At 56.3% G+C, this 140,137-nt stretch overlaps 3 protein-coding genes across 3 annotated transcripts; 2 read left to right on the forward strand and 1 right to left on the reverse strand.

Annotated features, from left to right (window-relative positions):
- The first annotated feature begins 13,234 nt into the window (after positions 1–13,234).
- On the forward strand, positions 13,235–72,126 carry CPT1A (carnitine palmitoyltransferase 1A). Its single transcript, XM_075545246.1, has 19 exons — positions 13,235–13,351; positions 34,095–34,248; positions 36,513–36,652; positions 43,401–43,572; positions 45,401–45,502; positions 47,376–47,513; positions 49,002–49,079; positions 51,833–51,940; positions 52,665–52,752; positions 55,490–55,685; positions 56,780–56,968; positions 58,493–58,598; positions 60,232–60,348; positions 62,034–62,198; positions 65,422–65,556; positions 65,874–66,026; positions 67,672–67,785; positions 68,476–68,568; positions 70,242–72,126. Exons 2-19 carry the CDS (start codon positions 34,108–34,110, stop codon positions 70,326–70,328), a joined length of 2,322 nt encoding a protein of 773 aa, XP_075401361.1. The 5' UTR covers positions 13,235–13,351; positions 34,095–34,107; the 3' UTR covers positions 70,329–72,126.
- Positions 72,127–75,805: 3,679 nt separating this feature from the next.
- Positions 75,806–116,228, forward strand: TESMIN (testis expressed metallothionein like protein). The gene is made up of 9 exons (XM_075547977.1): positions 75,806–76,273; positions 79,207–79,362; positions 81,096–81,216; positions 83,486–83,562; positions 86,422–86,498; positions 109,267–109,369; positions 114,344–114,481; positions 114,858–115,033; positions 116,036–116,228. Exons 1-9 carry the CDS (start codon positions 75,806–75,808, stop codon positions 116,226–116,228), a joined length of 1,509 nt encoding a protein of 502 aa, XP_075404092.1.
- A 10,282-nt stretch (positions 116,229–126,510) lies between these two features.
- GAL (galanin and GMAP prepropeptide) lies at positions 126,511–132,175 on the reverse strand. Its single transcript, XM_075547978.1, has 6 exons — positions 132,044–132,175; positions 131,673–131,753; positions 131,169–131,223; positions 127,689–127,775; positions 127,375–127,452; positions 126,511–126,664 (listed from the first exon to the last, which is right to left on the reverse strand). Exons 2-6 carry the CDS (start codon positions 131,751–131,753, stop codon positions 126,603–126,605), a joined length of 363 nt encoding a protein of 120 aa, XP_075404093.1. The 5' UTR covers positions 132,044–132,175; the 3' UTR covers positions 126,511–126,602.
- Positions 132,176–140,137: the final 7,962 nt, after the last annotated feature.

A 140,137-nucleotide genomic window follows, 5' to 3' on the forward strand; every position in this document is an offset into this window, starting at 1 on the left:
TGGCTGAGCAAATATTATTGTCCCCTGATGGGGGACTACAGTTATTTGTTCAGGACCTGCTGGAGCTCAAGGTTCAAGTTCAGAGGCGCTCGCAGCTCTGGAGCAGAGAAGGAATGAGATACTCCCCACGGGACCATGAGGAGCTGCCGTCCAAAAGTCTCACACGCTTTTGGATCCGCATCTGTGGGGAGCTGCCAGCGAGCAGGGGGGCTGGTGAGTGAGGCCACCAGCCCCATCCCCAGGTTGGCACCGCCAAACGTAAGTTAGAGACATCTACCCGCGGACTTGGCTCTGTCAGGATTTCGTCTCACCTGGATCCACAGCCGATGCTCATGGAAGCAGCAGTCGAGATCAGAGGGTGAGTTGCAGTAGGGTCACTCTGCTGCACGCGACCTCTTCTGAGTGTTGGAAAGCAAGGGTGTGACTTTGAGGACTCAGGTGGGCCTGGCCCAAGCCAGGGTGTTTCCATTTCCTCCTACGCCTGTGAAAGTTGGACATGGAATAAGGAGGACCGAAGAAGAACTGGTGCATCTGAAGGAAGGTGTTGGTATAGACTCTTGAAAGTACACAGGCTAATAGATGAATAACAATGAGCACAGGGGACAAGAAAATGGCCCAGAGCTGATTGTGAAGATCATGCAGCTCTTCTTGATAAAGGTCGAACTAGTGAACTGGATGATCGCTGGTGGAAGTGCCAAAAAAAAACTGGTAAAAAATTTTAAAAAGAAGAAGAAAAGATCACGAACTGCTAAGGGGACAAGCCAATCCGTCTTGGAAGAAGTAAGGGCAGAGTGCGCCTTGAAGTCAAGGATGGTGTGTTAGTCCGGGTGGACTAGAGAAATACTTCCAAAGACACGCATATATAGATAAGAATGAGTTTTATATCAACGAGTAATTGTGTATGAAAAAAACATCCCAGCCCGGGTCAGATCAAGTCCGCAAATCCGATATCAGCCCATAAGTCCATTCCGATACTAGTCCATAAATGCCTCTTCAGACTCATGTATTAACATGCAATGATGCAAAAGGTAGGGAGACCACAGGCTGGTGGGTGCAAGGTCTTGTGACTCTGATGGTGATGGGAGCATCTCAGTGCTGACTGGGAATTCCACGTGGCTCCCCCAGCTCTCCCAGTGTGGTTCTTCAACCAGAAGGTGAAGCAGACGGGGGGGGGGGGGGGCTGACCTTCAGTGAGCCTTTGATCTCTGTCACCTTCCAATCAAGCAGTGGCCTGATTGACAGGCTAAACCCCACTCCTTCACTCTTAATACACTCAAGGTAGCATGGAGATTATGTAAGTCTCGCAGATGCTGAGACTTTCTCTCACAGATATGTCGTCAGGAGAGACCGGGCTCTGCAGAGGGACAGCATGTTTGGTAAAGCAGAGAGGCAGTGAAATGAGGAAGGCCACCAGAGGCTCAAGCGGGGACAGCGTAGGATGTCTGGCGGTGTCCCCTTCTGCTGTGCATCAGGCTGCTATGGGCTGGAACCGGCTCCAGGGCACTAACAACAACAACAACATCTGAGAACCCAGAGCCCTTGTGGGAGCGTGGATAGCAGGTGGGCGGCTAAGTGCAAAGTCAGCAGGTTCAAACCGCAAACCACTCCACCGAAGAAAACAGGCCACCCAAACACTCCCTCAATGCATGAATACCTTCTTTTATTAAATTGGAACTCTATGATGCTCACTCTCCCAACACAACGGCTGGAGCCAAAGTGGGTGAACAAGTAAATGTGGTGAAGAAAGCTGATGGTGCCCGGCTATCAAAAGAGATAGTGACTGGGGTCTTAAAGGCTTGAAGATAAACAAGCGGCCATCTAGCTCAGAAGCAACAAAGTCCACATGGAATAACACACCAGCCTGTGTGATCGAGTGGTACCAAAGGGATCAGTTACCAGGCATCAAAGAACAAAAAATCACATCATTGACTGCACACCTCCATGACAGGATCGCTGAAGACAAATGGGTGCATAAGCAAATGTGGTGAAGAAAGCTGATGGTGCCCGGCTATCAAAAGAGATAGTGTCTGGGGTCTTAAAGGCTTGAAGGTGAACAAGCGGCCATCTAGCTCAGAAGCAAATAAGCCCACATGGAAGAAGCACACCGGCCAGTGCGATCACGAGGTGCCCAAGGGACCAGGTATAAGGCATCATGCAAAATAAAAAAGATATAAGTGTGTGTATGTATGTGTATATATATATATATATGTATGTGTATATATGTATATATATATCATATTAAACGAAGGGGGAAGTGCAGAGTGGAGACCCAAGGCCCAAGTGTCGACCAATGGAGATCCCCTCATAGAGGGGTTTAGGAGAGGAGATGGGTTAATTAGGGTGTGAGGTAGTATCGGTGAAGAACACAGCTTTCCCCCAGATCCTGGATGCTTCCTCCCCCCAACTACCATGATCCGAATTCTACCTTGCAGGGCTGGATAGGACAGAGGCTGTACACTGGTACATATGAGGGTTGGAGGTACAGGGAATCCAGGGTGGATGATACCTTCAGGACCAAGGGTGTGAGGGACGATGCTGGGAGAGTGGAGGGTGAGTGGGTTGGAAAGGGGGAACTGATTACAAGGATCCACATGTGACCTCTTCCCTGGGAGAGGGACAGCAGAGAAGGGGGGAAGGGAGACTCCGGAAAGGGCAAGAGATGACAAAATAACGATGTATAAATTACCAAGGGCATATGAGGGAGGGGGGAATGGGGAGGGAGGGGGGGGAAGAGGACCTGATGCAAGGGGCTTAAGTGGAGAGCAAATGCTTTGATGTATGTATATGTATGGATTGTGGTAAGAGTTGTTTGAGTCCCTAATAAAATGTAAAAGAAGAAAAGAGAAAAAAATGATTAGGGCAAAGACTGTACAGATGTGCTTTATACAATTGATGTATGTATATGTATGAACTGTGAAAAGAATTGTATCAGCCCCAATAAATTGTTAAAATAAAAAAATAAAAAATAAAATAAAATAAAATAAAAATATCAACAAAAAAAAAGAAAACAGGCCACCAAGAGCTACAGTCGCGGAAACCCACGGGGGCGATTCTACCCGGTCCAGTGGGGCAGCCGTATGTGGGCCGTGAGGTGGTTGGTTGGTTACTCTGAGAACGTGCCCAGGTGCCAACGAACCAGTTCCGATGGCCAGCGACCTGGCTTCCTCTGCACGGCAGAGGGGGGCCCCACTGATTCCGCACCACCCTCACAGCTGCTGTTATGTGTGAGCCCACGGCTGCAGCCACGGGATCAGCTCACCCCCCTCGAAGGCCTCCCCTTTTCCACCGCCCCTCTGCTTTACCCCCCATGATGTCCTGATCCTTCCTGATCACAAGTCTGAAGACGCGAGACGTGGGACGAAGCCTTCCATCCACCCGAAGGAGCATCCTCGCCCTTTGATGCCACGGAAACCGGTCTTTTCTTTTAACCAAGGGGACCAGCCTTTGACTCGAAGAAACTCTCCAGCATACTCATCTTCTCTGGCAGCTGTTGAATCATTGAAAAGGCCTTTTCTTGCACTCAAATACAGGGTAGTAAGAACCGCACACACACAACAACAACAGAACCGTGCACACCTATTCCAGCTGGCCCACAGAGGGCCTTAAAGCGGTGGCTCCCCACCTTCCTCACGCCGCCAACCTTTCATACAGTTCCTCGTGTGGTGACCCCACAACCGCAACATTATTTTCGTGGCTACTTCATCACTGTCATTTTCCGCTGTTATGAATCAGGCGACCCCTGTGAAAGGGTCATCCGACAACCCCTCCCCACCGGGGTCATGGCCCACAGGTGGAGAACCACTGCCTGCCTTAAAGACACACGCTGTTAGTAAGACCGTCGCCCGTTTTAGGTGTGGGCAGGGTAAGCCAGTAGGTCTTTGTAAAGTGAGAAGCCTTGTCTTCCGGGGAGACGACGTGCTGAAACATCTGAGGCCCCACAGTGTGCGTTTCTGGCCTTGGTATAAAATGATCCCGGGAGGCTGGGTGGCCCCGCAGCTGACAAGCATTGACTTGGCTTTTCCGTTAAACAGGGCGACGTCCCACTGAAGCAAGAGGAAGAGGGGGGCCGTCTGCCACAACAGAACAAACCACAGAATCAGGAAGCCTGCAGAGGAAGCCATGCAGTTGACCGGTGCTGCTGGTGAGGACACGGACAGTACCCTGGACGGCCAAGAACACCAACAAGTCTGTCTCAGAAGGCCGGCAGCCAGCACGCTCCTTAGAAGCAAGGACAGCAAGGCTTCGCCGCCCGCACACTTGGGACATGTTGTCGGGAGAGTCGAGTCCTGGAGGAGGACGCCAAGACCCTGATCTCGATGGACAGAAACAACGGTCTTCCACTGAAGTACGCTGGTGAGGGTGGTGCAGGACTGGGTGGGGGTCCGTTCGGTTGCACACAGGGTTCTCTTTCATTTGGTTAGCACTTTAGCCCCGTCCCACGTCAGTCGCTAATTCCCTCCCATCAAGAAGAGGTGGACGATCATCACCACCCTCAATTCAGCACATGTGCTTCTTCCTGGTACACAGGGTTCTATTGGGTCAGCACCAACTGGAGGGCACCTGGTAACCACAACACCAGCCCCACAGACTCCACAGGACAGGGGACAACAATCCCCCGGGGGTCTCCAAGACTGGCCCTGTTTACAGGACTTGGAAGCCTCATCTTTCTCTCTCGAAGCCGCAGGTGGTTTCGAACTGCTGACCTTGTTCTTAGCAGCCCAACACATATGCACTACACCACCAGGGCTCGCTGCGAGCGAGAACCAACTCAACAGCAGAGGGTGAGGGCGAGCCCCTGGCTCAGAGTGGGACGGCTCCACGGGGCTGACGCCGCCCTGATGGAGCGATAGCCCGGCCTTTCTTCCGAAGTGCTGCTGGGTGAGCAGGAAAGCCCAGCTTTCCGATGAATAGTCCAAAACCTTCTGTATTTTCCGTTTGTATTGTTTTCTTCCGTTTTTGTCCGTTCCTAGTAGAGTGTATCTCAGAGGGTGTTAGGTGAAAGGAGGTCATCCTCTTGAAGCTAGGTTCTATGCGTTTCAGTCTATGAAACCCAGGATGGATGAACCTATAGGGGCAGCAAGTAGAATAAGGGCCAGGGGTGTGTGTTCAGTGGCGGGTTGGGGAGGTGTAAAAGGGAGGCCCTGTCAAGGAGTCCATGTAGGAAAAGGACAGTTGGAAGCTGATTGTGGTAGCAAGTGTACGATTCCACGTGACTTGATGAAATATGGAATGATAATGTTATATGTATTCAATCCCAACTAATAATACTAATACTAATAATGAGACAGACTAGCGAAAGAAACTCCAGTTTGGTCAGCTGCTAAGTCACTTGCCCATTCCTCCTTCCCATCTCAGAACGTTGACTGCTGGTCGACCTGCCCGTTCCCCCTCCCCTGATGGGAAAGTCTCTGCTGGTGATTAATTGTAGAATGTACTCCCACGTTCCCAGGTTCTGGACACTACAGTGAGTTCCGATTATTGTTCAATATATCGTTTGTTCTGATTCAATCTTGTTCCCTTGGATGTTGTCATTTGAATGGTGTAGTTAATTTTCTTTCTTTTTGTTTTTTAAAACGTTTTATTAGGGGCTCATACAACTCTTATCACAATCCATACATATACATACATCAATTGTATAAAGCATATCCATACATTCCCCGCCCCAATCATTCTCAAAGCATTTGCTCTCCACTTAAGCCCTTTGCATCAGGTCCTCTTTTTTTCCCCCTCCCTCCCCAGTTAATTTTCTTATGGTAACCAATATGTTATAATCAATTTTGCTACTGTTTCTTTTTTTAATCATTTTATTGGGGGATCATACAACTCATCACAATCTATACATACATCAATTTTATAAAGCACATTTGTACATTCATTACCCTCATCATTCTCAAAACATTTGCTCTCCACGTAAGACCCTGGCATCAGCTCCTCATTTCCCCTTCCCTCCCCACTCCCCCTTCCCTCATGAACCCTTGATAATTTATAAATTATTATTTTGTTATATCTTACACTGTCTGACATCTCCCTTCACTCACTTTTCTATTGTCCATCCCCCAGTGAGAAGGTTACATGTAGATCTCTGTAATTGGTTCCCCATTTCCACCCCACTCTCTCCACCCTCCCTGTATCGCCACTCTCACCACTGGTCCTGAAGGGATCATCCGCCCTGGATCCCCTGTGTTTCCAGTTTCCATCTGTACCAGTGTGCATCCTCTGGTCTAGCCAGATTTGTAAGGTAGAATTGGGATCATAATAGTGGAGGGACAGGAAGCATTTAGGAACTAGAGGAAAGTCATATTTTTCACTGTTGCTACACTGCAACCTGACTGGCTCGTCTCCCTGCGATTCATCCATAAGGGGATGTCCAGTTGTCTACAGATGGCCTTTTCATCCCTACTCCGCACTCCCCTCATTCACAATAATATGATTTTTTGGTCTTGGATGCCTGATACCGCATCCCCTCGACAACTCGTGATCGCACAGGCTGGTGTGCTTCTTCCATGTGGGCTTTGTTGCTTCTGAGCTAGATGGCTGCTTGTTTACTTTCAAGTCTTTAAGACACTAGATGCTGTATCTTTTGATAGCCAAGCTCCATCAGCTTTCTTCACCACATTTGCTATGCACCCACTTTATCTTCAGCGATTGTGTCAGGAAGGTGAGCATCATGGGATGCCGGTTTAATAGAACAAAGTATCCTTGTATTGAAGGAGTACTTGAGTGGAGGCCCAATGTCCATCTGCTACCTTAATACTAAGCCCATAAATATATGCCCATAGATCTATTTCCCCATCCTCATATATAAATATATTTGCATATGTACATGTCTTTATTTAGACATCTATAAATGCCCTTTGCATCCTAGTTCTTTCCTCTATTTCCCATTACTTTCTTCTTGTCCCACTATCATGCTCAGCCTTCATTTGGGTTTCAGTAATTCCTTTTGGTTACATTACCCTTGATCACACCCTACCAGGCCTCCTACACCCTCCTCACCACCGATTTGGATCACTTGTTGTTCCCTTGTCCCTGGGTTTGTTAACACCAATGCTTTTCCCCTCACCTCCCCCTCTCCCATGTCCCCCCGGAACTGTTGGTCCTGCTGTTTTCTCTTCCAGGTTGTTTATCCAGCCTATCTTATTTAGACAGACCTGCAGAGATAATAACATGCACAAAAACAAGCAAAACAGCAACAAAAAGCCAATGACAAAAAACCAACCACACAAACAAAAAACACAACACAACAACAAAAAAGAAAAGCTTGTAGTTCGTTCAAGGACTGTTTGGTGGCCTTTAGGAGCGTTTTCTGGTCCAGTCTGACGGGGTGTCAAGCCCAGGCCCCAGAGTCTATTTTTGGTATTCCCTCGGGACTTCCTTGCTCTGTTCTGCTTGCTGTTCTGTTACATGCACTTAGTGTTTTGCCTCGGTGTGTTGGGATCAGATCAGGCACAATTCCCACACTGTGTCTCCAGTGTTGTCCCTTGGAGGGCTCTGGGTCAGTGAGGGAAGTTATGTGTCATAGTGGGGCCCACTCAATGGTCCTCTCTGTGCATTGGCCGCTCTGAACAGTGATATTGTCCTCAAGGCCTGGTGGGTCAGGATGTGCTCCACTCTCTCTTCCTCCCCCTTCATTTGCTCCCGTGTGCTCTGATCAGACATGTCCCTCTCCCTGAGCTGCAGCTTCAGTGCTGTCCTCTGAAATACATTCTTCTGGGGGGAGGGTATTGTTTCCATGCTTATTCTTCTTGAAGTTATAATTAATCCATTAATCATGTTTTCTGCTTCTGTTCACGCTTACTTGAACCCCAGACAGGAGATACATGAGTTTTTCGGCCTTAAATGTGGACTGAGATTTGGACTCAGGACTGCAATCAAAGAATCGCTTTTAGAGTCTAGAAGTCCGGTTATAACCAGATAAAGCCTCGTCTAAATTCCCGAGACATTAGAGTGGCCGTCGCTGATTCCAATCCGCAACAATAATAAATAGTCCAGTGCAAACCTCTGGAGCCACCCAGAGACCTTTGCAGCGGTACTTGTATGGTTTGTTTTTTAATATGTTTGTTATTTCCCATTCAAAAGTTGTTTTTAAAAGAATTTCTTTGTCTTTTTTTAAGAGTTAAAAAAAAGACAAAGTATCCTGCAATCCTAAGTAACACACACACACAGTTCGTACTTTTTTAAAAAAAGAGAAGTTTTCTTCTCAGCAGGCAGCTGCTACAGTATTTGATCCAAAGCAGGAAGAATTGGCAAAAACAGAACTTGAGGGCGAAGGTTTTGGGTCCTGAGCAGAGTGGTGGATATTTTTGACTGGGAGCGCGGGAGGCAGAGCCCCGAACTCCCTGGGGGCCCGGTGCCTTAGCCGGTCCCAAGCTGCCACCAGGCTGCCTGCCTGGGCAGCTGTGAGCCCATAAGGGAGAAAAGCTGGGCAGGCGAGCCAGACCAGCTGGCAGGAAGGCGGCTCCCTCCTGCCTGGGGCCTGCTGGGATGGGTTCATCGCCCCGGGATGGGGCGGGGGGTGGAGGCCCGATCCGCAGGCACACAGGTGAGCAGGAGCCCGCAGGGAGTGCCCCCCCACCCCGCCCCTCCCAGCTTGCTCTCAGGTGACCGCCTAGGCGTCCTGGGAGGGGCACGCTGACAAGGCCACAGACCAGGCGTAGTTCACATTCGTGGTTAAGGGCGGATCTCAGACCAGGAGGCGACAGGGCACAGGGAGAGGGGGATGGGGGGAACTTTGAGCAGGGGGCCAGCACATGCCCCCGAGAGTTCGGGGGTGAGGGCCAAGGCCCACGTGCAGGAAGAGGCACCAGGAGCCACTGCAGGGACAGAGGCAGGTGCAGGCCAGCCATGCGGTGGGCAGGTGGGTTCCAGCTTTCCCCCCCCCCCCCCCCGACCTTGGGGGTGTGAATTCAGTGGGATTGGGACTGAGATGACTGTAGCCACGCAGAGGTTTGTCCACAATCACCTTTCAGTAGAACCCATTCAGGCCCCCCCATGCACGTCCCATAGGGTTTTCAGTGGAAGTAGATCACTGGCCTTGCTGATGAGGAGGAACTGGGTGGATTCAATGCACCTCGGGTTGGGCAGGAGGGAAGAATGAATGGCCAACTCCTCACCCCGAAAGGAAATGCAAATTAAAATAAGGACACCTCCACTCCCTCCTCCCTATGCCCGGCACTGTCACTCACTGCCATCAGGTCAATTGACTCATGGGATTGCGTTAGGCAGGGTTGATCAGAAAACAAATGCAGAGACATCCATATGTGTGTGAGAGAGCGCTTCATGTCAAAGAGCAGTTGCACATGGAGAAAACATCCCAGCCCCGTCCAGATCAATCCTTCAGTCTGATAACAGTCTGTATGTCTGGTACTAATCCATAAATTCCTCTTCAGACTCTCGCAGCACATGCAATGATGCCGAACGCAGGAAGATCACAGGCCGGTGGATGGAAGTCCAGTGGATCCAGCAGAGGTGGACGCATCTCCAGGACTCGGGCTGCCATCAGCGTGACACTAGGTGGGATTAGAAGGATGGTGGAAGAGAGAGAGAGAGAGAGAGACTCACCTCTTCACCTGTTCTGATGGTGTAATCAAGGGAGAGAAAAGTTCCCAGAATCCTCATGAGAAGGCCATGCCCACAAGGAGGGCAATGAGGCCGTGACCTAATTGGCAGGCTAGACTCTACCCCTTCATTCTTTGATCTAGTTGACATGAAATTGGGTAACTACCACAGGGACCCTATAGGACAGGGCAGAACTGCCCCTGTGGGTTTCCTAGGCTGTAACTCTTTAGAGGAATAGAAAGCCGTTTCCAAATGTTGACCTTGAAGTAGTTCGCAGCCCAATGGAAAACCAACCCACAGCACCACCAGGGCTCCACAAATTGCAGCCTCGGCAGCGAGGGGCTGGTGCTAGGAGGGCCTTCCGCTTGTTCATAGCACTGGTGCATCTGTAGGGCTCCTGCTGTGTGCTGGACTGCCAGCCTGAGCGCTCTGGAGAGACTGGAGAGAGGTCGCTGGTCTGGGGGGGGAAGCACAGAGCCCCTCTCCACCCCCAACTGCCTGCTCTGCTGGGGGACCCCGTGCCTCCAGGCTGAAGGACTCTTGGACTGGATCCCTGGGGTCTGCAAGTGTTCCCATGCCTTCAGGCCTGCACACACAGCTCAGGACACCCCAGGGGGCCCTTTCCTGACACCTACTATGCTGGAGAAGAATGCTGAGAGAACCGCAGACTGCTAAGAGGACAAACCGATGTGTGGGGGAAGAAGGCACAGGGCCGTTAGGGTGGCAATCGGTCAGAGCTGACTCGATGGCACCTAATAACCAGCTGTGTTCCAGGCTCGGGAACATAGAGTTTACAAAGTCTACCCAAAGCCCTGCCGGGGTGGCATTTTAGTCCCAGTTGGACCTGGCCGCCCACAGCCTCTCTGTGACCACAGCTGTTGCTCCTCGGGACGCGGTTGTGATTTGGAGCAGTGGGATGCTGAGTCAGATCTGGTCCAACGGTCGAGTGGCATCCATTTCTTCCTGGGCGGCCTTGAGCAAGGTCACGATGCTTCCGTGACTCAGACACTACACTTGTGAAATGAAAGAGGTTGTTGCCGTGAGGTCGGAGCCTTACGGGTGGTGCAGTGGTGACGAGTCAGGCAGTGGTCTGAAAGGCTAGCCGTTCCTCCTCAGGACAAAGCCAAGGGCTTTCTGCTCCCATACCCACTCTCGGAAATGCAGGGGCAGTCCCACCCTATCCTATCGGGTCCCTAGGAGTTGACGTCAACTCCACGGCAGTGAGTCTGTCTTGGGTTGCTCGAAGGTGCCCTGGAGTGGGTCCCCCCTACTCACAGCGAACCTACACGCAGGAACACAAAACACGACCTGGGCCCGTGCCATCTGCACAATTGTCTGTGCCCACGGCGGCGGCCACGGGGGCAGTCCCTGTCTCTGAGGGCCTTGCCTTTTCTAAACCAAGTGTTATAATGGAAATGTGCGAGTGTTAGAAAACCAAACAGGAAGGACCATGTGTTCGTCCGGGTAGACTAGAGAAACAAATCCAGAGACACTCATACACTCATACCTGTACGAAAGAGCTTCCCATGCAAGAGCAATTGAGGATTGAGAAAACATCCCAGCCCAGTCCCGAGCAAGTCCAGAAGTCTGCTATTAGCCCATATGTCCGATACCAATCTATAAAGTCCTCTTCAGACTCAAGAAACACATGCAATGACACCAAATGCAGGAAGATCACAGCCAGTGGGTGCAGCCATGGGTGGAAAGTTCTGTGGATCCAGTGGCGTAGTAAGCATCTCAGCGCTGGCAGGGATCTCCAGGGGGCTTCACCAGCTCAGGGCACTAGCATAGTTCCATGTGTCTTGTCAGCAGGAATGTTTCCCAGGGAGTGAGCCTGTGTCCCACCTCCAGGGGGCTATTTATCTCCGTAGCCCCTCAAAATGAGGCCATCGAGCTGCCACCTGATTGACAGGCTAAACTCCACCCCTCACTCTGAATCTTGTCAAATTGACAACACATCATAGAAAGACCACAGACCACAAGACAGATGCTTCTCAAGCTGAACGGACGGAAGCACAAATGCTGGGTGATGCTGGAAGCATCCGAAGATGGGAGGAGTACACAGAGCCGGTGGACTTCAAAGGACTGGTGGGCGATCCGCCGCTGGCAGCAGCACAGGACCAAGAACGGATGGGACGGAAGGAGGAAGCCACGCCGCACTGAAGACATGGTCCACAAACTGAGTTCCAGGAAGTGATGGAATGCCAATGCAACAAACATGCCCCGAGCGCTCCCCTCACCCGTCCGCCCCCCCACCCATGCCAAGAAGTCTGAAAGACAGGGATCAAAGGTCTGTATGGGGAAATTATCTGATAAGATCATTCATATCACATGCAAGGTGTTATTTTTTTTCTTTTTAAACTTTCTATTGTAGCTTGGGTGAAGGTTTCCAGAGCAGACCACCAATTTCCCATTCAACAGTTTTTTGTTTCCACTCACCCACTGCAATCCCTCAATGGACCATCCCTTAGCCCACTTCTGCCCTGAGCTCCCTGCCTCCAGCCCTCCTCCTTCTCTAACCCTCTGTACACGGTCTGGTCCGTGGGCAAATGCTGCCTGACACTCTTCAATGGTGGATTATGCTAACTCGGGGCAGTTGATGAAGGGCAGCTCTGGAGGCCAGCCAGTGCCCACCTGACTGTTGATCCCGATCTCTTACGATTTTAGTCCCGTCCCTCCCACCCAGTCCCTACATTTTCTTCCACTCCACCCAGGGTCTTCAAACTGGGTCCTCTTCAGCACAATTGGTAGTGGTAGCCCGGTACCACCTGGTTCTTCTGGTGTCTAGGCTCCGGGGACGGGCATTTTTGGAGCTCATTAATCCATTGCGTGTTTCCAAGCATCTGAATTCCCACCTCTGCTCTTTCCTCCCGCCCGAGAAAGACCAAGCGTTACTCCTTAGGTGGCCCCTCCCTCACAAGCCTTGCCCACCTGTACCCTTTTCTCTGTGGGCCAGTTCATGCCAATTGACATTGGTGTCCTGGCTCCCTTCCCCACCACCTCTATGGGGCCAGGGACTCAGTCCCTCGAGGTGTTGGACTCTATCAAGGACACTTTCATAACTTATTCAAATAATGCTTTACCGAAGGGAATTGGGGAAAAAAACAAAAGTTACAAGGTCTCATTGGCAGGGAGCTGCCAGAAATTCAAGCCGGATCCAGAAGAGGATGTGGAATAGGAGACCTCGTTAAGGCCAAGAAGGCCGGAGAGATGTTTAGCTCGTTTCCTTCCCATACATAGGCACTCCACTGTGTGGATCGTAACAAACTCTACAGCAGCGTGGAGGACGGGAATTCCGGGACACATCCTGCTGTAAAAAAAAAAGGGTGGGAGAATGAAGCCAATCAGCCCGATTAAGGGTGTGTGCTGGTTAATTGATGTAATTGTCGATGACATCAGGTCAGAGCGTTCCTATGGGCATAGCCTTAATAAAGCGGCCATTTTACAGGTGAGTAAACTGAGGCACGGAGAGGAATGACACACCCGGTTCCATCTTGGAGGCGGCCTACGTCGCGAGCAAGCCTACATTTATTCCTTTCACACGTGCTCCTCTGCGCTTAGCTCTCCCAGGCTCCGCCCTAGCCGGCGGATCCGCCCCTCTCCGCGCGCCCGGCAGCCCCGCCCTCCCAGGCCCCGCCCCGCCCCCCCTGCCTGCCCCGCGGCCGCGCCCTCAGCCAATCGCGGTGCGGGCTTCGGTGCGCTCGGCCTCCCTGCCCGCAGCTCCGGCGCCGGCCCTCCCGGTCCGCACTTCGCGGCTGCACTGCCTTCGCTCCGCCGCTGCTGCGCCGATTCGGTGAGGCCCGCCGGCCGTGGCCCCGGAGGGCGGGTGGGTGGAGGGGGGCACCGCCCTGCGGCCGGACGCTGCGGGGCGCTGGCGGGGGGCACCCCTGAGACGGCGGGGCTGTCTAGAGACTGGACCCAGGCGCGGCGCCCCTCCGCGCAGTGGATTGGGTCTGGGGTACGTCCGGGGTCTTACCCCGCGGAGCAGGCCTTGTGCGGCAGCGGGAGGGAAGGTTGACCCTCGGACTTAGCGGGGGGCCGTCCACGCTTTCCTTTCACTCCGGAGTTGATCCGGTGTGGGGTCTGCCCCTGCCCTCCTCATCCGTGTGCGGTCCCGGTTAGCAGCAGGAGGGATGCTCGGCCCGGGACTTGCAGGGCGCCAGCGGTTCAAGGCCAGTGGGCGGGGGGGGGGGGGAATGCCGGCGTCCCTCCTCTCCAGTGGGAAGATTGGATCCGGGGTGCACCGGGAGCCTCCGTCCGCCGCCGCCCCGTGCGGTAGCAGGAGGGATACGGGGCCCGGGGCCTTGGCAGGGCGCCCAAGCTGGGCCAGGGCTCTCAGGCGCCCTTTGCACACCCCTCCTCTCTCCGAAGACCACTGGGTCTGGCGTCCGCCCGGGGTCCGGCCGACGGCGGGCGGTTGTCTGCACAGGGGAAGGGATGCTGGGCCTGAGACTTAGCTGGGCGCCGCCGGCCCCCTCCGCGCGCCGCCCCCGCAGTGCAGCCGTGGAGACACGCCCTTGGCGCGGGCATCCCCGGCGCGTCCCAGCGCCCGGCCGGAGAGGGGCTGCGGCGGAGGACCGCGTCCCTGCCGGCGAGCTCCCTCCTCCGATGCAGCCCCGGTCAGGGCAGGTGGGCACTCAGGGCCTGCCCGAGGGAGGGGGACGTCACGTGACCAGGCCCCGGGCCACTTGCTGGCCGTGAACCTGACAGTGCGGCCTCTGATGTCCGACAGGTTCACGGCCACCAAGCGGCCAGCCGCTGGGTCCTGGGACTCAAATTGAAACTGACGCCGGTGGAGCGCTGGCTTTCTTTCCTCTGGGTTCCGAAAGGCCGGAGACTCAGGGTCTTTGTCGTGTAAACAGTGTGTTTGCCTCGTTCAGGGACGGTGGAAACCAGCCGAGGGCATATCTTTCGGTGGTTCTTAACTCACTAAGAGTTAAGCATCCTAAGGATTCAGTCACCAGGTAACCGGACAAACATAATCTGACCAGCTCGGTCAAGGCTTTCAGCTCCTTGTAGTCAAATAGCCAGGAGTAGATTTTAACAGGAAACCGGGAACTTTGTAAGTTCCTGAGCAAAGCGAACATCCTATTTAGCCTTTTGAGATGTGTATTTTATTTCACTATTTTCTTCCACGGGCGTCAGTTTCTGGTCAATCCAGATATTCCAGCGTGTGTATTTCCTGGTTAGCCCACAAACCAAATAAAAAAAATGGCTGAGCTTGCCACTGGCTGTTTGCATGCCAGCAAGAACCCCCACTCCCACTCCCGCCCCCCCTCCCACTGCTCCGAATGATTTAGCGCGACCCCCGGTGCCCAAGTGATCTAATGTGGAGTGTCTACTGACCACGACATTGATTCCCCTAAGGGCGGGGAGGAGGTGGCAGGCTGTAAGTTGATCCAGGGAAAGGTGCGCCCTCGGCTGGGTGCTGGCGCGGGTACGAACTGAATTTAGCATTCTGCGCTGGTGCGCTGGGTGCCTTTTGCCTCTGGACCGAATCTAGGCTCATTCTTATGTAAATGGAAGGTTTCTGGATTTTCTCCATGGCACGCTGACCACCACTGGGGAGAGCTTACCCTTAACACTTTATGAGCCCAGACCCCACGGCCATCAGCCATCGGGTACACTCCTGTGCGCCCCCCATCCCCTGCCCCCTAGGGATTCCGAGGCTGTCAATCTTGATGGCAGCTGACAGCCGCAGTTTTCTCCCCAGTGTGAAAACCACAGCGCCACCAGGGCGCCTTCTAACAGTGTACATGCAGCTCTAATCGACAAGCCTCACGGTGCACCCACTTGGGTGTCCAGCGCCCTCGGCCCGCTCCCAGCCCAACTCCATTTTAACCACCGTTCCTATCACAAGGGGAGGCGGGCCAGCCGCAGGCGCGCGCCTGCTCCGTCAAAATGGTAGACATTGGCATCGCTCCGAGGCCTAAAGAACCTTTTTGGAATTAAAAAAAAAAAAATCAGCCGGCCAAGCTGGGAGGGCGAAGGAATGATATTGGCAACCTTGTCCGCGGCGACTGCCCTTGGCCCCAGGCCCCGGCGACGGACCAGTAGTCACCCAGCGGTCAAGCGACTGGGTCGGCCGGGCATTGCCCAACCCAGGTCGCGCTTCCCCATTCATAAAAGCACCGTTAATTTTCACTTGGGCGCCGGGCCGGGGCTGCGCCAGAGGAACGCTTCAGGGCGTCGCCACGGTTCCACTGGGCGATCGAGCCTCGGGAGGGGAAATTCTGAGTCGCGTCCCCGAGTCTGGGTGGCAGCGCGCGGCCTGCCCCCCGCGGAGGGCCCGCCGAGCCCGGGGGTGGCGGGGCGGCAGCTGCGGAAGCCGCTCGGGGCACGGCCGGTGCAACAGGATCTGCGCGCCGGGGGCGGGGCGCGCGCGCTAACCTTTCCCCTACTTTTCTCCGCCGTCACGTGGCGCGGGGGAGGGGCTGCGGAAGCCGCGGTGGCCCGCGGTGCCCTTGCCAGGACGACCCAGCCCTCGCCAGGCGCGGCCCCAGGGCGGGCAAGTGGGCGGCGGAAGCGGGGCCGCACAGCCCGGGGACTGCCTTTGCACTGTGGTCGGGCGCGCTTCCCCCTCCTGGGTTGGAAACAAAACAAAAACCAAAAACAAAAAGAAAAACCTCGGAGTCCCTCCGCTCCCTGGTTCTTGGCAGGCCCGCGTGCCAGGGCGGGTGACGGGAAGGGGGAGCCCGAATTCCTAGGGAATTGGGGTTTTGAAAGCATCCACGTGCTGGAGAGTGAGTTTTCCAGGGAGCCCGAGACGCCCTGAGGCCGCCGTTTACTTTTGTGGAATGGCCTTCATTCCAGACTTCTTCCTTGTTTTGTGGTTGAACTTAAGTACCCCAAAACACTCCAAACCCATTGCCATCCAGATAATGACCCTGTAGGACTGGGCAGACCTGCCCTTGTAAGTTTCCTGAGACTGGAACTCTATGGAAGTAGAAAGCCTCATCTTTCTCTTGAGAAGCAGCAGGTGGTTTCGAACTGCTGACCTTGCTGTTAGCAGTCCAAGACTCCTTTCAAAAGCCTCCCCGGGGCCCAAGCCGGTTTCAATGAAGCTTGCTCAGATTCAGAGGAACCCTAGAGGACAGGCTAGGGGAGGCGGGGGTGGGGATAGGGGGGTTGTTTCCAAAGCTGTATCTTCTTCCTACCTCCCTGCAGTTGGAGGCTTCAAACCACCTACGTTGTGGTTAGCAGCCAAGCATTTAACCAGTGGGCCACCAGGGCTCCCCCACTAGACTGACAGGCCAGGGAGATATGCTGTGCTTGGGCGGTTGTTATAGCGATGCCATTTGTAAGTGTCACCTTTGACGCCATCAGAGAATATCAGTGGACATAGGACCAGGGCCACTGCCGACTTGGGTAACAAATGTGGCCCACGCGGTCCCCAGGAATGTGTGTCTACCTTTGCCTTTCTTCTCTGTGTCACGTCCTTACGCCCAGGAATGTTTGGGCAAGTTAATCATTGGAAGAAGTTGTGCTGCTGGCTGAAGTGTGCCTGGGTGCATAAAACAGGGTCATTGCCACCATCGAGGGTTGGGAAACAGGTGGGTACTGCCCAGCAGGGTTAACGGCTGATCCCTGGACACTGGGTTTTGTAAATACAAAGAAGGGGTTCACCGGTGCAGCCCCCAGTTTCCCCACCCTCCTGGGACATTCGGCGTCTTCTACTCTCCTTTTCCATCGTCCAAGCTACCGTGAGGCCGGTGACTGCTCTGTTTCCAGAGTCATTTGGGAGTTTGCTTCCCTGGACATCTCTGTGATGTTTAGCAGGGGTGAAGGGTGACCGGATGCTCCAGGTACCATGTCCTGGACCCTTGGAGTGCTGCGGCCTCCTCCTGCAGTGGAGGGACCCTAGGGTCCCAGGGTTAATGACACTAGTTCATGGCTCCCCTCCCTCCCTTCCTCCTGGTGATATTTAGGGGGAGGGGGTCCTGGAGCAGAAACCAGCATTCTCACACTTTTCCACACTTGCTCTCATGAAGACCTCTCCTCCCACCAGTAATGGGGTCCCTAGCTCTTGACCCAACCCCTCGGCCCCCAGCACACAGCACATTGTGACATGTTCCTGGAGGACCCTATCTGCCACCCCGAGGAGTGGAAGCTCCCTGCAGACAGTGAGTGGTGGGGAGGGACTGAGTTTCTGGGGCATACACCAGCTGTCACTCCCGACTCAGAGCAGCAGTGGGCTTTTCAGTGCATTTGCTCTTTTGGAAGAAGATGGCCAGACCTCTTTTCTGAGGCACTCCTGGGTGCACCCAGCGGAGTACAATCACTGTTTGCCATTTGTACCACCCTGTGGGGTCAAGCCAACTCCACCCACCAAAACACACACACACACACACACACACACACACACACAGAATACCTAAAGCTAAAGCCATTGCTCGCTCTCAAGGTAATTCCAATCGGTTACCACCCTATAGGACAAAGGGGGAGGCTCCGTAGGTTCTAACCCTTATGGGGGCAGTTTCATCTTTCTCCCCAAGAGCGGCTGGTGGCTTTGAACTGCTGACCTTTGTGGGTTAGCAGCCCCACACATGGCCACGAGGTATAGGTATGTGAACAACAAAGTTGCCAAAAGTTAAAAATGAGCTCAGGTGGTGGGGGCTGGGGGGCACATTCTAGGAGTGGTGTTGGCAGCATGTGGTTACGGTTGGACAGGAACAGAGGTGCACCTGTGATGTATGGGAGGTGCGGTTACCCTAAGGGGACCCGGCAGTGCAGAAGGAGCCCTGGTGGCCGAGTGGCTTACGAGTTGGGCTGAAAGCCACAAGACCAGCAGTTTGAACCACCAGCTGGTCTGGGAGAGAAAGCGTGGACTTCTACCCTTTCTGTAGGGTCACTGGAGTTGGGATCAAGGAGATGGCAGTGAGAGAGAGTGGCACAGCTGGTAAAGCACTCACCGGGTAACGGGAAGGCCGACTGTTCAAACCCACCAGCTGACTGGCGGGAGAAAGCTGTGTGCAGTACAGCCTTGGAGACCCAGTGAGATCATTCGTCTCTGTTTAGTTTGGTAGAAAGGCCTGGTAATCCACATCCCCAAAGCAGCCATTGGAAACCCAGGGGAGCGTCCGTAGACTGGGATGCATGTGGGGCGGCCAGAGTGGGAACACCCCGCCAGCGCCACCCCATTCCAGGACACTGGGGCTGGGCTGTGTCAGGAATCAGCTTTTAGGAAAGGCAGTGAAATTGGCTGAGGCCACATGTCTGAGTCAGGTGTCAGCCCTGGAGTTTGAACCCAGGTCTGTTGGCTGGAGCTTGTGCTCAGATGTCTGTCCCAGGTTCCTTTCCATCCTGCAGGTAGGCAGAGTGTTTTTAGGCGGTGACACTCACTCGGCCTGTGGGTCTCGCCTAGGTTTCCATTCCTGCTCTACTTTACAGGGTTTTATGGGATCGAAATCAGGCAGAGTGTCTAAGCTGTCATCTGAGTATACCACCTGATCCTGCCTCTCTGCAAACCTGGAGGTCCAGGCAGGACAGCCCCTCTGGGCTTTTGAGGCTGTAAATCTTTATAGAAGCAGACGGCCTGCGGAGAGGCCTCAAGGGGCCTCCCTTTAGACGGGCGGCCTGACCACTTAGCTTATGCTACCGGGTGCAAAGGTGAGGAAGGTGAATGCCCGGTAGGGATGCACCACTCCCCTGGGTTTAGGGTCACCTGGAGGGAAGCCCTGGTGGCGCAGCGCATTAAATATTGGGCTGCTGACTGCAAGGTTGATGGTTCAAACCCACCAGCCACTCCTCAGGCGAAAGAGGAGGCTGCTCCCATCAAGCGGAACAAACCTCTCTGGGTTTCTCTGAGCTGGAATTGACCCGACTGCAGTGGGGTTTGGTAACCTTATTTATTGTATGCGCTTTTTAAAGAAACATTTTTTAAACGGCACCCTGGTGGTGTAGCAGTTATGCACTGGGCTGCGATCCTCGTGGTCAGCAGTTCAAAACTACCAGCAGTTCCGTGGCAATGAAAGGTGGGCAGGTCGAACTCCCACCAACCAGAGGCTTTGCCGAGGAAAGATGTGGGCCTCCGGGGCTGTAAAGGGGGTGGTGTTTGCCTGGGCCGTCACATCAGTTTTGTGATGGAGTAAACATGCCCGTAGGATTTCTCTCACAGAACCCATCTCACGTAGCCTGTGCTCAGGAAGGGCCAGTCCCCGGAGAAGGACAGCATGCTTGGTAAAGTCGAGGGTCAGTGATCAAGAGGAAGACCCCCCACAAGGTGGATTGACCTGGTGTCTGCAGCCATGGCTGTGCGGGCGGCACCGGCCCGCGTGGTGCTTGGGTCCGTTGTGCCTGGGAGCGCTATGAACTGTACCGTCCAGGCGGGCCCTGACAGCAGGGGCAGCCATCGGTCTCCCTGGAGGCAGAGCACCAGGGCTTTCTTCTGCAGGACCCCTGGCTGGGTTCCCCTTGTGGACCTCTCTAAGCCGCCGAGCACTTAATCTGTGTGCCACCAGGACCCCATTTGGTGACGAAGACCCCGCTCAGACACCTGGGTGGCCTTAGAAATTCAACGGAATGGACAGCCGTGGGCTGGGGGGCTGGGAGCAGTGTACGGGCATGCGCACGGCGCACGGCGCTCGGGCTGGTTTTGTGGCCCCTCGGTTCCCTTCCCAGAGGTCTGTAGCCTTTGCCGACCTTCAGGAGGCTGGAGGTGGGGCAGGGCAGTGGGGGCAGGCAAGATGCCACCAGCCAGCCCTCTACTTGTGGGCAAACCCAGGGAAGAACAGTCAACAAGTCAGCCCGGGAGACCCGCCTGCTGTACTCATGGGGTGTGTGCGTGTGTGGGGGGGGGGTGTAATAAGTTTCCTATGTAACAACTTTATTCAAAGAAAAGCACAATGAAGTTTCTGGAAAACTTTAAAGGAGGTCCACCTTCCACACCAACAGCGCTCAAGCCCAGGAGCAGGTGCCTGCGGGAGCCAGACAGGGTGCGGCCATCTTCCAGCTGCTGCCCGGCTAAGATCAACCGCTGTTGCTTGGGATGCCTGCCTTCTCTTGGATCTTCGCCCTGGCATATTCTCACTCGGATCCCTGGGTTCATCCTCTGGCGATGGCTTCACCAGTTACAGTTTTCATCAAGATCGATACATCTAGGGCAGTGGTTCTCAACCTTCCTCATGCCGTGGCCCTTTCATACAGTTCCTCGTGTGGTGGTGACCCCCCCACCACCACCACCATAAAATTATTTTCGTTGCTATTTCATTAACTGTCATTTTGCTACTGTCATGAATCGGGCGACCGCTGTGAAAGGGTCGTTCAACCCCCAAAGGGGTCGTGACCCACAGGTTGAGAACTGCTGATCTAGGGCCATGCCGGCAGTGCACACAGAAGCAGTCCTCCATCCTTGCACTGCGGTCTCCACCAATCTCCTGGTGCTTTCTTGACCACTGTCTGAGCCTCGATCACCCCTCCTCCACACACACCCTCCTCTGCCTGCCTCTCCTCAGACTGTTTCTCAGCATCTGTCTGGGGACCCACTGGGGGTGTTGGCTTGTTTTAAGAGGTGGAAGTTAGGTTTTTGTTTGTTTGTTTCAGTTTTACGTTATTCTTTACTCTGCTTACACCACCGTCATATTGAAATTGACAGAACGACTCCCAAGACAGATAGACAGACCTGTCATGCAAGAAGATGTGAAGGTATTCAGAAAAGCTGGAGCCAGGCCACAGTCACACAGGGAGCACTGCAGGGACCCCAGACACCAGGCCTGGGCCTGCGAGCAGCTGTGAAGGGGTGGATGGGACCTTAGCTGACCTGCACGTCATGCAAGCTTGCGCCCACGGGCATTTCCCAGCGTGCCATTTCCTAGTACGCATGGCAAGTAGGCCACGAGTACCAGATGGGAATGGAGCAGGTGATCCTTTCATGTGGTGAACCGACCAGTCCCTTGCCAGGTTCTCCTAATCTCCGACACCATGACTGAATTGTGACGCTGGAGAAGTGACCCAAAGAAATTCCCATTCAGGGACATTTTACAACCAGTGAGGTTCTTGGGCCTCAAAACAAACACCCCACCCCCCCTCACCCCCCCCCCACACCAGAACTGCACATCAAGAATCACAATGGCACCAGCATGAGGGCTTCAGAAAGGGCCACAGTGAGAAAGCTTATTCAAAGAGAAAGATCCTTCTCTGGGGTTTAAATCATTTCCTTAAAGGAACAGGACACCATTTCACCTATGTATTTTTTAATTTCATATTTTTTAAAGTTTTATTGGCACATCAGCGACCTATTAGACAATCCAGTAGTTCAGTTGTATCGAGGAGAATTGTATGATCATTACCACATCTATTTTAGAATACCCTCTTCCCCATGGTTAAATCACCTTTAAAAGGAGTTGTGTAATCGCAATCAGTCCCTGTGCATCCCCCTTCCATCTCCCACCTTTCGTAAGGAACCCTGGACCGGAGTAGAAAGCCCCCTCTTTCCCCCTCAGGGCCGCCGGTGGTGTGTGCGCGAGATATTTTACCATCATTGTGGGAAGAGAAGACCCTTCCCTCATTTTTGCACACGCTGGTTTGGAGGGCAGGCTGGCCTGATGGTGGCCTTCCAGAACCTTCTGGCTGCTTTCTGTGAAAGTGCCCTGGTAGCCTGGAGGAGGCCAGCGGGGGAGGGGGCGTTATCTTTGAGGCCATGGTGACTAACAGTTGGCACCAGGCCTGAAGGTGGAACTGTCACTGCCTGCCAAGTGGAGCTCCGCCGGTCTTGTTGGCCGGCCCGGGAGACGGCTGCAGATGGCGAGATAGTGTCCCTTCCCTGCCTCTGCCCGAGGAGTCTCCTCTCAGGACTCGGGGCATGTGGCCAGCCAGCCCCACGCTTCCTCCCCATCTGGGTGAGCAGAGTTCTGCTGGATCCTGCCCCCCCCCAAAAAAAATTCCAAACAACCCACCAAACTTGCTGCCCTCGGGTCCATGCCACCCTGATGGGACCGGGTGGAACTGCCTGTGGGTTTCCGAGACGGAACGCTTGGCCGGAGCAGAAAGGCTCGTCTTTCTCTCGAGGAACGAGCGGCTGGTGTGGTGTCTTCAAACAGCTGCCCTTGTGGTGGGCAGCCTGACGCGTCACCACTACTACGCCACGGGGGCTCCTTCCACCGCCCTAGATGCCGTGGGGGGGGGTGTTGTGAGGGCCCGCCACTTCCTGTTGCTAACCTTTCCCTCGGGCTCTGGCCACAGTCCTTGACGGGAGACGGGATGGGCAACTGCGGCCTGGGCTTCCAAGGAGGCCGGGCCTGCTCTGCGTGGCTCTGGCCGGGCGGCCCGCGTGCTGAAGGGTTTCCTGGTTGGCTTGCGGGTCTTTTCCTGCCTGTGACAGCCCCTTCTTTTCAGTTACAACAGAGTGACCTCATTGGGCGACACCCCTGTTGGAACGCTAGCCATCAAAAGTGGAACTTTGTATGTTGTACTTCCCTTTCTGGCTCATAGCGCCCCCAGAGGACAGGGCAGGACTGCCCCTTGTGGGCTTCGGAGACCGGAACTCTTGAGTAGAAAGCCTCGTCTTTCTTCCACGGGGCAGCTGGCGGTTTCAAACTGCTAGCCTTGCAGTTAGTTGCCCAGTGAGTAGCCAGCCCCCAACGCCAACGAGGCTCCCAGGGGGTTGGCTAACTAGCCAATGATGAGGGAAAGGGACATGGCTCCCCGGTGGGCATGGGGCCATGCACACAAGTCACCCAGAACCCTCATGAGGGGATTGACCAGCTTGCCATCCCCAGAGGGGGCCCTGGTCACAACCAGGAAAGATGAGCAAGAGGTAGGGTGCACGTCCGTAGGGTCTGGGATGCTACGCTGGGAACCCCCTGGGCTGGGGAACAAGGAATGGTGACAGCAGAAGAGGCAGTAGCAGCAGGACTCCAGGGGTTCATCCAGTGGGCTGTCCAAGCTTGGAGCCAGGCAGCAGAGTAGGACCTCCAAGCACTCGGTGGTGTGCAAACAGAGCTTCGAAACACTTGCCCGAGCCAGACTGGGGCTCGTGGGAGGCGCACCTCTGGGCACAGCAGAGGAGAGGCTGCCCCTGGCACAGAACTGTATCCTGGTCCTGAACTGTAACATGTTAGTTCTCTAGGAAGCCCTGTAAAGATGTGTATCGTCTGTGGCCTCTGGGGACGTTGCAGTGAAGTGCCACCCCCAGCAGAGAAGCAGAGGGTCCCATGGGAGCAGGGGGACAGCGATGGTCAGAAGGGGTGCAGAATCTGGAGAGGGAGGGCGTGACCTCCACCTCGTCCACTCCGCCTGTCCTGATGTTGATGGTCCCATCAACATAAAATGATAAGCCTCCTTCACCACACTGGCACTTACAGCTACTGATTTCCCCACCAGGAGCCTTTATGGCCGAGTAGGTTATGAGTTGGTCTGTTAACTGCGAGGTCCCAAGTTCGAAACCACCAGCCGCTCCAAAGGAGAAAGATGGGGCTTTCCACTCCCGTAAAGAGTTGCAGTTTTAGGAACTCACAAGGGGCAATCCTATTGAGCCCTACAGGGTTGCTATGGGTCAATGTTGGCTGATAGCGGCGGGTTTGACTTTGGACCCATCTGTTAGGCTAGCTTCTCATCTGTCTTGGAAAAAGTGCGGCTGAGCGCTCCTGAGAGGCAATGTTGGCGGGACTGCGTCTCAAGTACTTTGGACGTGTTGTCCGGACAGACCAGTCCCTGGAGAAGGACCTCATGCATGGGAAAGCAGAGGGGCAGGGATAGAGAGGAAGGCCCTCAGTGAGACGGACGGGCACCGTGGCTGGCACCACGGGCTCGGACACTGGAACAAGTGTGAGGAGGGCACAGGACAGGGACGCTGTGGGCCGGAACCAACAATGGCGCCTAACCACCACCACCACAGCACCTGTTAAGGCATTGAGCTCCTAACTTCATGGTCAGCAGTTCAAACCCACCAGCTGTCCCTCAGGAAGAACGAGGAGGCTGCCTGCTCCGGTAAAGATTCACTGTATGGGTTTGCTACGAGCCAGAATCAACCCGTGGGCAGTAGGTGTTGGTATTTACCTACCCAGTTACCTGTCCACCTCTTCCCAGGTGTGTTAATCACAAGACTTCTGACAACACAGACTTGCGGCAGGTGGGCTCGCTGTGTGTTGACGCTGCCCAGGTGGTTGCCACATCCCTGTGCTCCCAGGTGTGTGACGGAATCTGGAAATATAGTTTGCAGCCCGGCGACCTTTCACCTCCTTTCCATAGCCAGAGACTGGCAGGGGCTGCCTCAGACTAAGACCTCGGGGCAGCATGCTAAGCCAATTCACCCACTTAATGACGTGGGCACAGGCCTCTGAGGGAAAAGGTTTTCGCTTAAAAATAATTGGTTGTTTGAGAAAGAGGCTCTCTTTGCCATCTCGGGCTGCTTTTACAGAAGTGCCGCAAGGGGGTGGCTTTGGCAAACAGAAAATAATTCTCTCTAAGTTTAGGAGGGCAGTATGAATGCCCGTTTAGAGCGCTGGCTCTCTCCGTCAGGTCGGAAGGAAGACGCGGTCTCCGTGCTGCAGTTCCTTTGGGAACTACCAAGACTCAAGCTTCCCCTCCCCCAGGTCTCGGAGGTTCTCAGCGCAGGGACCCCAGGGTCCAAAGGATGCGTTTCATATGGTCTTGACTCTTCTTTCTGGGTGGTACTGAAGGCCTCCGATCTCGGCTCTTCTTTGTTTATTCTTTTGCAAAAATAGGGCACAGTTGTGTAATCGTAAATCGCTGGTCCAGCTGGGGAAGACACATTTGCAAAGCAAGGCACCTTCTTGGCCAAGGATGGGGGAAGCAGGGGCTTTGCATTAACTTTCCCCCAAAGAATTGGGTGTTTGGCTTTGGTTCCCGAGATAAATCCTTTGTTGTTCTTCTTAAAACAAAACAAAACAAAAAACAACTAAGCAAACCCACTTTTCATGGAGTCTGTTTGGACTCCTAGCACCCGGATAGGGCAGAGTAGAATGATGGTGGTCAGTCTTCTCCGCCCCCGCTTGGAGAGTTACAGAGGAGATGCCTCCTTCACCATTCTTAGGCTCTGGTGAGGGAACGGGTTATACATTGGGCGGCTGATCGGAAAGTTTGCAGTTGAAAACCACCAGCCGCTCCTTGAGAGAAAAACAAGGCTTTCTACTCCTATAAAGAATTACTTACAGTCTCGGAAACCCACAGGGGCGGGCAGTTCTGTCCTGTCCCACGGGGTTGAGATGAATTGTTGTTAGGTGCCATCAAGTCAGTCCCGAGTCCTGGCCGCCCCACCCACAGCAGATGGACACACTGCCCGGGCCCACTCTGCCACCACCATCGGCGCCATCCCATGCCAAGTCTACTGCTTCCTGAACCCAGAGGAGGGAGGGCGGCTTGCAGCTGGAATCCTGACGGGACGGCGAGAAAACCCGCGTGTGCAGCCAGCAGGTCCGACGTGAGGGTGCCTTGGGAGTCCCCGGCTGGTGGGTGGCATCCTCAGGGTGCAGAATTTGAATCCAGCAGACCGGAAGTGAAGGAGTCCCAGAGATCCCTGCGTTTGCAGTTGACATCTCGAGGGGCAGAGGGAACCCCAAACTCACGACCAGTAGGGTGCTGTGGGAACCCCAGGCTTTTAGATGGTATGTTGAGGGGGGGAGGGAGGAATCCTGACTGTAAGCGGCAGGGGAGTCATGTGGCAGAGGTCCTGGCAGGCTTGGTCCTCTACTTGTGACCTCCGACTGGGCGGTTGGGGTCAGGGCCGGGTCAGCACCAAGACAGAGAAGCACAGGGTGGGCTTCGAGGTTTCCTTGCAGTTGGGTCAGAAGCGATGATTTTCGTATTTCTATCGGTTTTCACAATTTTACCTTCGCTGCAGGTGGGTAGGGGAGGGGAGCTCAAGGTGCCTCGGTTCCATTGAGGGTCACTTTGCGCACACTGACTGAGATGCTGGTCCCTTCCCCCCACATTGGATTGTCCCGTGTTGGAAACCCTCCTGTATTCCCCCAGGATGTGGCCTTTCCCGGAGAGTCTCTGACCTTGAGACGTGCACAGCTCTTACTGGGAGCTGGAACAACTGACTTGCAAGAAAGGAAACTGGTCAGCCAGGGCAGGTGGACTCTGGCCTGCCAGCCCAGAGCCTGGACGAGCTCCTGGAAGGCAAGAGGTCTCTGTGACCTCCAGCTGCTGCCCCCAATTCCAGATCATCACAGTTCTCACCCCCCAATGTCTGAGCAAACCAGAGCATGCTCTGTAGGATCGAATCTCACGCCACCCCCCCCTTTTTTTTTTTTTGAGAAGTAGACCTCCAGGCCTTTTTTCTGGGTCCCTCTGGTGGGTTCAAACTGTCCACCCTCCTGCTGGTCACTGAGCCCTTCACTGTCCTGGAGGTGGGATGGGAGGAGCCTGCACGGGCACGTGGGTGAAGGCCCCTGAGCAGGACCCAGGTGTAGGCGGTGATGATGGTGGGGCTTGGGAAGGTGTGGGGGCAGCACGTGCCAGGGCCAGGGACGGGAGTCCTTCAGTGTAGGTCTTTCTCCACTGGCTCATTCCTCCCGGGCCCGGTGTTTTCTGGAGCCGGATTAACGTAAGGTGCTTAAGGCTCCCATCCCGAAGCTCCGAGACAAATCTCTCACAGCTGTAGCCACCAGCGGCTTCTTCAGACTCCAGGGCTGACCCTGTCGGGACCCAGCAGAACTGCCCGGAGGGCTTCTGAGGCTGGACATCTTGCTCCCTGGGAGCGGCTGGTGGGTCAGGACTGCATGTTTCTGTTATTGCTCTGCAGTGGTTCGTTGTCGTGGCACAGATTCCCCCAAAACAACAAAGCCCACTGCCGTTGAGGCCAGTTGGACTTTCCGGACGGAGGACAGCTGCCCTGTGGGTTCCTGAGGCTGTAACGCTACAGGCCGGCCGGCCTCACCGTTGCCCAGAAAACGCACTGCCATAGTCAATGCTGACTCATAGGGGCCCTGGAGGATAGGGTAGTACTGGCCCAGTGAGCTGCTGAGTATGTCAACCTTACGGGAGTGGAAAGCCTCGTCTTTCTCCTGGGGAGCAGCTGGTGGTTTTGAACGTCTTACCTTGAAGCTAATCTGCCCAAAGCATAACCACTAGGCCACCGGGGCAGCTCTGCCCTAAATGAGTCCGAAGGAGCCCTGTGGCAGGACAGCTGTTAGTATTTTTTAATCCGGCACACACTTAAGAAGAGCAGCAGCCTACTGCCGCCATGGGCTGTACTCAGAGGGACGGTTAGGGCATAGCACGGTGGTTGCCACATTTTTGAAAGCCCACTGCCGTGGCTTTCTCTCCGGAGAAGCGGGTGGGTTCTCGGCTAAGTGTTTCACCCACCGTGTCACCAGGGCTCCGTCTGCTGAGATAGCGCTGGCGCAGTGCCACTGCCTGGGACCTGCCATGGCGTTGTCAGCTCAGCCTGGGAGGGGTCCCCCCTCCCTCCCCTGGGTGCAGCCCAGGCCCCACACCAGTGGAGGGTGTGTTCCGGTCGGTGGCTCCACCTGGTTCAGCTGTCCCAGCCCAGGCCCCTTAGAGGCTCAGATGGGGCCAGACCTCTGGGCCAGCTCTGGAAACATAGCATGTCTCTTCCTGTGCCAGGGCTCCGGACAGACGGGCTTTCCCCCCAGAGTGTTGGTTACCTCCCTGACCCCTCCCTGGTAGCCGGCAGGGGTGACTGGCAGCCAAGACTAGCAGCTTCTTGCCGTGGGGCCTTGCAGCAAGAACTGGCCCCAGCACCCAGCCAGGCCTGCATCCGAGGGAGGGCCGGCTGTCCATCCTGAGTGTACCCTTGCGCCCTTTCCCCCAGATTCCAGCCTCTCAGCACGCGGCCGTGGTTCCCTATGGCCCCAGCAGGACTGAAGGACGGGGGGAAAGCTGAAGCTCCTGGGTCTGCCATCTCTATTTCCCCATTTCCTCTTCTCAACCCCCCCCCCCTTTTTTAAAGAGAATTTCTCTTTTGTACTTTGCTTTGCTCTCCCCTCTGAGGCCCCCATTTGGTTCGAGTTCTCAGGCTTTCTGCTCCTGTGGAGCATCATCAGCCTTGGAAATCCACAGGTGCAGCTCTGCCCTGCCCAGCAGGTACGGTCGCCATGAGTCTGAGTGGACTGGATGGTGACCATGCGTACGAGTCAAAATCAATTTATGGGATTGTGGGTCTCCCCCGAGTCCAAGGGCTGAGGGTGCAGCTGCACCTGCTGCCTGGCAGTTGGCAGTACATCTCAGAGATGGCAGCACCTGAGCCGAGCCAGGCCCGGGGGTGTTGGGGAGACGGGCCAGGGAGTAGGTCTCCCAGAGGCTTCCCTTGTGACTCAGTGCAGCTTAGTGCTCTGCACCCAGATAGGGCTGGGGGCCATGGAGACGGATGTGGGACTGCGTGGGGCTGGCTTACCTTTCAACAGATGACTCATCGGGCCTTGGTGGCCTGACTTGCAAGGGGTGAGTGTGGAGGAAGGGCAGCTGGGCAGGGCAGGCCAGGTGGGCAGTATTGCCCAGAGAAGGAGGTGCAGGTGCGTGGGAAAGATGGGGAGATTCACTTCTGTTTCACGTCATTTGGCGCCTGTGGTTCAGCTGCGGGTGTGGCTGCAGGGGACGGCAAGGCCAAGCCGGAAGAGGAACCAGGTGGCTGCTCAGGGGCTATTGGAAGGGCAGCAGCAGCAGCAGAGAGCTCGGTAAGCCACGTTTCTGAGCATGGGACCGGAAGCCAGGCTGGAACTTGTCACCACACGGCCAGCGGCTAGGTCTCAGGGGCCTAAGTTTAGGCCTGAGAGCCCAAGGTGGCTGGGAAGGAGGGAACCTTGGGTGCAGGCCAAATCCAGCACCCGACAGCCTGGCAGCCTGAGCTTGTCCAGCCACCCCGGTCTCTTCCTTAAAAAGCTGGGTACACCGCTACCACCCCTGGATGTTGAGGCTGGCAGGGGTGTTGCTGAGGCTTTGGGGAGCCCGAGCCAGGAGGGGAGAAGGGGAGCAGTACCCCAGAGTCTGCCAGCTGGCTGTGGTCGGGACGAGGAGGCCCAGGAGGGGAAGCCGGACTCTGGCCCCACGAAGAACCACACCTCTGCAGACACACCTTTTCTTCAAAGTGGCCCTGCTCAATCTCTTGTCATTAGCCGGGCCCTTTGTGTTTGCTGGACAGCCCACAGAGATCTGATAACACGGTGACACAAAGGCCACCAGCCACCTGCCGTCCTCTGGTGTGTGCTGTGTTCTGGTTTATCGCAGGGGCCCCTAACCTCCTGCCACTGAGGCATAGGTCAGGGGACCTTCACCGGGTAGACCCTGAAGGTCTTGGGAAGGCGCCTCAGAAGTTGACCTTGACATTCGGGGTGGGGAGGGGTCCCCGATTCAAACTACAGGGGAAGCCTTTTGAGAATTGGATTCAGAGCTCTTGGCTTCAGCACCTGCTCCAGCCCATCGGAGGCGGGAGGGGGTCCAGGGTTGAGAGCCCTTGAGGGTGCCACATTGGTCGGGGAGCCTGGGGACGCAGCGAGTTTCACGGTGGACTGCTCCCCAGGTGGTCTGCAGTTGGAACCCACTGGCCGGTCCTCCAGGAGCAAGTCCTGGCTTTTCTCCTGTAAAGATGCTCAGTCCCCAGAGACCTCATGCAGGGACAGGTCTGACCTGTCCTGAACGGTTGTCGTGCGTCAGGTCTGGCCACCGCAGTGAGTTTGTGGTTTTGATCGTTCAATAACTGGTTGGCCCTCTAGATCAGGGGTCCTTCCCCTTCCTCACTCCAAGACCCTTTCATACAGGTCCTCATGCGGTGGTGACCCCAACCATAAAATTATTTTCGTTGCTACTTCATCACTGTCATTTTGCTACTGTGATGAATCGTCATGTAACGCAGGATGTATTTTCATGGTTACAAACTGCACATCATTAAAGCATAGTGATGAATCACAAAACAATATGTAATAATATATTGTGAAATATTTATATGTTTTCCGGTGGTCTTAGGCGACCCCTGTGAAAGGGTCGTTTGACAACCCCCCAAGGGGCCGTGACCCACAGGTTGAGAATCACTGCCGTAGAGTATTTCATGGATTGCTCTAGGTTAAAACTTTTAAGCTCAGTATCCCTGAGTCGATGTTGACTCAAAGCAACCCTATAGGATGGTAGAACTGCCCCTGTAAGTTTCCAAGACTGTAACTCTTTTTCTTTATAATTCATTTTATTGGGAGCTCTTAGAGTCTTATCACAATCCATATAGCCATCGGGTCAAGCACATTTGTACATTTGTTGCCATCATTATTTTCAAAACATTTTCTACTTGAGCCCTTGATATCAGCTCATTTTTCCCACCCTCCCTCTCCATGCCCCCCTAATAATTTATAAATTATTATTTTTTCATTTCTAACTCTGAGCGATGTCTCCCTTCACCCACTCTTCTGTTGTCCATCCCCAGGGAAGGGGTTATATGTAGCTCATTGTGATCAGTTCCCCTTTTCTCCCCCCACCTTCCCTTTACTCTCCTGGTATCTCTGTTGTCATTATTGGCCCTGAGGGATTTATCTGTCCTGGATTCCCTGTGTTGCAAGTTCTTATCTGTAGAACTGTGCATGCTCTGGTCTAGCTGGCTTTGTAAGGTAGAATTGAGGTCGTGATAGTGGAAACTGGGGGTGGAAGCATTAAGGAACTGGAGGAAAGTTGTATGTTTCATCGGTGCTATACTGCACCCTGACTGGCTGTTCAATTGTCTACAGATGGGCTTTGGGTCTCCACTCCGCCCTCCCCCTCATTCATAACTCCTGATGGGAGTAGAAAGCCCCGTCTGTCTCTGGCTGAGCTGCTGGGGGGTTTGAACGGCCAACCTTGCAGTTGGCAACCCAACCACTGTGCCACCAGGCCTCCAGGTGCAAGAAAGTACCGGTGAATGATTTCTGAGCAAAACCCACCATTGAATACCCTACGGGGTCCAATTCTGCCCTGAAATTCTAGGGGGTGCCATGGATCGGTGTTGGCGCCATGGCAGCAGGTGAAGGCTTGCGGTGGGGAAGCGGAACCAGCTGCAGGTACCTGGCCTTGCTCCCCAGCCCTCAGAGCAGAGCATTCTGGGGCAGGCGATCCCCAGATGGGCCACCTGCCAGCCCCTCTCCACAGGCGACAGTTCAGAAGAGGATATTGTTCTCCATGGGGCTCTGGTGACCCCTGTGGGTCCCAAACCCAACGGTCAGTGGGAACCCACCAGCTGCTCCTCAGGAGGGAGCTGAGGCGGTCGGCTTCCAGAAAGATGGCTACCTTGGAAACCGTAGGGGGCAGTTTGAATTCCGTCTACAGAGATCCCCATGGGTTGGGTTCTGAATAACCCCCCTGAAGAGAGTTGAGCTTCCTGCCCTGCTCCCCGTCCACCCTGGCATAGCCAGAATGGCACCCTCTTGTTGTTTTAGGAGACTAACTATCGTATGGATGTTCAGTGCTCATAGATCAGGCAACGAGGTGACCTGGGCACACCTGCCACTTGGGACCTCTTTGGAGTGTTGAGCAAAGACAAAGGTGGCCTGACCCTAGCCACAGCCTTTGCTGTGTGTGAAAGGTGGACAGCGGATAAGAAGACTGAAGAAGAATCCGTGTCTTTGAATGACTATTGACCAGGACCACGGGCCACCGGAAGAACCCCCAACCTGGGTGGGGAGGTTGCAGCCAGCACACTCCATAGAGGCAAGGACGGCGCGGCTTCAAGTCGTGTACTTTGGACATGTTGTCCGGAGAGACCATTCCCTGGAGAAGAGGGACGGCCGACAAAGATGAGGAATGCTTTTGACCAGATGGGTGGACACAGCGGCTGCAGCAATGGGCTTAAACTCAGCCATGATTGTGAGAGCGGCGCAGGACTGGGCGGTGTTCCGTGCTGTTGGACACAGTCTGTCGGAGTTGGAATGGACTTGATGGCTGCTGAGGGCAGCGTGTGTGTCCGTGTGAGACTCAGCGGGTTAAATAGGATGGCGAGACTGCGTCTTACACACTATGGATATTTCCTCAGGAGAGACCAGTCCCTGGAGCAGGACGCCATGCTGGGTGAAGTGGAATGGCACAGTGGACACAGCAGTGCGCTCAAGCGTAACGACAATTGTGATGACACAGGCCCATGTGTGCGCTGTTTCGTCCTGTCGTATGGGGGGGGCACCCCCAAAGCCAACCCCTTAGCTTTCCAGTCAACCCTGATGTGACCATCGCCACCCAAGAAGGAAGAGTGGAACTGCGCACCCCCCCGCCCCCCGATTCTCAAGGCTGGAAAACTCGTAAGGATGCCGACGGACGCCTCTTTCTCCCATGGAGTGCCAACCTTTCTGTTAGCTTACCTTTCTGTTACCTGAACCTTTGTGCCTTAGTATAAAGATTGCTTAAGTACTCTGTATCAAAATGTTGGATGTCAAAAGAAGGGAGTACTCTGACACTGCCCTACAGGGTGCGCTGGAGGAGGCTGTGCCTTGACCCCCACCTGCCCACACACACCTGGTTCCTTCACCTTGGGCCCCGTGGTGTGGTATGTGCCTTCCAGTCAATTCCAGTGGGTTCCCGAGGCTGTGAGAGCAAAGAGGTGACCTGCTTCCGTAGAGGTGGCAGCCTCGGAAGCCTCCAGGGTCACGGTGATACAGAATGGACAGGCAGCGTCCATGGGCTGGGTTTGGCTCATCTTCACGGGAGGCCCGTCTTCCTCCAATGTGTGTGGGGGTGGTGGTGGCAGGAGGGGGATTAGCAGGTAGATTGAAACCGCAGCCTTTGGGTTTGCAGACAAGTGCTTAATAGCTGCACCACCAGGTGTTCTCCCCCAGGGGCTAGGGCGTGTGGTGTGGTTGCTCTGAATTGGATCTGTCCTTGAAACACCGAGGCCGTGGGACAGAGGGGAACGATTTACTATTGACGTGAACTATATTCTCCATGTGCAAAGCACTATGGCAATCAGTGTCCCCCGTTCATGGCCCTTTCATCAAGATCTAACGCCCTTGGTCCCCTCTTAACATGCTGGTTTTTGCCATATGGAAGGTCTATTGAATCAGCAAGGAATACTGGTGCTCTAACACACGGTCAGCAGTTCAAAACCACCAGCTGCTCCTCAGGAGAAAGACGAGGCTTTCTACTCCCATCAAGAGTTACAGTCTCGGAAACCCACAGTGGGTGGTTCTGAGTAGGAACCGATTCGATGGCAAGTCTGGTTTGCTTTGGTTTGTTTTTCTTGTTATTTTTAATTTTGTTAAATTATTTTATTGGGGCTCTTAGAGTTCTTATCACATCCATCCATCCACTGTGTCAGCACATTTGTACATATGTTGCCATCATCATTTTAAAAACATCTTCTTTCTACTTGAGCCCTCATGAACCCTTGATAATTTATAAATTATTAAAAAATTTTTTGTCCCACTCTGTTCTCACCCTCGTGTCTCAGGCGGGCAGGTCTCTTACTGGCAGTGTATTGAAGTGTGTGTCTCTCCGACTCGCCCGCTGCCCCTGCCGGCCTCCTGGCTGGTTGCTTTAGCTCCATGTCCGTTCCGTGCCATCACCGATGGGGATGAATGTGCTGCTGCCAGGTGGGAGACGACCATCCCAAGCCAGGGCTCGTCTGACATCTGGCACGGAGCCTCCTCTCACAGCCCTCTACCCTCCCTCTACAGGTGATCTCGCGAGATGGCCGAAGCTCACCAAGCGGTGGCCTTCCAGTTCACAGTCACCCCTGATGGGATCGACCTCCGGCTGAGCCACGAGGCCCTGAAGCAGATCTATCTCTCGGGGCTACACTCATGGAAGAAGAAGTTCATCCGATTCAAGGTGTGCACATCTCTGTTCCAGTCCGTGTGGTGGATAGTCAGAGGCATTGGGGGTGTTCGGGTGTGCGTGTGAGCTTGCCCAGTTGCTACCTGGGAAGCTGGGGGTTCAAGTCCACCTGGAGGCCCCTCAGAAGAAAGGTCTGGCTGACCCCAAGATCAACCCTTCAAAGCCCCATGGAGCTGACAGCTCTGCTCTGAGACACCTGGGGTCGCTGTGACGGCTGGGCGGCCACGGTCCTACTTTATCAAAAATCGTTTTATTGGCCTGTCATTCACGTGTCATTTACAATTGACACAGTTCAGTCATTGCTGGGAGAGCTGGGCAGTCATCATCACAGCCAGTTTCAGCGTTCTTCTCTTTCAGACTCAGTATTGCTAGCTCCCTGTTTCTCCCCAACCCGACCTGCCCTGACCCATCCCTCAAGAAAACTCACAAAACTCCCCGCCATCAAGCTGGTGCCGACTCACAGCGACCCTGCAGGACAGGATGGAACTGACCCTGTGGCCCTCCGAGACTGTCACTATTTATAAGAGTGGACAGCCTCGTCTTTCTCCCGAGGAGTGGCTGGTGGTTTCAAACTGCTGACCTTGGGGTTAGCAGCCCAACACAATAATCCACTATGCTACCAGACCTCCTGGTGCCAGGCCCCTGGGTAATTACTCATCCAGTGACTGGATCCGTACATTTGCCTTTTAAGTAATAATAATAATAGTAATTTTAACATCTATGAATGGCCTTCTGGATGCTTGCCAGGAAAGTATTTCAGAGTTCTGCCTACAACAGCACCTCATTTCTATGAGGGGTGTCAGAAAGTCTGTGGGAAAATAGAGCTGAAAGATCAGGGGATTTCCCACATCTCTGGGAAGCCCCCTCCGGTTTCCATGGTGCCCAAGGTATGTGAGGCACTTACAGGTGTGTTGGCTCCATGAATTCTGGAAGGAATCGAGGGGGAGGGGGTAAGACAAAGGCAGGGAAGAGACTCAGAGCCACCCTGTGCTCACCTTGTCCAGAAAAGGATTTCCCCGTGCGGCTTCAGCCCATGAAAACCCAGATACGATTGAAGGCCGTTACAGTCCTGCCCTGCTTTAGAGCGCACGACCCCGTGTCAGCCCTTCACCGGCTGCCATGTACAGCGGCAGCTGTCGAGGAAGGGAGAAGACGGGCGGCGCCGCTGAGCTCAGACCCCTGGAGCCCTTTTTCCCTTCGGATTGAGCAAACCCAAGGGCGTGTGCAGAAACGGAGCCTTGGCATTCCACCTGGGGACACGGTGGCACTGATAGAGGTAGCCCTGGTGGAGTAGGTGACTAGTCGGGCTGCCATCCTCACGGTTGGCAGTTCGAAACCCCCCTCGCAGCGCCGAGGGGCTTTCTACTCCCGCCCACAGCCTCAGAAATCCACAGGGGGTCGCTGTTGAGTCCGGCTTTGAGTCCAAACCTGTCGGGGGGTGGGGGGGGGGTTGGCGGTTCGAACCTCCTCAATGGCCTGGCTGTCTGCGGCCCGTAAAACTCACAGCCAGGAAAACCCGGTGGAGCGGTTAGTTCCACACTGTGGCCTTCGGGTTCACAAGGAGCCGAAGACCCGACAGCAGCGGGCGTGGGGTTTCGGTTTCCATGGGCAGCAGCGAGGTGCGATGCTAAGCTTAAACGTCGGAGGTTCTCGCCCACACTGGGACGCCGGGCAGCCGACGTCTGCACAACGGCTTTCGGAAACCCGGTGGGGTGCAGTTCCCCGCACCCCCCATCTTCCTTCCACCCTGGCTCCTCAGCAGGCTTCCCCCAGGGGTGGTGCTCCGGGCCGTCCTGGGCCTGTGGACTTCTGCGCAGGGATGTGGCTCATAGGGTGGCCATCTGTGCGCGGGGGCGTGGCTCATGGGATAGATGTCTGCGCGGGGCGGGCGTGGGTCATGAGAATGTGTAAGTGGGGGCGTGACTCACGGGAGGATGTGTGCGTGGGGGCGTGGCTCATGGGGAGTGTGCGTGGGGGCGTGACTCACGATAATGTGTACGTGGGGCATGGCTCACAGGGAAGATGTGTGCGTGGAAGTGTGGCTCACTGGGTGGATGTGGATGTGGGGGCGTGGCTCACGGGGAGGATGTGTACATGGGGGCATGGCTCACTGGGTAGACGTGGATGTGGGGGCGTGGCTCACTGGGTAGATGTGGATGTGGGGGCGTGGCTCACAGGGAGAATGTGTACGTGGGGGCGTGGCTCACTGGGTAGACGTGGATGTGGGGGCGTGACTCATGGCATGTGCTTGCTTTCAGAATGGGATCATCACGGGCGTGTACCCAGCCAGCCCCTCCAGCTGGCTTATCGTCGTGGTGGGCGTGATGTCGACCATGTACGCCAAGATCGACCCCTCGCTGGGCATCATCGCCAGGATTAACCGGACCCTGGACACGACGTGAGTACACCTGCCCCACCCCGGGAGTGCTGGACGCCGAACCCCTGCCCCTGGTCCCTCTTTGCTCATGCGCTGACTGCGAGACTGGTGAGGACCAGCCTGCCCAGCCAAATGGGTCCAAAAGGCAGCTGTGTAATTGAGGCGTAAATTAAAGACATCAGATATGATAACGCATGCAAGGGTTGAGCTCTGAGATTGCTTCAGGAGCCAGGTCCGAGCAGAAAGAGAGAGCTTAATGTATTCTCACAAGCCTATGTAATCTTGGCCAAGCCTATATCATCCTGGCACCCAGGCCACAGTAAGCACGGACTTACCAGGAAGAGGTTGGACAAGAGGCAGGCAACGTAAGAGGAGGGGGACATGCAATAGGAAGGGGATTCACACATGTGACAGGAAGGCATATAATCTATGATCCTTATCAGAAGGGAGTGGGCCCTCCTTAGGGTGGGACAGACCATAGGGCAGCAGTTCTCAACCTGTGAGTCGTGACCCCCTTGGGGGTCCAGCAACCCTTTCCCAGTAGCAAAATGACAGTGATGAAGTAGCAAGGAAAATAATGTTATGGTTGGGGGGTTCCCACAGCATGAGGACCTGTATGAGAGGGTCGAAACATGAGGAAGGTTGAGAACCACTGCACGCGGGTCTGATTGCCTTCGATGGCCTTCAAGCAGTTGACCATCAAGCATACATAGTAGTAGCCATGTGCTTGCAAGTTGCACCTTAAATTGACATTAATTTGAGAATGATGATGGCAGCAAATGTGCTTGACACAATGGATGGATTGTGATAATAGTTGTACGAGCCCCCCAATAAAATGATCAAAAACAACAACAAAATTGGCATTAACATGGGGGATATCATGGGGAATGTCTTTTACTTAGGAGAATGTAAGTGGACGCATCTCCAACCCACGAACGTGAAGGTTCCCTCCATGGGAGTCCTGGCCTCCCAGACTCCTTAATGTATGGATGTTGAGAGTGTGTCTGAATACATTGTTTCACACATGAGACCTCCTAGTGTGGGTTGTGGGCATGTCTGTGGGCCGTCCTTGGATGGCTGTCACTACCCCCGAAGCCTTGGTGCCAGAGTGGTTATGCACTGGGCTGCTGACCATAAGGTCAGCAGTTCAAAACCCCCAGCCTCTCTAAGGGAGAAGATGAGGCTTTCTACTCCTGTAAAGGCTTACAGTCTTGAAAACCCACAGGGGCAGTTCTACCCTGTCCTGTAGGGGTGCACCGAATCAGAATCGGCTGTGTGTGTGTGTGTGTGTGTGTGTGTGTGTGTGTGTGTGTGCATGCACTAGGAATTTCATTGTCTTCATCTGAAGCCCCAAACCCAGGTGCCCTTCCCTGGGAGCTCGTTCCTGACAAGGTTATGTCTGGACCTTCTGAGTTTGTTCTGGGGTTCTGCCTGTGCCCTTGAGAGCATGTCCTGCATTGGGGGGGGGGGGGGCTCTGAGATGACCTCAGTCTCTAGATCCATCCAGTGGTGGATTGTCCCCCATTTCTTACCCTGCACCCCAGGAACTCTTACACCCAGAAGGGAACCCTGGTGGTGTACTGGTTACACATGGGGCTGCTAACCACCAGGTCTTTAGTTCAAAACCACCAGCTGCTCCTCTGGGGAAGAACGCGGCTTTCTATTCCCGTGTAAACAGTTTGGCTGTGAAGAGTGACAGGATGCGGCGTCTCAGGCAGAGGAGGTGGCAGGAGCAGCCATCCCTCATCGTCCATGGTGGTGGTGGGAGGCTCCTTTCCAGAATGTCTACAGATGCCAAACTCCCAGATGCTCAGCTCTCTCACACGAAGGGCGCAGTATGTGCATATACTGGGAGCCATAGTGGTGCAGTGGTTGGTTTCTTATTGAGTGCTAACCTCAAAGTCACCAGATCACAACCACTAACTTCTCCTTGAGAGAAAGACGAGGCTGTCTACTCCCGTAAAGAGTCCCATCTCCGAAACCCACAGGGCCAGTTCTACCCTGTCCTACTGGGTTGCTCTGAGCCGGCATCGACTCCATGGCAGTGGGTGTGACTTTGGGGAGGCCTCTGGGAGTACTCTTCCACCAAGAGATGGCTCTGTTACTAAATTGTACTCCCTGTGTGGTGGGAAGACCAGCCCCCCACAACTAATTGCGGGCCGATAGGCGCAATTATACGGTTAAGTACATAAAGATGACAATAAAGTCATAGATCATGAGAGAGAGAAGAGAGATTGAAATAATGGAGTCAGACACGTTTCATGGTAGCTTGCTCACCTCCTGGACGGCCATGATCTTACCAGTCAAGTCTGCGCACAGTGTGGGCTGGGGGACAGGAGAGAGCAGGGGTGAGGTGGGCTGGAGACCCTGTTTATTGCTAACCAAGGCTTATATCTACTTAGGGGTGTGTTTACAGGTAAACCACACACGTCACAGAAAGGGGTTGTACCATAGGCAATACAAGCAATAGGAGGGGGATATACAATGGGCATAGGCGTAACAGGAAGGGGATGAGCTAGGGGTGTACACATGCTAGGAAGGGGAGGGACTAGGGGTATACATGTGACAAGATGGGTGGACTCTAGATTCATGATGGCAGCCTAGCCTTGGTCATCCTTGGGTGGGCTTGACCTTCCTGTGCTCTCCTTCAGGGACACTATTTACTACTCTCCTTTTCAGAAGGGAGTGGGCCCTACTTGTTGTGGGATAAGCAGTGGTGTCTGCTTGCTCTGGATGGCTGATAGGGAGAATAACCCCTGACCTACTTCTGTTGACCTTCAAGTGTATAGTCATTTTCCACACAAAGCAAGCAGCTAAGTTTGGGATATATTTGGGAGAAACGACTTGGGAGAAATCTTTCTGTTTCCCATACCTGTGGTGCTAAAGGTACAGGTGGGAGCTGCTGCACCTCATGACCCCTTCAGGGTGGCCCTGGGTGTTCCCAAGCAGAACATTCCCCCCCTCCCCACCAGCCCAGACACACACCAGCGTTTAGAAGCAGCTTGCCTGGCCTTTCTTCTGAGGAGCCTGGGGGTGGGCTCGAACAGCCAGCCTCGGGCTCCTCATCCATCATTGTCAGATGCTTTGTTTTTGGTGACGCCCTAGGCATCTGCGTGGGTCTTCCCTACCTCCCCACCCCCAGCACCTCCTGGTTCCGGGTCTACAGGGAGGGTGCTTGGCCCGGGGTGCCTGTTGGGTCAGCTGTTCCTGGACTATCTCTGGTAAATGCACCCCCCCCCCGCCCAGGGGCATCCTGGCTCTTGAGGGTGGGGGTGGGGTGGTGCTGGGGTGCTCCTGTGGGTCGGTACCCAATGACCTCCCTCAGGGTGGCCCTGTAGTGCCCAGGAGGAGACCTGCAGTAGCTGGCACGCTCTTGCCCAAGATGGCGGGGAGAGGAGACACTAACCTCGGCCTGAAGACTGGATTCAAACCACCACTGCCTGCTCCTTGGGGATCATCCCATGATACCCCTGTGGGGACGCACTACCGAGGTGCTGTCAAGGGTTCCCAGGAGATGGGGTACCGGGCCGTTGGCTTGTCTGCACCCATCGCCCTCGTGAGCGTTTTTAACTTCTCGCTTGCACACGCCACGGCTCTCGGCAGTGCATGTGGCCCACGTCGCAGGAGCCCACGTGTGAACGTGAGATTCGTTGCCCTCGGTTTAACTGCACCCTGGGGTTCGCCGGCCTCCTTGGTCGGTGGCTACGAAAATCCAAACTCTGCATTACTGAGTCCATGCTGACTCATGACGACTCTGTAAGACCCTGTCAGAGCTGCCCCCGTGGGTTTCTGAGACGGTAACTGTAGTAGAAAGCTCCTCTTTCTCCTACTGAGCAGCTAGTTGTTTCGAACTGCTGGCCTTGTGAATCTCAGTCCAATGAGTAACCACTATGCCTCCAGGGCCGCTCCTTCTAAGGCTGGAGAAGGGTCTTCCAGAGGTCCGGCTTCAGTCGTGGGGCTGGAGTCAGCCGTGGGAAGGACCTGAGCACGGGGGCCCCTGCTGGGGTGGACTTAGTCTTCCATGCTGGGATTTCCTCCAGGCCAGAAGGGGACTGACTTCTAGATCTTTACCAGGGGCCCCCGGTCTTTCAGGCCGGCGTGATCAAAAAGCAACAGGAAGAGAAACAGCCTACAATTAAAATGTCCTTCATTTTCCTGGACACCTGCGGGTCCCTGGTCCGGCAGAGGCCTCCACACGGGCGCTGTCATTTTTGTCACTCATCCTGCGGGAAGCAGCTGGCAGTGCTGGGTGTCCAGGCCGGTGCCTGTGTCCCGTGTGGGTGCTGACTCATTATAGCCCCCTTACCTGTGGACGGTGCTCACCTGCTGATGTGCTGAGAGTCCTGCTGACCCTGTACTTGAGGGCTGTTGTGGGTTTGACCAGGGTGTGTGTGTGTCTGTGTGAGTGTGTTTGCTTGTGTATGTGTGTACAAATGTGTGAGTGTGTGGTGTGTGTGTGAATATGTCAATGTGTGTTTCTATGTGTTACTATTCTAAGTCCCTCAAAAGCTGCGACTTCGGAAGATTTGTCTGTTTCTCTAAACCTGTTGTGATAAACTGGGCCCTTCTGGTTCAGGGCCCGTGCCTGCCAGCCTCCAGGCTATTCTAGAACCTTCTTCCTGAGAAGGAGCTCTGGGGTCCCCGGCAGCCGCTCTCAGCATCTGGATGTGGCCATGTGGGGCTTGTTCCCATGTATCCTCCCCACCTGCCTGACATGGAATGTGGTTTCCAGTGAGTGTTTTTGGATACCATTGGTCAAAGTGCACGTGTGTGTGCACGTGTGTGTATAAAGAGGATGGGTGGTGGGTTTATATGTATGTACAAAACCAATGTATGTATTATATCTACAACCACAAAAAAAACAAAACATACTCACTGCCATTGAGTAAATGCTGACTCATAGTGAGCACCCCCTCCCCTTGGGTTTCCAAAACTGTAGCTGTGTATGGGAACAGGAAGCCCAGTCTCTCCCATGGAGCTGCTGGTGTTTTCGAACTGCCGACCATGCAGATCTCAGCCCAACACACCACCAGGACTCCTCATATATACAATGTCTCCATTCCTCCATCCATAGATCCATCCATCCATCCATCCCATCCATCCATCCATCCCTTTCTCCCTCCCTCCACCCACCCATGGGAGGAAGACCTGATGATGGGATTCCCTACATATCACATCCTGGAGCACCCTGCAAGACAGGGCAGTTCACCCACAGGCTCCCTCTAAACCCAGCAGACGTGTGCACACACACACACACATACACACAGACAAAGAAGCTTCTGAAAGTGTGTGGGAAAGTTCTGTTGCCCTGTTTCTCCACACTGTGGAGGCCTCTCCCCTGTACATGTCGCAGATCCCGACAGCACCGTGTGTTTGCTTAGCTGCGCCGCACTGTGGTGGGCACCGTGTGCCTTTCCTTAGGCGCGAGGTGTGGCGCAGGTCGGCGATCGGAAGAGTGCTGCTTCAATGCAGACGGCTACGTGTGCCCTTGGATGATGTCGTTAGACGTGGTCGCTGGGTCTGCAGACCTGGGCGACGTTTAGGACCAGGTGCTAGAGGTTGCAGGACGAAGCTGAGCTTTACAGAAAGGCAGGTTCTCTCGAGTGCTAGCTCTGGAGACACCCGCTTCTCTGCTCGTTTGTCACGTAAGTGTTGTCAGTTTGGCCATTTGTGGGCAAACGATTGGTCGTTCAAGTGTGCCCCTCTGTGGGAGAAAGACGGGGCGTTCTGCTCCCGTGCCGAGTGACCGTCTCGGAAGCCCGCAGGGCCGGGTCTCCCCCTGTCCTGCAGGGCGGCTGCTGATGGCGGTGCGTTTGGTTTTAGTTGATCTTTCTTTCCAATTTAAAGACAAAACCGCGTGTTTTTGCCCATGTTCCCACGTGTTTTCCTCAACCCTGCAAAACCACATCCTCGTGACCTTAGAGGTCACAGTGATTCCCATGCGAGCTGGTTACTTCTCTCCCGAGGGATTCCGAGATCCGAGAGGGCGTGTGGGAGAAGGAAACAAGAGGGAGCGTCCACCGAGCGAGTCAGCAGATGCCCCGCGTGGTCAGAAGCCCAGCCGAGGACGCCAGCTCATATTGCCCATGGGGCTTGGTCCCACCTCGGGCTGGCAGCCTCACAAGGGCCCCTTCCACCTGTCACTCTCCCCGCTCCCGGGCACAGAGGAGTCTTGGTGAATTTCGGGGCTCCCCAGAACCTGAGGTGACCGGAACTTGCCTGAGGCTCGTTGGAGAGGTGAGCTCCCACCAGGTGGGTGCTCGCTGTGTGGTGGGCTAGGCGTAATTCCCACGTGGAGTACAGAGGCTGCTCCCAGCCTGTCTGGTGGCGTGAGTCGGCTCTGGCTCCACAGGGACCCCTGTCAGGACTAAACCAAGCACTGCCTGGCCCCACGCCACCCCCAGCATCATCAGCGCCTCCATGTCAACCGCTGTGGGTGTCCCACTCTCGGACAGTGTTGTGTCCCGTGACAATCCAGTTCTCTGCCACGCCCCCCCCCCCCCCAGGGCTTTCCTTGGCTTGACTTTTGGAAAGCAGAGCCCTCGTCTGCGTCGGTCTGCAAGCTCGGTGGAAACGTGTGGGGATCCTGCTGGTGTTTGAAGCACGGCTGGCCTAGCTGCCCGGACACCACAGTGGGGCACACTGACTGTCGGGTGGCTGCGTGGCAGCCTTCGGTCCAGCCTCACAGTGCTGAGTCTCCATCCTCTGTGGCCTTCCTGTGTCTTGCCCACACTAACCTGAGCACTCCCGTCTCCTTCTGCCCCGGCAGGGACTACATGTCCAGCCAGACGAAGAACGTGGTCAGCGGCGTCCTCTTCGGCACGGGCCTCTGGGTGGCCCTGATCTTCACCATGCGCTACTCCCTGAAGGTGCTGCTGTCCTACCACGGCTGGATGTTCGCCCAGCACGGCAGGATGAGCCGCGCCACCAAGATCTGGATGGTAACCGCGCCCCCGCTTGTCCACCCAGCCGGACGCTCGTGTCGGTGTTTTCTGCTCTAGACACACGGCGTGGGGACCGGGTATCGCCCTTACCCGCCCGAGGGCCCAGACTCACCACGGTGCCCCTATAGGACTGCTTCTTTCAGGGCGTTAGAACGTGCTGTGCATTGGATGTTCCTGCCTGCGGCTTCCCGGTCAGCTTGTTTGTAGAACGGGAGGAGCCTTCTCTGCAGTGCCCAGAATCACATAAAAGCTGCCACCCTGTGGTCACATCTCTGACCGCTGGGATGCCCGTGAATCATGGCTTGCCTCGGCCGTGGTCTGATGCTGAGCCTCCATGCCGCCTGTTCAGAGTGACTCGCTCGGTCACGCCTGTGATGTTTGCCCCGTTCCGGCGTGTGAGGGGTTTTATGGGCTCCCCGGTGGCCTAGGGGTGACACTCCGGCTTGATCACTGCCAAGTCAGCAGTTCTGCCGGCCCCGTGCGGTCGCTATGAGTTGGCGTCGACTGATGGCCGTGAGTTTGGTTTTGGGCTTTCCAAGGCTTCTACCAGCTGAGGGTTTTGGATGTACACCATCAAGATGGAAGCTGAGGCCGGGTTCCTAAGCCTCGCCTCTGGTTCTCGGGCTCCTCCCGAATGTCCCCTTGGACTGTGACAGGTGTCTGTCCCTATATCCCTGCCTAGAGCCTTCACCGAGGGACTCTGTCCAGTCCAAGCCGGCTCCAGGAGGTAGCTGGTGGCCTCCGGGGAAGCTGGCAGGAAGGGCAGGAGGGGAACCAGCCCTGGCACACTCGGGGCTGAAGCGCTTCAGGCATCGATGTTGGGCAGATGTTACAGAGGCCTTGTTGGGATGCACTGGGCTGTCTCCGTCAGGCTCTCTTGTGTTAGCCCGGATGAGGTGTAGAGGTCACACCAGGAGGAGCCCTGGTGGCCCAGTGGCTCTGCCGGGCTGATAACCACACGGGCGGCAGTTTGAAGCCACCAGCCGCTCCCTTAGAGAGTCTCGGTCTTGGACACTCACAGGGGGAAGTTCTACCTAGCAGTGAGCTTTGGTGTTTGGTTTGGCTATGCAGGCGCAATGGTTAAAGCCTCCGGCTCTCAGTCTAGAAGGTGCGCGGCTTTGCACCACCAGCAGCTCCATGGGAGAAAGGGGAGGCCGCCTTCCCCCACAAAGATTCATACAGCCCCGAAGGGGGCAGTTCCACTCTGCCCTTTGGTGTCCGAGGGCTACTGGGCCCAGGGCTGGGTCACAGGCAGAAAGGTTTTCTTGAAAGAGCTAGCTCCCATGGCGGATTCCACGGCAGTCTGAGGAGCAGTGTTTCAGTTCTCATCTGAGGCTGGACTTTCTGCGCCCCTGTGCTGTTCTCACTGTCGCCAACCAGGGCATGGCACCACTGCAGCCCGGCCTGCTCCCCTCAGCCCCTGACAGCCCCCGGGGGGCTCTTGGGAGACTCCCCCTGTTCCAGGCCAGTTTCCTGCTACTGCTTAGCGTGTGATTTCCAGAGAAACAGAATGACTCTCGGAGGGGGTTCCACACTCTAAACCAGTGGTTCTCACCCTTCCTCACGCCGCGACCCTTTCCTACAGCTCCTCAGGTGGTGGTGACCCCCAACCATAACATTATTTTTGTTGCTACTTCATCACTGTCATTTTGCTACTGTGATGAATCGGGCGGCCCCTGTGAAAGGGTCTTTCAGCCCACCCACCCCAATCAGGGACAGGCTCTGGAATCAGGGACTGGCTTCCCGCCCTTTCACAGGGTCTCATTCTCCCCAGCGGGTCGTTTGCCCTCCCAGGTGTGATGGTTTGCGCCTTTTGCCCCTGCAGAGCATGGTGAAGGTCTTCTCCGGCCGGAAGCCCATGCTGTACAGCTTCCAGACCTCGCTGCCACGCCTGCCCGTCCCCACTGTGAAGGACACCGTCGGCAGGGTGAGTGTGACCCTGGACGCCTGCGCCCAGGGGCCGCGTGTCTTCGGGACGAAGAGCTTGGGTCTTAATTACTGCTCTGGCCTCACTTGGCCTGCCAGGCGGTGCTAGCTCCGGACCCGCTGTGTCTTGCAGGCTGGTTATATGAGGCTCCCCCTCCTGGGGTGTGAGCCCATCACAGGTGTGTCGAACATACACCGAGCTTGACGTAGAGAATGCTGGGCCCATATTTTGGATCTGACTGTGGGCATCAGAAGCCTCTGAGTGTGGGGGTGGTGACGGTTGGGTCCTGAGAAAATGCCACGGACAAAGCCCCCACCCCATTTCAAGGCAGGCTACCTGGTGACGAGGCGTGGGGCAGACAGACTGTGAGGGGTGACAGCAGCTAGAGCTGCGTCCCCCCCTTTCACACTGGCTTTACGCATCATGTCATTCTGACGCATTTCCATCTCCTCAGTGAAATTACAGAAACCCGTTAGTTACCCCCTACTATTGAAGCTGACTTGTATCCATTTCTCAAGACAAATATACCTCCCAATTCATTTTCTTCTAAGTCTCCTAATCTCGAAATTCTCTGTGTGGTATACCTCTCTCCATGGATACATGTCAATTTGACCTGAACGTCGATGGCGTATGAACCCCAGGAAGTGAGTTTCATTCATGAGAGCATTACTCCAGGCACCAAGGCAAACGTAGTCGAAGCGTTCTTAGAAAGTCAGCATGGGATGTAGAGACAGGCAGTGCAGCGGAGATGGTCGCAACGACCCACCCAAGTGACCTTCGGATCCGTCTGCCCAGGATCTCCAGTGCTGGATCAGGTTAAGTAGTGTACGCTGTGTATAAATATATCCGTTTCATTTATAATAGCGTACAAGGATGCTGTTTTTCAGTAAAATACAGAACATGAGCGGTCTCACTCACGTGTCCATTTGACGCGTGGCCAGAGATTTGGACATACAGGAAATGCCCGTAAACTTAGTGGTCGGCAGCCTACAGGGAGGGAGAAGCCCAGTGTGTGTGTACACACACGTATGCATATGTATGTCTGTGTATGTATTTGTTTTTCTGCCGTGGAATACACACGGAATTGGCCACTTTCGTTCAGCCACAATGTGCTGCCATCCCCACTATTTCTAGAACTTTCCACCCCCCAAACAGAAGCCCTTAAGCAACAACTCCCGTCCCCACTCTCCTGCTCATCCCCTGCGTCTGCCTGCTGTGGACATTTTCCACGGAGCGCTGGTGAGGTGCCTCCGAGGCGGTTCCGACCCGTGCACGACGGAACCGGCACTGCGCCTCCTCAACACCCTTACTAACAGGAGAGCCTGTTGCTGCACCCCTGGGTCCCTCCAGCTCAGCCAGGCCTTCCTCCGTTGGCTGTTCTACCTTCTGTTCTACCAAGCACAATGTCCTTCTCCAGGGCTGGCCCCTCCTTCTGGGCCTGGTCCTGTGAGCGCCCACCAGCTGGACACCCCTCACACACTGCCCACATCCCTGCCCACCTCCCCTCCGCACCCTGCCCACCTTTGCAGGCGCTGTGGCTAGAGGAGGGCGGGCCCTCCATTCGAGGGGCACTGCAGGGAAGGCACGAAGGAACCCAGGGGTGGTCAGAGGCTCTAGACTTGTCCTTGGTGATTGGTGGGGGGCTGCCGGGTTTGGGGAGTGGGGGGTAGAGACGTTCAATGGCGTATTCTTCACACATCGGAGTGGTGGCACTTGGCTGAGGGTTGACCAGGACAGCCGGGGGACGATGGCGGGGGGGGGGGGGTCTCTTCCCTCCGCTGTGACTGTCCCTGGGGTGCAGGAAAGGGCGCTGCGGGCTCCCCGAGATGACGGTGCGTCTGCTCACTTGGCGTTTTCTCCCCCGTTACGCCAGTACCTGGAGTCGGTGAGGCCTCTTATGAAGGAGGGGGACTTTGCACGCATGACGGAGCTGGCCCAGGACTTCGCTGTCAACCTGGGGCCCAAACTGCAGTGGTACCTGAAGCTCAAGTCCTGGTGGGCCACAAATTACGTGAGTGTGTGCTCTGGTGGTGACCCCGGGTTGGCGCCCCTGGCACTTCACACACACACACACGGCGGGGGTAGGGGTGGGGTGATGCTACCCTGTGTCCACAAGGGGGCCTCTGCGGTCACAGTGACCATTCCACGGCGCCTTCGAGTGCCCAGAACTACAGCGGTCCAACAGTTAGGTGCTCAACCTCCGCCGACCAAACGCTGAAAGAAAGCGAGCCCCTTGTCCAGGTGGTGGTCAGGAGACAGGTGCCGGTGGGTGGTGGAGGGTGCAGGCCGTCTGGGTCCCGGGATGAGGCGACGCAGGGCTGGGCTCCCGCATGGGGACTGACCTGGGCTGCCTTTGCTGTGTCAGAAAACACCACAGGGTGGCTTTATCCATCAGAGTGCACAGTCTCCCAGTTAGGGAGGCTGCAAGTCCGAATCCAGGATGCCGGTTCTGGGGGAAAGCCCTGGAGCAGAGTCCTGTGTACGATCTTCCCCTGGATCTAGGATTTCCCAGCACCGGGGCACTGGGTCCAGAGGACACGCTGCACGCCCAGCTCGTCCCCCTCGCTGGAGGTTGTGGTAGTTTGGTGCCTTCCAGTCCGACCCAACGCCTGTGTCCTCATGCAGAAGCAGCCCTGCCCTGTCCCGTGTCGGGATCACGAGTGCTCTCATTGCTGAGCCCAGCAACGCAGCTGCGTGCCTGTCCATCTCGGGGAGGGGGGGGGGCTTCCTCTTTTTCGCTGCCCCTCTGCTTTACCGAGCACGATGTCCCTCTCAGGGACTGGTCTCTCCTGACCACACGTCCAAAGGGCGTGAGAAAGGTCTCGTCACCCTTGCCTCCAAGGAGCTCTCTGGCCTTGCTTCTTCCGAGACAGATTGGGGTGTCCTGTGAGCCGTCCACGGTGCTTTGTGCATTCTTCCCCGGGACCATAGTTCAAACACATCCAGGGTTCTTCCGTTTTCCTTGTCTACCGCCCGACTTACACATTCCTATGAGGGGCTTCAGAATCCCCTGGCTCGGTGGCAGTGGGTCCCTCTGCCCCTGCTGTAATGGGCTGTGCCCTTGGTTCTGGTTGAGAGAGTTCTGAAGCACAACATAACGAAGCGCTGCCTTGTTCCGTCCCGCGCTCACAGCTGCTGGTCTCTTTGAGCCTTGTCTCACTGAGCCGTTGCTCCGCTGCTGGGCATCTAGGTTGCGTCCTTCTTGTCCCTGTTGTGGGTGGTGCTGCGGTGGACACGGTATGCAGTGGACACGGTGGACACGTCTGCACAGGCCCGGCAGGCAGTTCTCCCGTGGGTTTTCTTGGCTGGAAGCAGATCGCCAAGCGGCACTGCCGGGTGGCTTCCACGCTCCCCCACCTCTCGGTATCAGATCCAAACTGTCAGAGGCACCCAGGAACCGCCTCGCAGCTCTGGTGGAAAGCCCCTCGAGCCTGCCCCCACGCAGCCAGCCCCACTGCCCGGGCCTTCTCAGCCGCCCCCTCTGCCCTCTGCCCTGCAGGTGAGTGACTGGTGGGAGGAATACATCTACCTGCGAGGACGTGGACCACTGATGGTCAACAGCAACTACTACGCCATGGTGAGTCGGGGCACAGGTCTGTGGCCATGGTGTCTTCCAGAACATTCTTTCAGGCTCTCCGTGGCTGTGTTCCCAGAGCCCGGGGCCTCACCCTCAGGCAGCGGAGCCCAGACACCTCTCTCCTGACCCAGAGCCCTGTGGGTTCCTCGAGGTATTGATGAAATAGCTCGAGGCCCCTGAGGGCTGAGAGGCACGTGGGCTCAGGAAACGTGCTTCCGGCCAGCTGGCAGTTCCCGGCGGTCATCGGGTGCCTGCCTTCCAAAAGACAGAATGTAACCCGATCGTCCATTGCCCTGGCATGGGGGCACACATGTGGCTTCCCCGGGGAGCCTTGTGCCGGAGGATTGGCCAGGGTTTGCTGCCGGCCACATGCGGGGCTTTCCCACTGGGCTCAGACCGCACACTGTGGTTTGTGTCCCTCTGTCTTTGGTCTTGCCGATCTTTCCAGATGCTCACCTGTGGCTGGAGAACAGAAGCTGTAGGTTGAAGACCCTTTGGCGAGGCTCCCAGGCCTCTGCCCGTCCCTAGTGAATCTCCTCCTCTCTCCGTCCCTTTCTCTCTGGTCCTCATTTGTTTCTCTGGGCGACACAGCTCCTCTCTGGACTGCTAACCATAAGGTCAGCAGTTCAAAACTACCAGGCGCTCTGAGGGAGAAAGACGAGGCTTTCTACTCCCGTAAAGAGTCTCCGTCTTGGAAACCCCGGTCCTCCCGTGTCGCTATGGGGTATAATCGACCCAGGGGCACGGAATTGGTTTCTGCCTCGTGGCTCATGTGGACATTTCTTTCCTCTTTGTCCTTCCACCTTCCTTTGAACAGATATAGGGGACGATGGTCAGTGTGCTGTAAGGACAGCTCTGTGGGTGCCCTTTCCCCTGGGTGCCCTTTACCCTGTGCATTTTCTCCCAGCCAAGGTGGGCTTTCCTGCAGAACCAGGAAGCCATGCAGCTGTGTTACTGCCTCTTGGACCCCACTCCTGGTACTGGTTGACCCGGTGATGGCCTTACTGCAAGAGCACCAGTTCCAAGTCTGATGCTGAGCCTTCAGTCTCTGATCCCCCAAGACCCCCACAGGGCGGTGCTCCCAGGGCCTCCCTAAACCCTGAGGCGTTTGTTCTGGTGGGTGTTTCCCAGGGAAGGTTGGGCAGAGGAGCCTGTTTCAGATTCAGGCGACATCACTGCAGGAACGTCACATGAGTAACCTCATCACGGGACACTGTCAGGCGACACGGGTTTGACTGCCCAATGCTTGCTGTGCGCTTGGCGTGTCAGTCCAGGTGGACCAGAGAAACAAGTTCACAGAGACTCCTGTGCATGTAAGAGAGAACTATATCAAAGAGTAATCATACAGTAAAAAACAATATCCCAGCCCAGATCAAGTCCCCAAGTCCGATATGACCCCATGTGTCGATACTAGTCCATACATTCCTCTTTAGACTCACGCAGCCATGCAACGGCGCCGAATGCAGGAAGATCACAAGCCAGTGGGTGGAAAGTCTTGTGGATCCAGTGGTGGTGGAAGCATCTCAGCATTGGTGTGGGTCTCCACGTGGCTCCTGCAGCTCAAGGACTCTGGCTCCATAAGTGTAGCTCCATGTGGCTTGTCAACAGGAAAACCTCGCAAGGAGAGAGTATATCTAGTCTTCAGTGAGCTATTTATCTCCGTTGTAACTCCAAATGAAGTCATCAAGCTGCGACCTGATTAACAGGCTAGACTCTATCCCTTCACTCTTAATCGTCTCAAGTTGACACCAGATTATGTAACTATCATACTCGGTCTGCCAGGCTTCCCAGAGAAGTATCTCCCTTGGCCTCTGTGTTCTGCTTCTCCAGAGAAGCAGAAACAGTGATGGGTGTGTGTGTGTGTGTGTGTGTAGAGAGAGAGAGAGATGCACAACAAGAAGTGACTCATGGAATTGTAGCAGTAGGTAAGGTCTGGTTCACTTTGATTCCGTGGGTCAGATGTGAGCCGAAGGCTTCTCCTGACTCCCAGCTGCGAGAACTAACTGGAAGCAGGAAAACTGAGCAGAAGGGCCACAAGCTGGTGGATTCAGTTCCGTTTGAGTCCATGGGTCAAATGTGAGCCAGGGCTTCTTCTGACTCCCTCATTGGTTGTGGAAGTGATGCACAGGAAGCAGGAAGACCAAGCAGATTGGCCACAGGCTGGTGGATGCAGAGGTAAATGGATCCACAGTCGGCTGAATGAATCTGATGTCGGCTGGTCACCAATGAGTCCTGGGACCAGCAGGTGACAGGAGAGATGGCTGGACCAGACGCGGGATTCAGATGTAGTAGAAGATGAAAGGCCTCTGCCTTCTTACAAAAGGCCACGCCCCCACGGAGGTGTCATCAGGCAGCAATGTGATTGACAGATCAGGCTTCGCCCCCACCTTCTACCAGAGAGTCTAGTTGACAAACTAGCCATCCCAGGGAGTGTTTGGTGGCGTGGAATCCGGCTCGGTCCATGCCAGTGCACCTTGTTTCACACCTTGTTACCGCACTGGGTTCTTGCATGCTTTGCTGATGCCGTGGCCTTGAAGGTTTGTGGCCCCCAGCCCGTGCCGAGGAGAAAGGTGGTTGGTGCCCTTCCCCCAGCGGCACCTGCTCCCTGTGTCTCTGGGTCTCATCTGGGTCCATCACCCAGTGTTCCGGGAGTTTCCAGACTGCAGTTCTGTGCAGACGTCACCTCCACACGCCCCGGAAACCGAGAGCTCGCGACCAGCTGACACCCCCGCCCTGTGTTCTCTCTCCGCCAGGACTTGCTGTACGTCATGCCCACGCAGATCCAGGCGGCCAGAGCGGGCAATGGCATCCACGCCATCCTACTGTACCGACGCAAGCTTGACCGGGAGGAGCTCAAACCTGTGCGTAAGCACGTGGGCCTCCAGCCGCCGAGCTCCTGGCTCTTCCTGAGAGCTCCTCCCCGGGGTTTGAGTGTCGGCTCAGAGCCCTGTGCCTGGCATGGCTGGAGGAGCCTGGCAATGTCATGAGTGAAGCCTCGGGCCCCCAGAGGACGGCAGGCTCGGCAAGCCCTGGGCGGTTCCAGTCTGGCCTGCGGGTCAGCCTGAGTCGGCATCGAGTCATGGGGACTCCTGTCCCTGGGCTGCCTTGAGTTTGGCGGGGAGGAAACCTAGCCCGGCTGTGGGTGCGGGCTTCATGCCAGTGTTGGTGCAGCACGTTGGAGTGTGTGTGACATGGGTGCGGGCGGGAGACACACCCAGGGTTTGTGCGTGATGTTGGTACGCGTGCTGTGTTAGCGTGTGTGGGACAGAGGCCTGGCATTTGTGTGTGATGTTGGCGTGTGGGTGTGTTTGAAACACACCCAGCATGAGTGTGTGACCGCGTGTGCAGGAATTTGGTCCAGCGTTTGTGTGCATTGTGTGTGCAGGTGAGTTTGGTGTGTGTGGGAAAGATGTCTGTGCATGACGGTGGTGCAGGGAACACCCTCGGCATGTGTGTGTGATACGTGTGTGTGCACGGGAAAGCACCCAGCATGTGTGCATGATGGTGTACACACGTCACTGGGGGGGCGTGTGGTGGAAGTTGGTTCCGCTTGGGGTTTGCTTGAAAGTCATTTTCTTCCCACAGATTCTTCTTTTGGGGTCCACCATCCCGCTCTGCTCCGCACAGTGGGAGCGCATGTTCAACACGTCCAGGATCCCCGGGGTGGAGACAGGTGAGTGCAGCCCCTCCTCCGCCCACGCCAGCCCCCCAGCTTCAAGGCCTGCTCTCCCCGTGTAGGAGCAGGAAGGATGCCCCTGGGGGCTGACCCTGCCTCGGGAGGGAGAGCCGCTTCCTGGCCCAACAGGGTGCTCACGGGCAGTGCCTCTCCAGACCCCACTTCCTCCTCCTCTGGCTTTGCACTGTGAGCCGGGTCGAGGTGGATCCACTTCCACTTGACCACTGAGACCACCGTGTTTCGTATCTGAGATCGCAGGCCCTCGTCGTTACGGCACCCACCCCACTTCCGCCCCACCTCTCTCGCCTCCCTGCACCCCAATCCTTCTTTACTCTGTGCATGGACACCCGCTTGCCTGCTAGCCCCGAAGTGTGTGCATCTCTCAAGTGTCCTTGGCCAGCCTCACCTACCAGCCTATCGCACAGTTGTAAGCTGAGCCCTGGGCTCATGTCCCAATTTGCAGGGTGACAGAGGGCTGCTGTCCCTGTCTGGCCAGTGAGCTGGTCCTTTCTATGGTTTGCGTTTTGTTCCACACTTGCCTTGTGCTCTGCCCAGGACATTCTCACAGGGCCCTTTCAGAGCAGGCGGCCGTAGGGCAGGGGGCCCATCTACATTGGCTCATTCCAGGGTCAGGGGGCTGGATTTTGAGCAGACTTCCGTGTTGCTTCTGTCCTGACTTGTTCGACTCCCTGGGATTCTTCAGGGGCAGTTTGTCCTGGCCATGTGCAAGGTTGTTTGTGGAAAGATCTGTGGGCCGTGGTCAAGACTCTTGGCCTTTGTTTCCAGCTGCTTAGGTAGCAGCTGCGAGGCCTGGGACACTCCTGCACCACCACCACCACCATCACCCACCACCATCACCCTCCACCATCACCTCCACCACCATCACCCACCACCATCACCTCCACCATCACCACCACCCACCACCATCACCACCACCACCAACACCAACACCACCACCTCCACCTCCACCACCACCACCTCCACCACCTCCACCTCCACCTCCACCACCTCCACCTCCACCTCCACCACCACCTCTACCTCCACCACCACCACCTCCACCACCACCACCACCTCCACCTCCACCTCCACCTTCACCTCCACCACCACCTCCACCACCACCTCCACCACCTCCACCTCCACCTTCACCTCCACCACCACCTCCACCTCCACCACCTCCACCACCACCTCCATCTCCACAACCTCCACCTCCACCTTCACCTCCACCACCACCTCCACCACCTCCTCCACCTCCACCTCCACCTCCACCTCCACCTCCACCACCACCTCCATCTCCACCTCCACCTCCACCTCCACCACCTCCACCTCCACCTCCACCTCCACCTCCACCACCACCTCCACCACCACCACCTCCACCACCACCACCACCTCCACCTCCACCACCTCCACCTCCATCTCCACCTCCACCACCACCACCTCCACCACCTCCACCTGCACCTCCACCTCCACCACCTCCACCTCCATCTCCACCACCACCACCCACCAAGCTCCTGCAGGTGTTGGGCATTCTGCTTCTGTCTCCAGGGCTGTCTGTCCTGGCCACTGTGTAACTGACACCCTGGCCAATGTGGCTTCTGTCTTTCCTTTAAAATGTTCATTGTCTAAGTCCCGTCGTCACACCTCCCCCTCCCCCCTGAGCCCTGGGGGCACAGACTTGACTCATCAAGTTGTGGATCAGTGAGGTCAGCAGTTCTAAACCACCAGCCATTCCTCAGAGGAAGGGCGGTGCTCCCTGCTCCCATAAACTCCTGGGGGGCGGTCTTCCCTGTCCCTGCGTGGTCCGCATTGCCGCGTCATCAGTGAGTGTGTGTGGGTTTGGGGACCGCGCGATTCGGGAGCTCCCTGGTATGACGCGGGCTGTGCCATCACCACTGTCTTCCTCGTTGTCACCACGTGTAGCACATTCCCTTCTCTCGTCCTGCTCGTTGACGCCCCACATTGGGGCATTCCAGTCTGCTGTGGTAACGTGTCACTTCCTGCTGGGCCTCTTATCAGTTCATGAACGAAAAAGGCGAAGGGACACGCTTTGAATGTTTAAAAAAAAACCCACAAAAAACACTGCCATCTGGGTGAGTCCAATTCGCAGCGACCCTGCACGACAGGGTAGAATTTCCCACGCTCTAGCTCTTCATGGGAGTAGAGAGCCTCCCATTTCCCTCCCAGGGAGGCTGGTGGTTTTGAACTGCCGACCTCGTGGCTCAAAGCCCCACCCCTAGCCCACCCGAATGCTCACTGCCCGTGAACGCAGGCCTGTGGGATCTTGTTCTTCACGGGTGCACACGGGCCCTGCAGTCCTCTCCTCAGCGTCGAGAGTGGAGGCTGAGCGTGGGGTGAAACCGTTTGCCCCAGTGAGTGGCCTCGGAAGTCACGTCGGTCTGGTCGCCGAACGCTTCCTCCTTCCTTTCCGTGTTCCCGTGGCTAGCTGCGGACCTGCCCTCTCTGACTCCCAGCAACTTTCCCAGAACAGAGCCAGCTGTGCCCCAGTCCTGCACCCCCTTGCAAGCGGGCTGTGTGGGAGCCCCGGGCACAACCACTGTGTCCTTCCAGCCCGGAGACCCTCCCCTGGACAGGGCCTTGAGAGGGGGACTCAGGAGACAGAACAGGATGGCGTGTTAGGGAGAAGCCCAGGAAAAGCCGTGGGGACGTGGGGCTGGGGGCGTACGTGTGCGTGGCTCACCCGTGTCTCCGGTCTCTCCCCGCGGGCGGGCGCCTGCAGACACCATCCAGCACATCAGAGACAGCAAGCACATCGTGGTGTACCACCGCGGGCGCTACTTCAAGGTCTGGCTCTACCACGACGGGCGGCTGCTGTGGCCCCGGGAAATCGAGCAGCAGATCCAGCGCATCCTGGACGACCCGACTGAGCCCCAGGCCGGCGAGGCCAAGCTGGCGGCCCTCACCGCAGCGGAGAGGTGGGCAGCCTCGCCCGTGGCAGCCGCTCCCCGAGCTCTTCCCGAGCCACCCCTCGGGACAGAGTGCGGCCGCCGCCTGTGGGGTTCTGAGGCTGCGGCCCTCTGTTGGTGTGGGTGCTGGCCCTGACCCATATGGACCAGCCGTATGCCCAGCAGAAGGCAATACTGCAGCCTCTGTCCCGGGCCTCCTGAGCCAACTGTTGCGGCCACACAGTGTGATATGTCATGCCAAGGCCCTTCCTCTCTCGCTGCCCCTGCACTCTCCTGAGCATGACGTCCTCCTCCAGGGACCGTCTCTGCTGGCTGGCCCTTCACAGGAGTAGAAAGCCTCATCTTTCTCCCTGGGAGCGGCTGGTGGGCTCAAACCTATAGGGTCGGAATGAGTCGACGCAGTGAGGTTTTCTGTTGTCCTCTGGGTTGCCGACCGCAAGATGAGCGGCCTGAGCCCACCAGCTGTGCCACGGGAGAAGATGGGGCTCTCTACTCTGTAGAGATGTCCAGCCTCAGACACTCGCGAGGGCAGGTCTCGCTGTCCTGTAAGGTCGCCGTGCGTCAGAATCATCGGCAGCCACGGGTTTTTAAGTTTAAGTTCCGGGGTTAGTATAGTGAGTGAGGTGCCTGGCTGCCACGAAGAGGGGCAGTGGTTCAGACGTGGCAGCCACTCCATGGGGGAAAGAGGAGGCAGACGGCATCTACCAAGGCAGACAGGCTGGGAACCCACGCAGGGAGCTGATCTGGGTCCCGTGGGGTCACAGTGAGCGGGAACCGGCCCAATAGCAGTGGGTTTGGCAAGCAGCTCAGAGAGTTTACTCGGTGTCATCACGGAAGAAAGGTCTGTCTGCTTCTGTAACGGTGACCGCCACGGAGGGCTGGGGAGCACGTGGGCTCGTGAGTGGGAATGGACCCCGGGGCCAGCGGGAGTGCCGTGTCAGTAAGCCTTCGCCATTTCCTGTCTGTGGCCAGCGGCCTGCCCAGAAGAGGCTGGCTGTGGTGCCCCTGGCCTGTGGCCACCCCTCACCTGTGGCTCCCGCCTCATCACCTGTCAGGACCCGGGGGGCTAGAATATGAATGACGATGTCTCCCGGTCCCCGCAGGGTGCCCTGGGCCAAGTGCCGCCAAACATACTTCGCCCGCGGGAAGAACAAGCAGTCCCTGGATGCCGTGGAGAAGGCAGCGTTCTTCGTGACGCTGGACGACACGGAGCAGGGCTACGTGCGGGACGACCCCGTCACGTCGATGGACAGCTACGCCAAGTCACTGCTGCACGGGAAGTGCTTCGACAGGTGGGTCCTGGCCTCCGTGGGAGACTCCAGCAAGGAGGACGCCCGATGGGACAGATGTGCGCAGAACAGTGCCCGTCACGTCCACCCTCCCAGCAGACATTGTGTCTACTCTCAGACATTGTGTCCACTCTCCAGCAGGCATTGCATCCACCCTCCCAACACGCATTCACATACCTGTAGCTCACACCAATGCCCCCACACACATACCTGACACACACATTCACATAACTGTAGAGCTCATACCGATGCCCTCACCCACATGCACACCTGACTCACACACACACTCACATACCCGTAGCTCACACTGATGCACTCACATGCACACCTGACTCACACATGCGTGCACCAACACACAGTCATTGGAACACACAGTCACGTGGATGCACATACATTCAAGAGGGGCATTCCCCAGAGCAGGACGTCATGGGTGGCTTAAAGCAGAGGGTCGGGGAAGGGGAAGACCATGGACAAGGTAGACAGACACAGCGACTGGGGCAGTGGGCTGAGACATAAGCAAGGTGACGATGACGCAGCAGCCTGGGCCACCGGGCTGTGCGTGGAGGCAGGGCAAGGGACTTTCCACCAGAGGCGCGAGGCGGTCCCTGGATGCTGCCAGCAGTTTGCATCTGAGACCAAGGGGTGGGGAACATGGAAGGCACCCAGCAGGGCCGCAGAAGAAAGCCCTGGTGATCTGCTTCCAGCCAAGAAAACCCACGGGAGAACTGCCTGCTGGGCCTGTGCAGACGTGTCCACTGCACACCATGTCCACCGCAGCACCACCCACGACAGGGACAGACGGTGTTTCCCTCCTCCCGTCCGTGACTCAGACGTGACCTCAGAGCACCCAGAACAACAACAACACACTCACTCTCACGCGGTCACACACCGAGCACACGAGCACACCCACACTCCCGCCCCTGGGTGTCGGCCACTCCTGGTTACCTGTAGAGTGAGGGGCTGCCTCACCGTCCAGCCGGGAGAGGCGGCCTGAGCCGACCAGGGAGGCAGCGTCCACAGCCTCCTCTCTCTCCTGTCCCCCTGGCTCTGCATTAGCTCTCGGTGCAACTACCTTGCCCTGCAGGTCTCAGCACCCACCTGGCAGGTCTCTTTTGTGTATGAGATGGGAGACACACATGCCTTCCATCCCTGTCTGTCCCTCTTGATGCCATTCCACAGACACTGGTCTGCCTCACCAGCTGTCCACGGGAGAAACCAAGCCTGTGGCCCTCAAGCCCGTGCCTGGTGTGAACCCCGCGGGGCTGGGTTTCTGCCTGTCATCTCGACAAAACCAGCTGGACAGGCCTCCTTCCGCCGCGCTGCTGTGCAAGCGGGTTTGAACCTCCGGCTCTCCAGCTGGTCGCTGGGGGTCACCTGGGACTTGAACCTTTAGGAAAATGGGAGCGGTGGAGCTTTGCCGCCCTCTTCCCGCCCCCCCAGAGGGATTCAGACGGGCAGCTTTTGCTCGCTGGCGTTTTTCCCCTGAAGCACTCAGCTGCGTGCCGTACGCCTGTCTCTCTGCTGTAGGTGGTTTGACAAGTCATTCACGTTTATCGTCTACAAAAACGGCAAAATGGGCATGAACGCGGAGCACTCGTGGGCAGACGCCCCCATCATGGGCCACCTGTGGGAGGTGAGTTCCTGCCGCCCGTGCCTTAGGCGGGAATGTGCTCCCGGGGCTCCAAGTGGCGGAGCAGATGGCATGTGGGATTGTGGGAGTCAGTGCAAGGCCATGTGTAACATGAGACCACGCCATGGCAGGCGCCACGGACTCCCTTCCTCCAACCCGGGCCCTTATGCAGCCTGCAGCGGTGACCCCGTCTCCCTCGGAAGGCGGGAGGGAAGGTGACCAGTCAGTGGTGACCCCGACACCTTCAGAAGGGGGAGAAGGTGTCCGAGTGGAGCTGAACGAAGCACTTCATTCATCCTGAAGCAAGCAATGGCTTGTTTCGTGATCACTGGCTTGTTGTCTCTTTGCTGATTTTTTTCCCTTTCTCGACCAGAGTTTCGGACAAATAGAGCAAGCCTGTGGTGGTCTGCGTTCATGGCAGTGTGGGAGACCTCTCGTCACACCGTTGCTTTGTTCTCTAAAAGAGACTCTGTTTGGAGAGCCGATTCACATGGGAGGAGAGTTGAGCAGGGAGTCGAGAGAGCCCCCTCCAGGCCCCCCCCCCGTGCCCCTTTGCCTCCGCGGTTTCCTCTCAGGACTTGACCTCAAGCTCCGGCTCAGGGTTTGAAAATGATGGCAAGACAGCGGGTCCAACAAGGTTGGAATCGGTACAGAGTAAAGTGCTCTGTCCCACAGTTCCCTTCCTTTTGAGGAGCCTCTGTCTGCAAAGGCTGCTCTCAGGGCTCTGGAACGGGGTGGGGGACCTTTTGTCCGTCAGGGCCATTTGGAATTTACAGCATCGTTTGAGGGTCATATTCATTGGACAGCTCCCTAACTCGCCTCTAACGGGTTGCCTGTGAGGAGACTGAATGGTAAGGTGGTTGCACATAGGGCTGGTGACTACAAGGTCGGTAGTTTGAAACCTCCACCAGCTCCACAGGAGAAAGATGAGGCTTCCATCCCCATAAAGAGCCTTGGGCACAGTTCTGCCCTGTCCTACAGGGTCGCCGTGGGCCAGAACCGACTCGTGGGCAGGGAGTTTTTTTTGTTCATGCATGGCTGGAATGGCCTCTCTCTGGTGAGGCATGTGGTGTTAGCAGGTGTGGATGATTTTATGGGACTTCTAGGGCCCAAGTGGAGAGGGGTGGCATTGTGGTTACACCTTGGGCTGCTAACCACAAGGTCGGCAGTTCGAAACCACCCGCCACTCTAAGGGAGAAAGATGAGGCTTTCTGTACCCATAAAGAGTGACGTTCTCAGAAACCCACAGGGGCAGTTCTACCCTGCCCTCCAGGGCCGCTTTGAATTAGAATCTACTCGAAGGCTGTGAGTTTGGTTTCACTAACGTGGAGAGACGCCTTCTGTCGTGAGGTGACCAGCCACAAGTTGCGTCCAGCTCCCAGCGAGGCCAGAACTGTGGAGCACCCTGTGTGGGCTAGAACGTCCCGCCTTTCCCAGTGGGCTCACCGTGGGCACCGCCTCAGGCTCTGGGCGGCTGTGAGGCTGATAGAAGGTGCTTAGCCTGCTGCAAGCAGCGAGTCAGGAGTGGCCTTCCGGTCCTCAAATGACCCCGGGAGGGGCAGGGCTGGTCGGATGTGCATGACTGTAAGTTTCAAGCTTCCCTGTGCTGACGATGCATCTGTCTTCTGTTGGGCAGTACGTCATGGCTACCGACAGCTTCCAGCTGGGCTACGCAGAGGACGGTCACTGTAAGGGGGCCCCCAACCCCAGCATCCCGCACCCCACCAGGCTGCAGTGGGAGATCCCGGAGGAGGTGAGTCAACAGCCCCCAAGCTCTTCCTGCGCCCCTGGGTGGGAGCTGGGGACCCCTTTCCCCATGGAGTCGGCAGCAGCCATCCTTTTACGCGGATGGCTCTGGTACGCCAGAAGAGACGCGTGTAGAACGCGCTCTGCACTCTCACGCTGCCTGGTTCGCACACGCAGCGCAAGGAGCCCTCTCTCCAGGTGGAAGGATAAGCAACAGGTATGGTCGTCCCTGTCAGGTGCTGCCGAGTCTGTTGCGACCCTGTGCACAGACACCCCGTCCTGTGCAGTCCACACAGCTGTTCTTAGGTGTGAGCCCCATCTCTGCAGTCACTGTGTCCCGCTGTTCGCCGTCTCTTCCTGCCCGGAGTAGTCAGGGAACCATTGGCAAAGGGAGGTCCCGAAAGGGGGGCCCCATCCACCCTGGAGGGTGACTACTTTGATTAGACGGCTCTTCCTCAGCCATTTTTTAACACTGTTTTTAAGTCACGTGTCATGCGATTCAGTGGCTCAGTCGTTTTCAAAGGAGAGATCTACCATCCTCGCCTCAATCATTGTTAGAAGTTTCCTCCCGCTTGGACTCAGTGTTGTTCATCCCCCTCCAGTCTCCTCCACCGTGCCCCCAGGGAGCCTTGACTGCAGCGACTGTCTCTGTAGATTGACCTATCCTGGATTTCCCAGACTGAAAAAACTACCAAAAACCAACAGCTGGGAAAACCGCCACCCACACAGCAAACAGAGAAGCCTCAAGAGAAAGAATATTCAAATGACAGAAGGTGGTAGCTTCTCACCTGACGGCACCTGGACGATCCCCTTTCCAATGCGCTCTGCAGGTAGCAAGACTGCTCACACCCCCGGTCTGTGGTCTGAGGGCCTTCACCGGACGGAGGCTTTAAGCCAGGTGTATCTCCCTTCACGGTTTTAAAAAACCGAAACAGCTTTAAAATGAGCCAAGAGGAAGCTCAAATGGTATTCCATTTCAACCTAAGTACAGCGGCCATCACTGACTAGACAGTGCTCTCTGTCGAGGGAAGGCTGTTGACGGCCCCCCGCTGTGGCCAGAGGCTTCACCAGAAGCGGCATCACTGTGGGTCCCTCGGTTCTGTTTTGAGTCCCTTCTGACCTGAGCGGACAGACAGCTTCTGGCACCCTCTCCGACAGCGTTTCGGTGCTCATCCACAAGGGCTTCCGCAGCTGCCCATATTTCGATGCCATCTGCGAGGTTTTCAGTAAGGCTGATTCTGCTGAGGTGGGCGGCCAGCCCTTCTTCCTGGGCTGAGCCTGGACGCTCCGCCAAACCCATTCCCCGCTGGGGGCCCTGCCGGCATTGGAACTGCCGCAACCATCGCTGCCAGCGCCCCAGCCGCACACAAGCCACGCCCCATATTGTAGGGTTGACACAATGTATTGTGTGTGTGTGTGTGTGTGTGTGTAGATACAATGTAACCCATTACTGCTGGAGACCCCTCTATCCCTCCTCTGGGGTGCCCTGTGTGTAATGTGCTGAGCCCCTGGGGTACCTTTCCTGGAAAGGACCATGAGGGAAACTCTCGGAGCATGCTCCCCAGGGACAATGTTGCAGGCTCGCTGAAAACCAGCCTCCGACCGGGCCACAAAAAACCACACCACCAACGTATTCTTTTCTGAACCCAGTCCACACCCCGACGACCAAACTCTCTCTCTCTCTCTCTCAAGTGCCAGGAGGTGATCGAGGCTTCCCTGAGCAGCGCCAATCAGCTGGCCAATGACGTCGATTTCCACTCGTTCCCCTTTGACACCTTCGGCAAGGGCGTGATCAAGAAGTGCCGCACAAGCCCAGACGCCTTCGTCCAGCTGGCCCTGCAGCTGGCCCACTACAAGGTACAGGGCACCTGTCCACAATGGCCCGCCCACCCTGTGGGCACCCGGGGGCCAAGACACCCCCACCCCGGCCCTCCAAGGGCAGCTGCTGGCTGAAAGCACTTTCTGCTGAGCCCCCTGGTGACCACCCGCAGTGGGGTCCACGCACATCCACCTTGCAGGTGGTGGGAGGGCCCCCCTGTCCCCACAGGTTGAAGGAGCACCTGAGGCGGGTGGACCTGGAACCAAACAGAATATCAGGTGTTGGGGGATGTGGGAACCCTCAGGGCAGGTACCGGCGCCGTCTGAGACCCCCTGCTAGGTGGTGGGCGGCAAGGGGTGGGTGCAGTTATAACAGAACCCCCCCCCCCGTGAGTCACCTGGAAGGACCACAGTTCAGAGGTCAGATGCCCCACTCAGGCCTTGCTCAGCCCCATGGGAAGCTGCCGGCTAGGCATCCTGCTGCTGGGCTCCCACGGGCTCCACGTGTGTGCCCTTGTGTCCCTCCGACCTGCTCTTTCTGTGGCTCCGAAGTGATTGGGTTTAGGCCCCACCCGAGAACAATGGTCTCGTGAACATTATCAAAGACACCCGTCGGCACGCAGCAGCGGGCCCGCAGGAACGGGTGAGGAAGGGCCCCAGCACACTAGGGGACACAGTTCAGCCCATCACTTGTTCCTCCTCTTCCACAAGTGGGGAGCTGGCCCTCAACTTTGGGGGGCAGGGCGGGGCAGGGGAAGTTCTGGGAAGTAAGCAGCTTGTCCTCTGAGCCCCCGTGGTTTGCAGGCAACAGCCCTGTTGGAGGTGGAAGTGTTGCGGGTTCGAATCAGTGGCAGCCACTGTCATGTCTTGGTAATTTAGAAGGGGCGTTATTCGGTGATAACCGGACTGCTAGGATCTAAAAGCGACTCTTTGATTGCAGTCCCGCGTCCACATCTCAGTCCACGTTTAAGGCCGAAAAGCTCATGTATCACCTGTCTAGGGTTCAAGCACGGCTTGGACAGCAGCAGAAAGCAAAATTAATGTATTCATTGTAACTTCCAGAGGAGTAAGCATGGTATATTTTGTAACATAAAAGAAACAATAACAAAATTGATTGTAATGGCCAGGTTACCCTAACAGAGTTATATTGTAACATCCTGGCTATCAATGACAACTACACCATTCAGATGGCAACATCCAAGGGAACAAGATTGAATCAGAACAAACGATACATTAAAGCATAATCTAAACTCACTGTAGTGTCCAGAACCTGGGAACATGAGAGTCCATTGTAAAACGAATCACCAGCAGAGACTTTCCAGCAGGGGAGGGAGAATGGGCAGGTCGACCAGCAGTCAACGTTCTGAGATGGGAGGGAGGAATGGGCAAGTGACTTCGCAGCTGACCAAACTGGAGTTTCTTTTGCTAATCTGCCTCAGAAGCTGTGCCCAGGAACGGAGAACGGGGTTTAGAAACGGAGCTCACTTTGTCTCCCCTCCAGGTGGCGGGAGGGAGACCTCGCCCCCAGAGTGGGAGCCCTGACATTGCCCCAAGAGACCCCGCCCCTTGAACCGGAATCTCTGACGTCGACATAGCCAATCCAAGGATGCTAGGGACTTCCTCAGGGTTGTACAGTTCCCCTCCTCCTTGTCTGAGTGTCCCCCTCTTCCCCGCCCCCCCAAGTCTCCCGCGTGACCTTTCACATCAACACCGTGAGTGGAGGCAAGGCTACGTCTGGAACTTGTTTTCAGTCGGCCACGATGGCACAGGAAGCCTGTGTACAGGCCACCCCCAAAGCCCAGTAACCCCCTTGCCACTGAGTCTTCCGTCCCCCTGTAGTACAAGGCAGAACTACCCCCGCGGGTCCCCGAGACCAGAGAGCCTCCTCCCTCCCCCCAAAGTGGCAGGGCGTTTCGAACTGCAGCCCTTGGTGGTGCGCAGCCCTGGGTAGAGCCACTTTGCTACCAAAAGCCACATGGGAATGGCCTTCTGTCCACCCACAGAGGGCGGCTGGACTGCGTGGTGCGTCCAGGCGCTGCAGGATGTCACACTGGACCGGGAGGGAACGCAAAGCCCCCGCAGACCCCTGACGCTGAAGTTGGTCAAGCACACAGCCTGGGGACAGTGGGGCGTGGGCAGAGTGGTGGTCTCTCCGGCTCACGAGCTGAGTGCAGGGAGGGATACTCCCCTCACTGGGCTGATGGGTAGCACCAGGTCCAGCAGGGACACCCCAGAGATATGTCCGGCGGGGGACCTGAGATCACAAACTGCAGCTTGCTCTTTCTGGTCGCATCTGAGCCACCAGGAGCCAGGGCCGCCTGTTCCCCGAGGGATCTCTCTTGACCTCTGCCTTCCTTTCACGGACCCCTCTGTGGTGTGACGCAGCACAGACGTCCTGCAGCTGCCCCCATGCCACCTCCTCGCCTACCCTGGACCCCAGTCCAGCCTTCACTTCCCTACTAGGTTTGCTGCCCCCACTTTCCCTCCTGTCCCTGCACCCCTCCCACACCGACTCCAGTCTTTACTTCCCTATTGGGTCTTGGGGTGCAGGCCCCCAATCCCTCTCTCCACACCTCCTCTTCCTAGCCCCCCTCTTTCCCCCCCACTTCAGGCTCCAGCCTATTGGGTCAGTGGACAGCACCCTGATCTAGGGCTGGCTCCCCCCACCCGGCGCTGTTTCTCTCAGTGGAGTGGGTTGAACGTGCGCCTGTGCACAGCCTGCACCCCTGCAAACACACACCCTGGGTGCTGGCGAGTGGCCTTGTGGGCTCACGTCACCCTCACCTACAGCAGAGGGAAGCACAGCCCATCAGGCACCCTCTGTTTGGGGGTCCGTCTGCTTGAGCCCATTGTTGGGGTCACGTCCGTCCGTCTCACGGAGGGACCTCCCTCGCTTTCCTGACCTGCCACGGGGCCAGTCACGAGGTCCTCCTGGATGACGTGCCAGGTTGTGCTGTGTTTCTTCTCAGGCCACCCATCGGTTCCTCCGTGCGGCCAGCATGGAGGGGGTGCCGTCCAGGGGTGGGGAGCTCAGGACACGCAATTTGTGGGGTGGGCCACCCGGCTCACCAGTTCCTGGACCCTATACCCCTCCACCCCCCCCCACCCCCCCCGCCCAAGCCCAAACCCACATCCTCAGCTAAGGCATCTCTGCTGGCTGCCATGTCACCACGTGTGACAACTGACTGGGACTAACCTGCCGGTGCGGCCTGGTCTTTCCTGGCACGGCCGGCCCCGCAATCAGATGCCCTCTCCCTCCCAGGACATGGGCAAATTCTGCCTGACCTACGAAGCCTCCATGACACGGCTGTTCCGTGAGGGCCGGACGGAGACCGTGCGTTCCTGTACCACTGAGTCCTGTGATTTCGTGTTGGCCATGGTGGACCCTCAGCAGACGGTGAGTGCGCCCACCAGCGGGCCCCAGTCTCTCGGAGCTCGAGAGTTCTAAAGCAAAGGCTCCCAAAACTTACCTGGCTGACTGCCCCCTTTCAGAAAAAAACAAGGACTCAGTCCGCCCGCCCGCCCTCCGCCACACGCACCCCAGACAGAGAAGAACCTATCTGCTAGACCCTTCATTCCGGAAAATGTGCAGGCGCCCTGAGCCATTCCTGCACTGGCCCCCAGGGGGCAGTGTCACTGCTCTGGGAAACATCCAGGGGCCCGAGAGAGGAAGGGGGCTGGGGCCGGCCGAGTCACGCCCTGCTCTGCGCCCAGGTGGAACAGAGGTTAAAGCTCTTCAAGATCGCCTCCGAGAAGCATCAGCTGCTCTACCGCCTGGCCATGACGGGCGCCGGGATCGACCGCCACCTCTTCTGCCTGTACGTGGTGTCCAAGTACCTGGCTGTGGACTCCCCCTTCCTCAAGGAGGTGAGCCCCCCCCCCTTCTGCGGCAGCCCCTCTGCTTTGGGGAAACGATGGTATGATGGACGGTTGAGCCCTTGGCTGCTGATCCGAAGGTTGACAGTTCAAGCCCACCCCGTAGCAGCAGAGCCCAGCCGGCTGCTCCCAAGTGACCACAGGCAAGGCAACCTTCCAGGAAGTTCCAGTGTGTGGCCCAGGGACGCTGTGAGTCATGCGTTCCCCCAGCCCAGATGACCCTCCTTCTGAGCTCACCCTGACCCCCATGTGTCCGGGGAGAACTCTGCTCCGTGGGTTGGTTGGCTGGTTTGTTCCCATTGGCTGATTTTTCGGGTGCCAGTCGCCTGGGCTTTCTTCCTAGTCGGTCTTCGTCTGAAAGCCTCTGGAAACATGCTCTGCCCCATAGCCATGAGCAGGCTGCCGAGGTCAAGCCGGGCACTGGCTGAGCACAGGGCTCGCAGGCCCAGAATGCCACCCATGCCTCCCTCGAGGGAGGTGGGAAGGAACTGCTGACCCTCGGAACCGTGCCCTGCTCGCCCTGCTCAGGACCAGCGTCCTGGGGACCCCAAGCCCCGCCTTTTGGTTCATTGCTTTTTAGCGACCGGGCTTAACAACCAGCTTTGACAACTCCTGGACATTTACGAATGGACTCTTTGGGGGGGCGAGTTGGCTCGGGTCGGCTGGAGTAGAGAGGCCTGCCCCCACTCAATCTGAGCTGCTGTAGTGTCAGCCTTCGAGAGTCCACAGGCTCTGTGGCCAGGGGCTGCCCAGCCTCGGGTGGAAAATGTTCAGGGGGTGGGGGAGGCTATCCAGGAGTCAGGGCTATCCCTGTGGCTAATCGGGAGTGAGCGGTCAGGGCTGCTAACGTGTGTATGCGTTGTGTGAGGGAGAGGGAGTGTGTTGTGGAGAGGATAAGAAGTAACTGGGGGTTACCTGGGGTGTATCCTGAGTCAATGCCACCCTGTGGGGCAGGGCCGGACTGCCCCCAGGGGGTTCCCAGTGAGACTGCCAGTCTTCCGGGCACAGCCTCATAATTCTCCCATGGAGCCTGCCAGTGGTTTCGAACTTCCGACTTTACAGTGAATGGCCCAGCCACCGATGCTGCCAGAGCTTCCTGTATGGGCACATAATTTTGAAATGTCAAATTCATTGCCCTCAAGTTGGTTCGTGACGCATAGCAACCCTGGAAGACAGGATAGAACTGCCCTTGTGGGTTTCCGAGACTGTAACCCTTGACGGGAGTAAAAAGTCTCATCTCCCTCCCACAGAGCAACTGGTGGTTTCGAACGGATAACCTTGTGGTTAGCAGCCCAGCACCTAACCTCTGTGCCATTAGGGCTTCCCATGGGTGCCGTTCAGAGTGGTGCATCTGAAAATTCTGAAATGGGTCCCGCGCGGGCACAGAGGGATGGCTGGCTATACCTACCACCTTTCCCGCCTGAGACGCTGCTAGCCAGTGTTGGCCGCATCCTGGTGGTGTCACTGCCCCATGCCCTCTCTGCAGATGAGCCACCTTAGTCCTCAGATGTGTGGAAGCCAGGCCGGAGCTGTCGTCTGTCCCCCGGGCTCAGCTGTGACTGCAGAGGCAGGATCGGGGGCCATGCCACTGGCCTGGGACACTTGCTGACGCTGTCACCCTGGTTTCACCTGACAGGTCTTATCTGAGCCCTGGAGGCTGTCGACCAGCCAGACGCCCCCGCAGCTGGCGGAGATGTTTAACCTGGACAGGAACCCTGAATACGTGTCCAGTGGAGGGGGCTTTGGGCCGGTATGTGGGGGGGGGGCGTCCGAGCCCAGGGGTGGGTCTCCAGCCCCATTGCTCTTAGCAGGTGTCGAGACCCCCTGGGGCACCCTTAGGTGCAAAGAGTGGTGCCACGCATGGCTGTTGTGTCATTGCAGAATCTTGGCTGTCCCATGTACGAGGGCACCTCAGAGCGTTGGGGGGATGTTCCACTGTCTTTCTGATTCCACTTCGCACCCACCGGGTCTGCCGGCTTTCACAGCATAACCAACGCTAGTGGCCTGCGCCTTGTATGGTGTTGACCAGCTTCCCACTAGAAACCGGGAGCATACTGCACCCCAGACAGTAAAACAAGATTAAAGGATGGTGGGATGTTTCCAGACACTGCTTGACTCCCATGCCCCGCCCCCTGTATTCTGTGGTGATCTCTGGGCTCTCCTTTGCTGTTTTTCGGAAGGTGGTCTCCAGGCCTTTCTTCCTAGCCAGTCTTCGTCTAGAAGCTGTGCAGAAACCTGCCCACCAGGGGTGACCCTGCCTGGTATATAGCAATGGCCTGGTATATAGCAATGGCCAGGGTCACAGGCCTGCACATGCCACCATGATAGCCTGACAGTTGTGGGGAGTGGGGGGTGAACATGTTTCAACCCCTTCTGCATGGTACCTCACTTCCCGACAGCAGGCTGAAGCCTCTCTCTCACCCCACCCACCCCCAACCAGGTGGCAGACGATGGCTACGGGGTATCCTACATCCTTGTGGGGGAAAACCTCATCAATTTCCATGTCTCTTCCAAGTTCTCCTGCCCTGAGACCGTGAGTACAGGAAGCCCCCCCCCCCCCATCCTCAAGGAAGGGTCCTGTTACTTTCTTCTACTTTAGGGGGGGCAGGATGGGGGGAACATCTGTCATGGACGGAGCATTTATGTTTCCTCACTTGCTTATCTTGGTTTGGAAATTTTCAAAGCAGTGAATCACGTACCGAAGCCTCATTTTTATTTGAAAGGGTGTCTTCGCTGACCTGAGCAGAGTTAAATCTTGAGGTTGGAGTGCTCCTTTGGTGTTGGGGCTTTCTCTAACACTCGAGGGGCCGCAGGGTAGTGTGCACATGCTAATTGATACACACATGCAGCTCCACAGGGACCTGCACACGCTGAGAAGTACACACATGCAGCTGTACAGGGACCTGCACACGCTGAGAAGTACACACATGCAGCTCCACAGGGACCTGCACACGCTGAGAAGTACACACATGTAGTTCTACAGGGACCTGCACACGCTGAGAAGTACACACACGCAGCTCTACAGGGACCTGCACACGCTGAGAAGTACACACACGGAGTTCCACAGGGACCTGCACACGCTGAGAAGTACACACATGCAGTTCCACAGGGACCTGCACACGCTGAGAAGTACACACATGCAGCTGTACAGGGACCTGCACACGCTGAGAAGTACACACATGCAGCTCCACAGGGACCTGCACACGCTGAGAAATACACACATGTAGTTCCACAGGGACCTGCACACGCTGAGAAGTACACAGATGCAGTTCCACAGGGACCTGCACACACTGAGAAGTACACACATGCAGCTGTACAGGGACCTGCACACGCTGAGAAGTACACACATGCAGCTCCACAGGGACCTGCACACGCTGAGAAATACACACATGTAGTTCTACAGGGACCTGCACACGCTGAGAAGTACACAGATGCAGTTCCACAGGGACCTGCACACACTGAGAAGTACACACATGCAGCTGTACAGGGACCTGCACACGCTGAGAAGTACACACATTGCAGTTCCACAGGGACCTGCACACGCTGAGAAGTACACACATGCAGTTCCACAGGGACCTGCACACGCTGAGAAGTACACACATGCAGCTCCACAGGGACATGCACACGCTGAGAAGTACACACACGCAGTTCCACAGGGACCTGCACACGCTGAGAAGTACACACATTGCAGTTCCACAGGGATCTGCACACGCTGAGAAGTACACACATGTAGTTCTACAGGGACCTGCACACACTAAGTAATACAAGCAATTCTACAGGAATCTGCACATGCTAACTAACATACACCTGCAATTCTACAGGGACCGGTGCACGCTAATACACACCTGCAATTCTAGACGGACCTGCTCATGCTAGGTAGTACACATGCAATTCCACAGGGACCGGTGCACGCCAAACAATACATACACGAGCTGTCTGCACACGTAAGCACGCAGCGTCAGCACGTGTACGCACACAGAACAGCACAGGACTCTGCAGGGCCCTTTGTGGGTTGGGCTCGCATCTTCGTCAGAACCCAGCACACGAACCACATTTGCTGACCCCCCTGGTGACCAAGAAGTGTGGCCTGTCCCTGGTGCCTATAGGTGCAGTGGCACCGAGGAGCCATAGCTGACGACCCCCCCCCGCCCCCCAGTCGGGCTGCGCGTGACCCCTCACGGCAGCCCTCTCTTGTGTTTGGACCAGGACTCCCACCGCTTCGGGAACCACCTGAAACAAGCCATGCTCGACATCATCGGCCTCATCGGCTTCAGCCCCAATTCCACCAAGTAACCCCTCCCCCCAGCGCACCCCACAGTTGGTGCATCTCACCGAAACCAAATGAGCAGTAGGTATTAATCCCGAGGGTCGTCCAGCCGGGGGGAAATGGCTCTGAAAAAGAAAAGAAGAAATTCTGACCTTTCCCTCCCAGCGAAGGGTTGTGCGTTTTCATTTCTCTAGACCAGTAGCCTCTGCCATGTGAACTATCAACCCCGCTCCCTCAAAAGTTAGGTCTTCATACCACTTCCGGGTCGCTCCCTGACCTCTCTGGTAACCACTCCCCTCCCCAACACCCCTAAAGCCCGGACAGCCACTCGTATTGTATTAAGGGGTCGAGATGTCACTGGGCCCACTGAGGCCTGGCCGGGCCACTCAGCTACATCTGTCAGACATGGGCACATGTCGCATCTGCCCAGTGGAGACCGAGGACCCGGGGCCAGTGGGCGTCCGAGTCGACGGAGGTGTGGCCGAGGGGTTTTGCTGAGAGAGCAAGGTGGTTCAAGTCGGAGCTGGGGACGGTCCCTACTGACACTCTAGAGGCCCGGCTGTTGTCACCGCAGCTCACGCGCTCGTCCGGTTTGAGAGGCTGTGTCTGTCGCCCGGTGGCGCCAGCAGGGAGCACGTGGTCACCCTTCAGCTCCAGCCCCTCTGCCTGTCTTCAGAACCCAGTGCCTTACACCCTGGTGGCATGAGCAAGCACCCGTCATGTCTCCTGCAAGCCTGTCTTCCGGGTGCCCCTCTCCCCGAGGTCGCCCGTCTGTCCTGTCCACAGAGCTGTTCCCCAATGAAGGTCTTTGGCTCAAGTGAGAACCCCCTCCTTGCGTAGCTAAGCAACAAACACCCAAGTGGCCCGAGCCAGCCCTGGGGAGCCAGGAACAAGCGCTGCAGCATCCTCCGTGTCGGGGGACTTCGCTCGAAAACCAGAGGACACGGGCCATGCTTGTTCCCACGGATGACAGGGAGGGCCTGAGATGTACCACTGGGAAAGGGGCAAGACCTGGCCAGGAGGGTCCCTGATCCAATAGGGCAGATGACACCCGGCCTGCCTCTGGACCCTGGGGGCCAGCCCTGCACCCAGCCTGCCCCCCCAACCCGGTGGGTGCCTTCACCACAGTGCATCGGCTTAACCAAAATTCCCGCCCCGTGCCAGTCTGCATCAGTATTTTCTGTAAAGATACATTCCCCAGGGGCATTCCTTTGGGGCCCAGCCCCGCCTGCCCACCCAGCCGTGCCCCACGTCGCGTATTTATTGTTGACCACTGTTGTCCCGGAGGAGGCCTGCACTCCAGGGCGACAACCCCAGGACCGGTTGACCAGACGGAGGAGGCGGACCCCCTGCGATCTTATGTTTGTATATTTTGTAATGTAAAAAAAAAAATCTCCCTACAGCAGGCCAAAGGTTCCCCACCCTCCTCTGAAAAACCAGATGAAGTGAGAACCGGAGACAAGAGAATTCCAGGCGCAAACCCCCGGTGGGCATCAGGAGGCCTGGCATCCTCTTCCCCACCATCAGCCACTAGCCTGTGGGCCAGGTGGGGGGTTAATCGTGTACCTGGGGTTGCCTGTGTCTCAGGTGACTCTGGCTGCTCGACGGGTTGACCGATGCCACTGTCCATTCCTTGGGAGGAGTGTGGATTGTGCGGGCTGAGCGGGCAGAGGGGGTATTTTATTCTGTATGATCTGATTGGAGCTGTGGTCCACCACTCGCCTCCCGCCTATAAGAGTGGAACGCTCTTTGTGATGTAAATCTTAGATGTGCACAGTGTGGATTGTAGGTAATCGTTAATAAAATTAATCTCCACCTACGGCAGTTCCTGGCCGCCTAGTTCCTTCCCGCGAGGCAGGTACTGTGGGGCCTGGTGGCTCAGTGGCCAACTGAACACCGTCCATGCAGGGCTGGGGTTGATTCCCAGCCTTCTGCGGCGCCGCCATCGCCAGGCTGGGGAGTCTGGTGTGAAACTGATGTGCAGTGGGTGCCAGCGGAGCCTCCTGTCTCAGGTGGACCAGGAAGAAAGACAAAACCAGCCGCCAAGGCTGCATGGGTACCTCGCTTCCTGGGGCAGGGGCAAGGGTCCCCACAGGTCAGGGACACTGAGGAGGCAAGTACTGCTGTGGCCAGTGTGGCCACTGGGACAATGGTGACAGATCAAGCTATGGCAGTAACTGAACGGCCTGGCGGTGGACATGTCCAACCTCCCTTGACTTCCCCATTGCCAGGAGGCGAGGGTCAGACACACCACCTTGCTCTGTCCCTGTTACTTACTCTGACACCAGCCATCCCTCCCACCTTATCTGCTTCCCTGCTGGGTTCGAGACCCGTGGAAGATGCCCCGCAGTCTGAGTCTCCAGGCCACCACCTCGGGTCTCGGGAACCTCCTCTATTTAGACAGATCTCCAATGCGCTTTTCCAAAGTGGCCGGGGTTCCTTCTCTGCTCCTTCCAAGATGTACGTGTGCTTCCTTACGGCCTTGAGGGTGGTTATGAAAACTGACCAGTGCTCAGGGTTACACATGGCCCATTTGCATAGCCCCACCGAGTCCTTTGGTTGGGGTTACAGAGCCATTCAGTGGATGCCAGCTCCCAGCAACCCTGTCAGACAACCCTATCAGAAACCCTGTGGGTTTCCAAGACTTTACTGGAGCGGAGAGCCCAGTCGTTCTCCTGCAAACTGCTGGTGGTTTTGAATTTTTGACCTTGCCACCAGAGCTCTTGGACTTGGGTAGAGAATTTGCTTTAAGGAATGACACTCCTGCCTCGGCTGGCAGTAGGCTAGAATAGGGCCACAAGATGCCTGAGCTCGATGGAACCCACGAGTTGTGATCCCTCATTTACTCCTCTGTTACCATCCGGTGCCTGGCACACAGTAGGTACTCAGTAACCCACCTGCCATCAGCAGGTCAGTTCCGACTCCTAAGATTTCTGAGACTATATCTATATATACTAAATTATATATATACAATTTAATAATTATGTGATTTAATTTGGTGTAATAATTTAATATGTTTTAATTGATATAGATGATTTAATAGTTCAATCATATAAAGAAGAGTTGTACAATCATTACCACAGTCTATTTTAGAACATGACTCCCCTTCCCCCAGGGTTGAATCACTTTTACAATGAGCTTGGTGATCGCCGTCAGTTCTAATGCTCCCCCCCACACACACACATACATTGTCAGTGCCCTGCCTCCTCCCCCTCCCTGTGTCCCACCCCTCACCCCCTGCCTCCCCTATAAACCCATGCATCCGTTCTTATCTCTATGCATGTACTCCTGAGCTTCACACACTGGGAAACCCAACAGAAACAATAAAAAAAATAGACGGTACCTCTTTACAAGAGTGGTAGCCTCGTCTTCAGCCCTCCCATCTGCTGGTGGTGTGAACCACTGACCAACTTCTCATTCGACAGTCCCACTGAGGCTCCTTGAGAGGGCCCTGGGCGGCTGGGATTCCCATGGTAGAGAACAGAGAAAGCGATCCATCTAGGGTCTGGCATGCAATGTTCTGAGAAAGCTCCGCACTCTTGGCTGGCTTCTTACAACACAGGTTTGCTCGTTCATTCCCACAATAGTCTTAGCCAGCACTGGCATTCAAATGCATCGATTTTTCTTTGTCTTCCTTATTCAGCATCCAACTTTCACGTGCACAGGAGGCCACCGAAAATACCATATATTGGCTCTTAAAACCCAAACCAAGGATTCGCTGCCATCAAGTTGATTCTGACTCACAGCAACCCCATAGGGCAGAGTAGAACTGCCCCCGTGGGTTTCCATGAGTGAGCAGAAAGTCGTGCCTTTACCCAGTGAAGCGGCTGGTAGTTTCGAACTGCTGACCTTGTGGTTAGCAGCCCTCGTTTATCCCACCAGGGATCCTACGCTCGGCTTATAGCAGCCCTGTGTATATGGGGAAGAGCCAAGAAGGTTCACAGCAAATTTAGTGACCTCTCTGAAAGGCAGTATGATTGGGGACAGTGGCCAGTCCCACTGTCCCACCTACCCCAGATAAAAACCTCAGTTCCCACATGGCCTGGAGGGGCTGGCTCCCGAGGGCTCTCCCCTAGCCCCGCCCCACTGTCACTGAAACCACGCCTCTACAGTCCCTACTTGCTGACCACGCTTCTTCTCTAGGCACCCCTGGCTCACCTTGCTCCAGCCCTAGTTCCACGCCATCCCTTTGATGCGCTCCATTCAGCCAGTGCCAAGGCCACGCCCTATCCTTATCAAGCCCCGCCTTCAGCCCTGCCCAGCTGTCCACACAGTCCGCCCCTAGGCCTGACCCCGCCCCATTTTCAGTGTCCACGGTCCCTAGGCCTGGCCCCATCTAGTTCTCACAGGGTCCTCCAGATCTGTCCCGCAAAGCTTTCCAGGAAACCCACCCACCCCGAGCCTTGGCCCCGCCCAGCTCTCCACACGGCCCGCCTCTTGGTCTGACTCCGCCCAATTGTCGGCATGGAAACACTCCTAGGTCTAGCCCCACCTTGCTTGCTCTCATCCAGGTCTGGCTCCGCCCAGCTCTCCACACGGCCCGCCCCTAGGCCTGACCCCGCCCAGCTCTCCACACGGCCCTCCTCTAGACTCTTGTCACACTATTCTCCCGGCCCCCTCCACTATCACAGCCCGTCACATCGCCCACCCCGCGCCACTCGAGGGACACGCCCCATTCCGCGTGCCCCACCCACGGGCGCTCCGCCTCTTCCCCAACCGCCCGCAGCCTGCGTGTAGGGCCCCCAGCATCCCTGCTCTTTATCACAGCCTTGGAAGCCCAGGTATGGCCCCCGAGGAGGCGCCCGTGGGCCGGGGCTTCATCCCCGCTGGGCCTGCCGCGATCCCTGGTCGGCTCGTGGGCAGGAGGATTCCCCTTCGACATCTTGAGGGTGTGGGACAGTCATCTCAGAGAGATACGGGGGGGTCCCTGGTCATCTCGGGGGGAGTGTGTAGGACCCCCAGTCATACTGGGGTGTGTATGGCACACTACTCACCCACCTGGGACGACGGGGTCCCCATTATCTTTGGGAAGGTGAAAACCCTCCTCTGTTAATCCCAGAGGCAGTGGGGGCCCCATACAGGTCCTAGGTGCAGGACCTCCATATCTGGGGGGAAGGGTGTGGGGTCCCCTCCACCCCACCACCAAGTTTAAGGAGACTTCAGGTTATCTGGGGGAAAGGTAGAATACAGAACCTCCATTTATCTGGGAGGTTTGAGACCCCGCGTCATTTCAGGGGTGTCTTCTAGGGCAGTGGGGAAGGTGGGACCCCCACTCATCTCAGGACCCCCATTATCTCCTGAAGTGAGGGACCCGGATCATCTCAGAGACGTGGAGGCACCATCATCCCTATAAATGGTCATCTCGGGGAGGGAGCAGTGGAGTCCCTGGTCGTGGGGGCAGCGCCTCTCCCCTAGGTCTCAGGGTTCACAGTTCCCTCACCAGCCCGGTGGTTGCAGGTGCGGCTCCTGCAGGCGGAATCAGTGGGCAGGGGGCGATGCGGACATGGAAGAGACCCCGATGCTGGGTGCGCTGCCCAGCCCCGAGGGCGAGCTGGAGCCAGACCTGCTGAGTGCCGAGAGCCACTTCGCACCTGAGAACATGGCCCTGACCACCCCAGCGGCGGCCCAGCGCGGGGATGACGACTTCCATGTTTTCAAAGACGCCTACCTGGGTGCCCCGGACCCCAAAGAGCCCTTGTTGCGGGCGCTGCACGCCCCGCCGGCCGCGGACCCCACCATTAAGGTGGAGCTCCCGGGGGACACACCAGATGACTGGAAGGTCCTGGCCGAGTTCCCGGGGGTCGCCGAGCCCAGCGCCATGGAGGACACGCTGCTGCCCCGGGCTCCACCCGCTGCCTACAACGTCCACTTCCTTTCCTCGCTGCTGGCCCCGCATAGAAGCCAGGCCGTCGTGCCCCTGGGTGCCTGGCCCAGGGAAGGAGCCGGCCACCCAGGCGTCCGCGTGATTCCAGTAAGAGCCTCCAGGGAGATGGGTGCTGCGTCCTTGAAGTTCCCACCGGGGTCCCTCTGGGCATGGGAGGCTGGTTCCTAACAGGCACCCTCCCTCCCGGCCCCATTTTGAGGCAGCCAAAACCAAGAGGGAAGTGAGAGGGGCTGCGTAGGGCCCCAAGGGTCAGTTCACCTCTGACCTAGGGGAGCCCATGAGGCCCAATCCACTCAAGACAATGGGGTGCTCTGTCCTGGCCGTCTGTGGCTCCGGTGAAGAAGGCTTCTTTACTTGGGAAGAACCTTGTGTCCATGAGCATAGAACCAGGAGTGTTTGTTTTGCTTAAAAATGTTTTAATACGTTGTTGATCAGAATATACATAGCAAAACCCACTTTTTTTTTTTTTTGCTGGTTAAGTTAAACTTTTGTTTGGCTTTAAGACAACCCCCTGGGGGACTGAATTTGGCTTCCGGTTTAAGGATGAACTCAGGGCACTATTGGCAGGGGGTCATCCAACACTCATGGCTTCAAAAAAAGTCATGTTCAGTTATGCATTTCCCCCCTTTTGATGAGGATTCCCTCCCCCGCAGAGTCTTTGATCAAACCTGGCCTGATGGTTGCCAAAATCATTTCTTTTTTCCGGTCTCACGGCAAATGAGGCCATTAGCCACACTGTTCATCCCCGGTCTCCTGCCCACCCCCCACCCCCAAATGTGTCCCCCAAAGGCTTTAGTTGGGAAACAAGAGAAAGCACTCAGTCAACGGGAAGATATGCTGCTGAGCCAAGTTAGTCTCATAGAGACAACCCAATGCCGCGGGAGAACACTGCTATAAAAGACACAACCAGGAAAAATGGTTTTCCACACCCAAAGAAGCAGACGTTGAAGCATATGGGAGGCCGGGGGAGTGGGGCAGAGAAAGGAAAGGGGGGTGGGGGAATAGGGCCACTTGCACAGGGGGCTTCTTTCTGGGGCACTGTCACTGTTGTTTCTCGACATGGGTATTCGCTTCCTGAGAATGGACTGAGCTTTACATACTTCCCCGAGTGTGCTGCGTCGACACGCCGACCACAGAGACCTTACACACAGCAGACCCAAACAGCGCCCATTCCTGAGCTGCTCTTGCAGCCGTTCCAACCCTTAGGCCCTTCCTCTTCCTCTGCTGTCTCTCCACTGCATCAAACACAGGGTCCTTCTCCAGGGACTTGTCTTCTCCCTACAGAAATGTCCGACCCAAGCAGCACAACATTATTTGTGAATGCCAGGTGGCTCTCAATCCACAATCAGTGCTCACGGAAACAACGGTCAAGAGATGGAAGGACACATTGCATTGGGCAAGTCTGCTGCACAAGCCCTCCCAAAGTGTTGACAAGCAGGGAGGTTACTCTGAGGACTGAGGTGCGCCTGACCTGAGCCATGGTGTTTTCACTTGCCTCCTGTGCACGCGAATGCTGGGCGTGGATTAAGCAAGGCTGAAGAAGAATCAGCGCGCTTGAATTATGGTGCTGGCGAAAAAAGACGTGATGGTGTTGGCACAGAATATTGACAGTAGCATGGATTTGTCCAAAAGGACAAACAAATCGGTCTCGGGTTCTTCCAAGACAGTCAGAGTGCTCCTTAGAGGCTAGGAGGGCGAGACTTTGTCTCACTTACTTTGGACGTGTTGTCAGGAGAGACCAGTCCCTGGAGAAGGACATCCTGCTTGGTCAAGTGGAGGGGCAGCAAAAAAGGAGGAAGGCCCTTGAAGGGATGGATGGACACAGTGGCTGCAGCCACGGAGCGATTGTGGGGATGTTTGTGCACAGGGTCGCTATGGGTGGGAACTAACTGGTCGGCACCTAGCAACAGCAACAATGGAATCTACACCTTGAAGACAAGGGCACGGCAGACTCCCTGGTGCAGGAAGCAGGAGCCAAGGGCCAACGTCCTGTGCTCTGGGACAGTGGTCAGCTGGAAAGAAAGCTGTTAACTGCAGCTGTGCTCGCAGGGTTTCCTAGAGAAATGAAACCAGGGCACTTGTGATTACATTATATCTATATATCAGTTAGGTTACACAGCGAGAAGGAATATACAGCTAATTAATTCGTCCACAAAACAGTACAGAGGGTTCAGTTGAACTCAGTTCCATAGAACAGGCAATATACTGGAAGTCCTTCAATTCATGTGGGCTGCCAGGTTTAAGGTCACGGAAGCAGACAGCAGAGTCCTCCCTGGGACAAGGCAAGCAGTCTGTCCACAGGCAGTAGGCAGCAGGGTGGGTCACCAACCGTCAGTAGCTTGGGAGCTTAGTGAACTAGGCCCAGGTGAGATATCCAAAGCAAGAAATGCAAGGTGACAAGCTTGGTCCACAGGTGGTGTGGCTCACAGGGTGAGGCAGAGAACTAGCTACAGCAGCAGCATGCTCCAGCACTCTCCGATCACCAGAGAGCAAGAGAGAAGGGGGCGGGCCTTGCAGAGCCATTTATCTCTTTGCCCTTCAATCAACTGTGACCTGATGAATCCCATATGTTCCTATTGGCCAGGTTGGCATAATCTACCTATCACAGCAGCCATATGACTAAAGCATGCCCTTGACCGTGTTAAGATCAGACCTGCATTCTAGCCGGCCAACCACGTTGTCGTTTCCCCCCTGGGAGTGGATTCTGGCCAGTGACGACCCTGTGGGACAGAGTAGAGCAATCTTCACAGAAGCTCGCTGCTTCACAGCCCTCTGCTCGCCCTCTCCTTTGCATTATGTTTGATGTAAATCCCTGGCATGCATGCGAGGACTTCAGGACCACGGGCCACTGAAAGCCCCCAGGCTGCCCCATTTTCCTGACAGCCCCTCAGAGTGGTCGCCAGCCCGAGCTGCCTGGGTCGTGTCTGTGATTGTAGCTCATGCAACCACTGCAGAAGCCGGGCGGCTGCAGCCCGGGCTCTCTCCGGTCCTGATGGCTTGGTTTCGGTTTTATCCTCCAGGTTGAAATAAAGGACGCGGGCGGTCCGATGGCCACCAACGACCCGGAGGAAGCGAGCTTTGGGAATTCTCACACCCAGGAACCCTGCAGCAAGTTCCCGTCCTCCCAGGAGCTGGAGGACCCCGCCAACTGTCCCCAGAAGGACCCCAACCCCATGGTAAGGACAGGCGGCAGCAGCCTTGGGGCAGTCCCGGCACCCCTCCAGCCAAAGACCCTTTCTTCCCTGGTTTCCTCACTGCTGAGTGCGGCAGTAGCATTGGGGGGAGGGGGGCGGACCCTGGTGAAAGGCCTCTCAGGTGCTCCTCTGACTGCTGAGAGTCTCCCTCGTGTCTCCCAAATCATTGCAAGTGACACCCAATGACCAGGCCACAGCTGTTCTCCTGAGGGGACAGGGCAGGAGACAGGCACTGGGATGGAGAGGAGTGGCTGACAGGGGTGGTTATGGGGTTGTGTGAGTCTGGGTAGACTAAAGAAACAAATTCATAGAGACAATCATATGTGTATAATGAAGAGCTTTATGTACAAGAGCAATCGTACATTAAGAAAGCATCCCAGCCCGGTCCGGATCAAGCCCATAAGTCCAATATTAGCCCATATGTCCAGAACCGGTCTATAAAGTCCTCTTTAGACTCACACAACATATTCAATGATTCCGAATGCAGGAAGATCACCGGCCAGTGGGTGGAAATTCTTGTGGGTCCAGTGGCGGTAGAAGCATCTCAGCACTGGTGTGGGTCTCCACGTGGCTCCTTCAGCTCCAGGGCTCTAGGGTAGCTCCATGTGTCTTCTCAGCAAACATGTCTTGCAGGGAATGAGTGTGTGTCCCGCCTCCAGCAAGCTATTTATCTCCTTAGCGGCTCCAAATAAGGTCATCAAGCTGCGAGCTGATTGACAGGCTAGACTCCACCCCTCCACTCTCAATAGTCTCAAATTGACACCAGATTATGTAACTACCACAGGGGTGCTGGGGTTCTCCTGCCTTGGCCTCACCCCAAGCTCCTGGTGATGCTCACTAGCTTGTATAGGAAGTGGCACCAGCCACGGGGCCCCATAACATGGGCACAGGGCTGAGTTCAGCCTTTGCATCCCCACGCGGTAGATAAGAAGACCCAGGCTGTGTCACCTCCATGGCTGGTGGTGATGGGAACTTATCATGATGGAACTCTGGATGGGTGCAGTTCATACTCTGGGACTTTTTGTATGTGTGGTGGGGGTGTGTGTGTGTGGACGCAGACCGGAGAGAAGGGAGCCAGGGGGCCAGCCCCAGCATCCCTTTTGCAAACTGCTCAGAGACCAAGGCACGCGCCCACCCCTTCCCCACCGAGCTTTGTGCTCCAAGAGAGGGGGCCCCATTCAGGACAGCTCACCCCAAACTTTGGCTTAGCGTGGCCCACATAAGGATCTGCTCAGAGGTCCCTGTCCCCTGTGTCCTGCCCACCTGCAAGTCTGGGCTCCCACATAGGACCAGCTCCCCTCTGCTGCCGGTGATGGCTCATGCACGGTTATAACCCCATCCTGGCTGCCTGCGCCAGGTCCTCAGACCCAGGAAGGCTGGCTTGACTGCTTAGAAATTTCCAGTTCTTTCTGAGCTGAACCTGGGCGATGAAAATGTGTGGAGTAAGAAGTGTTTGGCAGGAAAACAGTGGCAGTGAGATGGAAGGTGTGCCCAGCCTGCTCTAGGGTAAAGCCAGCTCACCTGGGGTTGGGCCACGGCTGCAGCCTGAGGACACACAGAGGGGACATAGCAGGTGCTTCTATTAAGTCCTCCTCCCGGGAGGTTCCCCTGCCCTGGCCACCCCTCCCCCAGAGTCAGAGGGTCCCTGGCCATCTTCTCTCCCAGGTGGGAAGCTCTGTTCTCAGATGGACGGTTCTGTGTGTGTTTCCTTGCAGGTGATCTGCCAGCTGAAAGGGGGCACGCAGATGCTGTGCATAGACCACGCCGGGACCAGGGAGCTGACAGCTCTCCACCTGGTCCCTCAGTATCAAGACCAGAATAACTACCTGCAGCCAGGTACAGAACACAGAGGGCTTGAACAGCTCATGGTGTGAACCCTCTCTCGCTCCAGTAAGAAAGATGGTGACTTCTTATTGAGAGCCAAACTGAACTTGACCATTGAATTGTTGCTTTCTTCTTTCCTTCCTTCCTTCCTTCCTTCCTTCCTTCCTTTCTTTTAATTTGAGTCATTGGGTTCTTAAATATGCCATGGGCACCCACTCCCCACCACCCTGGCCCAGACATGTGTGCTCTGAGCCTAGCCTGCATGTAGACACATCCCTGCCCACCAAGCCGCTGGTCTCAGATGATTTGCTCACTGACTGTCCCCCATGTGACCGACCTGCTGAGCGATCTTGACCCCCAGCAGGAGATGTCCATCCGCACTCACTGCTCAGCCCACTGTGGGCACACTCCTTGGTGGAAATGCCAACCTTTCCCTCCTCCAGCTGACCTTGAAGGATGGTAGGAATTGGCAGGTTCACCTACATTAATGTGTGAAGGTCAGCAAAGAGAACCTCCCCTGGCTTGACCACCACAGGCTTGAAATAGGTATGAATTGCCTACCAGAGGGACCCGGATTCACTCTGGCATTTCATGCAGCTGGCACGGGCCCAGAGGAGGGCCTCGCGGCAACCATTCAAGAAAGTTAAGTGGCGGCAGCGTGGTTTTAGGCGCGTGCTTGACAAGCGTCAGGAGTGTTCTGTTTCCCACGGGCCACGGGCTTTGCCAGCCCCGTCACATCATCTCAAGCCAGAGGTCAGTGCAGTGGCCAGTGCCTGGAGTGGAGGGTCAGAAGGAAGGTTGTGGCCTCTCCTCTCCCCCTCCCGAGAAAGGTGCCTGGTCACAGGGCCGCGGAATCCAGTCAGGGACTCTGGAGGGGACTGTGAGACATGGAGTCCCCACCACCCAGGGAGGGGATCTCTCTCACGACAGATTGACAAACACACCAGGGTCTCAGGGAGGCTTTCTGTGAGAGAGCTTCAAACGTTTGTGGGAAAATCCCTTAGCGTTCTATTCCATTTCCCATTCAATGTTTTTTGTTTGTTTGTGTTTTTAACCATCGGGTGCAGGTTGACCAAATAGAGAGTCTGCTTGGCCGACATCATCTAGACTCATTCACTGCAATCCTCTCAGTGACCTTCAGCCACCCCCACCCCCCACCGTGTTTCCTGCTTCCATCCCTCCCCTTCTGCCCCTTCTGAACTGTGTCGCTGGGGACACGCCGTCCTCTGTCAGACGGTGGCTTGTTCTAAGGAGTGTGTCCCCCCCTCCCCATGGTGGTTCCCCCGCATAGACTTGTAGATTATTTAGCAGGCAACTGAGGCCACGGGGAGGAGGGACTAAGGGCTGTAATCTTGGGGTCCACCTGTCTCTACCAGACCAAACAATCTTGTCTTTTGTATGATGTTGAGTTTGGCTCCCCATTTTCCACCCGGTTGTATCCAAGACCGGCTGGCTGGGTCCCTTGCAGAGCGGCTGGGACGGGGGCCGGGCACCATGGAGCACTTCCAATGGTCACGCGCTCCGTCATCAACCCATTGAACGGGTTCTCTGGCTTTGATTTCCTTCCCTCCTCTCTCCTCGGGATTGGAAAGACCCATGGTTGCACCTCAGATGGCTCCCCAGTCGCTACAGCCCACCCACATCCCATGTAGAACATTGTCTCTGAGCACAGACGGTGTCATGCCAATTGACCTTGGTGCCCTCCCCCCATCCTTCTTCCCCTCCCCCCCCCCCCCCCCCCCCCCGCCCCAGGTCATCTACTCATTCCCTCAAGGTGTCTGGTTATGTCTAGGAAGTTTCCGTGTCTTTGCCCCTTGAGGGTTCGCCGCATTACAGATAGGTTTGCAGCCCAGGCAAATACCTGTGCACAGGTAGCCCCTCAGGAGGAAGTGTGTTGAACCAGGCGGTGACTGGGGAGTATAGGTCTCCTCCCCAAAGGCCTCCCGCGGGGCACTAGCAAGTTGCAGGGAGTGACCCTTTGGGAAAAGCGCCCGCAGGTACACGACGTCGTTGTTCACACGGTGCCCAAGAGGTGGCACCGTGCTCCCACTCTGCATGCACTGCGAACTGCGTCCCCAAAGCTTGAATCCAGTATTTCACAGACAGACAAGGAAAACTGGTGATGTCGAGTTAAACAAAAGAAAGACAAAGCAAAAACCAGGGGGGCGTCCAAAGATCTGAGGGTCATGTTCCTTGATCTTTTGGCCCGGAGAGTGTGTGTTTGTGCTCCGGTCTGGGTGCAGAGGGAGCTGACGGTTCACCCTGATGGTCTTCCTTGCAGAGATCCCGAAGCCCATGACGACTTTAGTGGGAAGATTTTTGCCTGTGCCAGCGAAACTGAACCTCCTTACCCAACAAGTGAGTCTCTGGTTTAATAAGACAGTAAATAAAAATGACCGTTGGCTATGAGTGTGTTCGCTGGAGATGTCCACTCTGCTTGGGAAGGGGGTGCTCAGGTTGTCAAGGGAGATGGGCCAAGTGGAAGCGGAGGCCCTGTGGGGGCAGGACTGGGACAGGCAGAGGTGGCAGTGGTGAAGGGGGCAGTGGTCGGCTTCCCATGTTGTCCTAAGGCGCTCGCTCGCTCGCTCGCTCGCTCGGGCTGCTGGTGGTCTGGACGAAGGAGAGAGGAGGGCTACTGGTGCGCTGTCAGCCCTAACGGCAGGAGAATAGCATCTGCGTCCCCAAGAGGAGGACACTCAGAGTCCCTCTGGGCCGTTTGAAGAATGACCGTTGCCCAGACACCCAGCGGGGATGCTGCTGTGTGGGACTGGGGCCGAGGAGCTGCAGTGAGGGTGAAGCCGGAGCCGCCTTACAGAGAAGCCTGGGAGGCGAATGTCTCCAGGGAGCTCTTTCTCTCATGCGCTATGAGCCCGCGGGGAGGGAGTGGAGAGCTGAGCAGCCAGTAGCTGGACAGTCGGAGCCCGGCCTTGTGAGGGCTGGCTGTGGAGTCCAGCCTGATGATGTGTGCGTACCTCCTACTCCTGAGCGCCCTCCTCAGTCAACCCTCCAGCCAGTGCCGCTGCAAGCGCCCAGCAGGAAGCACACGGCAGGCTTGCTTGTTACCTTTCAACCCTGGTTCTGGGGAGAAGTGCCCATGGGTCCCCTCCTCAGGCCTCACCCCAATGTCAGGCTGCTGTTGTTGCTGGCAGCCCCCACATTGACTCTTCGGACTGGAACGGCTTGGGACCTGGCTGCCCCCTCGGATCCCCCCTTGCAGCCTTGCCAAGTGACCAACTCTGGCCCTTCAGAGCCTAGCCTGGGGGCCCTACAGGGCACGCCCCTGGCCTGGGAGCACATTGCAGACACAGAGTCTGAGAATCCCAGGTGCTCTGTGTGCCACATAGGCTGGGACCACCGCCCTCCAGCCTCGGTGACTGCCCACGGCCTCAGGAAGCCATGGGCCCTGGTCTCCGGCTGCCCCAGCCTTGGGCCCCCTACAGCCCTTTGTCTGAGCAGAAGAGCAGCGAGGAGGGCAAGACTTGTCGCCAATGCTGTGGCCTTGTCCTCGGGAGCAGGTCAGCTTGGTGAAGCAGAGGGGCAGCAGAAAGAACAAGGCCCTCAAGGAGATGGACAGACAGCAGCTGCCCTCATGGGTTCTGTGTTCGTCTGGGTGGACCAAGAAACAAATTCATAGACACTCATATGTGTATAAGAAAGAACTTTATATCAAAGAGCAGTTGTATATTTTGGAGACACCCCAGCCCAGTCCAGATCAAGTCCATGAGTCTGATATTAGCCCTTATTAGGCTGATACTAGTCCATAACTTCCTCTTTAGACTCACTCAGCCACAAGCAGGCAGGTCACAGGCCGGTGGGTGGAGGGTCTTGTGGATCCAGTGGCGGTGGAAGCATCTCAGCGCTGGCGCGGGTCTCCAGGTTCTCCTGCAGCTCTCTGAGTCTCCGCAGCAGGAAAGGGAGGGCAGTGAGAGTGGGCCTGGCCTCCAGTGAGCCAGACGAGGCCATCAAGCTGCGAGCTGATTGACAGGCTAGACCCCACCCTTTGCTCAAGTTGACAGGAGAGGATGTCACTGCCACAGGCCCCACCATGACAAGGATGGTAGAGATGGCACAGACGGATGGATGGACATGAGTCAGCGCCAACAATAGTGCTTGACCAGACCCCTCATCTTCCCTCCTCTCCTTGGGGGAAGAAAGCATGAAGAAACAGGGTGGCGCAGCCTGCTTTCTGGAGAGAACGGCCTCCCCTCTGAGAGCCGGGCTCCCGCCCCTCTGCACTCTGGGAGTTGGAGGCGGTGGACGCAGGGTTGGGGGTGGGTCTTGGGGAGAAGCTTATCAGCAGTCGGGGAGCGGCAGGAGCATGGGTTTATTGCCGTCCCCCATTTAAGGAGGTTGAAGGGTTCGGCTGCTAACCGACACCCGCCCCTGCTCCCGAGGAGAAAGGGGAGGCTTTCTTCTCCCTTCAAGGGTGACAGCCTCGGAAACCCACAGGGCAGGTGTGCCAGTGCCCTACGGGGCCGCTGTGAGTCAGCACCCACTCCATGGCAGGGAGTCCGCTACTCTCACTTGGGCAGTGGGTTTGGGTGTAGGCTGGGGTATGGGTGTGGGTATAGGTTTGGGTGTGGGTATATATTTGGGGTGTAGGTTTGGGCTTGGGTGTGGGATTTGGGATTTGGGAAAGCTGCCCCAAGGAGTGGGCTGGCTGCCCTTCTTACGCACCCCAGCTCTGGGACAGCCTGGCATGCACCGCTGGGCCCCTCTTTGGCCTGGCTGGTCCCCCTCACCCCTGCAATCTTCCTGGTGGGGCTGGTGGGCTGGGGTGAGCTCCCTGGAGAAGTGGTCTGGCCTTGGGCATGGCTCTGACCAAGAGGCTGGGGCTTCCTGACCAAGGGCAGAAAGGGAAACTTGAGGTCCAGGATGCCCACCCAGCCCGGCCTGCCCTCCCTGGTGGAAGGAGGTCTACCAAGTGACAGGTCGTTCAGTTTAAAGAAACTCATCAGCAAGTTTGTTTGCAGCCCTGGCCCCCAGGATGCTCGAGAGCCCTCTGACAATGTCCCTGGGGGGTGCAGGGCTGGACAGGGCACCAAGTCACTGTTGGCTGGGCCACCTTTCTCATAGACGCACCTCTGTATCAGGGCGGGGCCTGGGGGCCAACGGGGAGCAGAATGAGCAGGCCTTGTCTATGCCTGGTGGGGAGGGGGGCTGAGGGTCTCAAAGCAGCCTGCTAATGAGCATGCCCCTGCCTTTGACTCTGCACAGCTGGAGAACGGAGCCTTCCCGCCACCCGTTGTCAGTGGAGCCGCCCTGCCGGGACCTGCACAGTTAACTCTGGCCGGGTAAGGGTTAAAGCTGTGGCACTGGAGCCCTGGCTGTGCTTGCAGGGGCTCCGAAGCAACTAGCACCACTGCGACCTGGGCATTCCGCTCAAGGCGTCCTGCCCCTGCCTGCTTTCTTGTGGCTGGCTGCCAAGGTGGACTGGGGGCCTCTGTGGTGGGCACCCTGCTGCCTGCTGTCCAGTGTCCCTTTCCCAGAGTCCCTTGTCATTTACTGGGCTCTCTCTCTCTCTCTCTGTCTCTCTCTCAGGTTCACAGGGATTCAAACCAAGCTGGCCTCCTCTCTATCTGGGGTCAGCCATGTAAGTCTGGACCTGGCCATCTCTGGGTGGACAGTGGGGCTCTGTGGGCCTCAGTGGGCCCGCCTCCTGGCAGCTTCTAGGACATGCCCCTGGAGGGTGTGGCTGCACTGACTGGGCCCCTGGTGTGTCTATGTGGGGGGCGCTACCAGGTGGCTGTGACTTATGATGTTCAGCCCCTGGTGAAGAGGAGTGGGGCACACATTCAATGCCCCCCACAAACCAGGTCAGCAAGTGATACCAAATCTGGCCTGGGCCATCCAGTGCTTCCACAGGCCTGCCGTTGGGGGCATGGGCAAACACCTGCTGGGCATCGGGCAGGTCCTGGAGATGGATGTCCTCTCTCGGAAGAGCGTCCCCAGGAAGCCCTGCCAGTCCCCTTAGCAGCTGCTTCTCCTGGCTGTTCTGCTCGGTGCCAGGTCCCCAGAGGCGTCCCATCCCCTGGGGGCTCAAAACATCAGGGGCCAGGCCTTCTCCTGACTCCAGGCTCTTGCAGGGGTGGGGAGGATGGATAGATGTCCGTGAGGATGGGTGAGTGTGGTCGTGGTTGTTGGAGTCACAGGACCAACAGAGGCTGTGGGAACCCCTTCCTGACCTCCTGACCCGCTCGCTGATGGCTTCCACCTGAGCTGTCGTCATCCCAAGCTCTCTCTCTCTCTCTCTCTCTCTCTCTCTCTATCTCTATCTCTCTCTATCTCTCTCTCTCTCAACTGGGAGGCCTCACAGCCTCCAGAACATTCTACTCAAGCACTGCTAGCACCGGAGCCGTGCAGCCTTTTGTCTCCATGGGCCTGCTCCTTGTCACTGGCGATTGGGACATTGGTGTGATGCTACTGGCTTGGTCCCTGCAAAGCTGTCCCGAGCCAACCCTTCTTACCCTTCCTCCTCTCTTCCTGCGCTCCTGAGCCTCCACACCTCCCTCCTCTGTCCCCTCCACCTCCATCCCCACCCCTGCTGGTTCCCTCCATTTGTCTGCCTCGTATTTGTCGGTCGTGGTGCAGGCTGGGAAGGAGGCTTCCCTTTCAGCTGACGTGCCAGGAATGGTGGGTTTTGCCTTTCCGTCCTTGTGGTGGCAACTGCTGGACTTGGTGTTGTTCTGTGATGTCCACTCCTCCCCTGCCGTTCTGGCTCAGCCCCACAGCATTCTGGGAGCAGAGGCAGCACCAGCTGGCTGGGCATCCCTTTTGCCTGCATCTGCACCCAGCCATGGCCCAGTGGCTCGTTTCCTCACTCAAGGGATGTTGGCCTGGGCTGGCTTTTTTTACCTCCATGAGATGACAAGGTCAAAGATGGCAGCGGATCACAGCCAGCACCCGCCCTGATGCCCTCGTCGTTGTGTGGGGACTCACTGGTCAGTCCTTTGAATGGGAGCCCTCTCCACCCAAATGCATACCCTGCCCCTCGGGAGCGCATTAGGCACCTTGCTGGTCGTCAGGGTGCACGTCAATTCCACTGCCTTCTTGAAGGTGACGTTGTCCGTTCACCTCATGAGCATCATAATGATGGAGATTTGAGACTCAAATAAACCCAAACCTAGCTCCCTGCCATCGAGGGCATGCTGGCTCATAGGGGCCCTGTGGCAGGGTAGAACTGCCCTGGTGGGTTTCCAAGGCTGTAACTCGTTACCAGAGTAGAAGGACCCATCTTTCTCCCAAGGAGCTGCTTGCTGGTGGTTTCGAACCGCGAACCTACTGGTCCGTAGCCCAATGCTTAACCCACCGTGCCACCACCTCCCTGCATATGTGTTCCTCGTGTCCCCTCATGGCAAGAGGGTCCAGTCGTGGTGCTCAGCCAGGGAGAGCTGCAGACTCGCCCATGTCAGGCGTCCCCCATCGCCTCCCACTGTAATTTTGGATGTGCCCCAGGACAGTGGTCCAGCATTACCAGCTCTGTGGGTGCCTTTAAGTTCTGTTTCCACTGTAGGTCATCTGGTCCCCTCCCTGGGCCCGCCCCCTGCCCCTCCCTGTACCCCCTGCTGTGCTTCTTCCCAGGAAACCTCCTCTGTTGCCAGGAGCAGCCCTGAAGACCATAGAGGGTGGTGGTGTCCTGCCTCCCTGCAGCTTCACAGGTGGCTGCCAGGTGGCTGGTGACCTCTAGTGGCCTCCACAGTCCCACGGCCAGAGCCCCTTTTCCCGACTCCACCGGGACAGGAACCGTTGGCTGGGTTTATTGGGGACATTCAAAAGCTACCTCAGCCTGGCGTCAGCAAGCAGTGAGGACCAGTCATTGCTCCACAGCAGCCGCCACCCCTCAGCCAACAGCTGAGTCCCCCTGTCCAGTCCTCGGCCTCTCAACCACGTGGTCCCTTGGCCTCTGCCTCTAGACCGGGAGGCCAGCTAGTTGCCTTGTCCACAGACCATGGTCTCAGTATTCCTTTGGCTCTGCCCATGGTCCCCGGAGGTCTCTGGTACCCTGGTCTCAGCCTCCACCTCTTCCTCGCAGTGTGCCTGGCTTTGTTTTTGAAGAATGCATTTGGATGTCCGCAAAGCCATCAGCAGGCCACACGTGCCCCCTCAGTCAAATCAAGCTTGTTGGCACCTTGCTGAGTCCACGGACACTCAGCGAGCTGTTGGTCGGGCTCAGGTCCCCCGCTCTGGGCACCCACCAGAGAAGCGAAACACATCTTGGCATCCTTGGCCATTAACTGTATCATGTCCACATCTTGTGTCTTTTAAAACTTTGATAAGTTGGTTTACTCTATGTTTTTGAACAGAGTCCGAGTGAGAAGTGTGTGTTCTCAGAAGAATCACCACCACCCCCACCACCCCCAGGGGGGCCAGCTTCCAGGTGGCTCAGCCAGAGGGCAGTAGGGCTTGGGCTGGAGCTGGTAGAGCTGACATATGAGATGGCCCCTAGGCACCAGGAGGGATGCCTTCCCAGCCTCCTTCCCCCCACCCCAACCCCCGCCAAGTCCTGTTCTCAGCTCCTGCTGTGGGTGACCTGTCCTCTGCCTTAGTGCCTGCCCAGCTTGGGGGGACAAGTTAGCCCCAGTGTCTAGCCCCCTACCCGGGTCTCCGCATGGTCTTTCCCTTTCAGAGCTCCTGGGACCAAGCCCTGGGTGCCAGCTGTGTGGGGGGGTCACTCGTGGGGAGAACCCTGAAGCCCGGCAAACGTGGTTCCCCAATCAAGCCGAATGAACAACGTGTACATCAAAATAAGCTCCCAAGAAGCGCTGGAGCCTGAGGCTGGCGGAGAGGAGCTTTGAGTGTCCTGAATGCAGTCTAGTTGGTGGCCACACGTCACCCACCTCTCCACATGCTGGAGACACCAAGCGGCAGCCCAGGGGGAGCCTCCAGAGCAGCGCAGGACATGGGGCCAGAGCCAAGGCCCGTGCAATAGTCGAGAAAGAGTGGCTAGGCTTGGTGGCCACCTGCATGAATGCCACTGAGTTTTATACTTTGCTCAAGTAACCAGCTATGAAACATCTTCGTGAGTTCTAACAACGCCCTGGAACTTTTGGGTGAGGCGTTGGACTCCCATCAAGAGTGACAGTCTTAGAAACCCACAGGGCCAGTTCTACCCCGTCCTCTAGGCTCGCTGTGAGTCAGAACCGAGTTGACAGCAGAGAGGGGTCATTTGTGAAGAATTAAAAGGGTCTCTTTGTGCCTCTTTCCCTGTTATTATGGCCAATGGGGAAGAGAAACGGTGGGAGCGAACCTCCCCCTCTGGTCCCGGCGTGTAAATGTGTAATTCCTCCCCCTCTGGTTCCCGGGTGTAAATGTGTAATTCCTCCCCCACACGCTGATCTGGGGTCTCACAGTGCCCCTCCACTCGCACTCTCTCAGAGCCCCTGTCATTCCTGAGTTGTTTCATTGTTTCTCTTAACTTCGCTGACTTCCTAATCCTTGCATTCTTGGGATTCCTGGGATCAGTCCCTCTGCATGGTCTTGTCCGGTTTGTTTGTTTTGTTTTTCCCAGAGGCATGTGGACTTTGTGGGTCTTGGGTGTCCATTCTCTGTGTCTTTTTCATGAGATTCGCCCACGATTCTGCTCCCGTCAAGATGAGTGTCAAGGTCAGCAAGCCTGCTTGGCACGAGTGACTCATCTCTAGAAAGAGCTAAGATCAAAACCATCCGTTTCTTGAAAGTGGGGTGAAACCATCTGGTTCTGACCTTTTCTGTGTGAGAGGGTTTTGAAAACAGCTTGATGGATATGTAACCCGTGGTCTCAGTCTGTTAAGACTCATCAACCAGAGTCGTTTCTAGCACATTTCTTCATTCGGTGTCCATTACTGTATTCTCCCCATTTCCCCTCAACCTCCCCTGGCCTAGCTCTACTTAGTCTCTGTAAACTTACTTCTCCTGAGTTTCACATAGAGAAAAATCATACCCCCGACCCCAAGAATCAAAATCAAACACAGAACATCCTCAATTCAGAAGAAAGCAGGGAAAATGGACAAGCTAACAGGAGGTCAGACAGGAACCCAACCGCTCGCTCTCTGCAGGAATCTACTTTTGTCATGTAGCGCGATCAATAATTCCTTAACACTCTTGGATGTTCTCAAATGCTCGGTTTATTCACTTCACACATCAAACCAGCTGACAATCTTAAAAATAACTTACCATATCTACTCGAGTATAAGCCAACGTGAATATCAACCGAGGCACCTAATTTTACTACAAACTGCATTAAAAATGTGCTGGAAAAACGCGGCTTATACACGAGTATATACAGTAAGTCATTAGCTATCAGGGTAACACAAGATCAATTCAGCATCGTATCAGTGACTGGCCCTTAGTTCCGTTGGGCCTGGCCTTCATCCGTGTGCTCACCGGGTAGAGTGGGAGAGAGCAGGAGCGGACGTCTTCCTAGCTCTCCGAGTTCAGGCTCCTCCCTGGGCCTTGCTCACTCTTTGAAGTCCTTCTTGTGTTCGGCCAGGTCTTACAAGGGCTCCCCAGATGTGTCTGGGGAGCTTCTAGGCACAGCCCTGGTAGGTGGTCTACTTCTTCTCAGTGAGTCTCCAGTGATTCAGCATTTCTTACTGGACTTTCAGTCTCTCAACATGCAGTCCCTTATGTTCATGGGTGGGATGTCATTCAGCATCTTACAATGAAGTTCCGCGTCTTGCAAGGCAGTTCCATGTCTTGTGAGGTAGTTTTAACACGCTCTCATCAACCTTCCAGTGCGTTCTGTCTGGGGACAAGACCACTCACACCCTGGGTCAAATGGACCGAGGGACTTTGATGGAGGCTGAATCATGGGGGAGGACTTAGTTACTGAGAGCTGGGCAGGCTGTTTCTTCTTCATTCTCTGCTGGCGCGTTGTTTTTGGCTAAAAACTCTTCCATTCCACCTAGGTTTTCAAATTTACCCGGTGGCTTAGTGGTCACATGTTAGGCTGCTAACCTCAGGGTCAGTCGTTCAAAACCACCAGCTGCTCCTCGGGAGAAAGACAATGCTTTCTACTTCCGTCAAGAGCTACCGTCTCAGAGATTCACAGGGGCAGTTGGTTCTAGCCTGTCTGAGAGGGTCGCTAGGAGTCGGCATGGACTCAAGGGCGGTGAGTTTGGTTGGTTTTTGTTTTTTATTTCATTCTCAAGGAACCCTGGTGAGATGCCTGGGTATGCACTGGATTGCTAACTGCCAGTCTTTTACTGTCTTTTGAAAGACAATGAGCTCATCCAACCACAATGATGGACGGATGGCCCCCCTCCGAGGGGAGCAGACAACAGAAAAGTGGGTGAAAGGAGACAGTGGTCGGTAAGACATGAAAAAAATTATCAAGGGGTTGTTGGGGAGGGAGGAAAAGAAAAAAAGAAGGAGCTGATCCCAAGACTTCAAGTAAAAAGAAAATGTTTTGACGATGATGAACACAGATGTGCTTGATGCAATGGATGGATGGATAGATTGTGATAAGAGCTGTAAAAGCCCCCAATTAAATTAAATAAAAGACAATGAGCTCATACAAGCTTTTAAGTATGAGCTTATAAAAGCCCAATTGCGGCTCGGGTTGGCAGTTTAAACCACGAGCTGCCCCTCGGGAGAAAGATGAGGCGTCTGCTGGTGTCGAGGCCGACGGCCTTGGAAACCCTGTGAGGTGGCGATGAGTCAGAACTGACTCACTGGCAATGGGTCTGGTCTCTTTGATTACATTACACTTGACTTTGCAAAGAACCGACTCTTGGTTTTGTTGATCCTCTTTGATTTATTTGTATTTGCTCTTTCATTAATTTCTGCTCTGATCTTGATTTTATTATTGCTTTCCTCACTGCTTCACTGATTTCATGCCCTTGATTGTAACCCCACAATGTGACACTGCGTGAGTCCAGGGAGACTCGGAAAACAAACCCACAGATGCTCATGTGTGTAATAGAGAGTTTGGTGTCAGAGGCATCGTATATTAAGAAAGTAGCCCAGCCCAGTCCAGATCAAGTCCATAAGTCTGATAGTAGCCCATATGTCTGATACCAGCCTATAAATTCCTCTTCAAACTCACACAACACATACTGTGACACCAAATGCAGGAAGGGCACAGGCCAGTGTGTGGAAAGTCTTGTGCATCCAGTGGCGGTGGAAGCATTTCAGCGCTGGCGTGGGTCTCCACACGGCTCCTTTAGCTCCAGAGCTCTGGCTCCATCAGTGTAGCTCCATGTGGCTTGTCAGCAGGAATGTGTAGCAGAGTCTGTGTGTCCTGCCTCCAGAGAGGAAGACAGGAGTTCCCAGAATCCTCAGGAGAAGTCCATGTCCACAGAGAGGCCTCATTAGCTGTGGTCTGATTGACAGGCTAGACTCCACCCCTTCGCTCAGGTTGACAGGAGGTGATGTCACTGCCACAGACGCCCACTTTCCCCACTCCCTCTCTGCGCCTCCTGATGACATGGCTGCTTCTTCCCTGGACCTTCCTCCCATTGTCCTTGGGTAAAGGCCACGCTTTTGATCGCAGATGCTTGATTGTTCTCAGGTGAGTGCACCTCACTGTGCTGTTGTCCCCTGAGAGCTACACACCAAGTCATGGAGGTGAGTTCAGGGCCAGACCTGAAGGGTGACCACGGAGCAGTTTTGGGGGTTCCACCAGTCTCCATTACACCTGCAGACTGTGTCTCTTATATGGTTTTCAATTTGGTCCCACATTTTTCTCTCCCTCGATTCAGGGCCTTCTAATGGGATCCATTCAGAGCCATTGGCAGTGATAACTGGGCACCATCTAGTTCAGCGGTTCTCAACCTGTGGGCTGTGACCCCTTTGGGAGGTCAAACAACCCTTTCACAAGGGTCGTCTGATTCATAACAGTAGCAAAATGACGGTTATGAAGTAGAAATGAAAATACATTTTATGGTTGGGGGGTCTGTAAAGGTGAAACTGAGGTACAGGGAGACAGACAGACAACTGGCAGGACATGGGAGAGCAGAAACAGAAATATTAAGGAGAGCTCCAGATGAGGTTCCGTGACCTAGGCCAACAGGGCAGGGAAGTGTGCTCAACAGCTAGGGGTTCAGGTTTTTAAAGGGGTGGTGAGGAATGTACGGCAATTATGGCGATTAGCATATGGAGTCTGGACACTTTGAGAATTGCTTATCGACTCCTTGCAGCTTTCTTCGAACCCAGAGCATCTGGTTTCACCAGTTATCTTTGGCGCCATCTGCTGCTGACTTTTGGAGCTGTGCAGGGAAGCAGTGCGGGAGCCCTGACCTGCTTCAGCTTAGTCCGAACATTCCGGCCTTTTTAGTGATAAAGGGGCGTTGAGATTTGATCTGACTACTTCCTGTTTATAAGGGGCAATAGGGAGGGCTATGAGCTGGAATGGTCTGGACCAGCATTGGCAGGTAGGGGGCTGTAAGGATGTAACATGAGTTGGTTAGCAGTTAGATTGGAAAGTCTTTCATTTGTTCTTGAAGGAAATTAAAAGGACAAGGGTTTAAAGTAACAGCAAGCAAATTATACCAGGGGTCCTACCAGGAGCATGACCCAGGACATAATGGGGTTTGGGAACCAGGAGGTGATTGCTGTGTTGCCCCATTGGTGACTTTTGATCTCTTCAGCCATGGTTTTTACATTTTGCTCAACCAGTCCCGACTCATTAATATAGCAGCGTCACTCTTCTCCTAGAAACATGCATGTACCTTCTTTGTCAGCTGTTAACAGGTCTAATGCACAATGGTTCTGAAGGTTTACCTGTGCAGGGATGTTGGCTGTCGCTGTCAAGAGATGAGAGACTGAGGTGGTGAGGTGGAGTCTATGACTAGCTGGAGTTGTTTGTTAAAGTTGTGTGTTTGGAGCATGCTGTGCTCTCATGTTCTCCTGGAAATCTCTGCCGCTGCCAGGGAGGAGGTAAAACTAAGGTTCACCAGGACAGGTAGGAATACAGGTATGCCTTGCCTTACTAGCCCTAATTTATTAACATGATAACAGCACTCTTGAGCTGTCGCTGCAGGGAGGCTAGAGAGACCTGGAAGGATTAGGAATTATGCTCTTCTCGACCTTTGGGAGGAGAGTAATTATGCTAATTCATACTGACCATATAGGATGAGCTGAGGAACTACATACTGGAAAACAAGGTCCTTTTGTGGAAAAGTTTACACATTTAGTTATTTGCCCAGCCAAAGTCAGTGCATGGAGGTCCTTTCTGACCAGCGTCTGTCTAGAGTAAACCCTGAGTGGAGGGTGAGGCACAGGCCCGGATAGACAATAGTGGAATGAGATAAGGGTGCCTTGGAGGAGAGAGAAGCTGGGCTGTGTTTGCTTTAGAACTGTTTCAGGAGGGGCTGCAGGTAAAGTCAAACAAATGCTAACAAGCTGGGTTAAGGGTGGTGGTGGCAAAGGTATAGTGGAGGGGGGAATGTGGGACACAAGAGTTTAGGGGTCAGGAACTACCAGGCGTATGGAGATAACAGCTTCATTAATGAGGCGCAGGTCCTGGGCCAAGCGATCAGTACCATTTGGTTTCTTCCTGGTGAGACTGGAGTGTTGCAGGGAGAGTGGGTAGCAGTAATGAGGTGGTCAGAAAGGAGGCATTGTGTGATGGGTTAGCATCGGGTAGCAATGAGGTCTTCAGGGCCAGTTCTTTCATGTCGGGTGAAAGAAGGGGAAGGAACAGAGGTGCTGTGAGACCAAATGTAAGGTGTAAGGAGGCTCCTAACTATTTAAAATGTCTCTTCCCAACAGAGGGACGGGGCACGAAGGGATTATAATGAAGGAATGAGTGAAGGGCTAGTACCCCTGGGGCAGGCAGGCTTGCCATCAAAATCCATGACTGAGATTGAGGAAGGACTGTCTAGTCCTGAAAATGAGGGCAGGTCAGAAGAGATAGCTTCAGTGTAAGAAGGAAATTTACTCACCCAATACTTGAGCAATACCCCAAGCTTGGCGAGGGTGATGGGGGTCCAGTCAGGGATTCCTCAGACTTCAGCCAATCCCAGTAGGGCCAATGGTGGGTCAGAAATTTGAAGGACAGTTCCCCCCACGTGGAGACGCAAAGGGCCTGTTGCTTTTCCAAGGACAGTGGGACTTCCAGTGTCTGCTTTGACCGCACACTGGGCAGGGTTTGGTTGGAGCTTCAGGCCTGGGGGACTCCTGTGACTCATGCCGTTTTCTGCACTTGAAGCAGGCACCAGGTGGTGGTCATTGTTCCATACACCCTTGCCCCATGCTGGCCCTCTGAGGCCTGGGGGGATCACCGCCGCAGAGCTGGTACTAAGGCTTGGGTTTGAAATTTTGCCTTCTGCCAGAACCAGGCTTCACGGGATGACTGCCTGCTCCTCACGGCTGTTAAAACCTTAAATGCCATATTCACTAAATCTCAGACCGGGGTTTGAGGGCCTTCTTCCACTTTTTAAAGCTTTTAATGTAAAGCATCAATTAAGCAGCTTAATAAGGTGGCTGGAGTCTCGTCAGGCTTTTGAATGCTCTTAAGTTTATTAAAATTGACTCCTTTATGGTAAATGGCCTGAGGCCCAGCCAGGATGTACTGAAGCATTTTATCATGGAGGGCATGTCTGTCCCTACCTGCTTGACTGTCAATTCGATAACCCTGACCAGGCTTTTGTCTGGGAACGACTTAGATCAGGGTCGTTCAAATGAACCTGGCTGGAGTGCTGCTGAGCAGAGAGAAAAATGCATTCCTCCATATCTGCAGTTAGGGTAGAGGAAAGCATGACAAAAATATCATGCCAGGACAAATCATAAGCTTGAGTTAACTATCGAAACTCCCTAATACAGGTGGTGGGATCATTAGAAAGGAGCCTAAGTGCTTTTCAATCTGAGATAAATCAGTGAGAGAAGGGAGCATGAACCGGACCCCTCTCTCAGCCCCGGCCACTTTGTGAAGTGGATGAATCAGAAGGGGGCTTCTGCAATCACATGTGAGGCAAGTGAAGGTGCGTTCCTTGAGAGAGGCAGTAGATCAGGAGAGAGGCAGGTAGATCAGGAGAGAGGCAAGTAGATCAGGAGAAGAGGCAGGTAGATCAGGAGAAGAGGCAGGTAGCTCAGGAGAGAGGCAGGTAGCTCAGGAGAAGAGGATGTGGGGGCTCCGGGTGACCAGAATAGGGAGAGGAGTGAGTAGGAGGGGAGACAAGGTGCTCAGGCAGGTGTGAAAAGGTAGACACCAGAGGGAGGTGCAGAAGCAGGAGGAGAGGAGGAATTTTCTTTAGTCAAGTGGACTTGGGAAGGGGAGCAGAAATACAGAGGAAGGGATGGGAGTGCAGAGAAAGGCAGCCTGGACTAACAGAGCCTCAGACTGTTCGTGAGTTTACTGGCAGAAATTGTCGAGATTTCAGAGGATATTGAAGTCAAGAGTGCAGAGGGAGATTAAAGTTGTTACTTCCCGGAGCTTTCTGATGCCTCCCTCCTGCCCGTCTCTGGGCGGTGACCAGGGATTTGTACTGTTTCCCTATCTGGGAGAGGTCTGTTAGAGGCTGTGGGTGTTGACTCAGAGGAGGCTGAGCAGGGAGAGAGCCAGGAAGGGGAGAGAGAGAGAGAGAGAGAGAGAGAGAGAGAGAGAGAGAGAGAGAGAGAGAGAGAGAGAGAGAGAGAGAGAAACTCTCCAGGGAGTCTGAAGGGTCTGGCTCAGGGAGGGGACGGCTGTCAGAGGCACAGTTGCCTCAGCCTTTGGGCGATGAGGGAAGAGCAGAGGTGGGTGATGGTGAGGGGCACCCAGAATATGGAGGAGGCCTTACTGGGGGCGCAGACAAGCGGTCAGGGGGTCTGGAGAAAGACAGAAGGAGAGTGCTGTCAGGGCCTGATTAAGAGAGTGTTTGGCGAAGAGACCTTGAGCAGGGTGACAGGTAGTAGAGAGGGACGGGAGCGAAGAGAGAAAAAGACCTGAACATATGGGACTTCTGAGTATTTGTGACTTTGTTGACAAAAAGTGTTGAGGTTGCAGAGAACACTAAAATCAAAAGTGCTATTATCTGGCTAGCGTGACTCATTGTCCAATCAGTGTTAAGGCCAAACTTGGTTACAGAAAAAGACCAGGCATTTGTGGCCAGAGATCAGGAGCCAAACCCAATTCAGTAAGGTTGGCAGTAGGCACCCCAAAGGACTGTCCTTAGGGGGCTGGGACAGAGGACTTCCCATGATGTCTCAAACTGCAGAGGGTACAGACAGAAGAGAAGGGTGTCCCCTGGTCCCTGTTCACACCCGTCAGTCAGAAAGTGGTCCAGGAACCCTGAGGGAGTCCTGATCAGAGTTAGGGACCCAGGGGAGAGTCCTGGGCTCTCTGGAACAGGAAGGTTCCCTGGCACAGGCCTGCGGCTTTAACCGGCAAACAGGGACCTCGGATCAGAGAGAGACACAATGGAAGCCAAGGAGGGGGAGGGGGGCCTGGCTTTATGGCTGGTAAAATGGAGGTTGGTCAGGCCTTTGTTCAGGGGGAGAGGAAGGGGAAGCAGAAAGTTTTAGAGAAAGCACTGCAGGACGGCAGATGCAAAACACAAACAGGAAGAAGGGGCTCAGACACACCCTCTGTGTGTGTCCAGTCCAGGCAGAAGGTACAGTGCCTGCTCGGCCTAGTGCTAAGAGTCCTGTGATCAGCAGGAGTCCCAGGAGGTGAGCACAGAGGTAAAAGGCTGGAGGTCACACAAGAGAAGACTGACACAGAGAAAAGATGGACAGGAGAAACTGGCCTTATCGTCGCACCCCTACAGGGAAAGGCAGTTCTTTCCAGCTCCTCTTAGTACTAGGGTTGCAGAATAACCCCCTGCAGTGGTGCCCCCCAAATTGGGGACCCTAAGTTCCCGTATGAGTCTGCTGGTCCTCGGTGTCCAGAGCGACAAACGAGACAGAACGAACATACATAGAGCAATCCTGACCAGAAGTCGCTCGTTCAGATAGGCTCCAGGGGTTCGAGAGGAGAGGAAGGGTGGGCTACGGCCCAGCCAAAGCAGGTCCGGGATGGCACAGAGCCCATGTCTCTACCTCTCCCGGGCACCAAATGTAAAGGTGAAACTGAGGTACAGGGAAATAGACATAACTGGCAGGACAGTGGAGAGCAGAAACAGAAATAGCTTTATCAGGGGGAGCTCCCAGATGAGGTTCTGTGACCCAGGCCAACAGGGCAGGGAAGTCGTGCTCAGCAGCGGGGGGCTCGGGTTTTTAAAGGGGTGGTGAGGAATGCATGGCAATTATGGCGATTAGCATATGGGGTCTGGACACTCTGAGAATTGCTTGTCGACTCCTTGTGGCTTTCTTCCGACCCGGAGCATGTGGTCTCACCGGTTATCTTCTCTGGCGCCGTCTGCTGCTGACCTTCCGGAGCGTGCAGGGAAGCAGTGCAGGGCCCTGACCTGCTTCAGCTCAGTCCCAACAGGGTCACCCCCACATGAGGAACTGTATGAAAGGGCCACGGCATGAGGAAGGTGGAGATCCACTGATGTAGTTCTTCTGGTCTCAGGGTTGTGGCGGCTGACGAGACTGTTTCCCCGTTCTACCTCCTCTAGCCAAGGAGAGGTCAGTGGTTGTCCCGTAGACGACTACTAGCTCACAGGCTACTCACCAAAGTAAGACATGGCCCTGAGCCTCAAGCCAGTGACCGGATGCTTCAAGGTGACATCCCAGAAGGTTTCATCACTCTGCTAGCACCGCCCCCTTCCTCACCCCCGTGTCCTCCACCACACTCAGAGGTATGTTTGCAGCAAAAGGCCAACATGCAGGAGCAGACCCTCCTGCCAGCCCTGTCTGCGCTCCTGGCCATACGCTCACCCTCCAGCCCCGCCCACCACCCCCGATCAGTGTGGGTGCCCACCCACACACCCACTCTCAACCCCACACAATCTGATACGTCCGCTTTCACTATTACTCACCTTTAGACTGTGCTGATCACGATGCCGTCTTGGTTCTGCGAGTCAGAGGCTGCTTTTGGTTCCTCACTGTGTGGGATTTCACATGGTACTTCTCGGAGAATGACAACGGGTAAGCCGACTGAGTGCTGAGTCTTTGAAGTGTGTCTGGCCTTGCTCTGTGGCTCATGGTCAGCTCATTAAGGGCTCCGTGGAGGCTCAGAGACACTGCGTTCTCGCCGTTGTTGTGTTGAGTTCCAGACAGGCCTGCTCTGTGGAAGGCAGGCTTATCATAGCCTGCGCCAGACCAGTGCATCAACAAGAACTGTCCACATGGCAGCACGGTCTTTGACAGACAGCTGAGCCGGGGACACTGAGCAGGATCCTTCTGTCTTCCTGGCCTGCTGTCCTCCACCTACTCGCACCCAGCCTTTCTAGTCCACTTGCTTCAGAAGAGTCTCTCGTAAGCGATTTAGAGCCAGGTTGGAAAATCCAAGCTGCCCATGACGGAATTTCACCTGGTGAGTTTAGTTGTAGGTGTTAATGGGGCCTTGTGGCTAAATTTGGGCTTTTTCATTCCTTGGACCTTTCTAACGCTGATGACCAGCTATTGGCGTTTTCCCACAGCAACTCCGACAGTGGTGACCAGTCATAGGAACCCAGTGACCAGAGCCTCCCAGGTGAGTCTCTATCTTTGTGAGGCTTCTGGGCACTTGTTCCGGGCACGGTGAGGGCCATCCCTGATTCCTCTGGCCCGTGCAGCTGGGTTCAGCCTGGTGTCAATGTGAACATCTGGTGTTTCCGTCCCCTTCCTGGCAAACTGCTGCATCTCCGTGAGTGCTCAGGGGCCCTGCTGCTTAGAGCTTGCTCCACAGCTGCCTGCCGGGAGAGGAGCCTCTGTGTCCACTGCTTCGTGGACGCCAGAAAGGCCTTCTTCTCCCCACTGCTCCTCGTGGGAGCAGGCTCATGGTGGCCCCCTCTCTCCTGCTCTCTGCCTGGGTCTTTGCCGGACTGTCCCCCTGCCTTTCCTAGTGGTTTGCGTGTTGGAGGGATGGCTGGTTGAACTGATGGTAGTGACGCTTTCCTCATTTCTCTATGACCTAAACTTAAACTGGAAACCAGTTTGTGGGGGTTTGGGTGACTCACCTGCACATATTTTTGTTTTGTTTTTTTTAAATCATTGTACTAGGGGCTCATACAACTCTTATCACCACCCATACATACATCCATCGTGTCAAGCACATTTGTACATTTGTTGTCATCATCATGTTCAAAACATTTGCTCTCTACTTGAGCCCTTGGTATCAGCTCCTCATTTTTCCCCTCCCTCCCCACTACCCACTCCCTCACGAACCCTTGATAATTTATAAATTATTATTATTTTGTCATGTCTTATACTGTCTGACATCTCCCTTCACCCAGGGAGGAGGTTATATGTAGATCCTTGTGATCAGTTCCCCCTTTCTCCCTCACCTTCCCTCCACCCTCCTGGTATCGCCACTGGTCCAGAAGGGATCATCTGTCCTGGATTCCCTGTGTTTCCAGTTCCTATCTGTACCAGTGTACATCCATCCTCTGGGCTAGCTGGATGTGTAAGGTAGAATTGGGATTATGATAGTAGGGGGGGGTGGAAGCATTAAAGAACTGGAGGAAAGCTGTGTGTTTCATCGTTGCTACCCTGCACCCTGACTGGACATCCCCCTACAGAAGGGTCGTGGGGAAGCAGGGAGCCAATCAGAGGCTGTAAATCTTTAAGGGAACAGATGAGATCACTTTTCTCCGGCAGAACAGCTGGCGGGTTTGAACTGCTGACCTTGCCGTTTTGTGCTCACCCCAGAGGGCCGCCAGGCAGGTCTCAGATATTGAGGGTTTCGTGCATACTGCTGTGATACAGCTACTATCACCATGAAGGGAGTCACACAAGTTTCGTGGTTTCCTCCTGCATGAAAAAGTTATGTTCGCACCATACTGTTGCCAATTAAGCAACATGAAAGTCTGAAACATGGTGAGAACGACCGAAACATGATGGGGATGCAGATGAGCACACGTGACACTGGCAGACTCTTGGCTCAGGATGCCACCCACCTTCACAGGACCCGCCCGCGCAGTAACGCTCTGCGAGGCTTGACTCGGGCGAAAGCATGGGCTTTTTCCTAGTGCTCATTCTAGTGAGATACCGCTGGTCACTGCGCTTCCGCCGCTTCATTTGAATGAGTTTCAGTTCCCAGCTTAAATGACAAGCTGCTTGTAGGCAAGGTCTGTGCCTTTTAAATGGCTTGAATCCACCCACCCCTCCCCCCCAACATCCAGAACAGACTCCCGGGCCGAGCAGGTGCACAAAAAAAGATGACTGGTGGTGATGGTACTGGCTGAAGTCAGTGGGTGGAGGCATCTCCATTTGTGTGTCCATCTTCTGTCACCAAGCTCCTGGAGCCGGGGCACGTGCCAGGTCGCTGTGCGGCTGCATGTTTTTATTCATCCTCCCGACCTGGTTGCCCTAGCACCAATAGTTGTTAACTCTGACCCCACTTCTCCCCTGCCTGACCCATGGCAGTGTCGTCCACTGGTTGGCATGGTCCCTTAATGAACCCTAAAAATGCATTCATACCATTGTGATCCTTTGATACGCTTTATGTGATCCCTCTGTGTCGGGAAGACAGCCCCTAGCACATCATCATCACGGGTCCGGTAGGCGCAACTGTACAGTGATAATAAGGAGAGATCATAGTAAAGTTATAGAGAGCATGAGAGAAAGACATTAAGTATTGAAATAAATGGAGTCAGACACAATTCATAGTAGCATGCTCACCTCAGCCCCGCTTGGTGGTCCACGTGGAGGGAGAGAGAGAATCTTTAATGCTGACCAAGGCTTTTATATTCCCTGGGGACGTTCAAGGCCCCTAATTATAGGTGAGGACATTTGTCACAGGAAGGGGTTGTACTATAGGTAATACTGTAATGAGAGGGGGTGGTCTAGGGATAGACACGCAATAGGAAGAGGAGGGATTGGGGGTACACATATGACAAGATGGGCAGATCCTAGATTTAGGATGGCAGCCTAACCTTGGTCACCCTTGGGTGGGCTTGACCTCTCTGGGGTCTCCTACAAGGAAACAGACAACTACTATCCTTATCAAAAGGGGGTGGGTCCTACTTGTGGGATAAACAGTAGTGTCTGCTTGCTCTGGATGGCTGATAGCTCTTAGGGAGAATGACCCCTGATCTACTCCTGATGACATCCAAGTGTATAGTCATTTGCAAGCAGCTAAGTTTGACATATATTTGGGGGAGACAGCTTGGGAGAAATCCTTCTGTTTCCCACACCTCTGCCCCACCCTCCACACACACATATATACTGTCCTCTGCTGTCACTTCCCCTCTCGCCGGAAAACATTCTAGAAAAGCTTCTATAGTGGCCCTCTATGTTCCCAGGAAGTCCTTTATTCTGTAGTGCTATGCCTTGTTTTCTAATAAGTCCGCTCCCTGGATGACTCCAGCGTGAAGATTGCTGTCTTTCATCACGTGGAGGTATCCGCGCCTGGTTTTCATTCTTGAAACCATTTCATGAGGACATCATCCAGACAGGGTACCCTTCGATGGTCCGGTCACATCCAGCAGTGTTGTACAGTCGCTACCACAGTCATTTCCCAAACATGTTGTCCCTTCTTATGCTCCCTGACCTGGCTCCCGTCCCCCCCACTCTTGGGCTCCTTGTTCCTGTCGTTTTCGCTGGCTGCTTTGGGCGTAGGTTTCTGCAGCGTCGCTACAGTAGCCGTACCTGCTGAGCCTCCATCCCGTGGGAGCCGTCCGAGCCTGCGCGGTCATCACCTCCTCACATTGGTCTCTCTTGCTGCATTTCTCTTCTCTTTTCTCCTCCTGCACACCCACCCATTTCACAGGCCTGACCCTGCTGCCCTGCCGCCATGTTCCCTGAGCTTTCTTAGGGTCTCTGCTAGGGGTCATTGCCTGACTCCCTGCAGACAAGATCCTTGGCGTGGAGCCAGTGGGAAAATGCGCGTGTGCGTGAATTGGGGGGTGGTGCATTCTGGGTAATTGTCCAGCTCTACCTTCCAGCGGATGAGCCCTCACATCGAGGTGACCTGTGGACTGAGCCAGGGAGGAGTGGCTGCTCAGACTGCTTCAGTGCTGCCCCGGCTTCAGACCGTGGACGTTCATCTCCTGCTTGGGCAAGGGCCCAGCGTGGCCCTTCCCCCTTAGTGGCTCCCAACCCACTGCCCTCTCATGGTCTCTGGGGGCCTTGATAATCTCCAAGCAGCTCCCAAAGGGACCAGAGGGGATGTCATGGCTGGTCCCAGAGTGTCGGCTGCCTCCCTCCACCATCACACTCCATGGTCCAGGCTCAGCACTAGGTTTGGGAAGATGCTGGAAGGGTCAGGACATGGACTGAGCCCTGTGTCCATGAGAGGCACTAGGAGGACAGGAGGGAAAGAGTGGAGGGGCTGCCTCCTGCCTCAGGAGTGTTTCCTGTGCACGACAGTGTCTGGAATTTCTCCAAAGGTCTATTTGGTCCCTTGTCACCTGAAGTATGCTGGCACTCTCTCGGTAATGTTTCTTTACCACCAGGTAATCTCGGCGTGCTTTTCAAAGACCCCCAAGCATGCATGTGTGTATTTACTTACCGACGGCATGTGTTGAATCTGGAGAGCATGTCATTGCCATGCTAACCCAACTGAGGGGTGCAGGCTCAGAGCCTGGGCTGCCCGTGGCACGATGTCTTTCTGGACACTGATCCTGAGGCTCATTGGCCCCCCGCACTTGGTCAGTCTTGAAAATTCGGGTGATGGATTTGTTGGATGCAGCTGTTTGTGCCTGTTTGTGAGTTGTGTGGTTTAGATCTGCTTGGGGTCAAAGTGCATTAAGGCCTGTCGCCGTCATTGTCCACTCACCTGTGTGTCTTCCAAGAGTGTAAAGTGGGGTTCCTACCATCTGAGAGTGTAAACTTTGGGGCTCCTATCATTTGAGAGTGTAAACTTGGGTCCCTACCATCTGAGAGTGTGCAGGGTGAAGGGCACGCACAGGATGACATCTTCTACCTCTGGATCCATGCTATTGGCCCAAGTCCCATGCACGCTGCTGCACCGTGGCTCCCTCCCCGGCTCGCACGAGCAGCCGGGGCTTGGTGACGTTGCTCGAGGTCTGTGTGACGTTCTGAGCGGTGTGACTCCCAGGAGCTGCGCGTCGCTGGCACATCTGAACTCTGGCTCGTTCATAGGTTTCTGCGACCGTGTGCACTCACTACCGGATTCTTAATAGACCTGGATTCATTTCTACACCTTCCGTTGCATTTCCTGGTGCGTGTTTGTCTTTGATTCTTGCTGTCTACTGCAGGAGTTAGACAAGCATCCCGAAAAGCCGAGGAGGGCTGTTTCCACCACCCCTGGCTGTGAGGTTCCCACAGCAGGGGCACAGGAGAAGGCGTGAAGCAGGGCAGAGGCAGTGGCTAAAGAGCAAAACAAAACAGAAGTCACCACCTTGGAGGCGATTCTGACAGGGTGGCACTGCCCCTGTGAGTTTCTGAGACTCACTCTTTACAGGAGAAAGGCTCGTCTTTCTCCCACAGAGTGGCTGGCGGATCTGAGCTGCTGACCTCGTGGTGAGCAGCCCGATGGTGCATGACCACAGCGCCTCCAGGGCCCCAGTGGAGCGGTGAAGAGCAAGTCAGAGGTTGCAGAGGCACTTTGAACCCATTGTTGTAGCCGCTTCACTCACTGACTTACTCCCTCATCTGTTCCACAAGCCCTTTTAGTTCCCAGGGTGTCAGAAACCGAGAAGACAGCCGCGAGCAGGGCCTACTAGTCCTGGCCCTTCTGATGCTAGTGGGATGAGATGGCAGCGTGGGGCTAAACCATCACAGAGAGGTCATCGTGCACACGCGGGAAATCCCACAGAGGACCAGAGCCGAGTGAGGTGGGACCTGGGGTCAGCTTGCTGGGGTGAGGAGGAGCCAGTGCTCGGGCAGGTTGAAGGTGCGTTTGCTCAGAGTGTCCTGTGCACAGCAAACGGGGTGCGTCCGGCCACAGAGAAAGGACAGTTCTAGGGACAGGAGGGAGCCCGTGCAGCAGAGGGTAGGGCTGCTTTTCATTCCGAGACACACAAACTGTCCAAATGCCCAACACACGGGCCATTGTTGATGCACTCTGATGCTACTAGAGAGCAGAGTACTATGCAGCCCTCAAAAAGACACACCTACCTAATTAGATGGGAAACACCCGTAGCACATTGATGCATACTACAGAGCACAGTACCCAAATATATACATGTAATACACAAGCCAGCGATGCCGATCTGTTCCCGTGTGTCTGATGTTCCATTTTCTCTCTCGTAACGTGGTTTACTTGCATCAAAAGGGGAACTTTGAAAAGAAACTTCTGAGCACCGTCAGCAGACTCAATAACCCATTGGTGGGGCTGGGGAGAAGGCAGAGAAAGGACCGAGTCTTGTCAGAAGACCTGGTCCCGCATGGCCCGGGGGTGGTGGGACCCTTCCCAGGAGGCAGGGTCACTCAGCCTGGTGAAGGGCGAAGACAAAGGCACCAGCCCACTTTGGGGCCTGGTGAGCTGGAGGCAGAGACGCTGGGAGCGTGGGAAGAGCCCAAGAGTGTCGGAGGCTGCGGAGCAAGGGCGCCGGCTGCCCAGTGAGGAGGCGGTTGGTTGGCTTTGAGAACCCATGGGAGTTGAAAGGTCAGAAGCTGACAAGCTGAGGAAAGAACAGGCAAAGGGGAAGGCTCAGCAACCTGGTGCTTTTCTTGGTGTCAGGTGCTGTCCGGTCAGTTCCGGCTCAGAGCAACAGGAGGAAGCCCTGTGCCGTCCTCACAGTTCACTGTGGTCGTGTCGCACGGAGCCCGTTGTCACACCCACCGGGACAGTGCACCTCATGGAGCGTCTCCCTCTGTCTCGCTGCCCCTCCTCTACCCAGCATGGCGTCCTTCTCCAGGGACGGGTCTCTCCCGACAACACGGCCAAAGTGCGCAAGACCACGTCTCACCGTCCTTGCCTCTTAAGGGTCCTTCTGAGTGCACTTCTTCCAAGACGGAGCTGCTGCTCTCTCGGCGGTCCGCGGCGCTGCCCGTGGTCTTCGTGAGCAGTGAGCCACCGCTGAGGTGCGTGCCATGGTTGGCACGGGCGCGAGGTGACGGAGAACACCGGCTCGGTCGTCAAAGCAGCACCCCTCCTTTTCGACACTTTGACCAGAGTCTCGTGCAGCAGATTTACCCAGTGCGACAAGTCATCTCATCTCTCGACGGCTGCTGCCACGAGCACTGATTGTGGAACCAAGCAAGATGCAAGCCCCGAGAGCTGCAACCTTGTCTCCGTGTGCCATGACGCTCCCTGTGGGTCCCGTGGTGAGGACTGTGGTCTCCTTGACTTTAAGTTGCCATCCCACTGAAGGCTGCGATCCTCCATCTTCATCAGCAAGTGCCTCAAGTCCGCCTTACCTTAGCAAGCCAGGTCGTGCCATCTGCACATCACAGGTGTGTATGAGCCTTGCTCCGGTCCTGATGCCAAATTCTTCCTCATATCATCCAACTTCTCTGAGGATGTGCTCATGGTCAAATACAGCGCCCCCCCACCCCACCCCCCGCTTCCTGATGTTAAGCCACACAGCTTCCCTTGTTGTGCCCATCCATCTGCCTCGATCCACATAGAGGTTCCGCACACGTACAGGGACGTGTTCTGGAATTCCTGTTCTTCACGAGGCTGCCCATAGCTTGCTATGGTCCACGCCGGCAAGTGTCGTGGCACAGCCGAGGAAACACAAGTACACATCCCTCTGGGAGTCTCTGCTTTGGGCCAAGATCCATCTGACCTCGGCACTGATCTCCCTTGTTCCACGTCCTCCTCGGCGTCCAGCCTGAACCTCCTTGTCAATGTGCTGCTGCGACCTTTGTTGGACGACCTCCAGCAAAAGTTCACCTGCACGTGTTACCGACGGCGTGGTGCTATGATGTGAGCGTCCGGCTGGGTCACCTTTCTTGGGAAAGGCTGCAAAGAGGGATCTCTTCCAGTCAGGTGGCCAAGCAGCTGTTTCCCAAGTTTGCTGGCAGACGAGTGAGCGCTCCCAGGGCTTTGTCAGCTTACGGACGCGTTTCCCTGGGGACCCACTCCATAGACGCCTGGAGCCCTGCTTTCGGCTGACGCTCTCCATGCAGCTTGGCCTTCTGCTTCGGCACGGTTGGTTCTTGCTCAGACGCTCCCTCCTGAAACGGATGGAGAGTGGCCGGTTCTCTGTGGTCTGGCGCCTCTGTGTGCTTTCCAGCACCAATACTTTCCCCACAGAATCTTTCCATGCTGCGATTCCAAGCGGGACTTCTTTCTGGAGCTGAGCCTGTTCCTCCCACCTGGTTTTCTGGTTCTAGGTCTTCACCCGGTGTTCATGATCGAATCGTGCTTTGGCTTCTCGGGCTGCCCTGTGAACACTCCTGCTGGGCCTTTGCAATCACGGGCGAGTGTCGAAGTCTCTCCTGGCACCCACTTTGGTCTCCACTCTTTCCTGGCTTTTCTCATCACCGTCTGAAGCCAGTGTTGGTTCCAGGAGGATTTGCCTGGACACTGAACTTTCACATGCCCTGGGGGAAACGTCTCCTGCCCTCAAAGAGGGACCCTGGGCCTGCAAGTGTCTTGGCCAAGCAGCAGGAGAGGGCCTGCAGGCAGGGAGTGGTGGCACACGCCGGCTGCTCTTGGAGGAAAAGCCACCGGAGAAGCTCCTCCAGTTGCCATCCGGAGGCCTTCAGGATCCCGGGGGCCAGGGACAAGACCCCACGGGCTCCACTCACTCGGCTGCATTCCAGAGTCCAGAACCTCGAGTTATAATTGTGTGGTTCTGGAACCTCAGCAGAACTCGTTCCACGCCTCCTGCCTCCCAGACGTGGCACGGGTACAATGCGCTCAAGGCCAGGCCCGGCACCCCTCCAGGTGTCTTCACCTGTCACTCCCAGCCCCGGCCTAGGTCTTTGATTGACTATGTAACCTCCCTCTGCCCCACCCCCCACCTCTGGTGCGCCTGGGAAAGTCCTGTGGGCACTTAGGGGCACCAGAGGCCACTCTTCAGCAGGTGCCTGTCCTTAGGGACACCCACGGCCTGACAGCATGGGTCTTTACTTCCCCCGGCCACCTCGCCTCGCTCTCCTCCCATCCAGAGGAGTCAGACACGGGCCACCGGCTGCACACAGGGACGGCTCCGCCCTGCCGGCTTGGCTGTGTGCATGCGCAGTGCCTCTGACGCCCCGCCCTTTCCTCCACAGGTACTGCGACTGCTTTGCCAGTGGACACTTCTGCAACAACTGCAGTTGCAACAATTGTTGCCATAATCTGCGCCATGAGATCGAGCGATTTAAGGCCATCAAGGTAACAGGAGCCCTGTCATTGGCTGCGTGCGGTGGGAGTGTGGTGGGGCCCTCAGGCTCTCTTCAGGGACTTCTGGTGGCCCTTTGGGGGAACCCAGAGTTTTGGAGGAAGCCCAGCCAAAGCCGTGGCTGCTTCCCCAGCCACATGGGGCAGCCTCAGAGGGGGGCTGCGGTGACCGGGGAGGTTCCGGTTTAAGCCCAGGTCGCTGGCCACCCTGTCTGGGCATGCGCTTTGGAGATGTGGGTCATGGGACAGATGTTGCATCTTCTGAAACCTTATAGCCCCCACGCCCAGATTCCTGGCCAAGGGGACAACCTAGACTTCACGGAAGGGACAAACCTCTCCTGGAGCTCCCTGCAGGCGAAGGGCAGGGGCGCGGCTCTGTGCCTGTCCCGTGTCTGGGCAGTCCTCCGCGGAGGGCCGCCCGTTGTGGTCTCCAGGACAGCAAACCCACCGTTCAGCTCCAGGCCCGGCCTGCTGAGTTTGCCTCAGGTAATTGAGCTTTCCTTGTGAATTATGGGCAAGTCCGTGGACAAACCTCAGCTTTGAGCAGCCAGGCCCACAGGGCACAGCGTCGCAGCATCCTCCCTCCGGAGGGCCCAGGGGGCCCTGTGATTAGAAGGGTGAGTGCTCTGCCCTCCCGTCCATCCAGCCTGGTGTCTGTCTGGTAAGTCCAAGCTGGCGCCTCTCTAGGAACTGCCCACGGGCCGATGGGCATGGTGGCATCCGTGAGTGGACCTGGTCTGCCTGCTGCCGGGCAGCTGTAAAACCGTTCTCACTCATCAGGGATGAGGGTAGAAGTGAGGGTTCTCTGGAGACTGTGCCAGGTTAAGTCATAAGCTCGGGTGAGGTACCGGAACTCTTTAATATAGGTAGTAGGGTCATTAGCAAGGGTCCCTAAACGCTTTCCTATTTGAGAGAGGTCTGTGAGGGAGAATGGTGCATGGACCCTGACAGGCCTTCTGCCCCAGCCACTTCACGGAGCGGACAAACGCAATGCAACCTGGTGTGGGAAGCAACAGGAGAGGGCAGAGGGGCAGGGGAGGGCTGGGGCGGTGGGGGTTGAGAAAGTTGTGAGGGCTGAGGAGGAGCCTGGGTAGGCTCCGGGTTTGCAGGAGGCAGCAGGGAATAGGGCAGAGGACGGGTGGGCAGGAAGGACAATGCTTCCAGGGCATCGGAAGGGGCGAGGTTGGTCTGTGCAGTGGCGAGGTGGGTGACTGGGCAAGGAAGTCTGGGGCTGGGTGACAGGAGGTGCGTAAGGAGGGACGAGAGTGGGAAAAGTCTGAGCGTACAGAACCTCAGGCCATTTTTGAGACTGGTGACAAAAATTTTCGAGGTCAGGGAGAATATTGAAATTGTAAGTACCGTTTTCTGGCCAGCATGACCCGTTGTCTAATTGGGATTGTGGCCACACTTGGTTACAGAAAAAGACCAGAAGCTTAGGGCAAATGTCTGGATCCAAGGCCAGTTTAGTGAGAGTGGCCAGTAGGCACCCCAAAGGGCTGATTTGGGGCTGCTTAGAGTGGGCGCACCCCCATGGTGTCTCAAACTGCAGGGGGTACAGGCAGAGGAGAAGGACTTCTCCTGGTCCCTGTCTCCACCGTCAGACAGGACTGGTCCAACAACCCTGAGCCCGTCCCCTACAGTGTTCGGGACCCAGGAGGAGAGTCCTGGACTCTCCGGAACAGGACGGTTCCCTGGCGCAGGCCTAGGGCTTTACCTGGCAGACAGGGACCTTGGGTCAGTGAGAGACACCATGGGGAGTTGAGGAGGGGGAGGGGCCCGGCCTCATGGCCAGCAAACACAGAGGGCGGAGGGCGGTCAGAGGCCTTTGTTCAGAGTGAGAAAAGGGGGGAGTGGGTTTGAGAGCAGTTTGAGTCGTTCTGGGGCAGGCAGCACCAAGCTGCAAGTACAAAGCACTCAAACAGGTAGACGGAGCTCAGCCTCACCCTCTGCGCTCTAGTCCAGTTGGAAGGTGCAGTGATTGCCAGGCCCAGGGCCAGCAGTCCTGCCGGCGGCGGGAATCCCAGGAAGTAAACACAAAGGGCAGAAATGGTTTGCACAGACAGGCTTCAGGGGTCCGTGGAAGTGGAGCACTGGACTGCATGCCAGCCAGAGGGAGGCCCCTTCCGCTGCTCCCGAGTTTGGGCACCCAGATGAGAGGTGGCGACAGCGGTGCAGAAAGGAGATGGGGCTCAGTCAGGAATGCAAAGAAAAGAAAGGCTTTACTAAGGCCAGGAAAGACTCCTGGGGGAATTCCACAACCTAAGGGGCTGAGACAGGTAGGGAAGTCGCAGCTTGGCAGTGAGGGGTGGGATACACATATGGTCTGAGCCGAGGACCTATGTCCTGATTAAGGGGAAGCGAGGCGGTTAGTGCTGCAGCTGCAAGGCCTTGAGTCAGGATGTCTGTGAGTGAATTATCTTGCTCATTGCAAACTTTCATTTTGGGATGCTGGCGGAAGGGGCTAAGTGACTTTGTTCAGAGAAATAAGTTCCTTGGAATGCTGGAAGCAGGGGCTTTGAAGTCCAGTAGGTTACCCATCTCTCTGAAAGGCTGCGGGAAGGGGCTGCCTGGAGGCTGGAAGCCAGGGCTGCGAAGTCCAGCAGATGATCTGTCTTTGTGAGAGGGCAGGGAAGGGGCTGCCTTGTCCGGACCTGGCCCAAACAGTGAGGAGCCTGTTTTGCCAGCGGGGGCTCTTTTGGCACGCACCACGATTCAGCAGTTCCACTCCTGAGACGACAGCCAACAGAAACCAGCGGTCACGCTGACTTGAACGTGTGGAGCAGCTCTGAGCTGGATGCAGCCCTGGGTGCAGGAGAAAACGCCCCGTCGTGTGGCGGGTGGGGGAGTGCCATGCAACAGGGGAAAAAAGCATGTGGCCCAGCGAGAAGAACGCGCCCCGGAGGCCCCGCGGTGTGGCTCTGCTTCTGGGCATCCCAGAGCAGGTAGTGAGGTCCCTGTGGGAGCTTTGTCCCCCACAAGGAGTCTCGGGAGTTTGGGGGTGGGCGGTGGCTGGGGTGCTGGTCACTCAGGTGTGCCCTGGGACACATCTTCTCCACCCTCACAGGCGTCCCACGCCAGACCTGCAGTGTCCTGTGGATTCCCTACAGTGACAGCACTGCACCGGGGCCGTGGCATCGGACAGCATGGCTCCCAGCTTGTAGGCTCAGGGCGCCCTCCCCCACCTTCACCTCAGTATTGTTGGGGTGTTCACAGGGAGCACTGAGTCACCTTGAAATGAGAAACTATGTCTGTAGATGGATAGCTGACTGGATGTACTTACACCTGTATGGGTAACTGTCTGTCTGTCTGTATGTATGTGTGGGCAGATGACTGACTGGCTGGTTGGATGTATATATGTATGCATGTCCATTTGGGTGCCTGGATGGGTAGGTAGATGGGTGGATAGATGGGTAGATGGGTGGATAGATGGGTAGATGGGTAGGTGGATGGGTAGATGGGCAGGTGGGTGGATGGATGGATGGATCAGTGGATGGATGAGTAGATGGATGGGTAAATGGGTAGGTGGATGGACAGGTGGGTGGATGGATGAAAGTATGGATGGGATGGATAGATGGATGGATGGATGCATGGATGGATGCATGATGGATAGGTGGGTGGATGGATGGATCAGTGGATGGATGAGTGAATGGATGGGTAGATGGATAGATAGGTGGGTGGCTGGGTAGGTGGATGGGTGGATGGATGGATGCATGGATGGATGCATGAATGGATGCATGGATAGGTGGGTAGATGGATGGGTAGATAGGTGGATGGACATGAGGGTAGATGGGTGGATGGATGGATGGATGGAGAGAGGGATGGATGGATGGATGGATGGATGGATGGATGGATGGATGGGTGAATGGATAGATAGGTTGGTGGATGGACAGGTAGGTGGGTGTATGGGTGGGTAGGAGGTTGCATGGGTGGGTGGGTGGAGCAGGTATGGAGACAGAGTAGGCAGGTAGGTGAGTAAGGAGGTAGATAAACAGAAGCAACAGGACAGGCGAGTGTGTGTGAGAGAAAGGCTTAACTGAGGGCTGTACCAGTTAAGTACCATCTTAACTTTGTCCAGTACCATCTCTCTACACCGTGGGCCTCCCTTCTCTCATCTGCCACAATAGCCCCTCTGCCTCGCAGGGCCACTGTGAGGACCAGAGGAGCAGGTACATGTGAACAGGGCAGGTGGGTGAGGCTGGACCATGTGTGAGCTGCTCTCATTTTGGGGGAGACACTGCACAAGGAATGCTGGGAGGAGAGGAGTTGGCCTTAGAGACCCCCACTCAGCACCACATCTGGAGGCACAGTGGCTGCAGGAAGACCTGTGGGCCAGCAGCCCTGATTGTGCAGCGGTTAAGCGCTTGGCTGTGAAACCACAGGCCGGTGGCTGGAGCCCACCTTCCGCTCCACAGCCGAGAGCCAAGGCAGTCGGCTTTCCAATGCTCTGGCCAGTTCTGCCCGCTATACCAATGGCGAGGACTTGTCTCTAGGGCAGGGGCCCTGGTGGGCAGGCGTTAAGTGCTCAGATGCTGTCTGAGAAGCGGTGGGTTCGAGGCTACCAGCCACACCATGGAAGAACGATGTGGCTGCCTGCTCCTACGAGGAATGAACAGCCACAGACGGAGCCCAGTGCACTGCCACCCAGTTACTTTGACTCACAGCGACCCTATCTTTCTGGGGGTGCTGAGGCTGTAAATCGTTATGGGAATAGACAGCCTCTCCTACCTGCCTGGGAGAAGCTGGTGGGCCTGAAGAGGGCCCAACCCCTGACCCAGTGCCTCGGGGTCTCCTTGGAAGCCCCCAGGGGCAGTTCCACTGGGGTCTCCTTGGTGGGATGGCATGACCCACAGGGTCCAACAGGAACTCACCTTTCAGCGTGGGCAGGGGGCACGCTGCTGGCAGCGACCAGATCCGGTGTCCTCTCTGCACCACCGGGCGCAGCTAAGCGGGCCGGTGTTTCCTCCGCAGGCCTGTCTTGATAGGAACCCAGAGGCCTTCCAACCGAAAGTCGGGACGGGGAAGCCAGGTGACACGAAACCGAGGCCCAGCAAAGGGTGCAGCTGCAAGCGGTGGGGCTGCCTGAAGGACTACTGCGAGTGCTACCAGGTGGGCGGGGGGCGGGCCGGGGCCCTGCGTGCCATCCCAGCTCAGCACTGAGCAGCGCGGGCCCCGAGGGGCAGGGGCGTAGGCGTAGGTCTCTGAGGCCCCTTTCTGGAGGTGACCAACAGGCTGGGGGGAGCCCCTAAGTCGACGTGGACATTCGGGGGAGAATGGACACTCAGTCTGAGCAGCCTCCCTTCCCCTAATGAGTCTCAGTGGGTCACACCCACAATCCCTCCCTCCATACAGACACACACCCCACATACCAACACACGCACACATACACAGAGTGAGAGCCCCTAGGGCGCCCACAGACTTTGCCCGCCACTGTGGCCCAGGTGTGTGGGACGACCTCACCCCTGGTGGCCACGTGCATTCCCAGGCCAAGATCATGTGTTCTTCCATGTGCAAATGTGTGGGCTGCAAGAACTGTGAAGACAGTCCGGAGCGGAAGCCCCTCCTGAACCTGCCCTTCGGCGTGGCTGTCGGGGCGCTGGAGGGCAGCCAGCACCTATCACCCGCCAAATTCCCAGGACCCCCCAAGGCCAGGAGAGACCGGTGGGTACCCACTTTAGCCCCCTAAAAGGGGCATTGAGAGGAACTAAGTCTGCAGGGGTGGGAGTGAGGAAGGCCTGGATGGACACACACACACTCACACCTACTCATATACACCCACACCCACACCTGCTCAAATACACTCACACACGGGCACTCCGCACACACTCATTGCTTCCATGGAGGCCCCTGGCTGTCCCTTGAGCCAGGTCGCCTTGTCCTCACTGCCCGAGTTTCCCCAGCGTTGTGCACACTCGGAGCACACCAGGGACCAGGACGAGAGCCCCTCGGCCAGCAGCACACAGGCTGGAGCACACACCCCTCGGCCATGCTTTCTCATAGGAGGCCATGGCAGGCATGGGCTTCCACACATCATATTCCTCATGGGGCCCAGAGTAGTGCGGTGCTGGCCCACTGAATGATGTGGAGTCACGGTTAAGCACTGAGGTGCTAAGAACCCCCCAGCCACTCTGCGGGAGAGAGGGGGGGTGCTGTGTCCTCCTGCAAAGCCTACAGGGGCCGTCGACCCTGTCCTGGGGGTCACCGGGCATAAGCATCGACTGGATGGATGGCAGTGAGAGAGGGCTCCCATTAGGCCTAGGAATCAAGTGTCGAGGACAAGGGGGCACAGGGCCTTGAGGACCTCGGCCTCCTGGTAGACTTCCAGGCCTTGCTTCCTAGGGGCTCCCCAGTAGACTTGAACCCGCAGCCCCAGGCTTTTGGGTAATTTCACAGTCCTGGGGCCAGTCTCACTCAGAGGCGTGCCTAACCCCGGCCTCAGCTCCATTTTCAACATGCCCAGGCATTCTCAGGTGAGGCAGTGAGCTCAGCTCTGCGCTTAGACAGGACCCCCCTGATGGCGTGACCCCACCAGGTCCCCAGGAAGCCCCTATGCCAAGGTTGGCAGCTGGCTCCCTGTCTGCAGACCCTGGGCCTAGTGGCAGGCAGGGGTGCTGTGCTGGGTATACTGGCCCCAGTACTGACTTCCCCCACCCCCGTCTGCAGGGCAAACTTCTCCTGCATCTCCTGGGAGGTGGTGCAGGCCACCTGTGCCTGCCTGCTGGCCCAGGGGGAGGAGGCCGAGAAGGAGCACTGCTCCCAGTGCCTGGCCGAGCGCAGGGTCCTGGAGGAGTTTGGGAGGTGTCTCTCGCAGATCCTGCGCACCGAGTTCAAGTCCAAAGGACTGGTGATGGAGTAGTGGGCGGCACAGGCGGCTGGCTGAAGGCAGCAGGCGGCAGCAGCTAAGTCTGGAGACAACGCAGGCCCGTCCCCTGGACCTCCTCCCTACCTCCAGACCGGCCATCGCATTGCAGGGCACGGCTTAAGAGTGCCACTCGGGCAGAACGGCTGCTCTGGGGCCCCGCCCCGTCACATGAGCACCTGGGACCTCCCAGCCACAGGTGGTCTCATCCCCCAGGCTCCCGCCACACTCGGGTTTCTGAGGTGTCTGCGTGGTGGGAGGGCCCAGTGATGCCCCAATGAGCACCAGCGCCACTGCAGTCCGCTTCACTGTTGTTGGTGAAATGGGTGAGGTGTCTGTAGAGGCCGGTGGGTGGTAGCGGCCTGCTTGCTAAGTTGACTGTCTTTTGGTTCTGTTGTAAAATTTAAGGTGAATAAAGTTTTTGACTGTCTTCTGTGGCCGTTTACACCGCACCTGAGAATACGTGTCTCGTGGGGAAAGCCAAAAGCCGAAGGAAGGTCAGCGGTTCGAAACCCCCAGCCACTGTGTGGGAAAAAGATGAGACCACTGCCCTGTCCAGAGCCACGGGCTCAGAGACACCGAGGCAGCCCTTCCCTGTCTGTGGGGTTCGCCCTGAGTCTGCACCGGCCGAGGGCAGGGACACTTGATTGGGGGTAGGGGGCTTGGTGGAAGTCCCACCCCAAGATGGGCTGACAGAGGGGCTGCAGTAGCACAGGGTTGGGGGGTCCCTTCTGCTGTACATGGGTGGTGAGGAGGGGGCAGCGAGCCCCCGGCCCCGGGTGACAAGGTCGTGTTTAAAGCCAGGGCATTTCTCAGTGAGCAGGCTGTCGGGCTTCTGGCCTGACCGCCAGGTGGTGAAGGCGGGTCAGGGCCTGGGTTCCCTCACCCCCACGCCATATAGAACTCAGGTGTCAGGAGAGCGAGCACGGGAGGGGTTGGGGGGACCTGGAAAGCACATCCCTGGAGCAGAAACCGGCCTTGTCCGCCCTTCAGAAGACGACCCAGGCAGGCCCGGAAGGTTTTCTCCAGAAAGCTGCTATGGAGTAGCCCTTGGGCACCCCTCACTTAGGACAAAAGAGGCATGCCGTGGCTTTTTTAAAAGCCTAAGGTGCCATATTTAAATTGAGCTCATACCCAGGAAAGATGAGGCTGTGGTTCCCTGTCTCTGAGCAAAGGGCCACGCCGGATGTCTGCTGGGTCAGGCTCGCCCTGCTCCTGTTAAGTCTATAGGAGGGAAGGTCAAGGGCAGTTTTTCACAGTGAAGATGCCCAGGGCCATCTCGCCACCTCTAGGTGATGGGTGCGCGTAGATAAGGGGTCCCATGGGACTCTATCTGAATGCGGGAAAGCCTCTTCCCCGCCTCAGGGAACAGACCAAGCTCCTTTCTCCCACGCGCAGTCACCAGCCTGTCACACTCACGGCTGAAGAGAGGGTAGCAAGGGACACGGGACCACTTGCTCTCAGCTATCTTCATGGCCCTGGCGGTGTCGTGGTTACACGTTGGGCTGCGAACCAGAAGGCCAGCAGTTGGAAACCAACAGCCTCTCCTCACAGAAAGACAGGCTTTCTCTTCCCGCCAAGCGCTGCAGGCCCTGAAGCTGCCGGGCAGCTGTTCTCTGTGCTACAAGAGTCGCGATTGGCTGCATGGCAGCGAGTTTGGGTTTTGGTTTTGGCAAAAGTAGGCACCTAAGTGGAGCTGTAGGGCACGTCTGTGGTCTAAGACATATCGATCATAGTCGTCTTTATAGAACGCAGGGCGGGGCTTGTAAGTCGGACGGCCGCCTCCGGTCAAGGCCTTATCTGGATGGAGTCTCAGAGATGAGCTTGTCAGAACCTCACAGCTGAAGGACCGGTGAGGTCACCAGACGCCCCGGACAACCTCCCCCGGCAGAAATGCCACTGGCAAAGGGCAGTCTGCACTGGAAATGCCACGGGGTTTGCCTCTCTCACAAAACGGCCCCATAGACGGGCTCACGCCCCTCAGAGGACCGGGAGTGGTTGCCGGGGAAACGCTGGAGCGTCTTAAAGATGAAACCTTCTCGTTTGCAGCAACAAACAGTGCATTTGGGATGAAAACACTAATGCTCGATTTTGAGGTGGGGGGGGAGGCGGGAGGGAGCGGGGGCTCGTACCATAACATTCATGAAGCTCGGAACTGAATTGAACACCCGGGACCCGAGGCAGTCCTTGGTGAAGAGCTGCTCCCTCTTTGCTCAGTCTCCGCTCTCTATTTTATTTTATTCTTAAGTGTGGATTTGATTTGTCCTCTCGTATGCAGAACGGAGCCTCAGTGGCGTAGTGGTTATGCATCGGGCTGCGATCCCCATGGTTGGCAGCTCGAAACCCCCAGCACCTCCTTGGGAGAAAGTCTGGTCTGCCTACTCCCCCCGACAGTTACAGGCTCGGAAACCCATGGGGGGGGGGGGCGCTGCGAGTCAGCGTTGACTCGATAGCAGTGGGTTCTCGTAGAGAGAAGATGCCCAGGACGCAGAGTGGGCAAGTGCCCAGCCGCTAACCCAAAGGCCCTGCTGCAGGGTGGACAGCAATGGGGCCTGCCTTGCCCCGTCCCCATCACCAGAGCACAGAGGCCAGGTGGATTCAAAAGCTTCCACGGTGTGTTTTCACCAACGTGGGGAAGGAGAAGGGGGTGGGGTGGGGCTGGCCCTCCCTCCTCCACATGCCACAACCCTCCCGCCCCAACCCCCATCCTTTGGTCTCACAGGATGTGTGCTCAGACAGACAGACAGACACAAATCTGGGAGCGGTAGGCTCACGCTAGGCAAACACAGCTCCTTTTCAACAAAGATCTTGCGTCACAGAGGCTCCATTCCTCAGGGACCCTGAGCCTTGAGGAGACAAGGCCGGGGTGAAGGCCTAGCCCCCTAGTGAGGGGAGGGCGGAAGCCTGGGAGACCGAAAACACGCAGCTAGGAATCAGGTCATTGGCTTAGTTGGTCCGAGCCGGAAGCTGCACCTGGGCAGGATCACAGGCTTTTTGGCGAGACCAGGTGGGGGGTCTGGCTCGGGCTCCCCGCTAGGGATGGTTTCTAGCTGAGTAGCATGGAAACAAAGTCTGTCATTCTCCTATCTTCTGTTTCCATCAGAAAATGATAGCCGGTTGAGTCTTCAAGTCCCCCCATCAGTCAGGTCCAAACCCATCGGCAGCTTCACCAAAGGAAAAACCCTGTGATGGATCGATCCCTTGGGGCCCTCGGGGGCAGCTCTGCGCTGTCTGGTGGGGCCACTAGGAGTCCGAATCGACTGGACTGAGGGCAGTGGGCGGGGGCAGTTAGCATAGGTATCTTGGGCTGGAAACCATGGCATAATTTTTAAGAGCAGTTTTATGGGCAGACAATTCACACATCATTCGGCTCAATCGGTCAATCACATCAAGAAGAGTTGTACAGGCATCGCCCCACTGTTAGAACATTTTCTTCATTCTCGTCTCCTCGTTAAGAGCTCCCTTATCCCCACACCACCCCCAACCTCCCTGCCATCCCCCCAGGGAGCCACTCATCCACTGACTGTCTCTCTAGATTTTTCCCTCTCCTGGAGATCACAGACAGAACAAGATTCAACATAAAACCAAAGTAAGGCAGATGAAAAAGCCTCCATCGAAAAGAAAGCTGTCATATTTTTTTTAAAGAGCTAAGTAGATAATCGAGATTTTATTCTTGTGTCAGGGAGACAGAATGTAGCAGTCATTATGTTTTATGATTTTGGTTTTTTTTCCCACAATGCCCTAAAATATTTAATATTGCCTTTTTCTTTTAAACGAAGTTTTGTATCTGAGACAAACACACACACACACACACACACACACACACGGGAGGACTCGTCCAGAGGGAAGCAGGGGGCCCCCGACCTTGGCTCCTGGTGGGTTGTCACCATGCCCTGCGACACCAGGGTCACAGCACGCTGTCAGGGCTCCCCTGCCCCCTTTGGGGGGGCCGCACCCTGTCCCCAGGCTCACTCCCAGCAACCACCCCCCTCTGCGTTCCAGAGTTTTGTCATTTCAAGGGCCCTACCTACAAGAAGGCAACGCATCACAGCTGGGGGACCAGATTTTTTCTGGCGGTAAGATTTCCGGGAGGGTCAGCAACGTTGCACGCAGCACCCAAGTTCACTCCCGTCCTCCGCTGAGTAGCAAGGCACCCTGCAAGGGGTCCCAGTGGTGCAGTGGTTCAGTGCTCGGCTGCTAACCGGGGGGTTGTGTGGTTCACACGAGAGAGAACCTGGCACCTGCTCCCACCACAGTGACTTTCTGGACACCCCAGGATGCCATTCTGCTCCACCCCCCCTCCCCAGCAGCCATCACAACAGCGCCCTTGGACTGGGCACCTCCCCCTGGAGGGCCACCTGGCTACTTCCCAGGTTGGGGTGCTGTGGACCTGCATGCACGGGGGTTAGCAGGCACTTCAATTTCCTTGGGATAAAGGCTGAGTGTGTCTCCAGACAGCTTGCCCTGCCCCCACTCCCTTTCTCCACCTCCCTCTTAGAATCTATTATCTTCCCCTTCATCAACATTTACACCTGTCTACACGCTTGCCTTCCCTGCCCTCCCCTTCCACCTCTTGTAGCCATCAAAGCCAGGGGGTGGGGTGGGGGTGTTGGGCTGTGAAAACTGTGGTCGTGACATCATCTGGTGTCAATTTGAGGATTCACAGTGAAGGGGTGGAGTCTAGGCTGTTGATCAGGCATAGCCAAAGAGGCCTCTGTGTGGGCATGGCCTTCTCCTGAGGATTCTGGGAACTCCTGTCTTCCTCCTTGGAGGCGGGAGACACACTCTCTCTCAGCTCACTCCCTGCAAGACATCCCTGTGGAGAAGACACATGAAGGGAGGCTGATGGAGTCAGACCTCTGGAGCCGGAGAAGCCACGCAGAGACCCCTACAGCGCTGAGATGTTTATAAGACCACTGGATCCACAAGACTTTCTACCCACTGGCCTGTGATCTTCCTGCACTCGGTGTCACTGCGTGTGTTGTGAGTCTGAAGAGGACTTTATAAATTGGTATCGGACAGATGGGCCGATATGGGACTTACAGACTCGATCTGGACTGGGCTGGGATGTTTTTCAATATTCAATTGCTCTTGTTTATAAAGCTCTTTCCTATACACATACGAGTGTCTATGGATTTGTGTCTCTCGTCCACCCAGGCTCACACAACAGCCTTTTCTTGTTTTGTTTTTTTTAAACTGGTCTTGCCCGATGCTTGTGCTCTTGTTTTTGGCTGATGTCACTCAGCCTGAGGTCCTCTAAGTCTTTCCGTGCCAGGAGGTGTTCCGAAGTGCCATCGTTGTCCGTGACTGATGTGTGGTGCTCCACATGTGTATGTTACACGTGTGTATACTCCACATGTGTGCGCTCCACGCGTGTGTGTTCCACATGTGTGCGCTCCGTGTGTGTGTGCCCCACATGTATAGAAGGCTTCCTCATCCATTCTCCCGCCGACGGATAGACTGTGGAGTTTTTGTTTGGTTGGCTTTTGTTTTAGACAGTTTTCTTGACATGCAAACCACACGTCACACATTTCCATATGCCAACCCTACTAAGAAGAGCTGCCCGACCAGCACCGCAGTCAGTTTGAGAACAATTTCTTCCTTCTTGTCTTCCTGACTCTAAGCTCCCCATTTCCCTTCAACTTCCCCTGCCACGCTCCCAAGAAGCCATTAAGCCAGTCACTAGCTCTTCAGATTTACCTATCCTGGATTTCATAGAGAAACACACCAAAAGCAACAACAGTAACAAAGTAAAACAAACTCCATCGAAGAGAAAGGAGGAAATGTTAAAAACTGCAACAAATTTAAAATGGGTCACGGGGGATTCTCCAGGGGCTCAATCTACATGTATTTCCCCTTCACTTTTTTAAAAAATGGGAATGACTTTAAAATGGGTCAAACAGGATGTTAAATGATAAGCTATTCATTCTAACAATACCATCTGCTGTAGTCGACTTTATGAGGCTCTCTATCCGACAGCAAGGCTATTTCACATCCCTGAACTATTTGGATCCTGCTATTTACGATCCGTAGGATTTGCATCTTACTGTTTACAATCCTTGGATCACAGCGGCTGGTGTGTCTATTCCATGCGGAATTAGTTGGCGCTTCACTTAGATGACTGCTTGTTATAAGACAAGCCTTTAAAACCCCAGGCACTCCCCTTCCTGATAGTCGGGCACCATCTAGTCCCTTCACCACACTTTGCTACAGCATCCCTCTCTTCAGCGACCTCTCCACGAGGGCCGGCCTCAAGCAGGGGCATGTCATAAGAACTGACTCCTCTTAGATTGGGGCTAGAATTTAGTGTGACCCCAAATCCTCCCGAACATCTTTGTCTTATACTTACCTGTGGTTCACTGTGGAGACATTATCGTCTTATGATGGAGAACGTTGTAAATCATCCCCCTGAAGCATAAGGTAATTCCGTGGATAGTTTCATTACAGTAGCCCAGACTTCTTCTCCAAACTCAAAAGAGCAGAGAGAAGCAGCCCATGTGGAGGGCTTTGAGGAGGCCCAGCCCACCTCTCTGATATGCTGTCCCTCGCATGTGAAATCCTCCAGGAAACGGAGACTGGCAGAGTCACCTCGGCGCCACTGTGAAACGATACAGCTCCACATTTTGATTCTTCTGTTTCTACGGGTTGGTGGCAATACTTTTTGGCACATCATATTCCTTTATCCGATCCCAGTCGCCCCTCCTGCCGCCCCCACCCCCACCCCACCAGATAATAGTTTGTATTTTCATCTTCCTCACAGGGGTTTTCTCTACACGCCCCTCCCCCCGCCCCTTCTTAAAAATTGAACTCTACGACCTCCAGGCTTCCCTTATGGACTTGGTGTTGGCGCCTGGTTGAAGAACTGCTTGCCTGGCCCCAGGCCCTGGAGGTTTCTGCTGCTGCTGTTTTCACACGGCCAGTCTGAGTGGACCCTGTAGAGACAGTGCGATTGAGGGTCCTCGGTGTCCACTTCTCCAGCACTGTCTGCTGAAAAGACTAGCCTGCCTCCCTCAAACCGTGTTAGCATCTCCATCAAATGCTAACCACAAGGCCACTGGTTCAAATCCACCAGCCACCCCGAGGAAGCAAAATGAGGCTGCATGCTCCTACTAAGAGCTGCCGCCCTGGAAACCCACAGGGGCAGCTCTGCGCTATCCTGCAGGGTCACTGTGAGTCGGCATAGAATCGAGGGCAGTTCCTTTGGTTTGGGGACTTTTAGGTTAAAGAGCCTAGGAGGCCCTGTGGTTAAAGGCGGTGGTCCGAACCCGCCAGCTGCTCCGTGGCAGACAGGCGTGGCAGTCTGCTTCCGAAGAGACCACAATGGGGCGTTTCCTCCGGCCTCCGAGGAAGGCTGCTGTGGGTCAGAACTGACTCTGGGGCAGTGGGCTTGGCTTAGACGTTTGGATCCTCTGGCCTGTTGTTTTGACCGGTCAACCCCACTCCGTCTTGATTCTGGAAACTCACCAGTTTTCAGGTCCAGTAGACCGATTCCTCCCAGTTTGTTCTCAAAACCTGAGCTGCTGGCCTTTCCAAATACACTTTAGAATAATCTCGTCTGTGTCCCCCAAATCCATTGCCAGCCAGGCAGATTGGATACAGCTAGGAGGTGCCATTGGCTGCAGAATGGACGGGTGACACTCGAGGGGGCGGGGCAGGAAGAATCTGGGTGGCGGAGGCCTGGTCCTGAGAAGGGGCAGCAGGAGCCCTGGGAAAGTTGTGAAACATGTAGATTTGGGGACTTCAAGGTGGGAGGCTGGCAATTGGGGCCTGGGCTGAGAAAGTGGAGGGAGCAGAGGGCACCCCCTGGGAGAAGCCTGACAGGAGAGGGGCCCAGATTAACCCTTTCACGACTAAATTATCCTGTCTTGGCATTTTTGTTGATACCACGTGTTTTCGACAACAAAAGGCACACTGGAATCAAGGAACCCACAAAAACAATGTGGGGTGCTGTGGATTTGATACTCTTGTGTGGGACACATGCGTCCCAGTGGACTCTGGTGGCAGAGCTGGTGGGTGGGGCCATTTCTTCCAGCACACACAGGTATGCCGCACGCATGCCAGGCAGCAGCAGGAACTACAACTGGGACACCAGCTTCCCAGGAAACCTGAGAGGCTGAAAATGAAAGGGAGGTTTCTGAATGTCTGTGGGAAACTTCCATCAGGTTTTAATTCTACTTTCCCAGGAACTTGCTCAAGCCCCCTGGTATGTTTCCCGAGTCAGGAAAGGTTGTGGTGGCAAGAGTGCCAGGCAGGGGCAGGGGCGAGGGGCAGGGCAGGGGCAGACCCATAGCCAGGGCAGGACAGCAGCAGCTGCACCACCACTCCCACTGGCCAGTCTGCAGGCGTCCTCCTTCCCGCTAGAGCAGTGGTTCTCAACCTGTGGGTCGCGACCCCTTTGGAGGTCAAACAACCCCTTTCACAGGCGTCGCCTGCAAAATGACAGTGATGAAGTAGCAATGAGAATAATGTTAAGGTTGGCGGTCACCTCCACTTGAGGACCTGTACGGAAGGGTCGCGGCATTAGGAAGGTTGAGACCCACTCTAGACTGGAGGCAGGTCCTCGCGGCGACTCCCAAGCCCAGCTGCCTGACCAGTTAGTCACCGGGAGCTCCAGGAAACGCTGGGTCCTGAGCACGTACCAGGACGAGGTGGCCTGCGTGGGCCAAGACATTGGACTTTCCTGCAGTGCCCCCACAAACAGGGTGTGGCCCCCCCTGGTGAGATTGAAGCGTACTGCGCTGGGGAGAAGCCGTGGTGAATACACAGGGTTGAAAGTTCAAGTCCGCCCCGCCCAGAGGCCCACGGAAGAAAGGTCCGGTGATCCCGCCCCTGGACCCACGGCGGCTGGTGGCGGTGGACATGCAGACGCCTCACAAAGGTTCTGTCTTCACTGAGTTGCTCTAGTGAAGCGCCGCAGCAGCAGGACCTCAGGGACCCTACCCGACAACACCCTCCAGGCGGTCTGTCTGCGCGCGCATGCGCACGGATGCCGCTCCTTGCCTGGTCCTGTGGTTCTTGCGGCTGTCACTCAGGCTGTCTTCAGCACCCAGTGACATTTGCCAGAGTCTCCCAAGCTCTCCAACAGCGGAACTGCCAGTCGCATACCTCTGTCCCGAAGCGCTCCCCACCACCCTGCCTGCCCGCCTGCACAGTCAGCCAGCTGTCCACGTGACCACGGGAAAAGGGCGCAGATCCCCACGGAAGCTGCAGCCCGCAGAGCGTCCCCATGCTGCCTGGCTCCACCACTACCGAGAGAACCTGTATCCCCTAGACTTGTAGTTGGAGGCGGGGCTGTCTCTCTCTGAGATGTTCTCCATGGTTCCCAGTGGCCAGGAGTGGATCCAGACCCTTAACAAGCCCAGAGCACTCGGCAGCCCTGGTGGGCCCGTGGCTGCGCGTTGGGCTTCTAACTGCAAGTTAGCAGTTCGAAACCGTCAGCTGCTCCTCAGGACAAAGAAGAGGCTTTCTCCTGCCATAAAGTTGTTATGAGGACCAGGTGTCCCTGGGGGGCTCCAGCCATGAATAGCGGGCCAGGGCCACTGTGATTGCCTCTCCTGGCGGATCTGTGTAGACCACCAGGCCCCTGACACGTGGGGCTTAAACGTTTGTAAGGTTGAGGTCTATTCCAAGGCAAACACATCCTTCTGAGAGTCTCTTACCAGATACACGACCCTGCAGTTTCTTCTAAATCATGGGTTCCCACACTTAAGGGCCAACTGCCTCCTTTTCAGGAAATAAACAAACCAAAAACAACTGCCCCTTCCCCCCTCTGGCAATGAAACATGTTTGTGCTCTAGCCCGTCACCCAGGATAAAGGGTAGGGATCTGCTTCTGCAGCCCCCTTACCCACCTCCTTTGATTGGTCTAGGAGCCCTGGTGGAGTGGTGGGTTATGCACTGGGCTAACTGCAGGCTCGGCAGTTCTAAACCACCAGCTGCTCTGCAGGAGGAAAATGAGGCTTTCTCCTCCTGTAAACAGTGACTGCCTCAGAAACCCACAGGGGGGTCTCTACCCTGCCCCAGGGGGTCGCTGTACGTTAGAATTGACACTGAATTATTGTAGCACAGACAGACTGCCTGGCGTCTGTCGTCTTTACAGAGGCAAACAGCCCCATCTTCCTCCCGAGGCGCAGCTGGCCAGTCCAAATGCCCCACCTCTCAGTCAGCAGCCCGCACTTCATCCACAGCGACACCAGGACCTTCCCAAATCCCCCCCACCCCCACACCATAACGGCCGTGGGAAGACAGAAGTCCAGAAGAACCAGGTTGCTGCAGGCAGATGCTAGGTTTTTATTGGATCACTCAGAAGAAGAGAGCTAGCCTGTAGGTCACAGCATGGGGGTGGAGAGGGGGTGGGGTGCTCCACCGCTCCTCAGGTCTGCTCTTCGTCGTCCACCAAGAGGGCCGAGGGCAGGTCCCCGAGGGCCCCGGCCTCTGCAGGGGGAAGCACCACACACACATCACACACTACGGGGACACACGCCCTACCTCACCTGCTAGGTGCGGCTGCACCCACAGAGGAAATCCGAAACTGCGCAGGAAACCCAGCACTCCCCACCCCCTCCTGCTCTCAACCACCAGGCTCGGCCTCCCCTCCGGTTAGCAGGCGAGCACATACTGCCCGACCCCCACACCCCCACCCCACACCCCGCTCTTTCCCCAGCCCGCCCCGGGCCTGTGCCATCTTCTGGAATCACTACTGTCCGTTCAGGGCAGGACGTCCTCCCCACGCCCCACTGGGCTGCAGCGGTGAGGGGGGGGGGGGGTCTCTGTCTCCTCCTGCCAGCATTTCTAACAGGGACCACTGTTTTGAATAAGGAACCAGACCCTCAACTCTTCCCCCAGTCCTGCGCCTCCAAGGTCTTCAGGCCAAGGCAGTGGAGTGGACCGCTACCCCAGGAAGTGGCCAGGTCACAAAGACCCAGGTCATTAGCCTTGATTTCTCTGACTCAGTGATACATCCTGACCACACTGCGTCTCCCCTCTTGGTCCCTAGTCACCCCCTCTGTCTGGTCCTTAAAGAGGACTACCTTGGACCCCTGGGGGGCCAGTTCTGCTCTGTCCCTTGGGGTCACTGTGAGTGTCTGGCCATCCCAGTGTATGCATTTGGGGTCCAGGGCTCACTGTGGGAAGCACCCACCCACCTTTGAGCTGCAGGAAAGTCAGAAACTCGCTGAGCATGCTCGCCACGCTGTTCTCAGACAGCGGCCTGTCGTAGCTTCCTGGAAGAGAGGAGGACAGCGTCCATGACTCCCCATGGCAGGCACCCTCGGGGCCCACAACCACCACACATGGTCTCGGGACGACCCTGCTGCGGGTGCCAGGAGGGATATGGCCTGCCTCTCCTGCTGGCCTGGAAGGGAGCCCCTGTCTTCTGTGGCCCAATGGACATGGGTGATGGCCAGGTGGGGTCAGCCAAGCCCCTGTGTGCCCCCCCCCACCCTGAGGACGCCCTCACCTGGCCTGGCCTCATCATCTGGCTGTAGCTCCCGCTTGCCCGAAAGGCCATGCCTCTCCTGGAAGGACCGGTGGTTGTCGATGGCATCTGCCCACAGATCAGAGAGAGATTCCTTACAGCGAGCCGGAGCCTCTGCAGAATCCATCAAGAGCAGAGGGGGGTGGGGGGTGGGGCGGGGGGAGGCAGCCAGGACCTGAACACGAAACCAAGCTGAACCCAGGCAGTGCCAGAGGAAAGGAAGGGGACACCCAGAGGCACAGCCTGAGGGAGCACCTGGCTGGGAGGAGCTTGGACTCCATACCTCAAAGGGTCCCAGGAATGCCAGGGTGCAGGCTGGGATCTCCCAGGGAGATGGTGGGGCTGGGGTCCTTACATGCCTGAACTCAAGGGGCCACTGAAGAATCTTAAGTTCTGTCATAGCCTAATTTTTAGTTTTCCAAAGGCTGAGAGCTAGCTGCGAGGATAATGGATTAGAGCATGTGTGTGTGCATCTGAGGTGTATGTATGCACATGCATGTGTAATGTGAGTGTATGCATGTATAAGTGTGTGGGTGAGTGTGTGAATGCATGTGTGTATACATGCATGTGTGTGCATATGTGTGCATGTGTGGGCGTGCCTATAATGTGTGTGTGTGTGTGAGCAAGAAGTCCCTGAAGAAACTATCACAGGCATCCAGGAAGGCTGGCAGCTCCCAGCCCAGCAGCGTGGACCAAGCAGAAGGGCTTGGAAGGAGGAGAAACAGCGGGGCCACGGGCCAGCAGGGACCCGGGACTCTGGCTAGCCAGCAGGGGGCTGTAGGGGCTGTGATATGACTTCCAGGGTGAGATGAAGACACTGAGCCCCTCCTTCCAGAGCCTGCATCCTGGGCTGGAAGCCTGGGGAGGAAGGAGGGCCAGCCAGCCCTTCCCTCCCAGACGCCGAGCGTCATCACAGCCAGACTGTCTTCCCAGCCGAGCCGTGTACAGAGCCGCACACAGAGCCGGTCTTTATCCATCACCCATCGCCCACGTGGACAGCTTCCGACAAGTCCGGTCAGACCTGCACTTGGTCGTGCAACAGAGTTTGCTTCCCAAGAGCCCCCTGGCAGCTACGTTTTCAGTCGGGCAATCCCTGCCTTTCAAACGGATTTGGTCCTCGCTCACAGAGCCTGTGGAACAGGGTAGGACCACACCCTCAGGTTTCCAAGGCGATGCATCTTTATAAGGACAAAAGGAAAGCCTGCTCTTTCTCCCTCGGAGAGGCTGAATGCCAACCCAAACCGCTGACGTTAGGGCCAAGGGCCCCACGCGCTACCCAAGCACCGTGGGGGCTTAAGGACGCTGCTCTGTTGCTAAGCAGGCTTTAAGCCACCCGGGAACAGGTGCCTACCCTTCTTATCTCGCCTGACTTCAGTATCAGGAAAGGCTCCGAGCTTTCCCACTGATTTAGAAATTGTATGGGCAGTAAGCGAAGGTGCGGGTTATGGGAGCTTGTCACATGTTGGGGGTGCTCCGAGGTCTGGTGGCGTCGTGGTTAAACGCTCAGCCCCTACCTCAAAGGTCAGTGGTTTGAGCCCACCAGTCACTCGGTGGGGAACAGATAGGCCGTCTGCATATCCATAGGGATGTGCAGCCTGGGAACCCCCCAGGGGGCTTGTTCTCTGTCCCACAGGGGTCCTGTGTGCTGGGGTTGCCTTGGCGGCAGTGGCTTTGGGTTTTGTGTAGGGCCCAGCTCAATTGTTTCAAAACCCAAACCCACTGCCTCCGTTAAGATGGAAGATCCCATTTTCCTGCCTGCAGGAAGTGGGGTGCGGCAGAGAGGCAGCCGCGGTGACCCAGAGTTGATGGCACTGGGGCCCAGACGTCCCCACAGTCACGGCCGCCTCCTTTCCCGACGACATGCATGAATCAGGCGGCAGTGAGCGGCCCCCGGAGGCCCCGGGGACTCTGTGTGCCAACCTGTCAAGGCAGCCGTGTAGCCAGACGGACTCGCATCGCGGGGTTTACTGCAGCTGGGTGGAATGACCACCCCCTCCACCCGACCACCCCCTCCACCCGACGCTGCGTCCCAAGAACACACAGAACGAGGAGGCAAGGAGCAGGCATCCACTGGGGGCAGGGAGAGCAGAGGAGTGCAAATCCACCCCCTGTCCTTTGTGGGGCGCCTGCCTGGAAGTTGTCTGAGCTTCCTCCCCAGCCTGCCTGGCCCTCAAAGGGGGCCCACCTTAGAGTTCACCACAGACAGGGCCTCCCAGGGAGCCCTGGTGTCATGTGGTATGTCTTGGGCTGCTAACCCACAAGGTCAGCAGTTCGAAACCACCAACCACTCCGCAAGAGGAAGCTGAGGCTTTCGAAGCCCGTCAAGCTAGGCTCAGAAACAACCCCCAAGAGGCAGTCCTACCCTGTCCTGCAGGCTTGGGATTGACTTGATGGCCATAAGTTTGGAGAATTTTGGATGGATTCACCAGGATCCGGCTTGGCAAATCCACATTTCTACAGGTCCCCCAGCCCCTCCCCAGGGTCCGTGGGGGCTCAAGGAAGCCCACCTGCCCACAGCCCCCACAGGGGCTGTCTCCAACCCATCCACCAAAGTCAGGGGTACTAAGGGGCCCCTTCCCCCCTCCTCCTCTCCTTCCTGCATTCCTTCAATCCCCTCCTCTCTTTTCCCCTCCTCCCCCACAGGCACTTTATTCCTTCAAGCTGAGGCCCACCCTGCCTGATTCCATCTAAAGGCCGTCCTCAGGTAGGAGAGGGGTGGTTCTGAGCCCTGGCCCCTCCCAGGCTCCTGCAGATGACAATGAGGGGTGGGGCTGGAGCAAGAGAACAGGACCACCCCTAAAGGGGTACCCCAGGGGACCCGGAAGTTCCCCTTGGAGCCTAGAGGAATTGGAGGTGCGATTTGGGGTGAGGGTGTTCAGGGGGTCACAGGGAGTCAGGGAGGGGGTGCAGACAGAGCACCTGCCAAGGACCCAGGGAGGAGCCTGGGCAAGGCGCTTCCAGTCAGCACAGAGGTCCCTGGGGACCTGGGAGAGGTTTGGGGAGGGGTGCCGTGGGAGATGACCCCAGGGGAGGTTCCAGCAGCGAGGGATGGGGTGGGAGAGGCCGGTGGGAGGGAGAGGGAGAGGAGGGATGAAGGGCCCTGCCACCCAAGGATAGGGGTCGGAGTTCAAGAGTCAGCAAGGTGCCCAAGGATAGGGGTCAGGATTCAAGAGTGAAGTGCCCAAGGTAGGGGGGCAGACAGGGTCAGAAGCCCCCTGCAGGCAGGCTGCCCAGGAGGGGACAGGGAAAGGGAGTGAGGGGACGGGCATGGCACCTGTCAGGGACTGGAAGGTGCAGCCTACGGCCCCACCAAGTACTAGTACCCACAGGAGAAGCCCAGACCCTCGGGGTTCAGGGTCCCTGGGAAGGTGGCCCACCCCTTCCTTTCATCTGACCTGTGGGACCATTAACATATTGGAAGACCAGCTGGGGCCCCTCCTGGCGGTGCTGCCCCTCACTTACGTGGACCAAGCAGGTAGCCAGCGCTGTTGAGAGTCCAGCCTCTTTTCTCCTTGGCCTTAAGGGGGAGAGATGGGAGTCAGGTAGGGAGACTGTGCCCCAAGACCGCCGTGCGCCCACCGACTCCCAACACCTTAGTCTAATCACCCAGCCCCCGCCTTTTCCGGGAAACGGTACAGGTGCTGCGCCAGGTCGCCCCCTCCAGAGCAGGGACCCTGGGCTGTGTCCCCGCCATCCGCGGACGGGACCCAGGCGCGCCAGGCCCAGGCAGCACGCAGTTTGTGCGGACCTCTTCACGGGGCTAGCCCACGACAGGGCACCCCGGGACCGCTGTTCTGGGTGTGCAGGCGCCCTCAGCCCACCCCTGCAGCAAGGACCACCCCCCTCAAAAGCCGCCCAGCCCGCTAAGGGGGCCAAATTAGTGCCCTCTCTGTGTCCCAGTGTGAGGCCCGCCCTCTTGCCCCTGGTCCTAATGCGGTACCCTCTTCGTGGGCAGGAGACACTCACCGGCGATCCGACTCCAGGGGTGGCGGCCAGGGCGGCGGCCAGCAGGAGGGCGGCCAGCAGGAGGGCGGTGCCTCGGGGCATCTGGAGGGAGGGTGGGGCCCGGCAGGTGGCAGGTGGCAGGGGCGGTGGGGGGCGGGCGCAGGGACTCCCATAGGGGACGCGGGGAGAGTGGGGTCTCGCAGGAGACCCGGAGGAGGAAGCCCCGTCTGTGTCCGCTCGGCCAGGTCTGGGAGGGGGGTGGAGGACTCTGCGGGAGGCGCGGCCAGGCCTGGGTGGGGGGCTGACTATGGCGGGTGAGGGGGACTTGGGCGTCCCAGTGGGATCGAGGGGTCCTGGGGCAGGGTGGTGGAGAGCCCGGCAGGCGCCCGTACCTTGCGCGGCGGTGGGTCCGGGCGGCGGGGGTCCGGTGGCTGGTGGGATCCGGGCGCGGGTCGGGCGGCGGGCGGCAGGCGAGGGCGCTCAGCGCATGGCGCGGTCTCGGGGACGCGGAGAAAGCGCGGTGGCCGGGCTCCCTCGACGTGCCGGCCGCCGGATCTGCAGCAGCTATTTATGCAGCGCGCCCCAGAGCCGCGTCACCCGGCCCCGCCCCGCGCCCCGCCCACCCCACCCCGTGAGCCCTCCGGGACAGAGTACGCTCTCGCTCTCGGGGAGGGCCGAGCTGTGCTCCTGCGGGGGCGGGGGCGGGGCGGCAGGCAGATCCCCAAATCTCAAAGCGAAGAGCTTCCTACTGCGTGGTCCAGGCAAGAGTGCCCGTGACTTCATCCAGGTCCAGCCTGGTGGACTGCGATGCCCAGAGCCCCTTAGCAGAGCGGCTGAGTAAGCCCTCCTTCAGACCCCCACCTTTACCCCCACCTCCGGCAGAGCTCAGTCTCCGGCAACAGTGGTCAGGGCTGGGGGACGCGCCCCGTATGTCCTGTATTGAAAGAGGAGGGGGGCAAATTAGCCTGGCGCTGCTGGCTCCGGCACGTTGGGGCTGCAGGCCCTTCCCAGCTGGCCCTCAGCTGGGAAAAAAGGAACAGCGCAGTCCACCCTACAAAGGAGCCCTGGTGGTGTCCCAAGAACCCGCTGACTGCTAACAGGAAGGCCAGCAGTTTGAAACCACCAGCCCCTCCACGGGAGAGAAAGGAGGCTGTCTGCCCCGGGAAAGAGCTACAGTCTCAGAAACGCACAGAGGCAGCTCTGTTCCGCCCTGGCGGCCAGTGAGTCACACTGCGCTCGATGGAAGGGAGTTTGGGGTTTACCTCAAACGGTCTCCAAGCTGAGCGCAGGCCAGGTCCCAGGACACTCTGGTGAGGGACACAGGCTTCTGGGAAAGCCCAGCTGGTCACCTGCTGGCTCAGGAGGAGGGAGCCAGGCCTCCGAGCTCAGTGTGCGGATGGATCCCCTGTGTGGTGGGTTCTCATAAAACCAGCTGGGATTTAGAAAACAGACCAGTGGCCACCCATCAAGTGCCAGAGGGAAGGGCCGTGAGCTCCAGTCCCCGGAGGGTGAGAAGCATCCCTGCCTGCCTCAGACCCGGAGAAACTGCCGCACTGGTGATCATTTGGTTGCCCGTGGTTTCTGGCACAAGGACACCTAGATAATTATTATTACAAATATGTTTTGTAGTTACAAATACATTTCTCCAGTCCTTTCTCCCCACCTGTGTGGGGGGGTCCATGGGATGTTCTCTGCAGAGGCAGCCCCTGCCAGCTGGGGGGTCCTGAGTGACCAGGGAGGTAAGTACAGCCCTCCCCTCCCCCAGCCACACCCAAGATGTGCTGCCCCACCCACGGATAGAGCAGGATGCAGAGGTGATAGAGACGACAGTGCCCCAGACCCGTCTTCTCCGACTTGGGGGAAGCGACCCAGGATGCTTAGATGTGAGGTTGGCGAGAACACATCACACGTCCTTTGGACAGGTCATCAGGAAGGAGCAGGACCTGGAGGAGGACGGAGCCAAGGAGGAAGACCCGGGCTCCCAGTTGGGTTGACCCAGTGGCCACAGCAAGGCCTCGAACATGGCAACGGTTGTGAAGGTGACCGAGCACTGTTTTGTTCTGTCGTGCAGGGTCCACCATGAGTCTGGACACCAACCCCACCCGACAACACCACGGGCCCCTCCGGGAGAGGTGCCATCTGCTTGCCCTAATGAGGGAGGAAACTGGGCGCAAGAGGATGCTGGCCCGGCCATCTGGCTCTCACACAAGGTGCTGGGCACCCATCTGGTGTGGTTGGGTGCTGGGAGGAGGTCTGACTTGGTGAGGGGCCTCAGGAACATGCTCCTGCCCCCGATGGGGATGTGAGAGGGAGGTTATGGCGTGTGCAGTGATTTCTGGCTTTTAGGCAGCCTGGAGTGGGAAGGGAGCCCTGGGTAGAGGTAGTGGTTACACGTTGAGCTGCAAACCACAAAGCTAGCAGTTCGAAGCCACCTGCCATTCTGCAGGAGAAAGATGAGGCTTTGCACTCCAATAAAGAGTCAACCATCTCAGACACCCTCAGGGGAAGTTCCACCCTGTCCTGAGCGGTTGCCATGAGTCGGCATCAACTCCGTGGAAGTGATTTTGGGGTGTTTTTTGGGGGATGTTAACCACTGTTACTCGGAATGCCGGCTCTTCTCCTGGGACAAATCCTTCCTAGTACCCGAACATCTTGCCCCGATTCCAATGACTTGGCTCTGCTGGGCTGGGTTCCACAGGCAAATCTTCTGTGAGCCTGGGCACACCTGTTCTCTCCACTGACATCCTTGGGGGCCCTGTGTCTGTGAGACGGAGCAAGCCCGAAACACCTGGCTTCTTGGGACGGGGGAAGAAGTACAGCGGGCCTGCCTGGCGACAGACATGCTAGGTTGCATGCTTTTGGGTCACATACTCCTTTGGTGGGTAACACCGCCCCAAGGGAGGTGCTGGAACCATCCTTCACCCTTGCCCCTCCCCAAACTCACTGCCATCGAGTGGATGCCAGCTCGCAGCAACCCTATAGGACAGGGCAGAATTGCCCCTGTGAGTTTCTGAGACAGTCACTGTTTACAGGAGGAGAAAGCCTTATCTTCCTCCTGCAGAGCATCTGGTGGTTTAGAACTGCTGACCCTGCAGTTAGCAGCCTAGTGCATAACCCACCACTCCACCAGGGCTCCTGGAATAATTGAGGGAGGGGGGGAGGGGGGCTGCAGAAGCAGATCCCTACCCTTTATCCTGGGTGGTGGGCTAGAACACAAACGTGTTTCATTGCCAGAGAGGGGAAGGGGCAGTTTTTTTGGTTTGTTCCTTTCCTGAAAAGGAAGCAGTTGGCCCGTAAGTGTGGGAACCTATGATTTAGAAGAAACTGCAGGGTCATGTATCTGGCAAGAGACTCTCAGAAGAATGTGTTTGCCTTGGAATTGACCTCAACCTTGCAAACGTTTAAGCCCCAGGTGTCGGGGCCTGGCCATGCCTCTCTCTGACGTGCCTACACAGATCCGCCAGGAGAGGTGACCACGGTGGCCGTGGCCCCCAAGCCACCTGTCCCTGCATTCATGCCTAGAGCCCCTCAGGGACACCTGGTCATCATAATGCCTGTCCCCAACCCTTCCCTCCCAGAAGCAGTGTCCTATCTCCTATCACACCGGTGAGCCCAGGTGCAGCCAAGATAGATGGTGAGGTGAGCTGGCATCCACCAGAGGAGGCGTGGGCACCGTCCCCAGTTGGGGACTAAGAATATTAAAAACAACAACAGCAACAGAAACGACCTTCTGGGAGGAGGAAGCATAAGCAAACGGAAGTGCTTCTTCAGGCCCGTCACCCAGTCCTTTAGCAAAGCTACACTGGACACGCCAGCGCCTGCCTCCTCTGAGCCCATGGGTCCTAAAAGCCATGGTGTCTTGGGGACTTCTCCTTTGGAAGTCAATGCTTCCCCTGCCCGGGCGAGGGGTGGCGGTGGTGGCAGCGCTGCACCAACCCTCCAGTGTGGCAAGTGGCCCTGACCAGATGCGCGAGCGGAGCAGGGCGGGCTGCACTAGGCGTCTTGGGGACGGCGGCTCCGGGATGACAGGTGCCTGCTGTCTGGCACAAGCTGTGCCGGAACCCTCAGCCAGTTGTCTAATGGGCTCGGGCTCTCAGCAATGACCCAACGGGAGTCATTGACAACCTGTCATCCAGGAGATGGCCCAGTATGTGGCAGGCAAAGTGGGCGGCCATTAGAGTAATGGCCGTGGAGCAGAAAGCATCATTTCGCTCGGCACGGTGAGAGGCCCACCTCCCCTCAGAGGCAGTCAGCTCGTCATCACCACGAAAAGCCTGCCGAGCTGCCACAGAGCCAGGGTCCAGCGGAGTTGCTGGGGGAGACTCTTGGCTGTGGCCCCTGTCTGGGAGCCCACCACGCCCTCACCGAGGAGGGGCGCCTGCAGCCCCCGCGCTGTGTCCAGAGGGGTCTGTGGCCCGGGGCACTGGGGCTGAAGCAGTGGAACTGGCCGGGAGGCCTCGGTCCCATGGAGAGGCTAGTCTAGTGGGGAGCCCGACTCAAAACAGCTGAGCTACCAAGGGCCCCGATTCCCCATGAGGAGGGGCGTGGCCTGCCAGGTACACAGCACCGTGCAGGTGCAGAGCAGGGCTGGGTAAGTCCCAGAAGAGGGGCTCCCGCAGGTGCTGTGACTGCTCATGAGGCGCAGTTCAGCCGGTCCCGACTTGTGGTGGCGACAGGAGACCCCGCCCGCCTTTCGCCCTCCTCACAGTGGCTGTCAGGCTTGAGCCCAGCCATGCAGCCAGCGTGCCCTCCTTCCCGCCACCATGCATGATGCCCTGCTCCAGGAACGGGTCTCTCCTGACAACACGCCAAAGGACATGAGACCAAGCCTCTCCATCCTCGCCTCCAGGGAGGGAGCCTGCTGCCTGTACGTCTTCCAAGACAGAATGGCTTGTTCTGTGGACTGCCCATGGTACTTCCGACATTCTACTTCAGCACCACAATTGGAACGCATCAATTCTTCTCCGGCCTTCCTTTTTTAACGCCTGCCTTTCACAAGTACAGGAGGGGATTGAAAATATCCTGGCTCAGGTCGCAAACAACTTGGCCTTGGAAGTAGCAGCCTTGCTTTGCAAGGCTTTACGGAAGTGCTGTGTGGCAGTCACCCGGTGCATCATGTGCGCTCTGGCCCGCTGCTCCCATGAGCACCGACGGTGGATCCAAACCAAACCAGACCCTTGGCAGCTTCCATCTTTTCTCCACTGGTCATGATGTGACCTAGTGGTCCAACTGCGAGGATTTGGGTCTTCTTGACCTCGAGTCACCATCCACACCGGAGGCTGCAGTCCTTGACCTTCATCAGCAGGTGCTTCAAGTCCTCCTCCCTTTGAGCGAGCAAGGTCGTGTCATCACCATGCCGCAGGTGGTCAATGAACCTTCCTCTGATCCTGAGGCCCCACACCTCTTCCTATCATCCAGCTTCTCTGGGGACTTGCTCCGCACACAGATCGGACAAGCAGGGAGAGGGCGCAGCTGTGGCGCCCACCTGCTCTGATTTTAAACCACGCGTGTTCCCTTGTGTTCCCACAGCTGCCTCCCGATCCATGTCAGGTTCTACATGGGCACAATGTGATATTCGTGACATTGTCTACACATCACGCAGGGAGAGAACTTCAGAAAGAGGGATTCCTGATTTCACGCTGAGAAAACCGGAGGGTCAAGGGCTATAGGCGGCTGGCCACCACTGACCACTTGAGCCCGTGGGGCATTTGACATATGGCCAGCCCAAGTTGAGATGTGCTGGGAGTCTAGCACACACTCCCGACTCCAGAGGCCTGGTTCCAGAGAAAGCACGTCGACCATCTCACGGGTGCATTTTCACATTGAGTGTGTCAACTAGATGGCTGGACTCTGTGGTGTTAGATGAGCTATGTTATCCAGCACCACAAGAAGAGCCATGGAAATAACTAGTCTACAGGGCCAAGGGACTATGGAACATCAATCGGTCACCACAACCCTGAGACCTGAAGAAGTAGGTGGTGCCCGGCTCCCACTGCCAACTGCTCTGGAAAGGCATCCATGAGAAGGGCCTGGGTACAGGGAGAGAAGACGGTGGGCCAGAACTCAAAATAATTTTTGAAAAGACCAAGGCAATTGGTAGGATGCTGACCGGGAGAGCCCCTGAGATGATGGCTCCGCGTCACCTTTCAGGGCTGGAAGTGAATTCCTCCCTGTGGCTTGATTTCCAGCCGAGCAATGTTAGGCGCCATCAAGTCAGCTGACGCATAGCGGCCCTCTACACGACAGAAGGAAACCCCCCTCCCCCACGCCATCCGCACAACTGGCAAAAAATAGATGGGCCTCTCAAAGAAAGAGCAACCCAAGGAGTCATCCAAAGGGAAGCTCCAGAGGGGGCAGGGAAGAAGGAAGAACCCCTTAAGTTACACTGGAGTCAGATGGGCCCCCAAAGGAGTCCTGGTGTCGTGGTGGGGCTGGTAACCGAGAGGTCAGCAGTTCGAAACCACCAGCCGTTCTGTGGGAGAAAGGCGAGGCTTCCTGCCCCCTAGAGATTCCCACAGGGAATCCACAGGGGCAGTTCTACCCTGTCCCACAGGGCGGCTGTGTGTTGGAGCCAACTTGTTGGCAGTGTTTGGTGGAGGGGGTGGGTGGGTCCCGGTTCTCATCTTTTCTGAAGGGAGTGCTGACAGATGCCTCGTCCCCCACACAGAAATCCTGGACGTGAGGGACCAAGGACACAGAACATCTGCAGGGTCTCATCAGAGCCAGCGGAGACCATCCACCCGTCACCTCCCTTTTCTCAGTAATAATGACACCATGGGGGGAGGTGAGTATGTGGGGTCCCTGCTCTCTGCCATCAGCCCATCTCGCCCACAGTCACTCCCGGCTGACATGACCCTGGCTGTTTGGCCCCCCGCAATTTGACCCAGCCCTTTCACCTGTGAGTCTCCCCACCTGGGGTGGCCAGGTAAATTCTCAGCAACCGGGTCGAACTGGAATGAACCAGCTAAAGCCTTGATTTGAGCAGCCTTGAACAGAAGACCCCAAATAATACTGACTTGGTGGCACGGGGGGAACGCATTCGGCAGCCATCCACGTGGCGGCAGTTCCAAACCACCAGCAGCTCCGAGGGAGACAGAGCAGGCTCTCTAACCCCGGCACAGGCCCTCAGTGAGCCAGCCAGGCCTCTACGGCAGTGAGTGTGCTTGGTTGGTCTGTATAGGAGAGGGCTTCTCCATCTCCCGTGCTAGCTACAATGCGATGTGGGGGGACCCAGACCCCTTGGGTCTTGCGATGGCTCTGCAGCCACAGTGAAAATTGTCCGCTCACCTCCAGCCCTCGATCCCCCTTTCAGGTGATGACAAAGGAGGAAGGGAAAAAGACAAAAGGGGGACAGCCATGCTGTCTTGTTGACTAGCGCCCCACCCCAGCTCTGGTTGATTTCAACTTCTAGGGACCCTGTAGGACAGAAGTAGGGGTCCTGGGGGCCGTAACCCCCAGGTCAGCAGTCAAACCAGCAGCCGACCCGCAGGAGAAAGACGAAGCTTTCTGTCCCCATAAAGAGTTACGGTCTCAGAAACCCACGTGGCCAGTCTACGCAGTGCCATCGGCTCTCCGTGGCAGTAGTTTTGAGGCATCAGACAGAGCGTTTCCAAGGCTGGGATCTGTATGGAAGCTGGCTGCCACACCTTTCCCCCACGGAGCAGCTGGCTGGTGGATTCAAACCAGCAACCTTGTCATCAGCAGCCCCATGGTTAGCCCGACCATCCCCAGAACCCCATCCTGCTGGGAGGAGCCTGTGGGTCGTTGTGTGGGGGTGGTGTGCTCACTGCATCCACGGTTGGGGCTGTGGCAGAGGGAGCCTCCGGTGGTGGGGGTGACTGCTGACAGGAACCCCAGGCAGTGATGGCGTGGAGTGGGAAGATAGAGGGGAGTTGAGAGAAGAGGATTCCAGGCTGCCCTTTCTCACCGAATACGGTGTCACCAGCCCCCTCACGATATGACACACTTGGTTCCCACGTCCACCTTGTGCCCCTTTCCGTCGCTACCTGCCACTGCCCCCAAACCCCCATAAGGACATTGACGTTTTTCAAGTTCATGTGAATGGAGTCTCACACACATTTCTCACCGGGGGTAGCTTGGTCCTCTCAACAAGGTCCCCCGGGTCCCCTTCCTTGCACCTGCCCATCTCCCCACATCCCTGTCATCTGGAACCAGATCTAAATCCACTGCTATCCCTCTGAGCTCCGGCTTCCTGTCGGCCAGATGGTGACAGTGCCCACCAGCTGGTGCCCAGTCCCAGGACAGTTAACAGGTCTCTTGTCTGACATCCTGAGGAGAGCGCTGGATTCGGGGACGGCTGGCTCCTGACTCAGTTAGTCATCTCAGCATCATGATTGATGAGCATACCAGCCACCGGTAAGGCCCCGGCCAGCTGCCTGCTCTGCCCAGCAGCTCCCGCCAGTGGGTGTCTGTGGCCAGTGGGAGTGGGGAATGCAGGTGCCAGGAGAAGCTTCCCACCGCCTGTA

Source organism: Tenrec ecaudatus, chromosome 4, assembly GCF_050624435.1.
Source record: "Tenrec ecaudatus isolate mTenEca1 chromosome 4, mTenEca1.hap1, whole genome shotgun sequence".
Classification (NCBI taxonomy): Eukaryota; Metazoa; Chordata; class Mammalia; order Afrosoricida; family Tenrecidae; genus Tenrec; species Tenrec ecaudatus.

Coding starts and splice junctions, on each gene's coding strand:
- CPT1A (XM_075545246.1), top strand. CDS start 34,108: ATGGCCGAAGCTCACCAAGCGGTGGCCTTCCAGTTCACAGTCACCCCT. Junction 51,941..52,664: donor ACCGGGAGGAGCTCAAACCT/GTGCGTAAGCAC, acceptor TTCTTCCCACAG/ATTCTTCTTTTGGGGTCCAC. Junction 60,349..62,033: donor AGTGGGAGATCCCGGAGGAG/GTGAGTCAACAG, acceptor CTCTCTCTCAAG/TGCCAGGAGGTGATCGAGGC.
- TESMIN (XM_075547977.1), top strand. CDS start 75,806: ATGGAAGAGACCCCGATGCTGGGTGCGCTGCCCAGCCCCGAGGGCGAG. Junction 79,363..81,095: donor AGAAGGACCCCAACCCCATG/GTAAGGACAGGC, acceptor GTTTCCTTGCAG/GTGATCTGCCAGCTGAAAGG. Junction 86,499..109,266: donor GCACAGTTAACTCTGGCCGG/GTAAGGGTTAAA, acceptor TTTCCTCCACAG/GTACTGCGACTGCTTTGCCA.
- GAL (XM_075547978.1), bottom strand. CDS start 131,753: ATGCCCCGAGGCACCGCCCTCCTGCTGGCCGCCCTCCTGCTGGCCGCC. Junction 131,224..131,672: donor CCCCTGGAGTCGGATCGCCG/GTGAGTGTCTCC, acceptor CTCCCCCTTAAG/GCCAAGGAGAAAAGAGGCTG. Junction 127,776..131,168: donor TGGCTACCTGCTTGGTCCAC/GTAAGTGAGGGG, acceptor ATCTGTGGGCAG/ATGCCATCGACAACCACCGG.